We start from the raw sequence: 144,179 nt of genomic DNA, 5'->3' as shown, positions 1-144,179 counted from the left end.
ACACCGGGGCGAGGGGACGGATATTATACACCAGGTGCGAGGGGACGGATATTATACACCAGGGGTGAGGGGACAGATATTATACACCAGGTGCGAGGGGACGGATATTATTCACCAGGGGCGAGGGGACGGATATTATACACCAGGTGCGAGGGGACGGATATTATACACCAGGGGTGAGGGGACAGATATTATACACCAGGTGCGAGGGGACGGATATTATACACCAGGGGTGAGGGGACGGATATTATACACCAGGGGCGAGGGGACGGATATTATACACCAGGTGCGAGGGGACGGATATTATTCACCAGGGGCGAGGGGACGGATATTATACACCAGGGGCGAGGGGATGGATATTATACACCAGGGGCGGGGGGACGGATATTATACACCGGGGCGAGGGGACGGATATTATACACCGGGGGGGCGAGAGGCCAGATGTTATACACAAGGGGGAGGGAGCGAGGGGACAGATGTTATACACCGGGGCTGGGGGCCGGATATTATGCAAAGAAGGGCTTGGGGTTGGATGTTATACAGTGGGGTTGAGGGGATGGATTTTATACACTGGCGGGGGGGGGCGAGGGGACGGATATTATACACCGGGGGGGCGAGAGGCCGGATGTTATACACCAGGGGGAGGGAGCGAGGGGACAGATGTTATACACCGGGGCTGGGGGCCGGATGTTATACCCTGGGGGCCAGATGTTATGCAAAGGAGGGCTTGGGGTTGGATGTTATACAGTGGGGTTGAGGGGATGGATTTTATACACTGGCGGGGGGCGAGGGGAGAGATGTTATACTAAACTAGGGCCGAGGGGTGGATGTTATACACCGGGGGAGGCGAGAGGCCGGATTTTATAAACTGGGGGCTGAGAGTCCGGATGTTATACACCGTGGGCAATGGGACTAAATGAAAAAAGCAGAATTCGGTGACTAGGAGTTTTGTCCTATAATGTATGTGCATTTGCCTTCCCTTTAGAAACTCTCCCTTGTGATTCTGCAGTGTCTTAGAGGTTGACTATCTTTTCCTACATTCCTCAGGAGTTTCTCATGAACAGACTTCCGGTGGCTTGCCCAACTCCGCTATTACTGGGAGAATGAGAATGCGAGAGTGCGAATCATCAACTGCAATGTGAAGTCCGCCTATGAGTACCTGGGCAGCTCCCCACGCCTGGTCATCACTCCGCTCACTGACCGATGCTAGCGGACTCTGCTATGATGTGATGGGTTATGCTCAGAAATGTTTTTGACTTTTGTATGATGCATGAAACTTATTAGCAATTATTATTGATATTTCATACCAGTTCTTTCATGTTTCATTGGTAGATCGGTGCTTTTTATCTAAATCTTGGTGGAGCTCCAGAAGGTCCGGCCGGCACAGGAAAAACTGAGACCACCAAAGATTTGGCCAAGGCGCTGGCCGTGCAGTGTGTGGTCTTTAACTGCTCTGATGGTTTGGACTACATAGCAATGTCAAAGGTACATACAATGTTAAGCTGCTCCATTGCAGATAATAAACTGACTCCATCCGATGTTCTGCTGACATCTTTTGATTATATAGTACAGACCAAAAGTTTGGACACACCTTCTCATTTATAGATTTTTCTGTATTTTCATGACCATGAAAACTGTACATTCACACTGAAGGCATCAAAACTATGAATTAACACATGTGGTATTATATACTTAACAAAAAAGTGTGAAACAACTGAAAATATGTCTTATATTCTAGGTTCTTCAAAGTAGACACCTTTTGCTTTGATGACTGCTTTGCACACTCTTGGCATTCTCTTGATGAGGTTCAAGAGGTAGTCACCGGAAATGGTTTTCACTTCACAGGTGTGCCCTGTCAGGTTTAATAAGTGGGATTTCTTGCCTTATAAATGGGGTTGGGACCATCAGTTGTGTTGTGCAGAAGTCTGGTGGATACACAGCTGATAGTCCTACTGAATAGACTGTTAGAATTTGTATTATGGCAAGAAAAAAGCAGCTAAGTAAAGAAAAACGAGAGGCCATCATTACTTTAAGAAATGAAGGTCATTCAGTCCGAAAAATTGGGAAAACTTTGAAAGTGTCCCCAAGTGCAGTTGCAAAAACCATCAAGCGCTACAAAGAAACTGGCTCACATGAGGACCGCCCCAGGAAAGGAAGACCAAGAGTCACCTCTGCTTCTGAGGATAAGTTTATCCGAGTCACCAGCCTCAGAAATCGCAGGTTAACAGCAGCTCAGATTAGAGACCAGGTCAATGCCACACAGTTCTAGCAGCAGACTCATCTCTTCAACAACTGTTAAGAGGAGACTTTGTGCAGTAGGCCTTCATGGTAAAATAGCTGCTAGGAAACCTCTGCTAAGGACAGGCAACAAGCAGAAGAGACTTGTTTGGGCTAAAGAACACAAGGAATGGACATTAGACCAGTGGAAATCTGTGCTTTGGTCTGATGAGTCCAAATTTGAGATCTTTGGTTCCAACCACCGTGTCTTTGTGCGACGCAGAAAAGGTGAACGGATGGACTCTACATGCCTGGTTCCCACCGTGAAGCATGGAGGAGGAGGTGTGTGCAGCATCGGCGTCTCTGCCCCTTGCTAGGCAGAGACGCCGTCCCTCTCACCTCCCCGCTTCGGGCACGGCGTCCTCCAGCGCTTCTCTCCCCGCTGCTTCCTGCACGCGCTCCTTCCCCGGCAGTGTGCTTAGGGCGCGCACGCTCTCCCCCTCTCTTAAAGGGACCGCGCGCGCCGTCCTTAGTAGTCCCCGGCCAATTGCCGTTGGACCTCCCATATATTAGGCACCTCCTCCAAAATGGAGGTGCCTGAGCAATGTTGTTTGCACTGTGTCTCACCTGTGCTTCAGCCCTCAGGTTCCGCTGCTAGCCTGACTTCTCGTCCTGCCTGCCAGCCTGTTACTTGCCTTGTCTGCCAGACTGCTCACCTGGGAGCGTCCACCAGTTACCTGCCTGTCTCCTGCCTCGTCTGTCAGCCCGCTCACCTGGAGCGGCCACCAGTTACCTGCCTGTTACCTGCTGTCTCCGTCAGCCCGCTCACCTGGGAGCGCCCGCCAGTTACCTGTCAGGTATCCGCCTCGCCTGTCTACCCAGAGACTATCCCGGTCACTTGCCGTGACCACCTGCCTGTCTACCCAGAGACTGTCCCGGTCACTTGCCGTGACCACCTGTCTGTCTACCCAGAGACTGTCTCCGTCACTTGCCGTGACCACCTGTCTGTCTACCCAGAGACTGTCCCCGTCACTTGCCGTAACCACCTGCCTGTCTACCCAGAGACTGTCCCTGTCACTTGCTGTGACTACCTGCCTGCCTTCCCTGGGAGTCACCCGCTTCCTTAAAAGGACTCCCCCCTTGTATTGCAGCTCAGAGGTTCCACCTCCCGGACCCGTAACAGTTTGCTCGGGCCATGGAACCCGGTGGCACCCAAGCTCCCTCGCTCTCTGACCTATACCATGAAGTCTCCCGTCAGAGGTCCCAGCAGGAGTCCATCCTGAACCACCTGCGGAATGTCAACTCCCGTTTGGACACACTGACTGCTCCACCAGCAACCACCACTAGTGTCACGACTCGCACCCCGGCAGCGCCACTGCCCACCAATACCATGGCATCCTGCCCCGGACCCCGGATTTTTGCACCTCCTCGCTTCGGAGGCGACCCCGCTCAAGCTCGGGGCTTCATAAACCAGTGCACCCTGCACTTTGAACTCTTGGCTCACCAGTTTATCTCCGACTGGTCCAAAGTGGCATTCATCATGTCCCATCTCACTGGGGAGGCTGTGGCATGGCTTAACCCCCATGTGGGAGAGAGGGGATCCCCTGGTGTCCGACCTGTCGTCTTTCCTCACTGCTTTTCGGAGAGTCTTCGATGAACCGGGACGAAAGACCTCATCTGCCTCCTCGTTGCTACGTCTCCGTCAAGGGAGTCTCACCGTGGGCCAATATGCCATACGGTTCCGCACCCTCGCTTCTGAGCTTGCCTGGGATAATGAGGCCCTGGTGTCCGTCTTCTGGGAGGGTCTTTCCGGTCGGATTAAAGATGAGCTCGCCGGTCGGGATATTCCTACCACCCTGGATGACCTGGTGTCGCTGGCTACCCGGATTGACATCCGGTTTCAAGAACGCACCAAAGAGACCACCCGTGAGAGAAGGTTTCCCCGCCTAGCTCCTACTTTCCAGAAACCTGTCTCCTCTTCTGTCACACCCCGGGCGCACTCACCCGAGCCCATGCAGATCGACCAGACCAAGATGGTCAAATCTCGCCAAGAGTCACGCCGAGCCGAGGGGAGCTGCTTCTATTGTGGCAGTAAGGAGCACCTGATTCGTTCCTGCCCGGAGAGGCCGGGAAACTCCAGTGTCTAGGACCGCTCGGAGAGGTCGCCCTAGACAAAAATAAATCCTCTCCAACCCTGACTTTGTCTGTATCTATCTCCTGGGGAGAGAACCCTCACTTTGAACTCGCCCATCTGGATTCTGGATCCGCTGGAAACTTCATCTCCCAGTCCCTGGTTGAGAAATACCGTATTCCCACCAAGTCTCTGGCTGAACCTTTGTCAGTCGCCTCCGTGGATGGAAGACTCCTTCCGGTGACCATCCTGCTCGCCACGGAACCCATAACCCTGCAGGTGGGAATGCTGCACTCTGAGGTAATCTCCTTCCATGTGTTGCCCGGACTCTCCCAATCCCTATTGCTAGGTCTACATTGGCTCCAGACACATGAACCCGTGTTGAACTGGCATTCTGGTGAAGTACTCCGGTGGGGGCTGGTCTGCCATAAGACCTGCCTGGTTCCGGTTCGTCCGGTTCGTCCTCCACCTACCCCAGCTAATTTACCCGGTCTTCCGGCTCCTTACTGGCCCTATGCTGACGTCTTTGATAAAAAGGAAGCAGAGACATTGCCACCTCATAGGCCATATGATTGCCCGATCGACCTGGTACCTGGCGCCACTCCACCCTGTGGGCGTATTTATCCGTTGTCTGCGGCCGAAACCCGGGCCATGTCTGAGTACATAGAGGAGAATCTGGCCAGGAGATTCAACCGGAAGTCTACTTCCCCGGCTGGAGCCGGATTCTTCTTTGTCAAAAAAAAGGATGGCTCGCTACGCCCCTGTATTGACTATAGAGGACTCAATCAGATCACGGTTAAAAATAAATACCCCCTTCCACTCATCTCTGTGTTATGTGATCGCCTTAAAGGCGCCAGGATCTTTTCCAAGCTGGATCTACGTGGAGCGTATAACCTGGTCCGTATCTGTCAGGGAGACAAGTGGAAAACGGTATTTAATACCCGGGATGGACACTATGAGTACCGTGTGATGCCCTTCGGTCTCTGCAATGCTCCCGCCGTTTTCCAAGAACTGGTCAACGACATCTTCCGTGACCTTCTTTACTCCTGCGTGGTGGTATACCTGGACGACATCTTGGTCTTCTCTCCGCATCTTCCCACACACCGGAGGGATGTTCGTCAGGTCCTGCTGAGGCTCAGGCAGAACCACCTCTATGCTAAATACGAGAAGTGCCTTTTTGAGCAGACCTCTCTTCCATTCCTGGGCTATGTTATCTCCCAGACAGGCTTGCGAATGGATCCCGAGAAGCTCTCTGCTGTCTTAAAGTGGCCCCGTTCGGAGGGCTTGAAGGCGATACAGAAATTCCTGGGCTTCGCTAATTACTATCGTCTCTTCATTCCTCACTTCTCGTCTCGGACTGCGCCCATATCTGCGCTCACCCGTAAGGGAGCAAATCCCAAGGTATGGCCACCCGAAGCTAAAGGGGGCCTTCCTTTCCCTGAAGCAAGCCTTCTCCTCTGCCCCTGTGCTGCACCGTCCGGACTGCAGCAAACAGTTCTACCTGGAGGTTGATGCTTCCTCCTCTGGAGCCGGAGCGGTGCTCACCCAAAAGTCTTCATCCGGGAGAATGGTAACCTGCGGCTTTTTCTCCAAAATCTTCTCCTCCTCTGAGCGCAATTACTCCATAGGAGACCGAGAACTGTTAGCCGTTAAATTGGCGCTGGAGGAGTGGCGTTACCTGCTTGAACGGGCTCTATACCCGGTGATCATCCACACGGATCACAAAAACCTGGCATATCTCCAAAATGCCCAGAGACTTAATCCACGGCAGGCCCGGTGGTCTTTGTTTTTTGCCCGCTTCGATTTCATCCTTCATTTCCGCCCGGCGGACAAGAATGTCAAAGCTGATGCCTTGTCCCGATCCTTCCTGTCCTCCGACCAAGAGGAGGAGCCTATGCACATTATCGAACCCTCCAAGGTGATGAATGTGGCCCCCTTGGATTTGACTCGTCTTCCACCTGGCAAGACGTTCGTGGCGCCTCCTGACCGTGAGAAGATTCTTCGCTGGGGTCATTCTTCTAAACTAGCTGGCCATGCCGGCCAAAAAAAGACCTTCCTACTCATTTCCCGGCATTACTGGTGGTCTACACTGCGTAAGGATGTGGTAGACTTCGTCTCTGCCTGTTCATCTTGTGGCCGCAACAAAGTTCCCAGACACTTACCAGCTGGTCATCTCCTGCCGCTTCCCATACCTGTTGCCCCATGGCAACACATCGCTATGGACTTCATTACCGACCTTCCTGTCTCTGCCGGGTGTACTGTCATTTGGGTGGTCGCGGACCGCTTTTCTAAAATGGCCCACTTCATTCCCTTGCCTGGTCTTCCGTCTGCACATGAGCTGGCTAAGGACTTTATCCGCCATATCTTCCGTCTCCATGGCCTACCCCTCCACATCGTGTCGGATCGAGGGGTTCAGTTCACCTCACGCTTCTGGAGAGCCACATGTAAACTGCTGGACGTCACCCTGGACTTCTCCTCCGCTTACCACCCTCAGTCCAATGGTCAGGTGGAGCGGATCAATCAGATCCTTACCAGCTATCTCCGGCACTTTGTTAATGCCCACCATTCTGATTGGGTGGACCTCCTCCCTTGGGCCGAATTCTCTTACAATAACCACGAGAGCGAATCCTCTTCCAAATCCCCGTTCTTTATTGTCTATGGCCAGCACCCCCGGATTCCGTCTCCCGTCTCCGCCTCTGTGGACAACCCTGCCGCGCAGTCTCTTGTCAGCGAGTTTTCTACCATTTGGGAGAGTACTACTTCCGCACTTCTTCTGTCCTCCGAGCGGATGAAGAGATATGCTGATAAGAGATGTCTGGATCTGCCTCAATTCCGTCCGGGAGACAAGGTTTGGCTCTCCTCCAAATATGTACGGCTCAAGATACCCTCCTACAAGTTAGGTCCTCGCTTCATCGGCCCATTTGAAATCCTCAGGCAAATTAATCCAGTGGCCTACAAATTAAAACTCCCAGCCACCTTAAGGATTCCCAACTCCTTCCACGTATCTCTCCTCAAACCCGTTGTCTTTAACTCTTTTTCCAACAATCCAGGTACTCCCCCTGCTCCGGTTTCCGCTGAAGACGTTTTTGAGGTAGAGAGCATTCTGGCTACCAAGAGGGTAAGAGGAAAGACCTTTTTTCTGGTAGATTGGAAGGGGTTTGGTCCTGAGGAGAGAACTTGGGAACCCAGGGAGAACATCAACGCCCCGCTTCTCCTTGAAAAATTTCTTTCTGTCCCCGTCACTTGCCGTAACCACCTGCCTGTCTACCCAGAGACTGTCCCCATCACCTGCCGTGACCACCTGCCCGTTTACCCAGAGACTGTCCCTGTCACTTGCTGTGACTACCTGCCTGCCTTCCCTGGGAGTCACCTGCTTCCTTACAAGGACCCTTGTATTGCAGCTCAGAGGTTCCACCTCCCGGACCCGTAACAGTGTGATGGTGTGGGGGTGCTTTTCTGGTGACACTGTTGGGGATTTATTCAAAATTGAAGGCATACTGAACCAGCATGGCTACCACAGCATCTTGCAGCGGCGTGCTATTCCATCCGGTTTGCGTTTAGTTGGACCATCATTTATTTTTCAACAGGACAATGACCCCAAACACCTCCAGGCTGTGTAAGGGCTATTTTACCAAGAAGAAGCATATGGCGAAACGGCGTCGTCGGGGCAGATTTCTCTAAACCTCCATCGGCTGTACACTGCCACTAACACTCTATATGTAAGTACTGCACTTGGATTTCATGCCTATGAATAATACAACTCTGTGCACATAGCTTTCCACTAATAGTTTCAGTGAATGCTGATTCTTGTTGCTGCTTTTCATATACTTATATGAGAATTGCACTTGCATCTATATCTACCAATATAGTCAATCTTCTCAAATATGAATAATATAATCCTATACACATAGTTCTCCATTATAACTTTATTTAGTGCTGATTTTTGTTGCTGTTTTTCATATTCTTGATAATTGCACATTGCAATCTTCTCCATATATAGGGAGAGGAATCTCTCTTTCATGCACTTGCACTTTAAGTTTTGATTTGGGGGGATTGGTACTAAATTATTTACAGCACGTTATATCTAGGGAAGAAGTGCAATATTGATATTTTAGATCTTATAGGCATGTGTTGCTAAATAACTACTGTTGCATGTCATTTGAGCCAGTGTGGAGTGTTTTATTGATGACATTTGAAGGCACCTGTTTTTTACTAAGTTTTTAAATTATTGAAATAAAAATTAATTTATTTTAGTGGATTTGCATCTTATCTTGCTTTAAACCGAGATCATATAGCCTGTGTTTGTGTGCCAAATATATTTATTCGGGAGGTATAATTGTTGACCTTATTGATATATACCATATCAATTCAAGTCTGCAACCACATAGACCAAAGGTCTGTATTTCTCACTTACTTATTCCTATCTCACTCATCACTAGGAAATTGTTCTCCTGTGCGCCCATGTAGCTCAGTATGAGGGCTCCCACACAGTATGATGGCCCCCACAGACCCACACTGTATGATGTCCCCCACAGCCCTTCACTTAATATGATGCCCCCACAATTCCTGACATTTAAAAAAAAAAATACAAACTACTCAACCAACTGTAATATGAAGCCTATAGTACTGAGACTCCATACTACAGGTGGGATGTAGTGACGCCATTGTGCCTGCAGTGCACGGAGTCTCAGACTCATAGGTAAAGGCTGAATGGTGGATCGGGGAGCTTTCGACTCCCTGATTCACTATTCTATTCAATGCCATCACCATCAATTCAAGGGCACCATAGCGGTCACGTGGGCTGCCACTATGGATGATTCGCCCCTGCCTATCCAACTATTGAGAGGTAAATATCTCATTGGTCCCGGGTTCATTAGAATCGGCCCCAAGAATGGGGCTAAGTGAGTGTCTCTTAGAAGCCCTAGTTTGCCCTTATATAGATATAGAAATATATATAAAAATACACTGATACATTAAATAGGACCAGATATGTATCAAGGTATAAAGGAAAGGGTATGGTGCTCATATATGTATATACACACAGACACACACATACAGTAGGGAAAATAAGTATTTGATACACTGCCGATTTTGAAAATTTTCCCACCTACAAAGAATGGAGAGGTCTGTAATTTTTACCGCATGTTCAGTTCAACTGTGAGAGGCAGTATCTTGGAAAAAAAACAGAAAATCACATTGTATGATTTGTACATAATTGATTTGCATTTTATTGCATGAAATAAGTATTTGATCCAATAGAAAAACAGAACTTAATATTTGGTCCAGAAACCTTTGTTACAGTTACAGAGGTCAGACGTTTCCTGTAGTTCTTGACCAGGTTTGCATACACTGCGCAGAGATTTTGGCCCTCTCCTCCATACAGATCTTCTCCAGATCATTCAGGTTTCGGGGCTGTTGTTGGGCAACATTGAATTTCAGCTCCCTCCAAAGATTTTCTCTTGGGTTCAGGTCTGGAGACTGGCTAGGCCACACCAGGACCTTGAAATGCTTCTTACAGAGTCACTCCTTAGTTGTCCTGGCTGTGTGTTTAGGATCATTGTCATGCTGGAAGACCCAGCCACGAACAATCTTCAATATTCTTACTGAGGAAGCTCAAGACTGGGCTAATGACGGCAGTTAATTTATAGGGACCAATGAACCTAGGTCCCAGCTTCCAGGAAGGGACTTTCAACTTAATATTCCTGGTAGACAACCACACAAAGTTAATCACATTCAGGTTCAGACCTGGCAAGCGTTTTTTGTCAGCCATGAGTTTATACCTGTCTCCCATGATCTTTAAACTACTCAGCCCCCCCCCGTCACATAAGAGCTACGAAGAAAACCGTTCCTCCTCAGGAACTCCCGAAGTTCCTCCCCCACTAAAGGTGCCAAACTGTGGATGGTAACCGTATGCACCAAAGAACAGTGACCTGCCAGTGGATACTTGGAAGATGATTATTAATTGCAAATTCTGACATCAGTAAGTAGGATGCCCAATCCTCCTGATTTTTGGCGACAAAACACCTGAGGCAGGTCTACAAACTCTGATTGACGCGCTCGGTCATGGGGTGGAAGGCAGAGGAAAAAAACAGCTGCACCCCCCAGTCGAGAACAGAATGCTTTCCAGAACTTGGAAACAAACTGGGTCCCCCTATCTGATACCACATCGGAGAGAACCCCATGAAGCTTCACAATCTCATTTATAAACACCCGAGCAAGTGTCTTAGCATTTGGAAGTGCAGGTAATGCGACAAAGTGAACCATTTTACTGAACCTATCTACAACCACAAAGACCACTGTTTTACCTGCAGAAACCGGGAGGTCAGTAATAAAATCCATGGACAAGTGTGTCCATGACCTGGTAGGGATAGGTAGTTGAAGAAAAGTACCAGATTGCAAAATAAGAGGAGGGGGGTATACATACCAAAATTTTTTGGAAACCAACAGCTACAAATTCCCTTCTTCGGTGGGAGAGCCACTATCCTCTCCCTCTGACGAAGGGAATACCAAAAGGCCAATACATCAGGCTGAGAAGGAATTGTTCGACTGATGGTGAATTTATACAGCAGGCTAAGGAAATGAGAGAGAGGTCTAAACGAAGGGGATACCCTGATTGGGTTTTGAGAAGGGCGCACCAGTTTGCTTTAAAACAAAATAGAGAAAATCTGCTCTCTCCAAGAACAAAAGACGATAATGAAAAAGAAAAAGAACTTATTAGGTTGATTGCGACATACGATAATGGTGCCCCACAAGCAAGGGTCATTATAGAAAAATATTTGGGAATTCTACCATAGACGAGGATTTGAAAAAAGTTGTTGGTACAAAACCACAAATCACGTTTCATAGAAACAAAACGATTGGAGACAGGGTTGTCAAAAGTCATTTTGTGCAATCTAAAAAGGACAAGTCTTGGTTATCAGGGAGACCGAATGGCTGCTACAATTGCAGCGGATGTGTGGCCTGTCCGAATGTTAAGACTACAAAAACCTTTATGAGTAACGTTACTGGATTGTCCTTTGATATTAGAAGTTTTATTAATTGCAGAACAAAATTTTTGATATATAAAGCAACATGTATTTGCAAAAAGGAGTAAATGTGGCGCCCCTGCTGCGCATTGGAGCCACAGATCCCAGTGGGGTGCATGGACGGATTTCTCCACAAGAGGCCCTCACAGCATGCACACACCTCCACCCTACCACCTCAGACCACCAGAGGGAGCCCGGATAGGGACGGATATATATGGAGGGTGGAGTTAGGCAGGGAGAACAAGGTCTATCAGGGAACAGATCACAGCACAGTCTGCTCAGAGAACAGAGTTCCTGCTCACAGGCAGAGAGGGACAGAGTTCTCAGTTCAGTTCCTGCAGGAGTCAGCTCAGTTAAGAGTGATTAGACTGCAGTGGAGCTCAGGTTAGTGAGCTTAAGGTGTGCCGACACCATAAGAGCGGTGAAGAAGCAGTGAGCTTCCTGCTAGTGTGTAGCGTAGTGAGGGCCCCAAGTAGGCCGAAGGCAAGTGGAAGGAGAGTAACATAGGGGGCAGAGGAGCTTTACCTGCTCACCCCAAGCACATATACCGGACACCGGGTCCACGTCTGCAGGGATTCCTTACACCCAGCAGAGACAACCGGAACCCCTGGAAGACTTCAGATCCCAGGATCACCCAAGAGCTGATACGTACCAGAGCCAGGAGTCACGGAGGCCCTGCAAGCAGGGAGAGTGATCTCCAACCAAAAGCCCTACCACAAGATCAGCCGGTGCAGGACAGAAACCAAGTTAGGCCTAGCTCCAAGCAGGTCAGAGACTTACTAAACAAAGGCAAGAAACAGGAGGCCCTACACCCGCTCACTGGGTAGAGTCCTGATATGCACCCTTCACCCTACAGCGACCCGGATCGTGCCTGAAACACCACCAGTAAAGGTACTGAAGTGAACTGCGTGCCTATTCTTGCTCTGAACCTGCTGGGTCCCCTCTGTCCTGCATCCCTACCTCTACGCTGCCCTGAGGCCCTGCTCCACCTGTGGGGAGCTATACCATCTAAGCTGCCTGAACACCGGACTCAGAGGACTGCCGCAGCGCTGGTGATCCTCACCAGACACCACTGGTGGCGTCATGAACATTTATAACCCCAACTTAAATTACCCTTTTTAAGAGATATCCCAGGGTACGGGCCCAGGAGCCGAGTACCGCAACATCCCCAAGACCAGGCAACAAGGCCCGGGAGCCGAGTACGTCCCCATCCCATGGGCGCGTCTGTAAACAGGGAAGACCATATGAGAAATGAGGAGAAGAATAGGAGAGCATCTAAATGATATTGCAAACAATAAAGACACCCATTGCTAAACATGTAAATTTCGTGCACGGGGGAGATCCGAAAGTTACATCATTTACGGGAATTGATTGCATGAAAGTGAATAGTAGGGGAGGGGACATGGACAGAATCCTACAGCAAAAAGAAGCAAAATGGATTTTCCGGTTGAACACCATGGCCCCTAAGGGGCTCAATGACCAACTTGGCTATAGCTGTTTTATCTGAAAGGAGTATCTCCTGATCCCCACCTCCACCAAACAAAATCCTCCCCTTCCTTTCACCCCGTTTGATCATGGAGGGTCCCATTACATGAGCCTGTCAAAATCAGATTTTTGAGCCTTTAAAATCTTGAGTGCCTTCAAAAGAAGGTGATGTTTATATCCTTAAGGATTATATACCCTTAGGAAGAAGGGAAATTTATGCATAGATAAATAATATATGACATTGTGGGCAACAGGTTGCTTAAAGAGTGCCTTCAGAATGAAATATGTATATTCAAATTATGTCTGATGAAGTTTGTATTTAAAGCTGCCATCCTACCCCAAGTAGGAAGGAGCATCATGTGCGATTTGGATTGATGGTCACTATGGCAGTGGTAATCATTCAGAAATAATACGGTATATATGGGGACATGTGACCATATGTGGTCGGCCATGTGACTGAGGCGGTTAGGGTGCCACGTGACCGAAGCGTTGTGGACTCCACGGCCACATGTTGTAACATATGGCTGAGTGTAGATGGCTGTAAAAATGGGGCTGCATTGCGTGATCGTGGCATGCCGGGCGGCCAGAAATTATGTGATCGGTTATGTCACGTGGTCGCGGTGCGATCGGGTGAGACCCAGCCGTGTCATGTGATTGTGAGACTCCGCGCTGCAGGAAATGACATGTTTTGAAAGAGTGGGAATACATATAAGGTGGTCAAAATGGAATGAATCTGATGAGAGCACTATTATGGGATAATCTATTTGAAAAAGCAATGGGTTTGATAGAGATAAACCCGGGAATCATAGCAACCAAAGTATAACAGAGATATAAGCCCCGCCCAGGAAGTGACATAGGACTCCCTGGAAAGGAGGGAGAGTAAACCTATTTACATACAGGAAGTGAGTGTGTGGGATTATCTCCTCATACATTTTTTGGAAAAATAGTGGAGGCAGCACTCTGCACCATTGTAATGAACACTCGCCATTGTGAGCCTCATTGAATTTTTTGTTTTACTCACTTTGACACTTTATTGGCACAGAGTCACCTTCTCTCTTTGCATTAATTGTGCCTTCCCCAAAATGCTAAACATACTCCCCTGATGAATTCTCCGTAAGGAGAAAGAAACGCGTTGGAAGGGTTTTTGTGGGATATGTTAGAAGGTACACAAGGGTACTGCCTGTGTCGGGGTGGGAACTAAACCCAGGTTCATGACAGGGGGGGGCATCAGTCCTCATAAAAAGATCGACAGACAGAAAATCCTGGATGGTGTCTACATGCAAAATAGGTGAGAACCACATATTTTCTTTCTATATTGCACAATAGCACTTTAGATTATGATTAATGTTAACAGTCAGGACTGGATATATTAATTCGGAGACAGTATCCTGTAAATATCTGTAATGAGTCTTTTTGAGTCCTGAGGTTAATAGGGGTTATGTTGATTCAGTAATGGATATATAGGATATAAAGTTTTATAAGTATAAGTGAAGGTTATGTTATAAGAGAATCCTCTCTGATGTGAGTTCTCCTTTCGTTTAGGAATTGAAGAACAGGTCCTGATAAAATGTCCCTTTTTCCCAGAAAAAAAAAATACGCCTTTATTCTTGCGAATCTCCGGGGAAATGATGATGTAAAGGCACCCCCTAACTGCATGGGTTCTGCTACCCCCCCCAGTACTGGTTCACCTCCAGACCGCTCCCCCGGCAGAGGCACATAAACCCGACAAGAAGGTCCCGTAGCAGGTGGTCTCACCCGTCTATACCGACACCTCCCTATTACAGACTGAAGTGCATGTGTCTAACAACCATGACACATGCAGCCGCGGCGGCACTAACATAGATGCCGAGCACGCCGCAAATACTGGGCGAGCACCCGAGCGTGCTCACCGAAAGGGTTAACAATACATGCTGGCTCATCACTAATGAGAACAATACGTTTCCTCCCTTCCTGTCTCCATAGTTGGGTCGTATGCATCTATTACAGGAAACAGAACAAAACCTTATGATTCTTATAAAGGGGCAACAGAAGACCCCAAAAGAGCCTCCGTGCTGAAGGGGTTAATGCCCCCTGCACCCATTAATGGGGGTCTCCACATACCTCCACCTGCAGAGCCGCCACCACATATATGGCTGTTGTGTGCGCACAGGACCTGTGATGAGGTCACAGGAGGGGAGGAGTCAGGGGTCACATGATCAGGGGCCTCAGTGGATGCAGGACTCTGCTGTGCTGGTTGTCATGGTGCTGGATGAGCTGAAGTTTATGTGTGGGGTCAGGAGGGGTTTACAGTGTGGATGTAGCAGAGCCGCGTGTGTACGAGGTGTACGAGGCGTACGGAGCGGAGCCGCGCGTGTACGAGGCGTACGGAGCGGAGCCGCGCGTGTACGAGGGGTACGGAGCCGAGCCGCGCGCGTACGAGGCGCACGGAGCCGAGCCGCGCGCGCACGAGGCGTACGGTGCGGAACAGGAAATGTTTGGACTACTGCTTTGTGCAGGGCAAGCAAAGATTTTTTACTTACACTAATATGGACAGAAGGCAGGCTCTGACCCCTAAAACAGCGGGGAAAATAGACCAGTGCTAAAAAAAAAGAAGAAAATCTGCACACAATGCTACTTCTTTGTGTGCAGGAAAAATATTGCTTTGCCTCTGACTAGAGCTGTTTTAAGATGGACACTGGAAGAACACTTTATCCTCTCCGTAGCTAATACACAAGCTCTTCCCTGTACTCTGTCTTAAGGCCCCATCACACTTAGCGACGCTACAGCGATCCTGACAATGATATGACCTGTCAGGGATCGTTGCTGCGTTGCTATGTGGTCGCTGGTGAGCTGTCAAATAGGAAGGCTCACCAGCGATCAGGGGAGCAGCGACATCGTGGAAAGAATCTTTCCACGATGTCCTGCTCCTGGTTACCAGCCTGCTGAAGCAGGAGTAGGCTGGTAACCATGATAAACAGCGGGTTACTAAGTGCGCGTGTGCCCCTAATAACCCTCTGTTTATCATGGTTACCAGCCTGATCGCTGCTCCCGCTGGTCACACACAGCGATGTGTGCTGACCAGCGGGAGGGCAACGACCAAAAAAAGGTCCAGGACATTCTGCAGCGATCAGCGACCTCACAGCAGGGGCCTGATCGCTGCAAAGTGTCACACATAGCGACATCGTTGGTGAGGTCACTGTTGCGTCACCAGAACCGTGACTCAGCAGCGATCTCGCTATGTGAGATGGGGGCTTTAGTTCTGAGTCTTCAGCTCTGAAAAGAGCTATTTTTGGTGATATGGAGCAATTGAGCGGCTCCTTTAAAGACAAAACTAGGGGGGAAAATGTGCACAAATTGGGCAATTTTCAATAAACCAGCACAGCAGCGAGGGCTATCTGTGCCTGTAACAGTGCCAAGGAGGGATAAGTTGCAGAACATGGTCAAGGGTTAATTAACCCCTTTACGACCCATGGTGTACTAGTACGCCATGGGCCATCACCCCCGGTTCAGTGAGGGCTCCGGCGCTGTGCCCGCACTGAACCGAGCACATGTCAGCTGATTCTTACAGCTGACATGTGCCCGCAACAGCCGCGGGTGGAATCGCGATCCACCCGCGGCTGTTAACATGTTAAATGCCGCTGTCAATCTCCGACAGTGGCATTTAACTCGCACTTCCGGGAAGCGTGTAACTTACCCCGCCCATCGGCGACCCCGTCACATGATCACGGGTCGCCGATGGGTGGTCATGACAACCCTGGATCTGCAGCAGACACCAGTGGTTGTCAGGATCTGGTCGCTATGAGCGCCACCTAGTGGTCGACGCTCATAGCACAGGACCATTTCTGCTGCATGCAGGGGATCTGCTCGTCCTCTGTATACAGCAGAGCCGATCAAATGAGTGCTGCATCTAGTCTCCTATGGAGACTATAGAAGCAAGCAAAAGTGAAAAAAAATGTTTTCAAAAATATTAAAAAAAAATATAAAAGTTTAAATCACCCCCCTTTCTCCCCATTCAAAATAAAATAATAATAAAACAAAACCACATACACATATTTGGTATCGCCACGTTCAGAATCGCCCGATATATCAATATCAAGAAAGAATTAATCCGATCGGTAAACAGCGTAACGAGAAAAAAAATCTAAATGCCAGAATTACATTTTTTGGTCGCCGCAAAATTTCAATAAAATGCAATAACGGGCGATCAAAACATCGGATCAATGGCATCAATAAAAACTTCAGCTCGGTGCGCAAAAAATAAGCCCTCACCCTGCCCCAGATCCCAAAAAATGGAGACGCTACAGGTCTCGGAAAATGGCACCATTTTTTTTTTTTTTACCAAACTTTGGATTTTTTTTTCACGACTTAAATAAAAAAGAACCTGTACATGTTTGGTGTCTACGAACTCATAATGACCTGGAGAATAATAATGGCAGGTCAGTTTTAGCATTCAGTGAACGTGGTAAAAAAGATAAAAAAACATCTGTGGTATTGCACTTTTTTTGCAATTTCACGGCGCTTGGAATTTTTTTCCCGTACACGATATGGTAAAACTAGTAATGGCGTTGAAAAGTACAACTCGTCCCGCAAAAAATAAGCCCTCACATGGCCATATTGACCAAAAAATAAAAACGCTATGGCTCTGGGAACAAGGGGAGCAAAAAATGAAAATGCAAAAATGGAAAATCCCAAGGTCGTTAAGGGGTTAAGTGACCATACATGCGTCTTTTCTGACTCTTCAGTTCCCATTAATTATTGGGTGTCTAAGCTGAACACTTGGCCTGACCTCTCCTTATATGCCTTGGAGGTGCTGGCCTGCCCGGCTGCTGGTGTCTGAGCGTATTTTCAGTTCCGCTGGGGCAATCATCACTGATAGGCGCACACGCCTCTCCATGGAAAATGCAGACAGACTTACTCTGATTAAATTCAACAAGGACTGGAAATCTCCACAGTTTGTAATCCCTACATATGAGAGCAAGCCAACCTAAATTCGCCAAAAATGCTGTTAACGTCACCCCCTTCCCATAAAAACTCGTTTCCTTCCTTCGTCAACCATGACTCAGCCCAGAGGGCTAACTTTTAGAAACCCTATTCACATTGTGCAGTGGACAAACCAGGACAGTATTCCTACTCCAGCCTAACTACTATTTGTGATTGGAGGCCCTTGTGATGATGGCTTCCTGCTTCAACCATGACTCAGCCCAGAGGGCTAATTTTCAGAAACCCTATACACATTGTGCAGTGGACAAATCTGAAATGTACAGTGGTCCTACAAAACTAATATTTGTCATTGGAGGCCCTTGTCACAGGTTGTGCCACATTGTGACTGAGATAGGGGATACATATTCAATAGAAATTTACACTGACTGTTGATGACCGACTGATGGCCCTCTGAAAACTTGAATTAAGGGCCAAAACTACTACTGTACTCCATCATACATAATGTTTGACAAGGGAGGCCTTTGTCATGGAATCTCCCTGCACCTATGACACAGCCCCAGGAGTAATTTTTGGAAATACAATGCTGTACATTCTGCACTGGACCAAGTAGTACAGTATCAAGAAGTCTTCTCTTCCTATATAATCAGTGGAATATTGACAATCAAAATCTCTGAACCATTTGGAGAAGCTTTTCCAACCCATCCTGGAGAGGGGCACCATATATCCTTTGTCCTTTGACTTGTCCAAGTGATATACAGTTAGGTATATATATTTGGACAGAGACAACATTTTTCTAACAACATGTTAAGGAGCTGAAACTCCTAAACCCTTCATCCAATTTTAATGTGGATACCCTCAAATGAAAGCTGAAAGTCTGAACTTCAACTGCATCTGAATTGTTTTGTTTAAAATTCATTGTGGTAATGTCTAGAACCAAAATAAGAAAAATGTTGTCTCTGTCCAAATATATATGGACCTAACTGTATTTGATATTGCATTTTGGGCCTGTTACATGCAATTTAGGTTAGGCTTGGTAGTTGTTCTTGTGTGTCTGTAAAAGTGGCGTAAGGCTATGTGCCCATGATGCGTTTTTGAAGTGTTTCCGCAGCAGCAAAAACGCTGCAGAAACTCTTCAAAAGTAGAAGGCCGGCCATGTTCCCCAATGATAACCCGCATGTGCTGGGCACATGCTGCTCAAATTTCCGCTGCGCGTTATCATGGGGAAAAAAACCGCAGTACTACCAATTATTTTGCGGAAGCGCTGCGTTTTCGCCGCCATTGACTTGCATTGGAACGCTTGGATTCCGCATCACAGCATCTGTATATGCAGAATCCAAGCATTTCAATGTGCGGATGGTACCCGGGTGTGGAGGACAGGAGACTCTCCTCCGGACCCGGGTACCATAGAACATGTAAAAAAGAAGAAAAAAAAAAATATTATACTTACCTTCTGACGGCCCCCGCTGCGCTTGTCCTCACTTGCCGACAGCTCGCGGTGGACTGAAGGACCTGCGCTGATGTCATAGCCATGTGACGGCAGGTCCTTCAGTGTACCGCGATCTGCCGGCAGCCAGGATGGAGCGAAGCAAGACTGCGGGGGCCATCGGAAGGTAAGTATAGATTCATTTTTAAACATTCTAAGGTCACACTATATAAATCCATGCCAGTTGCATGGATTTATATAGTGTGAACAAGTTGACAAGCACTTTCCAAATGATGCTAAAATCGCTTGGAAAGCACTTGTGGATATGCATGTGAAGAATGCTTCACATCTGCATGTCTTTGGCAGTTAAAACGCATGTACAATCTGTATGTGTTTTTTCTGCCAGGGAGATGCAGAAACGCTCAGGAAAAAATCCTGAGCATTTCTGCATCGTGGGCACATAGCCTTACACTGCGACAAACTTATTCCCAGAAACCATATGTGAGTCAGAAATGCATGCAGGCACATTCTCCAGGTTCTTCCCATTCTGTTTCATCACTTTCCCATCCATTTCAGCCTTTTCCTCAGGCCCCAAGACCACTTTGTAGGGTCCAGCAGAAAATTACTCGTATTTCCCATTGACTTACATTGTACTCGTTATTCGGCGCTTTAGGGGCCCAAGTCGACATGGTGCCTTCAATTTATTTCAGCCAAATTTGTGTTTCAAAATTCAAATAGTGCTCCTTCCCTTCCGAATCTGGCCATTTGTCCAAACAGAGGTTTCTCACCACATATGGGTATCAATGCGTTCAGAAGAAACTGGGTAACAGATTTTGGGGTCTATTATGTCATTTTATCCCCTGTAAAGTAAAAAAAAATTGGGGCTATATTGGCCCTTGTGATGATGGCTTCCTGCTTCAACCATGACTCAGCCCAGAAAGGTAATTTTTAGAAACCCTATGCACATTGTGCAGTGGACAAATCTGAAAAAGAGGAAAGATTTAAATTTATATTTTTTTATTCCACTTTGCATTAATTCCCGTATAGCACAGGTTAAAAAAAATCCTGAGAGCAGTTTTAAAGTGTTTGAGGGGTGGATTTTTTAAAATGGTATCACTTTGCGCAATTTCCAATATAGAGGTCCATCAAAGTCCTTTGAAATCTGAATAGGTCCTTAAAGAAACAGGTTTTGGAAATTTCTTGAAAAAAATAAGAAACTGCTGCTAAACTTTTAACCTTTCTAACATTCTAACAAAATAAAATGACGTTTGAAAAATTATGCAGATGTAAAGTAGACATAAGGGGAATAGTATTTAGTAATTATTTTATACAGCAGGACTAACTGGTTTAATGATATAGAAATTGAAAGTTTGAAAATTGTCATAATTTTTGTCAAAATTCCGATATATATCACAAATAAACACAAAAATATGGACCTAAATTTACCATTAACATAAAGTACAATGTGTCACGATAAAATAGTCTCAGAACCACTGGTATGCATTGAAGCGTTCCAGAGTTAATACCATTAGTATTGAGCGAGTGTGCTCGTTTAACCATTTAAACGAGCACTCTCGAGTACTCGCCGAGTAGTTTCGGCATCTCAGTTTTATCCGCCGCAGCTGCATGTGTCGCTGCTGTTAGACAGCTGTGACACATGCAGGGATTGCCTAAAAAACAGGGGTACCACATGATGCTTGATTGAAAAATATTACAGTCTGCATAAAAAAATTATTCCTGCCACTTGGACATGACTATATTAGCCAGGGAAGGTGAAAATTTGGCCCCCATGTTCTCTCCTTGTCTCTGTAAAAAATAACCCTTGTCGATGAATAGAGGATTGTGGTGATTGTCACCTTAGTCATCTATTTATTCTATTTTTGGGTATATATTTTTGTGTTTTTAATTTTAGGTACCAGCTTCAATTAGCCACTGACATGGGTCACACCCAAATATCATATACAGTAGGGGAAATAAGTATTTGATCCCTTGCTGTTTTTGTAAGTTTGCCCACTGACAAAGACATGAATAGTCTATAATTTTAAGGAAATTTTAAGAGATAGAATATCCCCCCCAAAAAAAATCAAGAAAATCGCATTGTATAAATTAGATAAATGTATTTGCATTTTGCAGTGAGAAATAAGTATTTGATCCCCTACAAACCATTATGAGTTCTGGCTCTTACAGACCAGTTAGACGCTACCAATCAACTCATTACCTGCATTAAAGACAGCTGTCTTACATAGTCAACTGTATAAAAGACTCCTGTCCACAGACTCAATTAATCAGTCAGACTCTAACCTCTACTACATGGGCAAGGCCAAAGAGCTTTCTAAGGATGTCAGGGGCAAGATCATAGACCTGCACAAAGCTGGAATGGGCTACAAAACCATAAGTAAGACGCTGGGTGAGAAGGAGACAACTGTTTGTTTCTTCCACTTAGTAAGAAAGTGGAAGAAATACAAAATGACTGTCAAATCGACATCGATGTGGGGCACCATGCAAAATCTCACCTCGTGTGGTATCCTTGATCATGAGGAAGGTGAGAGATCAGCTTAAAACCACACGGGGGGATCTTGTTAATGATCTCAAGGCAGCTGGGACCACAGTCACCAAGAAAACCTGCCTTAAAGGTTTAAAATCCTGCAGTGCCCACAAGGTCCCCCTGCTCAAGAAGGCATATGTGCAGGCCCGTCTGAAGTTTGCCAATGAACACCTGGATAATTCTGTGAGTTATTGGAAGAAGGTGTTGTGGTCAGATGAGACAAAAATTGAGCTCTTTGGCATTAACTCAACTCGCCGTGTTTGGAGGAAGAGAAATTCTGCCTATGACCCAAAGAACACCGTACCCACTGTCAAGCATGGAGGTGGATACATTATGTTTTGGGAATGTTTCTCTGCTAAGGGCACAGGACTACTTCACTGCATCAATGGGAGAATGGATGGAGCCATGTACCCTAAAATCCTGAGTGACAACCTCCTTCCCTCCACGAGGACATTAAAAATGGATCATGGTTGGCTCTTCCAGCATGACAATGGCCCGAAACATACCAGCCAAGGCAACAAAGGAGTGGCTCAAAAAGAAGCACAGTAAGGTCATGGAGTGGCTTAGCCAGTCTCCAGACCTTACTGATTTAGAGTTGATCCGCAAAGAGGAGTGAACCAAAATTCTTCCTGACATGTGCGCAACCCTCATTATCAAGTACAAGAAACGTCTGACTGCTGTGCTTACCAACAAGGGTTTTGCCACCAAGTATTAAGTGTTGTTTGCCAGAGGAATCAAATATTCATTTCTCACTGAAAAATGCAAATAAATTTATCTAATTTATACAATGTGATTTTCTTGATTTTTTGGGGGGGATATTCTATCTCTCAATGTTAAAATTAACCTACCCTTAAAATTATAGACTGTTCATGTCTTTATCAGTGGGCAAACTTACAAAAACAGCAAGGGATCAAATACTTATTTCCCCCACTGTATATAGGGAACTAGGAGTATAATGTTCAGACCATGAATAAAGCTTACCGCCAAAACGCATAGGTCCATCCTGATACCTATTTTATCTCGCTGACCAGCCAGTTACTGCACCTGGATGATTTTAATGGTGAAATAAAAGTCAAGTTTTATATACTTACCTGGAATGATGTCTCATTGATGGAGTCCTCCTCTCTTGTACATATGTACAGTATATTGAATATGTTTAGGTAAACAGCTAAAATGACAAAACTTGTGTCACTGTTCAAATATTTTCTGGACGTAACTATCTAAAGGTGCTATTGACATGAAATTCTCAGCAGATGTCGGTAACAACACATCCAATGCACACAGGCAAAGAAGTCAAACTATAGATGGCCATAAATTAAGTTATGTGTAATAATGAGAAATGACACATGGAAAAAGTATTGAACTCACTGACTGAAATTTATTTAATACTTTTTACAAAAACCTTTGTTGGTGATTACAGCTTCAAGATGCCTCCTGTATGGAGAAACTAGTCACAGGCATTGCTCAGGTGTAATTTTGGCCCATTCTTCCACACAAACACTATTCAAATACTGACGGACCCATGGGCTCTTTCTATGAACTGTGAGTTTTAGTTCGCTCCATAAATGCTCTATTGGATTCAGGTCAGGTGATTGGCTGGGTCATTCTAGCAGCTATATTTCTTACGTGAAACCAATTAAGTTTCCTTGGCTGTGTGTTTGGAATCATTGTCTTGCTGAAAATGTAAACCCTCGTTTCACCTTCTTCATCCTGGTAGATGGCATGAGTTTTTTATTAAGAATGTCTTGGTATATTTGTCCATTCATCCTTCCTTCAATAATATGAAGTTTACTAGTGCCGTATGTGGAAAAACAGCCCCACATCATGGTGCTCCCAACTCCAAACTTAACTGTTAGTATGGCGTTTTTGGGGTGACAGGTAGTGCCCTTTAATCTCCAAACATGGTTTGTATTATGTCATCCAAAGAGTTCAATTTTGGTCTTATCTGACAAGAGTACATTCTCGCAGTATTTCATATTGTTGTCTAAATGTTGTTGAGCAAACTTTAAAAGAGCTTGAACATGGTTTCTGTTCAGCAATGGAGTCTTGCGTGGAGAGTATGCATACAGGCCATGTAGCCATGTAGGTTGAGCGCATTACTTAGTTTTCTTTGAAACAATATTACCTGCTGATTCCAGGTTTTTCTGTAGCTCTCAGGTAATACTTGGCTCTTAGGCAAGTTTTTTGATAATTCTTTTCACTCCGGCCGGAGATTATGGTGAAATTATGTTCTTTCAACAACCAGATTATTGCTTCAACAGTACCCACTGGAACCTTCAGTAATTTAGAATTTCTTGTGTAACCAATGCCATCAGTATGTTTTGCAAAAATAAGGCTGCAAAGGTCCTGAGACAGCTCACTGGTTTTACCCATTAAGATGTTTCTTGTGTGGCACACTGGTGGGAATTTCTTGTCAATAGCATCTTTAGATATACAGGGTGGTCCAAAAGTAGGTGGACAGGAAGTGTAATAAGGTTATGAAGGGGGAGATTTATCAAACAAAATCCAGTAATTTTAGATAACATTATGTGGAGTGATGAAGCTTCTTTCAAATTATCCAGCCATATTAACAGACATAATTGTATTTACTGGTATAATGAGAACATGCACTTAACATTAGAGCAACAACTAAATGAGCCTGGTGTCAATGTTTCGGGTAGTATTTAAAGTTTTCGTGTTTTAGGACCAATATTTTTTGATGGAACAGTCACAGGAGATAAGTATCTCGAAATTCTAATGAATCAAGTTGTTCCCCAGATACAGCAACAGCCTAATTCAAATGACCTTTATTTCCAACAAGATGGGGCCCCTCCACATTATTCAAGAGTAGTCCGCGAGTATCTTGATGAAACATTTCCTAATAAATGGATTGGCCGAAGAGGCCCACTTGATTGGCCGGCACGTTCACCAGACTTGACCCCAATAGATTTTTTCTTTTGGGGAGTACTCAAGGAATAAAGTTTATAGTCGAAAACCAAAAAGTGTCAGTGATTTGAAAAATTATATAAGAGATGCATTTCAAGAAATTAATACCCAAAGAGATTTGTGCAAAAAAGTTTGCCGAAGCGTAAGAGGCAGACTTCAAAGCTGTGCAAATTGTAATGGAAACAGTTTGAGCACCTGCGCTGATAAAATTTAAGGGCTTTTGTATTATTGTTCAGAATAAAATTTAATTGTCAATGTTATGCTTGTGTTAGTAAATATAATTTTATATATAAATCAAAATAAATGTTATTATTTTCTGTCCACCTACTTTTGGACCACCCTGTATATATCTACTTAGAAAATAGGTGACTTGTTCAATACTTATTTCACCTGCAGTATAATAATGTGAAATATTAACTGTTCATAATTATTGCGTTTTGGATTAAAGATATTAATAGCTGCATATATTTTTATTCTGATATACTGTATTTTTTGAACTATGAAACATACCTAATCATAAGACTCATCCAAAGTTTAGACAGCACAAAAAAAGGAAAAACTTTTTTTATAATAATTAAATTTTCTTTGATGGTGTAAAGTGGAGGGATGTTTGAGACAACAAAGGAAAATTTGGCTACTTGTGGTGGGGGTGTGTGAACTATACTTAATTATGTCAGATATACTATTCCTTTGTTCAGTAAGTCAAGGGACATGAGACATAGTTTCATGTGAGACTGTTCGGTGCCACCATTTGTATGCTAATTTCTGGAATATCTGCTTATTACATTAGCCCCTGGCGGTGTACTAGTCTGCATCATTTGGAGGATAATAATACAGTCTAATGAACAATCGAACAATGAAGAAACAGCCATGACCATCCCCCCCCATTCCTGTGGGACAATGCCAAGAAATGGAAGCTGAGGGTTATAAAAAGGGGTCTGCTCCTGTCACTGATGTCATTCCACAGGACTTCAGCCTAGGGACATGTTTCCAGCTGGTGGATTACAGAATTGCTCCACTGCCCAACACTGAGCCCTCAAATTAATTTGGATAACCCAGGTTGGGACAATTCGGTCACCTGGCCACATAGCTCGCTGTGCTCTGTCAGCTTCCTAAGCTAGTCACTACCTCCTCTTTGTAGGTGCCCACCAAAAGAGAAGGGCTGCTAGCTGGGGTAGTTGGTCAGGTGGAAGGTCCTTCAGCTACTCACTCAAAACTTGCAGCCTCTGTGAAGGTCCTGGTACCTTCCTCTTCTGCTTTGCACCAATCAGTTACATAAGCATGGGGCTGAAGGAGAGAGCGCACTTCTCTCAGTGATCAGGAAGGACACTGTTTCAGCGTTTGCCTCTGTCACAGGAAGTTGTCTCCAGTCTATAAGAGGCACTTACTTATTAGCAAGATTTTTTCTTTCTAAAAGTGTTTCTTAGGCTATGTGCGCATGTTCAGGATTTGAAGCAGAAATTTACTGAGAGTTTCTGCATCTCCTTGGCAGGAAAAACGCTGTGGAAAAACTGTGTGGTTTTGCCGTGTTTTTTTAATGCAGTTTTTGAAGCGTTTTTTGACTCGTTTTTGTACATCAATGAATGCCTTTTGGAGCTAAATAAAGTTATTTGGTGGGACATTGCTTAATTCCTTGGATTACCCTCAGAACTGGAGTGAGTATATTGGTTAATTTAAATGATTAAAGAATGTGTCTTTTGTATTTCAATTAAAGTGTTTACTCTGTGTCTGTGTGTTTATTTAACTCTTTACTTTAATTAGGTTTGGTCATGACACCTTGTCATCACCAAACAAAAGAGCTAGGTGTCAGCTAATCCCATATTCATACAATTTATGCGGCAGCTGTGAGCCCGGGAAGGTGCCATTTGCGAACATGATCCCTGGCTATAATTAACATCTCACAGCTGTTTCATCAGCCGCTCCGTCCCCACAAACAGCAAGAAGCAGCGCTTTGGATGCAGCGTATTTTTGCTGCATCCAAAACGCAGTGTTCTAATCTCATACTTTTGTTGTTGGTACATGTGAATCCACCGCATATAATGATACTTCAAGTCAGTCAAAATTTGCAGCAGAGACTAGCGTGTCCGCTACAGAAATTGACATGGTTCAGGTGAGTTTGGGTACGTGCCCATAATCAGGAGCCGCTGGCGGTTTGACGCTGCCTGTTTATACAGCGTCAAACCTGCAGCGTCCAGATGTTACAGCATAGTGGATGGGATCTCTAGAAATCCCATGTCCACTATGCGTACATCAGAGGCTGTGAAACACCTGTGGACAATGACATGTGGCGCGTCTTTCAGGACCACAGCATGTCAAATTCTCTTGCGGAATCGCTAGTCTCCATAACATAAATTTGACCACTAGAATCCATTGAATGCGATAAATCTACATGGTTCAGTGAACACATGTGGATTCACCTGTGTTCAACAGAATGCAACGTTTTGGACGCAACAAAACATATGCTGCATCTAAAATGCTGCTACGTCCAGATCATGGCACAAAGCCTAAATTTTTTTTCAAAAATGGCGTGGGCTCCAGCGTCATTTTCATAACCAGCAGAGGAAAAGCCAACCGCTGGGGGCTGATATTAGTAGCCGGGGAAGGGGCCATTATCCAACAATGTTCTCTGGCTATTAATATCAGCCCACAGCTGTTTGCTTAGCCTTTACTGGCTAGAATATAGGGGGACCCCAGAAAAAAATTGACGTGGGTACCCCTATAAACTCTAACCAGAAAATACTAAACAGACAGATGCGGGCTGATATTAATAACCAGGGAAGGGGTCATGAATACTAGCCCCCTTTGCAGCTATTAATATCACCCCTCAGCAGTCCCAGAAATGGTGCATCCATAAGATGCGCCAAATCTGGCACTTAGCCTTCGCTCTTCCCACTGCCCTGTAGTCATGGAGAGTGGAGCAATGGGGTTGAGGTTCACGTCAGCCTTGTATTGGCGGCTGACGTGAAGCCCAGGTTAGTAATGGAGGGCATCTACAAGACACTCCCATTACTAACCGTGTAGTAAAGTTATCACCTCCTTTGCAATAAAGACACGGCCAGAATAAAGTGTTTTAATGTAATAAAAAACACGTTTTAAAAAAAAAAAAATTATTGTATGCCCAGTCCCCGAAGCCTTTGATCTTCTGAAAAAAAATTAAAATAACTAAGTTATATCCCTTACCTGTCCGCCGTCATGATGCAGTCCACGATTACCGCCAACAATTGTCCCACGGCGATCTGGGTCACTTCTACAGCAGTGACATCAGCAATCATTGATGTCACTGCTGTGGAAGACAACAATGTACACTGACAGGAAGTGTAAAATCACTTCTGTCAGTATACATTGCTGCTGGAGTGAGGTCACGGGTTCATCAGCTAATCAGCCCCGGTGAGCTCTCACCACCAGCACTGGTGGGAACATTCTTCAGAATGTTCCCACGGGGAGGTCATGTGAGCGATCAGCTGATCGCTCATGTGACTGCAGTTCCTGGCAGCGCAGTACACTGCTGGGAGCAAGCGCACTCCCCGCAGAGCACCGCCGGGAGGAGAGCATTGCCGGGGACCGAGGACCAGGAGGACACCGGGGGGCGCCGAACAGGTGGGTATAGTTTTTTTTTTTACTTTTCCTTTATTTTAACCATGTCACGCCGGCTCTGCTGAAGAGAACTACTGCTCCCCTCAGCAGCGTCGCCATCGCTGTGAATTTGCGACTATTGACTTTAATTGAAACGCCGCAAATCCGCAGGTGTAAATATTATACCTGCGGATTTGCTGCGGTTCAATGAAAGTCAATGGGCACAAATTCGTGGCAGAAACGCTGGCACAATGGTCATGCTGTGGCTTTTTCCGCAATAGTAATTCTGAGCGGAAACTTGCGCATTATGTGCACAGCACCTCAGGATTACCATTGCAATAGCTGGCAGAGTATTTTTGATGCGTTTTCGCAGTGTTTCTGCGTGGGAAAACCGCAGCGAAAACGCATCAAAAACGCTACGTGTACACATAGCCTTATAGTCCAAAAAATACTGCAAGTTCTAAAGCAATTTCCCTTTCTCATTTAATTATACAAATGTCTGTTATATGTTTCTGTACAATTTGTCAATGACATACAGTATATGGTTTATCCCAGTCTGAGTTATTTTTGATGATCACATTTTCCAGTAATTCACTTTTCATACTCTTGGTATGCTAATGGCTTCTCCCCGTGTGGGATTTTTGATGTTTAAAGGGATTGTCCAAGTAGTGGACAAATATTACACATGTTTGATCTTTTTAAAATAAAAACAATTATTGAAAGGAGAAATTCTCCTTTTACCAAGTGAGATCAAAATTCAGATGATCTCCTGAGTAAATTCTGACGCTGATACATTCTGATCAAGCTAATATAGGCAATGCAAAATATAGAAAATCAGATATGAGAGGCAGTTAAAACTTAGGATTGCAGACTATAGATAATACTCTAAGCATACTGTGTTTCAAAAGATTCTGTTACTGTCTCTACACATATCAGATTGTCAGTTGTTTCTGACAGCAAAGATAACATCTCTCTACTTTTCAGTCATGCTATGATCTTTTGGTAAACCTATATTTCTATAACTAAGGATTCAAATCTCTATTAATGAACACACTGAATATATACATACGCATATTACAAAATTTACACTTATTACAATTTTTTTTACAACAATTATTCAAACCTCCCATGCTGGTGCTGTTCCAGCGGTGTCAGCACTTGTGTTCCCGGGGCTCATGTCAAGCTGTTACGCCATGTGAGCCCTGCGCCCAATCAGCTCTGGTGTCACATTTAATGAGGTCAAACATGAGGAATGACAAAGGGTTGTCCAAGTAGTGGATAACCCCTTTAAAAATTGAGAGCAGAAAAAATCCAGCTTCAATGATCCAGTAAAAACATTGCTTTATTGCATAAATATGAAAAATCTGCAATAACAGCATGGATGTCACAACCCCTAGAGGGGGAATATGGTCTAGTAGATGCGTTTCAGACGGTAAAGTCTTTAGGATCATTAAAGTTGGATTTTTTTCTGCTCTCGATTCATATTCCTGCTGCACTGCTGGTTTCCTGAGCTTTGGATTCCTCAGTGGGTGAGCTGAATTATTTTGTTTCTTCTTCTAAGTAACCCCTTTAAGAAGTTAAAATTTTTGGTTAAAACATCTCCCACATTCTAAACATGAAAAAGGCTTCTCCCCTGTGTGAGTTCTCTGGTGTCTAACAAGATCTGATTTCTGGCTAAAACATTTCCCACATTCTGAACAGGAAAAAGGCTTCTCCCCTGTGTGAGTTCTCTGGTGTCTAACAAGATCTGATTTCTGGTTAAAACATTTCCCACACTTGTAACAAGAAAATCTATTCTGCGATGTGTGAATTTTTTTGTTGTTGAAGAAAAGTATTTCCATATTTTGAACATGAAAATGGCTTCTTTGCTTTAGGATCAATTCCTTTTTTAACGCTTATTTTGTGACTTTGATTTTTCTTAGTAGTCGGTAATGAATCAGAAGACAGGACCTGTTTCAAAAGATCAGATGACAGATCTTTGCTGTGAAGGGATGATGGGATATCTGGAGAAATGTCATTCACTTCAATAGTATCCTGTGGGATCTCAAGATCATCGGATTTAAAAATTCAAGATGTCAGCAGTCCCTCTGATCTCCTGGTACAGTCATCTGCCAAGAATAATAAAATGATTATTATTTTTGAATAAAATATTCTTGAAATTTATATTTTTTAACATTTCTACTTAAACTATTAGTAAAAAGGGTAAGTTCTATAAATATATTGAATTATTCACCAGGGCAATGACAGTTCCCAGTCTAATAGAAAACCTCATAGGATGAACCGGTAGAGCGTGGTGTTCAACTGTTTGTTCATTCTGTCTCCCAAATATGGAATAAAAAACCACCAAACAATGTTATGTAGATGAAAATTATACCAATAAAACTCTACTCATCTCACAAAATCAGGTCCATCATCTGCCAGTGGAAAAATAGAGGTTTCCACATTATTAGGGGCTCAAAGCTTAATGAAAAGCATCATGGCTTCCATGAACCAGTCCAGCAATATCCGCTCTCCCAAAGTCAAATCTCCCCCACGCATCTGAACGTTGCAGTGCGCCCAAACCACATTTAGCCTCTATGTATTTGGCATTACTATAGTGAGAAGAATCCTCTTACAGTGGCATGTAAAAGATTGGGCACCCCTAGTCAAAATGACTGTCTCTAAAAGACCTAAAGTTAAAACATTAGATATTTAATTAATATTTTAGGCAAAAAAATGTATTTTTTATATTTAAAAAATTACAAAAAGGAAAAATGGGCAGATGCAAAAGTTTGGGCACTCTTGGAGATTTGTGTGCTCAGATAACTTTGACCAAAGTTTCAGACCTTAATTAGCCTGTAAGGGTTATGGCTTGTTCACCATCATCGTTAGCAAAGGCCAGGTAAGGCAAATTTTCCAGCTTTCTAAAAACCCAGCCTTGTCTAACCTTGTGCCAAAAAACAGCAACCATGGGTTCTTCTAAGCAGCAGCCTAGCACTCTGAGAAGGATTGTGGTGGAAGCCCACAAAGCAGGAGAAGGATATAAGAAGATAGAAAAGCGTTTTCAAGTTGCCCTTTCCTCAGTTTGAAATGTAATTAAGAAATGATAGTTAACAGGAACAGTGGAGGTCAAGATAAGGTCTGGAAGACCAAGCAAAATTTCAGTGAGAGCTGCTCTTAGGATTGCTAAAGATGTAAATCAGAACCCCCACTTGACTGAAGAAGATCTTCAGAAAGATTTAGCAGACTCTGAAATTGTGGTACACTGTTCTACTGTTCAGAGACACCTGCACAAATTGGCCTTCATAGAAGAGTCATCAGAAGAAAAACTCTCCTGCGTCCTCGCCATAAAATTCAGCATCAGGAGTACGCAAAAGAACATTTAAAAAAGTCTGATGCATTTTGGAAACCACTACACTGGACCGATAAGGTTAAAGTAGAACTCGTTGGCCACATTTATCAAAAGATATGTGTGGAGAAGAAAGGACACAGAATTTCAGGAAAAGAACATCTCACCAACTATTAAGCCTGGGAGTGAATCATTCATGCTTTGGGGTTGTGTTACAGCCAATAGCACGGGGAACATTTCACGGGTAGAGGGAAGAATGGATTGAATGAAATTTCAACAAATTCTTGATGCAAACATAACACCCTCTGTTATTATATATATATATATATATATATATATATATATATATATATATATATATATATATATATTTTTTTTTTTTTTTTTGCCTAAAATACAAAGGAAATGTGTCATCTTGAACTTTAGGCCTTTTAGAGATCATTTCATCTTCAACTTGCTTAACTGTTCAAAATAACAGTAATTTTGCTGAAGGTTCAGTGACCTGTCATTTAAGCCAGAATGATGACAATAAGGCCAGAGCACCAAAAAAGCCGCGTCCACAGGCCCACCCTGGAGCACAAGCATCTCATTAACTCAAAACTGCACACACATATGAAACAAGAACCACAAAACGGATTTCTTCAACCTAGGTATCATTTTAATCAGTATAACGGCGCTAAACTGAGATGCTTGTTGTGTACTTAGCAAAATCCTGATGACAGGTTTCCTAGGCTTCTGCATATGGTGTGTCCCATCTTCTCTGGGATCCGCTCTTGCGACGTCTGCTTCTGTTACCAGGAGCAGCTTAATTAATTCTGCAAGAGGCTCTGGTAATGGAGGAGACGTCGGAACCAGAAGCCCTGGAAGGCACAGAGGCACAAGCTCTGTCCAGCCACTAAGATTAGGGTGCCTAGGACCTGTAGTACCATCCAGTCTGGCGGTATGGGTGTGTGTGCTGTCCAGCTGGAGTAATCTGCTCCCTGCTTCAGCCAATTGGAAAGCACCGCACCCTACTAAAGCTGGAAGCATATTGCCGGAAGCTGCCAGATCCAGCCTTGTTCTCCTCTGGTTCAGTCCTCTGTGCTCAGCTCCCGGGTTGTGTATTTGTTTCCTGTTGTGACCTCGGCTCGTTTACGGACTACTCTTGTGTCTTCTGATTTTGTATTTTCTCTGCCTTCCTGGTCCTGACCCGGCTACCTGACTATTCTTCTTCCCATCTCACTCCACAGAACAGCAGGTAACACCGTGGCCCAAGCCTAGGGGTCTCTGTCTAAGTCCAGATCCATGTAGAGGGATAAAAGGTGATGAGAAAGGCAATCCCTGGGATCTGGAATACAGAGTGGATCGCACCAAGCCTGTTTGCGGTGGCCATCTTTTGAACTCACAGGTGACCATGAACAGTGCCCCCAATACATTGTGTCTGCAAACTATCCCAGCAAGATCTGCATTCAAATGGCGCTCCTTTCCTTCTTATCCTGCCATGTGCCCATACAGTAGTGTACAACCGCATATAGGGTATTGCCGGATTCAAGAGTAGTTGGAAATAATTTGTAAGGTCCATTTGTTTCCTATTATCCTTTGTGAAGAATTTCAAAGTTATCACCATATAAAGTGACAAGACGTCAGATTTGAAGAATGGAGCCTGATCAGGAACACAGAACTAGCTGTAGGAAAGGACAATATGCAGACAATAAAACATCTACTGAAAATATTAAACGCAACAGTCTTCATCAGTAAAACATGAGTAACAGCTAGTGGTGAAACCTCTCTGGGGTAAATAGAGCCTGGGGCTCGGTGGCTCTTGACAATCTAAAGTATCGTAAGACATTTAAAGAGAACTTTTTATACTAGTACAAAGCTGAGGTGTCTTAAATTTTGGTCTCAGGCATTTGGAAGAGGCAATGGAGACCATTTTTTAAACTACCAGGGAGTTACAAACTCACATAAGTGAGGCAGGCCGACCACACCACAATCAAACTATCATACAGAATTAACCTATACAAAAAAAAGACATGCAATGATAAAACATGTTACATTGCCAACAATAAGGTATGTTTGGGTGGAGGGCAACACTAAATCTGATTTACACTCATTTATGGTGGACCATTGGAGGTATGATGAATCCTGACCAGAAGAGTAGAGAAAGTATTAGTGCCCCCATTTCAGGAGAGATTGTACAGGAATCTGAATTCATTAGGATCAAAAACATAATGGAATTTATGACGTGGAGTGAATCCATGAAACCAGGACTCGAGCCATGCCACCACATCTCCTGCCGGCGGGAATAAATGTATATTACAGCCATCAGCCACGCACAGCTTAGAGATATATCATGGCACAGGTGTAATGTGTTTTGTACAGTTTATCGCTGTTTGAAGTTAGCCGGTTTAGAAAGAAAATGAAGAGTCAGGATAAAGGGAAACTCTGTTGTTATTGTACAGAAATTCACACTTGGCCCTCACTGGACATTTAATGTTGTCGATCATAAAAGTGAAGTTTGGTCAGAAAGACTGGACCTGGTCTTGTAGGGACCATATGAGCACATTCAGCCGCACAGAAGGGAGAGAAGGTACAGTGGGTACGGAAAGTATTCAGACCCCTTTTAATTTTTCACTCTTTGTTTCATTGCAGCCATTTAGTAAATTCTAGAAAGTTCATTTTTTTCCTCATTAACATACACTCTGCACCCCATCTTCACTGAAAAAAAACAGAAATGTAGAAATTTTTTCAAATTTATTAAAAAAGAAAACCTGAAATATCACATGGTCATAAGTATTCAGACCCTTTGCTCAGTATTGAGTAGAAGCCCCTTTTGAGCTAGTACAGCCGTGAGTCTTCTTGGGAATGATGCAACAAGTTTTTCACCCCTGGATTTGGGGATCCTCTGCCATTCTTCCTTGCAGATCCTCTCCAGTTCCGTCAGGTTGGATGGTGAATGTTGGTGGTGTAAATCAGCGCTAGTCATCATACTGGGGGACACTCTCCTCACCGGGTCAATTAAAGCACACATGCCATGTCTTTCCGGTATTTCACAATGCCGCAGTTTATTATTTTATCATAAACCGCATATCACACATATAATGTCCACGAGCCTTTCCAGTGGCAGCTACGCCCACTTGGCTCCAGGTACAACCTTCAGCAAGGTAATAATATAAATGTCCACATCAAGCAGTGTTTTTACCTTTGCCGGGTTTTAGCTGCTTCAGTCAGTTTGGTTCTGCCACCACTGTGGCTTTACGGCTTCCTAGATGGGGGTCTCCAGCCGTCGTCCCTTCCAAGGCTATTGGTATGTTTTCTCACCTACAATATCCAGCCTTCGCCTTCCAGGACTCTTGCCTTCCAAGCCGGCTTTCCCAGATGGGGGTCTCCAGCCCTTGTACCCTCAAAGGCTACTGGTATGTCTTCACACTTGACATCCAGCCTCTGCCTTTCAGGACTCTTCACTAGGCCTCACACTAACGGTGTCCCACACGGGAACAGGCCTCATGCCTTTCACACCTGTCTCAAATCTACCAGGGTATATATATCCATCCAGTGCACACACAGGACCTGTGTGATGTCACAGTCATGTGATCAGACCTTCTGCGTGCACACGACCTGTGTGATGTCACAGTCATGTGACCAGTCACCTGAGAGGGAGGTACATGGTCAGCCAAAACACACCCTGGACCATTACAGTAATGCTGCTGCATTACAGTGGACAGCCATTTTCAGATCTCCCCAGAGATGCTCAATTGCGTTTAGGTCAAGGCTCTGGCTGGGCCAGTCAAGAATGGTCAAGAGTTGTTCTGAAGCCACTCCTTTGTTATTTTAGCTGTGTGCTTAGGGTCATTGTCTTGTTGGAAGGTGAACCTTTGGCCAAGTCTGAGGTCCAGAGCACTCTGGAAGAAGTTTTCATCCAGGATATCTCTGTACTTGGCCACATTCATGTTTCCTTCAATTGCAACCAGTCGTCCTGTCCCTGCAGCTGAAAAACACCCCCATAGAATGATACTGCCACCACGTTTCACTGTTGGGATTGTATTGGGCAAGTGATGAGCAGTGCCTGGTTTTCTCCACACATACCGCTTATAATTATCACCAAAAAGTTCTATCTTCATCTCATCAGATCAGAGAATCTTATTTCTCATAGTCTGGGAGTTCTTCATGTGTTTTTGAGTAAACTCTATGAGGGCTTTCATATGTCTTGCACTGAGGAGAGGCTTCCACCGGGCCACTCTGCCATTAAGGCCCAACTGGTGGAGGGCTGCAGTGATAGTTAACTTTGTGGAACTTTCTACCATCTCCCTACTGCATCTCTGGAGCTCAGCCTCAGTGATCTTGGGGTTCTTCTTTACCTCTCTCACCAAGGCTCTTCTCCCACGATTGCTCAGTTTGGCTGGATGGCCAAGTCTAGGAAGACTTCTGGTGGTCCCAAACTTCTTCCATTTAAGGATTATGGAGGCCACTGTGCTCTTAGAAACCTTGAGTAATGCAGAAATTCTTTTGTAACCTTGGCCAGATGTGTGCCTTGCTACAATTCTGTCTCTGAGCTCCTTGGGCATTTCCTTTGAGCTCATGATTCTCATTTGGTCTGACATGCACTGTGACCTGTGAGGTTTTATATAGACAGGTGTGTGCCTTTCCAAATAAAGTCCTATCAGTTTAATTAAACACAGCTGGACTCCAATAAAGGAGTAGAACCATCTCAAGGAGGATCACAAGGAAATAGACAGCATGTGTCTTAAATATAAGTGTCTGAGCAAAGAGTCTGAATACTTATGACCATGTAATATTTCAGTTTTTCTTTTTTAATAAATGTGCAAAAATTTCTATATTTCTGGGTTTTTTTTGGTCAAGATGGGGTGCAGAGTGTACTTTAACCCCTTTACCCCCGAGGGTCGTTTGCACGTTAATGACCAGGCCAATTTTTACAATTCTGACCACTGTCACTTTATGAGGTAATTACTCTGGAACGCTTCAACGGATCCCCCTGATTCTGAGATTGTTTTTTCATGACATATTGTACTTCATGATTGTGGTAAAATTTCTTCGATATCACTTGCGTTTATTTGTGAAAAAAATGGAAATTTGGCGAAAATTTAGCAATTTTCAAAATTTGAATTTTTATGCCCTTAAATCAGAGAGATATGTCACACAAAAGAGTTAATAAATAACATTTCCCACATGTCTACTTTACATCAGCACAATTTTGGAACCAAAATTTTTTTTTGTTAGGGAGCTATAAGGGTTAAAAGTTGACCAGCGATTTCTCATTTTTCCAACAAAATTTACAAAACCATTTTTTTAGGGACCACATCACATTTGAAGTCACTTTGAGAGGTCTTTATGACAGAAAATACCCAAAAGTGACACCATTCTAAAAACTGCACCCCTCAAGGTGCTCAAAACCACATTCAAGAACTTTATTAACCCTTCAGGTGCTTCACAGAAATTTTTGGAATGTGGAAGAAAAAAATGAACATTGAACTTTTTTCACAAAAATGTTACTTTAGACCCAATTTTTTTTATTTTCGCAGGGGTAACAGGAAAAAATGGACCCCAAAATTTGTTGTGCAATTTCCCCTGGGCACGCAGATACCCCATATGTGGGGAAAAAACACTGTTTGGGCGCACGGCAGGGCTCGGAAGGGAAGGAGCGCCATTTGACTTTTTGATTGTAAAATTTGCTTGAATAATTAGCGGACGCCATGTTGCGTTTGGAGAGCCCCTGATGTGCCTAAACAGTGGAAACCCCCCACAAGTGACCCCATTTTGGAAAGTACACCCCCCAAGGCACCTATCTAGATGCATAGTGAGAACTTGGAACCCCTAGGTGCTTCACAAATTGATTCGTAAAAATGAAAAAGTATTTTTTTTTCACTTTTTCATTTTTACGAATCAATTTGTGAAGCACCTGAGGGTTCCAAGTGCTCACTATGCATCTAGATTGGTGCCTTGGGGGTCTAGTTTCCAAAATTGGGTCACTTGTTCGGGAGCTCCACTGTTTAGGCACATCAGGGGCTCTCCAAACGCGACATGGTGTCCGCTAACAAATTGAATGGAAAATCGTCTCAAATTGTTAGCGGACACCATGTTGCGTTTGAAGAGCCCCTGATGTGCCTAAACAGTGGAAACACCCCACAAGTGACCCCATTTTGGAAACTAGACCCCCCAAGGCACCTATCTAGATGCATAGTGAGAACTTGGATCCCCCAGGTGCTTCACAAATTGATACGTAAAAATGAAAAAGTGGAAAAAAAAACAGTCAGCGCTGGACAGGGAGAAGATAGTTTGGAGATGCACTGCGCATGTTCAAACAATCTTCCTGCTGTCTGGTGACCCGGATGTTGTCATGACGACATCGGGTCGTCATGGCAACACCCGGGAAGCCGCGGCACACAGCGCTGGAGGCCGGAAGAGGAGGTGAGTATTGAGATCACCTCCCCTTGCCTCCGCAATGCTGCGATCGACTTCGATCGCAGCATTGCGGGGGCTAATGTGCTGGGAGCGGTGCGGGACCGCTCCCTGCACATAGTACAGGGTGTCAGCTGTGACAATCAGCTGACACCCGGCGGCGATCGCGCCCGCACAGCCTGTGTGCGCGCGCGATCGTGATGACGTACTAATACGGGTCAGGCTTTTAAAGCCCAGGGCACTGACGCGTATTAGTACTTCATGGGCTTTAAAGGGGTTAATGAGAAAAAATGAACTTTTTAGAATTTACCAAATGGCTGCAATGAAGCAAAGAGTGAAAAATTTAAAGGGGTCTGAATACTTTCCGGACCCACTGTAAACTGGTCCCTTTGGTTCTGGTTTGGTTGTGATAACGGTTGATGGCATTTACAATATTTTAACCCTGTGATCTCTCACCTGCATACTTAATCCCGGAGCTGTGTTCCTATATGGCTAATCCCCTGGTAACAAACATCGGTGGTTATTACACAAATTTCCTGCAATAAACAGTTTATATACAGAGTGGGATACAAATAAGCATGAACAAGAGTATGAGGTTTAATTCTATCTTATTTTTCACCATCATGGTGTTTTGCATGTGTAGCTTGTTGTGTGATTCTTGCAATGATCACCTTGTCTGTATTTGATCTAATTGCCTTCAATGTGAACTGTGGCTGTGATTTTTCTTGCACACCTTTTGCATGTCTAATTGATTTCTCATTTTGTGTCATGTGACTCCATTGTGCGTGTATATATATGACTTAATTGTCCTTTTCTTATCTCCTATGACTAAGGATGCAACCCCAGCACCAGAAATGAGTAAGAATTTTACATTTTTCTCCTGTTTTTAAATGGTCCAATAACGATTTTTCATATTTTACCTGTTGGAGTGCCGATTTTCTCCTTTTCGTTTTCTTCAAATGGCTGTGCTCACCAGCGGAACCGGCACTCTTCAGTGGACTATCTTCACCCTGTTTGGATTCAGTGTTGCTGCTCCCTAACCCTCCCTCCTGTGTATAATGTTACTGGTGATCCCTTTATTACCTGTATACTGACATTATATACAGAGCTCCTGTGTATAATGTCACTGGTGATCCCTGTATTACCTGTACACTGACACTATATGCAGAGCACCTGTGTATAATGTCACTGGTGATCACTGTATTACCTGTACACTGACACAATATACAGAGCTCCTGTGTATAATGTCACTGGTGATCACTGTATTACCTGTACACTATATACAGAGCTGCTGTGTATAATGTCACTGGTGATCCCTGTATTACCTGTACACTGACACTATATACAGAGCACCTGTGTATAATGTCACTGGTGATCCTTGTATTACCTGGACACTGACACTATACACTGTATACTATGTACAGAGCTTCTGTGTATAATAGCACTTATGGTAATTGATATTGTGTTTTTTCATTAATGATCCATATTCACCAGTCACTATCTGGTGGTAACATGTGGTCTGGTCATGTTGTGGCGGTATTTGTCCCTTGTACGTGGTATTATTCGGTCACTATGTGGTGGTAATATGTACGCCAGTCATCGTGTGGTGTTATTTGTTCCTTGTATGTACAGTAGTAATATTTGGTCACTATGTGGTCTGGTCATAGTGTGGCGGTATTAGTCCCTGGTATGTGATATTATTGGTCATTTTAAAAAATGTATGTGACAAATTCCCTTAAAGAAAAATAAATAAAAATATACTTAAAAAGAGTACTGGATATTTTAAGAAATGTTTAATAGGTTAGAGTAGAGCAGGCCCCGGCCAGGAGAGTCTACCTTGTTGTGGTGGCGGCTTACAAAATCTTTTGGCCAAAACAAAATCTGCTGGCTATGTGTGTGATCTGGTGTTCTATGGGAACTGTTAGGGTATGTGCACATAGTCAGGAGCCGCTGCGGGTTTGACACTGCGTGTTTATGCGGCATCAAACCTGCAGTGGCCAGGTGTTACAGAATAGTGCATGGGATTTCTAGAAATCCCATGTCAACTATGCGATTCTGTGCACCTGCGGATCACCCGTGGAAACTGACATGCGGTGCGTCTTTCAGACCCGCAGCGTGTCAATTTCTCTTGCGGGTTCACATGTGGACTTTCTCCACAGACTAACATCTATGAGGAAAGTCTACATTTACAAAAAAAAAATCGCGCCACTCAATTGCATAAAATGAGGGCAAAAGCCACGTGGCTATCTCACAGCTTCTGGGACACAGGCGGCTCCTGACCGTGGGCACAAACCCTCAGGACTTGGTGCAGAAGTGGAGTTTTTCCAAGAGTGGGCGGTGTGACTGTGGAAGGTTCGAGGAGTGGAGGCGGAGCTGGGGTGGAGCCTGGGCGGAGTCTCAAGGGGAACCAAAAATTTTGCCAGCATGGGGCCTGAATTTCCTGGTGGCAGCCCAGCACACATATACATACTCTCTTATACTAATCTTTAATGGTATCAGGGTCTTCTGGAAAGGGCTGCAGGACCCACTGTGGAGGAGGGGACACAGCAGATAGGCCTGATTTCAGCTTCCTGCCCCTGCATGCTGTGAACTGTTCTCCCCCACCCTCTACTGTTTGAGGAGATGCTGCTGGGAAGGGACCAGCAGGAGGCAGAAGACCCAGTGTAAGTCCCTGCAGGAGGACGGACACAGGAGCCAATGAGCGCTCTCATCAGTCTGATGGGGAAACGTTCATTGGCTGCCGCCTCTCCTGCATGACACGCCCCCTTTTTCAATGCCCGCACTCTGCCCTGGGTATCAAAAATCATTACGGGTTGGAGTGGACGGGGTTAAGCAGCATCGGGACCCTTGACTGAGGGGTCCCATAGCAGCTACGTGGTCTATTGCCTGAGCAGTACGCCCCTTCCTGCATGGGCCCCTCCACCTCTGGGCCCGGTTGCGGCTGCATCGGCGGTGTGTCCTCCCCTGGCTGAACCCCTCGCTGCGGCTCTGAGCAAATGTAATATTATTTACACACAACCGAGCGGTAAAGAAATCAGTGAGAAACCTGGGGATAAGAACGCCCATTACACCCCAGATGACTTCCCTGGTGGGTACAGTGTCCGAAATGGGGTCACTTAAGGGGATTGTATGTTGCTCAAAAGCTATTGGCCGATCCGTACACCTCGTACACACGTGGCTCTGCTCCGTACACCTCGTACACACGTGGCTCCGCTCCGTACACGGCTCCGCTCCGTACACCTCGTACACGTGCGGCTCCACTCCATACGCCTCGTACACACGTGGCTCCGCTCCGTACACCTCGTACACACGTGGCTCCGCTCCGTACACCTCGTACACGCGCGGCTCTGCTCCATACACCTCGTACACACGTGGCTCCGCTCCATACACCTCGTACACACGTGGCTCCGCTCCGTACACCTCGTACACACGTGGCTCCGCTCCATACGCCTCGTACACGGCTCCGCTCCATACGCCTCGTACATGCGCGGCTCCGCTCCGTACGCCTCGTACACGTGCGGCTCCGCTCCTTACGCCTCGTACACGCACGGCTCCGCTCCGTACACCTCGTACACACGTGGCTCCGCTCCGTACACCTCGTACACGGCTCCGCTCCATACGCCTCGTACACGCGCAGCTCCGCTCCGTACACCTCATACATGTGCGGCTCCGCTCCTTACACCTCGTACATGTGTGGCTCCGCTCCTTACGCCTCGTACACGCGCGGCTCCGCTCCGTACGCCTCGTACACGTGCGGCTCCGCTCCTAACGCCTCGTACACGCACGGCTCCGCTCCGTACACCTCGTACACACGTGGCTCCGCTCCGAACACCTCGTACACGGCTCCGCTCCATACGCCTCGTACACGCTCCGCTCCATACGCCTCGTACACGCTCCGCTCCGCTCCGTACACCTCGTACATGTGTGGCTCCGCTCCTTACACCTCGTACATGTGTGGCTCCGCTCCTTACGCCTCGTACACACGCGGCTCTGCTCCGTACACCTCGTACACGCGCGGCTCCGCTCCTTACGCCTCGTACACACGCGGCTCTGCTCCGTACACCTCGTACACGCGCGGCTCCGCTCCTTACGCCTCGTACACGCGTGTCTCCGCTCCGTACGCCTCGTACATGTGCGGCTCCGCTCCTTACACCTCGTACATGTGTGGCTCCGCTCCGTACACGCGCGGCTCCGCTCCATACGCCTCGTACACGCGTGGCTCTGCTTCGTACGCCTCGTACATGTGCAGCTCCGCTGCTTACACCTCATGCACGCGCGGCTCTGCTCCGTACGCCTCGTACACACACGGCTCTGCTCCGTACACATCGTACACACACGGCTCCGCTCCGTACACCTCGTACACACACGGCTCTGCTCCGTACACCTCGTACACGTGCGGCTCCGCTCCGTACACCTCGTACACACGCAGCTCTGCTCCGTACGCCTCGTACACACACGGCTCTGCTCCGTACACATCGTACACACACGGCTCCGCTCCGTACACCTCGTACACACGCAGCTCTGCTCCGTACACCTCGTACACGCGCGGCTCCACTCCATACGCCTCGTACACACGCAGCTCTGCTCCGTACACCTCGTACACGCGCGGCTCCACTCCGTACACCTCGTACACGCGCGGCTCTGCTCCGTACACCTCGTACACACGCGGCTCTGCTCCGTACGCCTCGTACACACGCGGCTCTGCTCCGTACGCCTCGTACACACGCGGCTCTGCTCCGTACACCTCGTACACACGCGGCTCTGCTCCGTACACCTCGTACACACGCGGCTCTACTCCGTACACCTCGTACACACGCGGCTCCGCTCCGTACACCTCGTACACACGCGGCTCTGCTCCGTACACCTCGTACACACGCGGCTCTGCTCCGTACACCTCGTACACACGCGGCTCTACTCCGTACACCTCGTACACGCGCGGCTCCGCTCCGTACACCTAGTACACACGCGGCTCTGCTCCGTACACCTCGTACACACGCGGCTCTGCTCCGTACACCTCGTACACACACAGCTCTGCTACATCCACACTGTAAACCCCTCCTGACCCCACACATAAACTTCAGCTCATCCAGCACCATGACAACCAGCACAGCAGAGTCCTGCATCCACTGAGGCCCCTGATCATGTGACCCCTGACTCCTCCCCTCCTGTGACCTCATCACAGGTCCTGTGCGCACACAACAGCCATATATGTGGTGGCGGCTCTGCAGGTGGAGGTATGTGGAGACCCCATTACTGGGCGCAGGGGGCATTAACCCCTTCAGCACGGAGGCTCTTTTGGGGGTCTTGTGTTGCCCCTTTATAAGAATCTTAAGGTTTCTGTTCTGTTTCCTGTAATAGATACATACGACCCAACTATGGAGACAGGAAGGGAGGAAACGTATTGTTCTCAGAGTACAGGACCCCCACAGTGTAATGCCCCCATTATGCCCCTTCTGCAAGATGTATGATACCCCCACACAGTGTAATGCCCCCATTATGCCCCTTATGCAGGATGTATGATGCCCCCACACAGTGTAATGCCCCCATTATGCCCCTTATACAGGATGTATGATGCCCCCTACAGTGTAATGCCCCCATTATGCTCCTTATGCAGGATGTCTGATGCCCCCCACAGTGTAATGCCCCCATTATGCCCCTTATACAGGATGTATGATGCCCCCACACAGTGTAATGCCCCCATTATGCCCCTTATACAGTATGTATGATGCCCCCATTATGCCCCTTATGCAGGATGTATGATGCCCCCACACAGTGTAATGCCCCCATTATGCCCCTTATGCAGGATGTATGATGCCCCCACACAGTGTAATGCCCCCATTATGCCCCTTATGCAGGATGTATGATGCCCCCACACAGTGTAATGCCCCCATTATGCCCCTTATACAGGATGTATGATGCCCCCACACATTGTAATGCCCCCATTATGCCCTTTATGCAGAATGTATGATGTCCCCACAGTGTAATGCCCCCATTATACCCCTTATGCAGTATGTATGATGCCCCCACACAGTGTAATGCCTCTATTATGCCCCTTATGCAGTATGTATGATGCCCCCACACAGTGTAATGCCTCTATTATACCCCTTATGCAGGATGTATGATGCCCCCACACAGTGCAATGCCCCCATTATGCCCCTTATGCAGAATGTATGATGTCCCCACAGTGTAATGCCCCCATTATACCCCTTATGCCGGATGTATGATGCCCCACACAGTATAATGCCCCCATTATGCTCCTTATGCAGGATGTATGATGCCCCACACAGTGTAATGTTCCCATTATGCCCCTTATACAGTATGTATGATGCCCCCACACATTGTAATGCCCCCATTATGCCCTTTATGCAGAATGTATGATATCCCCACAGTGTAATGCCCCCATTATACCCCTTATGCAGTATGTATGATGCCCCCACACAGTGTAATGCCTCTATTATGCCCCTTATGCAGTATGTATGATGCCCCCACACAGTGTAATGCCTCTATTATACCCCTTATGCAGGATGTATGATGCCCCCACACAATGTAATGCCCCCATTATGCCCCTTATGCAGGATGTATGATGCCCCCACACAGTGTAATGCCCCCATTATGCCCCTTATACAGGATGTATGATGCCCCCACACATTGTAATGCCCCCATTATGCCCTTTATGCAGAATGTATGATGTCCCCACAGTGTAATGCCCCCATTATACCCCTTATGCAGTATGTATGATGCCCCCACACAGTGTAATGCCTCTATTATGCCCCTTATGCAGTATGTATGATGCCCCCACACAGTGTAATGCCTCTATTATACCCCTTATGCAGGATGTATGATGCCCCCACACAGTGCAATGCCCCCATTATGCCCCTTATGCAGAATGTATGATGTCCCCACAGTGTAATGCCCCCATTATACCCCTTATGCCGGATGTATGATGCCCCACACAGTATAATGCCCCCATTATGCTCCTTATGCAGGATGTATGATGCCCCACACAGTGTAATGTTCCCATTATGCCCCTTATACAGTATGTATGATGCCCCCACACATTGTAATGCCCCCATTATGCCCTTTATGCAGAATGTATGATATCCCCACAGTGTAATGCCCCCATTATACCCCTTATGCAATATGTATGATGCCCCCACACAGTGTAATGCCTCTATTATGCCCCTTATGCAGTATGTATGATGCCCCCACACAGTGTAATGCCTCTATTATCCCCTTATGCAGTATGTATGATGCCCCCACACAGTGTAATGCCCCCATTATGCCCCTTATGCAGGATGTATGATGCCCCCACACAGTGTAATGCCCCCATTATGCACCTTATGCAGGATGTATGATGCCCCCACACAGTGTAATGCCCCCATTATGCCCCTTATACAGGATGTATGATGCCCCCTACAGTGTAATGCCCCCATTATGCCCTTTATGCAGGATGTATGATGCCCCCACACAGTGTAATGCCCCCATTATGCACCTTATGCAGTATGTATGATGCCCCCACACAGTGTAATGCCCCCATTATGCCCCTTATGCAGGATGTATGATGCCCCCACACAGTGTAATGCCCCCATTATGCCCCTTATGCAGGATGTATGTTGCCCCCACACAGTGTAATGCCCCCATTATGCCCCTTATGCAGGATGTATGATGCCCCCACACATTGTAATGCCCCCATTATGCCCTTTATGCAGAATGTATGATGTCCGCACAGTGTAATGCCCCCATTATACCCCTTATGCAGTATGTATGATGCCCCCACACAGTGTAATGCCTCTATTATGCCCCTTATGCAGTATGTATGATGCCCCCACACAGTGTAATGCCTCTATTATACCCCTTATGCAGGATGTATGATGCCCCCACACAGTGTAATGCCCCCATTATGCCCCTTATGCAGGATGTATGATGCCCCCACACAGGTGCAATGCCCCCATTACGCCCCTTATGCAGAATGTATGATGTCCCCACAGTGTAATGCCCCCATTATACCCCTTATGCCGGATGTATGATGCCCCACACAGTGTAATGCCCCCATTATGCTCCTTACGCAGGATGTATGATGCCCCACACAGTGTAATGTTCCCATTATGCCCCTTATACAGTATGTATGATGCCCCCACACAGTGTAATGCCCCCATTATGCTCCTAATGCAGGATATAAGATGCCCCCCACACATTGTAATGCCCCCATTATGCCCTTTATGCAGAATGTATGATATCCCCACAGTGTAATGCCCCCATTATACCCCTTATGCAGTATGTATGATGCCCCCACACAGTGTAATGCCTCTATTATGCCCCTTATGCAGTATGTATGATGCCCCCACACAGTGTAATGCCTCTATTATCCCCTTATGCAGTATGTATGATGCCCCCACACAGTGTAATGCCCCCATTATGCCCCTTATGCAGGATGTATGATGCCCCCACACAGTGTAATGCCCCCATTATGCCCCTTATGCAGGATGTATGATGCCCCCACACAGTGTAATGCCCCCATTATGCCCCTTATACAGGATGTATGATGCCCCCTACAGTGTAATGCCCCCATTATGCCCCTTATGCAGGATGTATGATGCCCCCACACAGTGTAATGCCCCCATTATGCCCCTTATACAGTATGTATGATGCCCCCACACAGTGTAATGCCCCCATTATGCCCCTTATTCAGGATGTATGATGCCCCCACACAGTGTAATGCCCCCATTATGCCCCTTATGCAGGATGTATGATGCCCCCACACAGTGTAATGCCCCCATTATGCCCCTTATGCAGGATGTATGTTGCCCCCACACAGTGTAATGCCCCCATTATGCCCCTTATACAGGATGTATGATGCCCCCACACATTGTAATGCCCCCATTATGCCCTTTATGCAGAATGTATGATGTCCGCACAGTGTAATGCCCCCATTATACCCCTTATGCAGTATGTATGATGCCCCCACACAGTGTAATGCCTCTATTATGCCCCTTATGCAGTATGTATGATGCCCCCACACAGTGTAATGCCTCTATTATACCCCTTATGCAGGATGTATGATGCCCCCACACAGTGTAATGCCCCCATTATGCCCCTTATGCAGGATGTATGATGCCCCCACACAGTGCAATGCCCCCATTATGCCCCTTATGCAGGATGTATGATGCCCCCACACAGTGCAATGCCCCCATTAAGATAAGATAAGATAAGATATACTTTATTTATCCCGGAGGAAATTGCGGTATCACAGCAGCAGAACACAGATCTCGAACATGACACATATGATAACATAACATTTGGAATGCTTTAGACATTGCTTTTCAGACATTTGTTAAACACCCCCATAGCTGTTGGAACAAACGATCTCCTGTATTTTTCCTTTTTACACTTTAGTTGTATTAGGCGATTGCTGAATGTGCTCTTCTGTTTCGCCAACAGTTCATAAAGCGGGTGTGTGTTGTTGCCCATTATAGCTCTGCACTTCTTCTTAATCCTATCCTCTACCACCTCTTCAAAAGTCCCAAGCTGTAGGCCCACCGTCGCGCTAGCCTTCTTTATAAGTTTGTTGAGCTTGTTGGCGTCAGCAACACGCACACTGTTACCCCAGCATTATGCCCCTTATGCAGAATGTATGATGTCCCCACAGTGTAATGCCCCCATTATACCCCTTATGCCGGATGTATGATGCCCCACACAGTGTAATGCCCCCATTATGCTCCTTATGCAGGATGTATGATGCCCCCTACAGTGTAATGCCCCCATTATGCCCCTTATGCAGAATGTATGATGTCCCCACAGTGTAATGCCCCCATTATACCCCTTATGCCGGATGTATGATGCCCCACACAGTGTAATGCCCCCATTATGCTCCTTATGCAGGATGTATGATGCCCCACACAGTGTAATGCCCCCATTATGCCCCTTATACAGTATGTATGATGCCCCCACACAGTGTAATGCCCCCATTATGCTCCTAATGCAGGATATAAGATGCCCCCCACACATTGTAATGCCCCCATTATGCCCTTTATGCAGAATGTATGATATCCCCACAGTGTAATGCCCCCATTATACCCCTTATGCAGTATGTATGATGCCCCCACACAGTGTAATGCCTCTATTATGCCCCTTATGCAGTATGTATGATGCCCCCACACAGTGTAATGTTCTATTATCCCCTTATGCAGTATGTATGATGCCCCCACACAGTGTAATGCCCCCATTATGCCCCTTATGCTGGATGTATGATGCCCCCACACAGTGTAATGCCCCCATTATGCCCCTTATGCAGGATGTATGTTGCCCCCACACAGTGTAATGCCCCCATTATGCCCCTTATACAGGATGTATGATGCCCCCACACAGTGTAATGCCCCCATTATGCCCCTTATACAGGATGTATGATACCCCCACACAGTGTAATGCCCCCATTATGCCCCTTATGCAGGATGTATGATGCCACCACACAGTGTAATGCCCCCATTATGCCCCTTATGCAGGATGTATGATGCCACCACACAGTGTAATGCCCCCATTATGCCCCTTATGCAGTATGTATGATGCCCCCCACACAGTGTAATGCCCCCATTATGCCCCTAATACATTATGTATGATGCCCCCACACAGTGTAATGCCCCCATTATGCCCCTTATGCAGTATGTATGATTCCCCCACACAGTGTAATGCCCCCATTACGCCCATTATGCACGATGTACGATTCCCCCATTATGACCCTAATACATTATGTATGATGCCCCCACACAGTGTAATGCCCCCATTATGCCCCTTATGCAGGATGTATGATGCCCCCCACACAGTGTGATGCTCCCATTATGCCCCTTATGCAGGATGTATGATGCCCCCACACAGTGTAATGCCCCCATTATGCCCCTTATGCTGTATGTATGATGCCCCCACACAGTGTAATACCCCCATTTTGCCCCTTATACAGGATGTGTAATGCCCCCATTATGCCCCTTATACAGGATGTGTAATGCCCCCATTATGCCCCTTATGCAGTATGTATGATGCCCCCACACAGTGTAATACCCCCATTATGCCCCTTATACAGGATGTATTATGCCCCCACACAGTGTAATGCCCCCATTATGCCCCTTATACAGGATGTATGATGCCCCCACACAGTGTAATGCCCCCATTATGCCCCTTATGCTGTATGTATGATGCCCCCACACAGTGTAATGCCCCCATTATGCCCCTAATACATTATGTATGATGCCTCCACACAGTGTAATGCCCCCATTATGCCCCTTATGCTGTATGTATGATGCCCCCACACAGTGTAATGCCCCCATTATGCCCCTAATACATTATGTATGATGCCTCCACACAGTGTAATGCCCCCATTATGCCCCTTAAGCAGTATGTATGATTCCCCCACACAGTGTAATGCCCCCATTACGCCCATTATGCTGGATGTACGATTCCCCCATTATGCCCCTTATGCAGGATGTATGATGCCCTCACACAGTGTAATGCCCCCATTATCCCCCTTATGCAGTATGTATGTTGCCCCCACACAGTGTAATGCCCCCATTATGCCCCTTATACAGGATGTATGATGCCCCCACACATTGTAATGCCCCCATTATGCCCTTTATGCAGAATGTATGATGTCCGCACAGTGTAATGCCCCCATTATACCCCTTATGCAGTATGTATGATGCCCCCACAGTGTAATGCCTCTATTATGCCCCTTATGCAGTATGTATGATGCCCCCACACAGTGTAATGCCTCTATTATACCCCTTATGCAGGATGTATGATGCCCCCACACAGTGTAATGCCCCCATTATGCCCCTTATGCAGAATGTATGATGTCCCCACAGTGTAATGCCCCCATTATACCCCTTATGCCGGATGTATGATGCCCCACACAGTGTAATGCCCCCATTATGCTCCTTACGCAGGATGTATGATGCCCCACACAGTGTAATGTTCCCATTATGCCCCTTATACAGTATGTATGATGCCCCCACACAGTGTAATGCCCCCATTATGCTCCTAATGCAGGATATAAGATGCCCCCCACACATTGTAATGCCCCCATTATGCCCTTTATGCAGAATGTATGATATCCCCACAGTGTAATGCCCCCATTATACCCCTTATGCAGTATGTATGATGCCCCCACACAGTGTAATGCCTTTATTATGCCCCTTATGCAGTATGTATGATGCCCCCACACAGTGTAATGCCTCTATTATCCCCTTATGCAGTATGTATGATGCCCCCACACAGTGTAATGCCCCCATTATGCCCCTTATGCAGGATGTATGATGCCCCCACACAGTGTAATGCCCCCATTATGCCCCTTATGCAGGATGTATGATGCCCCCACACAGTGTAATGCCCCCATTATGCCCCTTATACAGTATGTATGATGCCCCCTACAGTGTAATGCCCCCATTATGCCCCTTATGCAGGATGTATGATGCCCCCACACAGTGTAATGCCCCCATTATGCCCCTTATACAGTATGTATGATGCCCCCACACAGTGTAATGCCCCCATTATGCCCCTTATGCAGGATGTATGATGCCCCCACACAGTGTAATGCCCCCATTATGCCCCTTATGCAGGATGTATGTTGCCCCCACACAGTGTAATGCCCCCATTATGCCCCTTATGCAGGATGTATGTTGCCCCCACACAGAGTAATGCCCCCATTATGCCCCTTATACAGGATGTATGATGCCCCCACACATTGTAATGCCCCCATTATGCCCTTTATGCAGAATGTATGATGTCCGCACAGTGTAATGCCCCCATTATACCCCTTATGCAGTATGTATGATGCCCCCACACAGTGTAATGCCTCTATTATGCCCCTTATGCAGTATGTATGATGCCCCCACACAGTGTAATGCCTCTATTATACCCCTTATGCAGGATGTATGATGCCCCCACACAGTGTAATGCCCCCATTATGCCCCTTATGCAGGATGTATGATGCCCCCACACAGTGCAATGCCCCCATTATGCTCCTTATGCAGGATGTATGATGCCCCCACACAGTGCAATGCCCCCATTATGCCCCTTATGCAGAATGTATGATGTCCCCACAGTGTAATGCCCCCATTATACCCCTTATGCCGGATGTATGATGCCCCACACAGTATAATGCCCCCATTATGCTCCTTATGCAGGATGTATGATGCCCCACACAGTGTAATGTTCCCATTATGCCCCTTATACAGTATGTATGATGCCCCCACACAGTGTAATGCCCCCATTATGCTCCTAATGCAGGATATAAGATGCCCCCCACACATTGTAATGCCCCCATTATACCCCTTATGCAGTATGTATGATGCCCCCACACAGTGTAATGCCTCTATTATGCCCCTTATGCAGTATGTATGATGCCCCCACACAGTGTAATGCCTCTATTATCCCCTTATGCAGTATGTATGATGCCCCCACACAGTGTAATGCCCCCATTATGCCCCTTATGCAGGATGTATGATGCCCCCACACAGTGTAATGCCCCCATTATGCCCCTTATGCAGGATGTATGTTGCCCCCACACAGTGTAATGCCCCCATTATGCCCCTTATACAGGATGTATGATGCCCCCACACAGTGTAATGCCCCCATTATGCCCCTTATGCAGGATGTATGATGCCACCACACAGTGTAATGCCCCCATTATGCCCCTTATGCAGTATGTATGATGCCCCCACACAGTGTAATGCCCCCATTATGCCCCTTATGCAGTATGTATGATGCCCCCACACAGTGTAATGCCCCCATTATGCCCCTAATACATTATGTATTATGCCCCCACACAGTGTAATGCCCCCATTATGCCCCTTATGCAGTATGTATGATTCCCCCACACAGTGTAATGCCCCCATTACGCCCATTATGCACGATGTACGATTCCCCCATTATGACCCTAATACATTATGTATGATGCCCCCACACAGTGTAATGCCCCCATTATGCCCCTTATGCAGGATGTATGATGCCCCCCACACAGTGTGATGCCCCCATTATGCCCCTTATGCAGGATGTATGATGCCCCCACACAGTGTAATGCCCCCATTATGCCCCTTATGCTGTATGTATGATGCCCCCACACAGTGTAATACCCCCATTTTGCCCCTTATACAGGATGTGTAATGCCCCCATTATGCCCCTTATACAGGATGTGTAATGCCCCCATTATGCCCCTTATGCAGTATGTATGATGCCCCCACACAGTGTAATACCCCCATTATGCCCCTTATACAGGATGTATTATGCCCCCACACAGTGTAATGCCCCCATTATGCCCCTTATACAGGATGTATGATGCCCCCACACAGTGTAATGCCCCCATTATGCCCCTTATGCTGTATGTATGATGCCCCCACACAGTGTAATGCCCCCATTATGCCCCTTATGCAGTATGTATGATGCCCCCCACACAGTGTAATGCCCCCATTATGCCCCTAATACATTATGTATGATGCCTCCACACAGTGTAATGCCCCCATTATGCCCCTTATGCAGTATGTATGATTCCCCCACACAGTGTAATGCCCCCATTACGCCCATTATGCTGGATGTACGATTCCCCCATTATGCCCCTTTTGCAGGATGTATGATGCCCTCACACAGTGTAATGCCCCCATTATCCCCCTTATGCAGTATGTATGATGCCCCCATTATGCCCCTTGTGCAGGATGTATGATGCCCCCACACAGTGTAATGCCCCCATTATGCCCCTTATGCAGGATGTATGATGCCCCCACACAGTGCAATGCCCCCATTATGCCCCTTATGCAGAATGTATGATGTCCCCACAGTGTAATGCCCCCATTATACCCCTTATGCAGGATGTATGATGCCCCACACAGTGTAATGCCCCCATTATGCTCCTTATGCAGGATGTATGATGCCCCACACAGTGTAATGTTCCCATTGTGCCCCTTATACAGTATGTATGATGCCCCCACACAGTGTAATGCCCCTTATGCAGTATGTATGATTCCCCCACACAGTGTAATGCCCCCATTATGCTCCTAATGCAGGATATAAGATGCCCCCCACACATTGTAATGCCCCCATTATGCCCTTTATGCAGTATGTATGATGCCCCCACACAGTGTAATGTTCCCATTATGCCCCTTATACAGTATGTATGATGCCCCCCCACACAGTGTAATGCCCCCATTATGCCCCTTATGCAGTATGCATGATGCCCCCCCACACAGTGTAATGCCCCCATTATGCCCCTTAGGCAGGGCGGCTCCATGCTGTGTTCTTCAGACAAGGTACATTAAATAAACAGTGAGCTGACATCTCTCTCCATTTTCTCATTATATGCATGTTTTCCTTATAGTGACAAATATTTATTTTTGCTAAAACTGATATTTTCACTTTAAAACTTTTTTTAAACCTTTTTTATAAACTTTTTAAAATAATTCTCATTAGTGCGATGATACAACACCGAAGCCTTTGATTGCTCAGGTGATGCACTATACTACTGTAGTGCCGTGTATTATCACTGCCTGTCAGTGTAATACTAACTGCCCCATACACATGAGATAAGTGTTGGCTGAAGGATCATTTGGCAGATGGCTATCTCTCCAGACTCCCCCATACACAAATATTCCAGCTTTCCTGTGGTTTGTATGACTGACTGCATCTGTAGGGAGGTCCCCAAATACATTATATAGTCGACCAAAATCAGTGCTTCCATGTAACTTTAGTCTAATGTTTATGGAGGCGTTAAAAAGTAAGTTATGGAACTCTGCCTCTGGCCCGGCCTAATAGACTTTTGTACATTACAGGCCCAGTACTTGGGGGAGGAGGGCATTCAGCTGAACTCTGTCACACCTTCTTAGATGCCTTGTTTGCTTTTTGCAGGAGCAAGTGGTTAAACTGCCAGGGATTTTATTGCAGCCGCACCTGTGCCATCCCTGAGGTGTACATCTATGTTCTGGTGCCCAAAAGAGTTCATAACATGTTAAAAAAATTACAAAATGTGTCTTCTACTTTTTGGATGTTTTTTTCTTTTTACAAGAATTGTTGGTGCAAATTTTCTTTTGAAACCTTTTAATATCTGCTTTTTTTCTGTTTTTTTTCTTGTATTATAAGAAAGCCTAAGGCTAGAAATAGAACCCATAATACACTGTACATGTAGACTTTAGTATCAAATAATTTCTGTCCGCGGCATTTGTGCAAACAAAACAGCTCTTATAAAAGCCTCAAACTTCTGTGTGTGAATCAGACATGAGATCTAACTTGATAGAAGATTACAGTCTGGGGAAGACGGGAAATATTCATACAGACGGCCAGTGGAGATGTAGTCAGTGACGGACTGTCTCCAAATATGGTTTTAGATCCGTAGTAGAAGATGTTGCCTCATCATGAATTAGTTATTTCTCATGTCACGTGAAATAAATATCTCCTGCATTATTGCTAATGCCAATTCCAGTGACGGAAAATGAGACGAGAATTATGGAAGGTGAGTCTATGAGAAACATATTCAGCTGCAGACTTCGAGGAAGAAATCTCTTGTTGTCTGTGGCCTAAAATATATAGGTTTTATTACTAGATGTAAAGAAAAAACTAAAAAATAATAAATCTCCTCATATGTTTCCCTTATTATCTCCAGTAATTGTATTATTATACAGGATTTTTATGATGTTACATCGGCTCATCTTCTTCTCGTTCAGGTGTCTACAATACCGGATCCTCTCAGTGAAGATCGTCTATATAAGAAAATTTTTCTGATTTACCTATCAAAGATGGATATAGACAGGGACAAGATGGTGGAGAGGATATTACACCTCACCCTAGAGATCCTCTTCCGGCTTACTGGAGACGTGAGAGATTCTGATGACGTCACATTACATCATTCTTATCTATGGGAATAACAGATGAACAGAACTGGAGAGGTGAGGACTCTGGAAATGTCTGTAGTGAGATTTATTAATGTGTCTCTCCATAACCAGAGATTAATCACGGGGCCTCCACCTCACCCCCTGATACATGAGGACATCAATGACCAGATCCTAGAACTCACCTACAAGATGATTGAGCTGCTGACTGGAGAGGTGACACTGCTGGGAATGCTGGGACATTATACAGTAACACTATGAAGGGATCGGGGAGATGACGGTATCATTGTATGTGTCAGGTTCCTATAAGGTGTCAGGATGTCGCTGTCTATTTCTCCATGGAGGAGTGGGAGTATTTAGAAGGACACAAAGATGTGTACAAGGACGTCATGATGGAGGTTCCCCAGCCCCTCACATCACCAGGTAATAGACAGGACTAAATACACATGGCCTATAATTATCTGTATGGAAAGAATGAATTCAGTCCCTGTATGTGTTTCCTCCAGATCTATCCAGTAAGAGGACAACACCAGAGAGATGTCCCCGTCCTCTTCTTCCACAGGACTGTAAACAAGAAGATCCCAATGCTCCTCAGGATCATCAGGTAGGTGGAGAGAAGGTGTCATGAGATCTCCCCTATGATGTGTAGACGGCTGTGAAGGTCTTGTGCTCAGTCTTGTTTTATCCACCAGGGTTATATAGTTTATACTTGTGTAATGAGAACGGTGGAGATGGCAGGATTAGAGCTGATCATAGATGGGACTTCTCCATCTGTCTGTGAGTTTTACAATATTTGTTTCAGGGTGAAGATCTGACCCATATTAATACTACAGAAACATATATGAGGGGTGATGAGCGGTGTAAAGAGGAGATTCCTACATATGACTACCCAGGTGAGTAGTAACCACTAAATGCAGAGATGTCACAGATTCTTCTCTGTCACCGGCTGTGGCTGCTTTATCAGTCGTGTAGTCCGGCCGTATCACAGTCGTGTGATCACCATTTTGCCGCTAGACCTCAACATTCTCCTCCATCCAAAAATATTCAATTTACTTTGTGTAATTGTGAAAGCCCTTTTCTATAGAACTTACAACCTGGAGGATCCACCTGCCCCCTGGGATTAGAAGACGCTGACCGTTACCTGCCCCAATCTGTAAACTACAAAGCCAAATGACAGCGTACGTAGAAAGTGCTGACAAGTGAGAAAATCACTTGAAGAAATGTTCTGATGGGTCTGTAAGAGAAAGCGGAGGGTAATGATGCTGTTGGCTTCCTAGATCCCTGATATCTTATTGGATGAATCTACCTTCTCTCCCTTCTGTGCTGCTGAATATTACCTGCTGTTACCTGCTATTCTGTGGAGTGAGATGGGAAGAAGAATAATCAGGTAGCCGGATCAGAACCAAGAGGGCAGAGAAAATACAAAATCAGAAGACACGAGAGTAGTCAGTAAACTGGCCGAGGTCACAACCGGAAACAAATACACAAGCCTTGAGCTGAGCACAGAGGACTGGACCAGAGGAGAACAAGGCTGGATCTGGCAGCTTCCGGCAATATGCTTCCAGCTTTAATAGGCTTCGGTGCTTTCCATATGGCTGAAACAGGGAGCAGATTACTCCAGCTGGACAGCACACACACCCATACTGCCAGACTGGATGGTACTACCGGTCCCAGGCTCCCTAATCTTGGTGGCTGGACAGAGCCTGCGCCTTTTACTCCATATTTGGGAGGCAGAATGAACAAACAGCTGAACACGACGCTCTACTGGTTCATCCTATGAGGTTTTCTATTAGATGGTCATTGTCCTGGTGAATAAGTGATTTTTTTTTATATAACTTGCCTTTATTTACAGACAGTTTAAGTAGAAATGTTCAAAAATATAAAATTCAAGTGTTTTTTATTAAAAAATAATAATTGGTTTTATTCTTGGCAGATAACTGTACCAGGAGATCAGAGGGACAGCTGACATCTTCAATTTTCAAATCAGACGGTTTTCAGATCCCACAGGATATAATTGAAGTGAATGACATTTCCCCAGATATACCATCATCCCTTCACAGCAAAGATCTGTCATCTGATCCTATGAAACAGGTCCTGTCTTCTGATTCATTACCGACTACTAAGGAAAATCAAAGTCACAAAATAAGCATTAAAAAACAAACTGCTCCTCATGCAAAGAAGCCATTTTCACATTCAGAATATACAAATAGTTTTCCTCTCAAAAAGTCTGTTCTTAAACATCAAAAAATTCACACAGCGAAGAATAGATTTTCTTGCTCCAAGTGTGGGAGATGTTTTAACAACATTTGATTTCTGATTAGGCACCAGAGAACTCACACAGGAGAGAAACCATTTTCCTGTTCAGAATGTGGGAAATGTTATACAGAGAAATCAACTCTTATTGCACATCAGAGAACCCACACAGCAGAGAAGCCATTTTCATGTTCAGAATGTGGGAAATGTTTTACAGAGAAATCAACTCTTATTGCACATCAGAGAACTCACACAGGGGAGAAGCCATTTTCATGTTCAGATTGTGGGAAATGTTTTGTACAGAAATCATATCTTAATATACATCAGAGAACTCACACAGGGGAGAAGCCATTTTCATGTTCAGAATGTGTGAAATATTTTACAGAGAAATCAACTCTTATTGCTCATCAGAGAACTCACACAGGGGAGAAGACATTTTCTTGTTCAGAATGTGGGAAGTGTTTTGCAAAGAAATCAACTCTTATCACTCATCAGAGAACTCACACAGGGGCGAAGCCTTTTTCCTGTTCAGATTGTGGGAAATGTTTTGTACAGAAATCGTATCTTAATATACATCAGAGAACTCACACAGGGGAGAAGCCATTTTCATGTTCAGAATGTGTGAAATATTTTACAGAGAAATCAACTCTTATTGCACATCAGAGAACTCACACAGGGGAGAAGCCTTTTTCCTGTTCAGATTGTGGGAAATGTTTTGTACAGAAATCGTATCTTAATATACATCAGAGAACTCACACAGGGGAGAAGCCATTTTCATGTTCAGAATGTGTGAAATATTTTACAGAGAAATCAACTCTTATTGCACATCAGAGAACTCACACAGGGGAGAAGCCTTTTCCATGTTCAGAATGTGGAAAATGTTTTACAGAGAAATCAACTCTTATCAACCATCAGAGAACTCACACAGGAGAGAAGCCATTTTCATGTTCAGAATGTGGGAAATGTTTTACAGCGATATCAACTCTTATCAAACATCACAAAACTCACACAGTGTAGAAGCCTTTTACATGTTCAGAATGTGGGAAATGTTTTACAGAGAAATCAACTCTTATCAAACATCACAAAACTCACACAGGGGAGAAGCCTTTTCCATGTTCAGAATATGGAAAATATTTTAACCAGAAATCTGATTTTGATAAGCACCAGAGAAGCAACACAGGGGAGAAGCCTTGTTCATGTTCAGATTGTGGGAAATGTTTTGTACAGAAATCACATCTTAATAAACATCAGAGAATTCGCACAGGGTAGAAGCCTTTTTCATGTTCAAAATGTGGGAAATGTTTTATCCAAAAGCACATCTTGATAACCACCGGAGAACCCACACAGGGGAGAATGCCACAACTACACCCAACTAGTCTCTGTACAGACAAGAAAGGCCCTAGCTGCCCAACTAAAAACACCACCACAGACCTAACTCCTTAATAAGCCGTTGAGGAGTTTCTCGTACCTCCTGAGGAACCAGAGGGGAGGCTGCAACACACTGTCAACAAGGGGAAAGAAAAGTATGAAGTAAATTACGAAAACCTTGAATGAGAAACAAAAACACATTCATATAGGGCAAAGAAGGCAAGCTAAGGAGAACAAAAAATAGAAGGAACAAGTATAATCTCTCAAAAACCTAACATTATTAGAATGAAAAGGTACTGGGAGGGAAAGCAAACTGACCGGGAGGATAATTTCACCTTTGTGGTGAAACTTACAAAATTCATCCTCATCCGCTGTATATGTAAAACCTGTCCATTTATAATGACCACGGACAAGATAAAGATCCCAACTTACGCCAGGACCACAATATCCCAGGTACTTTCAGCTTCATCACATCTAATGTACTTAATTATATGTACCAAATGTCCAACTGGGGGTCTGTATGTAGGGGAGACAGGGCAAAAACTTAGAACAAGGATGAATTCTCATCGCCACACAAAAAAAGACAAAAAGAATATGTCTGATGAAGAGACCTGAGTAGTCTCGAAAGCTTACTGACTAATGGCTAACTGAAAAGATGGCATCAAAAACTGAGGACTCTCAAACTGTAATATTTGTCTCCATACAGCAATTGTAAGATCTCTCCACAGGTGTTCAATGGGATTTAGATCCAGACTCCTTGCTGGTCAGAACTCTCCAGCACTTTGTTTCCATCCATTTTCTGGGGGCTTCTTGAAGTATGTTTGGGGTCATTGTCATGCTGGAAGACCCATGACCTAGGACGCAAACCCAGCTTTCTGACACTAGGCACTACATTGTGACCCAAAATCCTTTGCTAATCTTCAGATTTCATGATGTCTTGCACACAGTCAAGGCACCTAGTGCCAGAGGCAGCGAACCAACCCCAAAACACCTTTGAACCTCCACCATATTTGACTGTATGGGTTGTAAATTTATTGATTATGCTGCGTACCTTGGACAAAGGAACATGCGGATCCCTAAAGATGGACTTATAACCTTGAAATTGTTGATATTTTTCAACAATTTTGGTTCTCAAGTCCTCAGACAGTTCTCCTTTTTCTGTTTTCTCCATGCTTAGTGTGGCACACATATGCACACAATGCAAAGATTGAATCAACTTCTCCCTTTTTTATCTAGTTTTAGTTGTGATTTTCATATTGCCCACACCTGTTACTTGCCACAATTGCGTGTGAACAAGCTTCACATGCTTGAAACAAAGTTGTTTACCTACAATTTTTTCCGGCCTATTTTGTGTGAAATTATGTTCAATTTGCCTTATTTTCTCTGTTTTCTTGTGTTCCAATACACGCAAAGGAAATAAACGTGTATAACAAAACATGTAATTGCAATAATTTTCTGGGAGAATTACTTCATTTTCTGGAACAATTTCAAGGGATCCAACACTTTTCACCATGACTTGTTTTTGTTGCCTTTTTAATTTGTTGCAGCATTTCCTCCTCTACGTGTTCAGCTATATTAGGAGGCTTGTAGCAAACTCCAATTAGCAGCTTTCCATTATTGCCATGTCCATGTACATTTACCCAGACTGATTCTACATCAGGAATGTAAAACTCAAAACATGCAGAGGGCCAAAATGAAAAACTTTGACAAAGTCGTGGGCCAACCAGTATACAGTATAATGGGCCCCACCTGCTCCTCCATACATAAGAAACAAGAGGAAAAAACTTCAAGTCAGAGTCCCATATAATAGTGAAAAAATTACAAAATGTTATTAATTATAATTTATACAGGAAAAAATATGAATCGCAGAAACAGAGACAGTTAATAGTAAAACAATGGAGGAGCACTAATGAGGAGCATGAGACAAATTAACATGATTCTTTTCTGATGTAAATACATAATTGGGCTGCCAAAAATAAGAATATATTGTTAAAATGCAGTGAAGCATTCAATAAAAGTGCAGGTGCTTGTGAGGTAGGTCAGAAGTAGTTGCTATATAAGAGGTTAGTCATACCGCTGTCTATATATAGGTACTAATATAGATAGCTCATACCGGGGACAGCAGATCTTTATAAGTGGTATCAGTGCCCTGACTCTTAGGCTACAGGGTAAAAGTTTATCCTAATACATATTAAAGCCTAGAAAATGCACCTAAGTAGGAAAAAAGATTAAAGAACGGCAGCAAAAAGAGTGTAGCATGAATCCTATAGAATACTTACAGCCACAGTGGATGTGAACGCGCCCCTCAATTGCGCTCACCCTGATGCGCGTTTCGGCACGGCTGTCTTCGTCAGGAGGTGGCGTCAATAAAGGTGGGTAAGGTTTAAAAAGGGCCCTTGAGCTAATAGAAAAGGGGGGGTGTAGTCTCTCTGCCAATGGGTGTGGGTAGGGCGTGGCATGACACATGGCAATCACCGCTACACCGCCGCATCCATGGCAACCGCGTCATATGATCCATCACGCCGCAAGCACGTGGGGAACCACATGATCACGCGTCATGGAGCACAGATTGATACGACCAGCGAGGACACCACAGAGAACAGTGAAGCCATGCGTACCGCCCAGTCCACAGACATATAGTCAAATACAACCGGAGAGAAAAAGAAACAAGCATAATGGGGTAAACTGTCAATAATAGCATAGCCCAAATGTATATATGTATCTAAGGGGTATAGGCGATAGCCAGTTCTGTATAAGTCAGAGAAGTTAATTGGCCATGACAAAACAAAGTATATAAGAAAAGCATGAAGTATAACACGATTATATGAGATCATAGTATAAATGCATAATAAGATATAAGAAAATATCTCTCAAAATATCGATCTATAAATGCGAAATATATACAATAATAACTGGACAAAATGCGCACACAGGAAAAAAGTTACAGATCTTGAGAGACAATACAGTGCCAGCAATTATGTCCATGTTATCCAATAGCAGAATGGAAGTCCTCAACGTCATTGACAGATAGAAATTATTAACTACTACCCAACCATACTAGATAAAAAGGTAACACAAATAAAATAGCTAAAACAATGTGGATATAGGTGATCAAAGTCCAAATCCATCGGCTCTCTTTCTGGGCTAATAGTTGGCTCACTCGACCTTCCCTAATATTAGTGGTGATCATGTCAATACCCCGAACTTTAAGTTTAGATGCGTCACACTTATGGTGTATTCTAAAATGCTTGGGAATAGTTTTAACGTAGAAATATCCGTTTCATTTACCGCCGCTTCAATACCTAGGACGTGTTCACGTGTTCTTGTCTTAAGTTATCTAGTTGTGAGCCTTCCATAGATTTTAGGACAGCGGCATGTCGCATAATAGACCACCGCTTTAGAGGTACAAGTTATCAGTTTGGTGATGTAATAGGTCCTAGAGCCCTGGGAATCTGTGAAAGAGTTAGCATGTTCGACATTAGGACACACCACAGATCTACCACATGGTACACATCTATTTACTGGAGGTGGTCTTTTAAAAAAATTAGGGGGAGTGGTAGGATAATAGTGGCTTCTCATAAGATGATCACAGAGATTTTTTGCCTTTCTGAAGGTGATTTGCTATCTCTCTGGTAGATATTTTGCCAATATGGGGTCAGCCATTAAGATGGGCCATGATTTGTTAAGACAGTCACGTAGTTCTGTAGCTTTAGAGTGGAATGTTGTAATGAACCGCAACTAGTAATGAGCCAGCATGCTCGCAACTGCTCGGCGCTCGCCCGAGCATCTCACTGCTCGCCCGAGCTTCTCACTGCTCGCAACTGCTTGCCCGAGCATCTCACTGCTCTCAACTGCTCGGCGCTCGCCCGAGCATCTCACTGCTCGCAACTGCTCGGCGCTCGCCGAGTATTTCCGGGGTTGCTCGGTGGGAGCTCGGGTCCCCTCCCTGCATGTTTGGCGCTCTTTAGAGTGCCAGTCAACATGCAGAGATTGTCTGCCACACACTGTAAAGCCACAGCCATGTTGGTTGTGGCATTACAGTGATTGGCTGGCCACACAGGGTCATCAGGTCTATATCAGACCTAGCGCCCCCATGCTAGGCAGGCAGGGTATATATCAGACTGCAGTGCACATAGCAAAAGGCTCCTTTGCAGTTCTGTCTGCTGGTGCTTTTACAGATATTTGTAGAAATCTCCCCAGGTATTAGGGGCCAGGAATCATTTTTTTATCTTTATCCTGACTATTTGCTTAAAAGTCAATCCAGAGAACACCGTTTTTCTGCGCCATTTGCTTGTTGGCACTGCAGAATACAGCCATATTACAGTGCTAAAAATCCTGCTATTTAAACGGTGGTTTGTCCATCACATGGATCACATATAATTGCGCTCCATTGGCCTCCATTGAAATTTTGTTTCAGTGAGTCAGTGAACTTACTGACACAAGGTCGGTGCTGTTAAAAATAGTTACCTACAGGCCAGCTATTTAAAACTGTGGTTTGTCCGTCACACGGATCACATATAAGTTCGCTCCAAATTCAGCCATTTGTAGTGAGCGTGGAAGATATTGTCCTCCATTTAAAATGGGCAAGGCATGTGGCAACGGACGGGGAACTGGACATGATGGTGCATGCAGAGTGTAATGCACACGTTCGGACTGACTGGCGTGTGCTTGTTTAGTGATTCCACTGTGCCATAAACCGGAGAGTGCCTGGAGGGGCGTAACTAAGTATCTGCCCGATCCGACCAAGGTCGCACGACGGCATACGATGCCAGTGCACCAGGGAGGAACCGAGCAGAGGGACCAGGGTCTACTCCAGGTCAGACTCCGGACACGGCTGTTGACCCACACCGGGGAATACAGGAACAGGCAGGCTAGAGCGCAGGCTGGGTAGGGTCCAGTACAGACTGGGAGATGGGTTCACAGCCGCAGATGCGGTAATCAAGCAGAGTAAAGGAAAACCGCAGACAAGGCTGAGCAGAGCGAAACCGCAGACGCTGTAGACAAGGCTGAGCAGTGCGAAACCGCAGACGCGGTAGACAAGGCTGAGCAGAGCAAAACCGCAGACGCGGTAGACAAGGCTGAGCAGAGCAAAACCGCAGACGCAGTAGACAAGGCTGAGCAGAGCAAAACCGCAGACGTGGTAGACAAGGCTGAGCAGAGCGAAACTGCTGATGCTGTAGACAAGGCTGAGCAGAGCGAAACCGCAGACGCGGTAGACAAGGCTGAGCAGAGGGAAACCGCAGACGCGGTAGACAAGGCTGAGCAGAGCGAAACTGCAGACGCGGTAGACAAGGCTAAGCAGAGCAAAACCGCAGACGTGGTGGACAAAGCTGAGCAGAGCGAAACCGCAGACGCGGTGGACAAGGCTGAGCAAAGCAAAACCGCAGACGCGGTGGACAGGGCTGAGCAGAGCAAAACCGCAGACGCGGTGGACAGGGCTGAGCAGAGCAAAACCGCAGACGCGGTGGACAGGGCTGAGCAGAGCGAAACCGCAGACGCGGTGGACAGGGCTGAGCAGAGCAAAACCGCAGACGCGGTGGACAGGGCTGAGCAGAGCGAAACCGCAGACGCGGTAGACAAAGCTGAGCAGAGCAAAACCGCAGACGCGGTGGACAGGGCTGAACAGAGCGAAACCGCAGATGCGGTAGACAAAGCTGAGCAGAGCAAATCCGCAGACTCGGTGGACAGGGCTGAACAGAGCGAAACCGCAGACGCGGTAGACAAGGCTGAGCAGAGCAAAACCGCAGACGCGGTGGACAGAGCTGAGCAGAGCAAAACCGCAGACGCGGTGGACAAGGCTGAGCGGGCAGGAACCGCCGGAGCGGTAAATAAGACAGGACAAAGATAAATCGCCGAAGCTGTAAACAAAGACAAAGCAAAGGGGACAGGGCTCTGTTCACACAGAACAGACAGGAAGGGAAAGGCAGAACCAGATACACACAAGATAGCTTGTTCAGACTGGCCTGGAAATACAGCCTCCCGGAAGGCGGACAGACAACCGGCTATGAGATAATTCAGACAGGACCTGGCACAACAGGGGGCAAGAAGCCCTCTGAAGGAACGAGATGCTCCGGCATGGATTCCAAGGAGGAGCTGGTTTAAATACCAGGTGACAGACAGCAATAGGCTGAGGACGCATTAGGGGTGTGTCTGCAGCAGCTACAAGAAACAGGAAATTCAGCGGGCGTCGCCCTAAGCAGCCAGAGCAGAGCAAAGCAGACAGCATGGAAAGAAGCCAGAGTGGCAGTCTGGACTGGAAATCAATGCGCGCTCTTGCACAGTGGGAGATGGACCACTATGCAAGGACGCTGCCAGGTATGTTACACAGAGGCTGAGACCGTGGGCAAGCTGAAATTGTGCCGCAAAAACACCCACATCTTCTCGCTCAACCTTCCTGTCCCAATTAATAGAGGACACCACTATTGAACACAGAGCAGTGTGAAAAGGTTATTGGTTGGATAGCAGATAATGCTTCCAGTCACTTAGCCACCACCACCACCCTGTCTTCCACACGGTCAAGTCTCAGTAGCCATTAGTCTGGACCGCATATTCCTCACCCTGATCCTCCTTCATCCCACCATGCCGATTGCCCAGAGACAACTGATCCCACACTTGGACACTCCGAAGAGCTGTTCACTTTTTCATTTATAAATTCGGGCCTCTTGCCTGGTCCACTTGAAGCAGGGTGTAGCGCCGGCGTCCCTGCCCTCTGCTAGGCAGGGACGCTGTTCCCCTCACCTCTCTACTCCGTGCCCGGCGTCCTCCTCCCGCTCTGCTGTCAGCGCGCGCTCCTTCCCGGCCACTGTGCTTAGGGCGCGCGCGCGCGCTCTCCCTCCCTCTTAAAGGGGCCACGCGCGCCGTCCTAAGGAGTCCCCGGCCAATGGCTGGAGGACTTCACCATATATAAGGCACCTCCTCCAAAATGGAGGTGCCCGAGCAATGTTGTTGCACTGTTCACTACTCTGCTTCAGCCCTCAGGTCCCGTTGCCAGTTACCTGCCAGTTACCTGCCAGATTCCTGCCTGATTATCTGCTACCTGCCTGCTAGTCTGTGGTCCGACGGTCTGCCTTACTACTCCTGTCAGTCTGTCTAAGGACCAGCCTGTCCGCTCACCTGGGAGCGCACATCAGTTACCTGCCTGCTTGCCTGAGGTCCGACGGTCTGCCTTCCAACTCCTGTCAGTCTGTCTATGGACCAGCTTGCCCGCTCACCTGGGAGCACACATCTGCTACCAGTCTGCTAGCCTACCTGGAGGCCCCGCCGTCACGTGCTGTGACCACCTGCCTGTCCAGTGACTCCTGCCCGCTCACCTGGGAGCGCTCATCTGCTGCCTGTCTGCTAGCCTACCTGGAGGCTCTGCCGTCACGTGCTGTGACCACCCGCCTGTCCAGAGACTTCTGCCCGCTCACCTGGGAGCGCTCATCTGCCGCCTGTCTGTTGGTCTTCCTGGAGGCTCCACCGTCACATGCTGTGACCACCCGTTCATCCTGAGACTCTCGCCTGCTCACCTGGGAGCTCACGTCTATCATCAGCCGCCACAGGTCGTACCAACCCCTTACCTAGAGACTGCCCCGATTACTTGCCGTGACCATCTGCCCGTTCATTCAGAGACTGCCCCGGCCACTTGCCGTGACCATCTGCCCGTTCATTTAGAGACTGCCCCGGTCACTTGCCGTGACCATCAGCCCGTTCATCCAGAGACTGCCCCGGTCACTTGCCGTGACCTCCAGCCCGTTCACTCAGAGACTGTCCCGGTCACCTGCTGTGACTTCCTGCCCGTCTTCCCTGGTCGCCACCCGCTCCCTTACAAGGACCGCCCCCTTGTATAGTAGCTCAGAGGTTCCGCCTCCCAGACCCGTTACAGTTTGCTCGGGCCATGGAACCCGGTGGCACCCAAGCTCCCTCGCTCTCGGACCTGTGTCATGAACTGTCCCGTCAAAGGTCCCAACAGGAGTCCATCCTGGGTCACCTGCGGAATGTCAATACTTGCCTGGACACTCTGACTGCTCCACCAGCAACCTCCGCCAGTGCCATGTCTCGCAATCCGGCAGCTCCGCTGGCCACTAATACCATGGTATCTTACCCCGGACCCCGGCTTTCCGCACCTCCTCGCTTCGGAGGCGACTCCGCCCAGGCTCGGGGCTTCATAAATCAGTGCACCCTGCACTTTGAACTATTGTCTCACCAGTTTAACTCCGACCGGGCCAAAATTGCATTCATCATGTCCCATCTCACCGGGGAGGCCCTGGCCTGGCTAAATCCTCTATGGGAGAGAGGAGACCCCTGGTATCCAACTTGCCTGCTTTTCTCACGGCTTTCCGGAAAGTCTTCGACGAACCCGGACGGAAGACCTCATCCGCATCATCACTGCTACGCCTCCGTCAGGGAAGTCTCACCGTGGGCCAATATGCCATACGGTTCCGTACCCTTGCCTCGGAGCTGGCCTGGGATAACGACGCTCTGGTATCCGTCTTCTGGGAGGGTCTGTCCGGCCGTATTAAAGATGAACTTGCCGGTCGGGACATTCCTACCACTCTCGATGACCTAATAACTCTTGCCACCCGGATTGACCTACGGTTCCAGGAGCGTGCCAAAGAGGTCACCCGTGAGAGGAGGTTACCACGTCTAGCTCCTACTTTTCAGAAACCCGTCACTCCTTCCGTCTCTACCCAGGTACACTCTCCTGAGCCTATGCAGGTCGACCAGACCAAGATGCTCAAAACCCGTCAGGACTTACGCCGTGCCGAGGGGAGCTGCTTCTACTGTGGCAGTAAGGAGCACCGGATCCGTGCATGCCCGGAGAGGTCGGGAAACGCCTGTGTCTAGGTTCGCTCAGAGAGGTCGACCTAGACAAGAATAAATCCTCTCCATCTCTGCTGTTGTCAGTCTCAATCGTCTGCGGGGAGAACCGTTATTTCGAACTAGCCCAACTTGACTCTGGAGCAGCCGGGAATCTTATTTCACAGTCCCTGGTAGGGAAATACCGCATCTCCACCAAACCTCTGGCTGTGCCCTTGTCTGTTGCTGCCGTGGATGGGGGTCTCTTACCACGCCCCATCCAACTCATCACCGAATCCATTACTCTGCAGGTGGGAATGCTGCATTCTGAGAGCATCTCCTTTCATGTTCTGCCTGGACTCTCTCACGCCCTCTTGCTAGGCCTACCTTGGCTCCAGAGACATGCACCCGTGCTTGACTGGCAAACCGGAGAAGTCCTTCGCTGGGGACAGGACTGCCATAAGACCTGTCTGGTTCCCGTCCATCCCGTCCGTCCTTCTCCTACCCCAGCTAATCTACCTGGACTTCCGATTCCTTATTGGTCTTATGCTGATGTCTTTAATAAAAAGGAGGCAGAGACACTACCCCCTCATAGACCATACGACTGCCCTATCGACCTGTTACCTGGTACTTCTCCTCCCCGTGGGCGTATTTATCCATTATCCGCTGCTGAGACCCGGTCGATGTCCGAATATATTGAGGAGAATCTGGCCAGGGGATTCATCCGGAAATCTAGCTCCCCGGCGGGAGCAGGCTTCTTTTTCGTCAAAAAGAAGGACGGCTCTCTCCGTCCCTGTATAGACTATAGAGGCCTTAACCAGATCACGGTGAAGAATAAGTACCCCCTTCCGCTCATTCCGGAGTTATTTGATCGTCTGAGGGGGGCTAGAATCTTCACCAAACTGGACCTCCGTGGGGCGTACAACCTGGTTCGTATCCGTCAGGGGGATGAATGGAAGACGGCATTCAACACCCGGGACGGCCACTATGAATATCTGGTAATGCCCTTTGGTCTCTGTAACGCTCCTGCCGTCTTTCAAGAGTTGGTCAATGACATCTTCCGGGACCTTCTCTACTCCTGCGTAGTGGTGTACCTGGACGACATCTTGGTCTTCTCTCCGGATCTCCAGACTCACCGGAGGGACGTTCGTCAGGTCCTGCTCAGGCTCAGGCAGAATCACCTCTTCGCTAAATACGAGAAGTGCCTCTTTGAGCAGACCTCGCTTCCGTTTTTGGGCTACATTATTTCTCAGACCGGCCTACGAATGGATCCAGAGAAACTGTCTGCCATCGAGAAATGGCCTCGACCGGAGGGGTTGAAGGCCATTCAGCGGTTCCTGGGCTTCGCCAACTACTACCGCCTCTTCATACCACACTTCTCTTCCCGGACTGCCCCAATTTCCGCGCTCACCCGTAAAGGAACTAATCCCAAAGAGTGGCCGCCCGAAGCAGAGGAGGCCTTTCTTTCCCTAAAACAGGCCTTCTCTTCCGCCCCGGTGCTGCATCGCCCAGATGGCAACAAGCAGTTCTTCCTGGAAGTTGACGCCTCCTCCTCTGGAGCCGGAGCGGTACTTACTCAAAAATCATCTTCCGGGAGAATGGTAACTTGTGGCTTCTTCTCTAAACTCTTCTCCTCCTCAGAGCGCAATTATTCCATAGGAGACCGAGAGTTATTGGCCATCAAACTGGCATTGGAGGAGTGGCGTTACCTGCTCGAGGGGGCTCTTCACCCGGTAATAATTTACACTGACCACAAGAACTTGGCTTACCTCCAGCATGCCCAGAGACTTAACCCGCGCCAAGCCCGGTGGTCCTTGTTTTTTGCTCGCTTTGATTTTGTTCTTCATTTTCGCCCGGCTGACAAAAACGTCAAAGCAGACGCCTTGTCCCGATCCTTTCTGGTGTCCGATCTCGAGGAAGAACCTAAACATATCATCGATCCCGCCAGAGTAATGCAGGTGGCTCCCATGAGTCTAAATCGTCTCCCTCCCGGTAAGACGTTTGTTTCAGTCCCTTATCGGGAGAAGATCCTACACTGGGGCCATTCGTCTAAACTAGCTGGCCATGCCGGTCAGAAAAAGACCCTCCAGCTTATTGCCCGGCACTACTGGTGGCCTACCCTGCACAAGGACGTAATAGACTTTGTTTCTACCTGTGTGTCCTGCGCCCGCAACAAAGTCCCGAGACACCTGCCAGCCGGTCGCCTCCTTCCGCTTCCTGTGCCTGCTGCCCCCTGGCAGCATATTGCTATGGACTTCATAACTGATCTCCCCGTCTCTGCCGGTTGTACGGTCATTTGGGTGGTCGCTGACCGCTTTTCCAAGATGGCTCACTTTATTCCCCTGCCAGGCCTCCCGTCTGCACCCGAGCTGGCTAAAGACTTTATCCGCCACATCTTCCGTCTTCATGGCCTGCCCCTCCACATCGTGTCGGATCGTGGGGTACAGTTCACCTCACGTTTCTGGAGAGCCACTTGTAAACTGCTAGACGTCACCCTGGACTTCTCTTCCGCTTACCACCCACAGTCCAATGGTCAAGTGGAGCGGATCAATCAGAACCTGACCAGTTACCTCCGGCACTTCGTTAATGCCCATCATTCAGACTGGGTGGACCTCCTACCATGGGCCGAGTTCTCTTATAATAATCACCAGAGCGAATCCTCCTCCAAATCCCCGTTTTTTGTAGTCTTCGGTCAGCATCCTCGGATTCCTTTTCCTGTCTCCACCTCTGTGGACAACCCGGCTGCGGAATCTCTCGTTAGCAAATTTTCCTCCATTTGGGAGAGTACCCGATCCGCACTCCTTCAGTCGTCCGAACGGATGAAAAGACACGCTGACAAAAAACGCCTGGATCCTCCACAATTTCGTCCTGGAGATAAAGTCTGGCTCTCATCTAAATATGTCCGACTCAAGATACCTTCTTACAAGTTAGGGCCTCGGTTCATCGGTCCTCTGGAGGTCATCAGTCAGATCAACCCGGTGGCCTATAAATTGAAACTCCCGGCCAACTTACGGATCCCTAACTCCTTCCATGTATCTCTCCTCAAACCTGTGGTTCTTAACTCTTTTTCCAAGTCTACAGGTACGCCTCCTGCTCCGGTTTCTGCTGAGGACGAGTTTGAGGTAGAGAACATTCTTGCCACCAAAAGGGTAAGAGGAAAGACCTTTTTTCTAGTAGATTGGAAGGGGTTTGGTCCTGAGGAGAGAACGTGGGAGCCCCGGGAGAACATCCATGCACCTCTTATCCTTGCTAAATTTCTGTCTGGCCTAAAAAAGGGGGGGCCTAAAGGGGGGGGTACTGTAGCGCCGGCGTCCCTGCCCTCTGCTAGGCAGGGACGCTGTTCCCCTCACCTCTCTACTCCGTGCCCGGCGTCCTCCTCCCGCTCTGCTGGCAGCGCGCGCTCCTTCCCGGCCACTGTGCTTAGGGCGCGCGCGCGCGCTCTCCCTCCCTCTTAAAGGGGCCGCGCGCGCCGTCCTAAGGAGTCCTCGGCCAATGGCTGGAGGACTTCACCATATATAAGGCACCTCCTCCAAAATGGAGGTGCCCGAGCAATGTTGTTGCACTGTTCACTACTCTGCTTCAGCCCTCAGGTCCCGTTGCCAGTTACCTGCCAGTTACCTGCCAGATTCCTGCCTGATTATCTGCTACCTGCCTGCTAGTCTGTGGTCCGACGGTCTGCCTTACTACTCCTGTCAGTCTGTCTAAGGACCAGCCTGTCCGCTCACCTGGGAGCGCACATCAGCTACCTGCCTGCTTGCCTGAGGTCCGACGGTCTGCCTTCCAACTCCTGTCAGTCTGTCTATGGACCAGCTTGCCCGCTCACCTGGGAGCACACATCTGCTACCAGTCTGCTAGCCTACCTGGAGGCCCCGCCGTCACGTGCTGTGACCACCTGCCTGTCCAGTGACTCCTGCCCGCTCACCTGGGAGCGCTCATCTGCTGCCTGTCTGCTAGCCTACCTGGAGGCTCTGCCGTCACGTGCTGTGACCACCCGCCTGTCCAGAGACTTCTGCCCGCTCACCTGGGAGCGCTCATCTGCCGCCTGTCTGTTGGTCTTCCTGGAGGCTCCACCGTCACATGCTGTGACCACCCGTTCATCCTGAGACTCTCGCCTGATCACCTGGGAGCTCACGTCTATCATCAGCCGCCACAGGTCGTACCAACCCCTTACCTAGAGACTGCCCCGGTTACTTGCCGTGACCATCTGCCCGTTCATTCAGAGACTGCCCCGGCCACTTGCCGTGACCATCTGCCCGTTCATTTAGAGACTGCCCCGGTCACTTGCCGTGACCATCAGCCCGTTCATCCAGAGACTGCCCCGGTCACTTGCCGTGACCTCCAGCCCGTTCACTCAGAGACTGTCCCGGTCACCTGCTGTGACTTCCTGCCCGTCTTCCCTGGTCGCCACCCGCTCCCTTACAAGGACCGCCCCCTTGTATAGTAGCTCAGAGGTTCCGCCTCCCAGACCCGTTACACAGGGCAAGAGGAGATCGCATGTAGTGATGCCCAAATATTTGAGCAGCCAAGGTCACATGAAGGCGACGGTGGGAAAGTGTCACAAGAGGTGGACAATGATGAGACACAATTGCCAGAAAGTCAGGAGGTGGACCAGGGTGCGGAAGTGGAAGACAAGGCGGTGCATGATATAGTAACTGACCCAACTTGGCAGGAGGACACACAGGGGGAGGGAGGCAGAGCACCCCAACAGGCAGGAAGAAGCAGTGTGGTGGCCACAGACAGAAGGCGGGCAACTGTTCCTCGTAACACCAACACGACGGAAGTTGCCAGTACAACTGTTAGGTCTTCCCGAGTCTGGTTGTTTTTTAAAGATTCTGCCGATAACCCCAAAAAGGCCATTTGCACCACCTGCCAGGCCAGCATCAGCAAGGGTAGCAAAACTACCAGCCTGACCACCACCAACATGATCAGGCACATGGCAGCAAAGCACCCGACTTTGTGGGCCGAACCCCAGGGTCCAGGAACACTGTCTGCGGGTGGCACCATTGCTTTTTCTGCTGTTGTGCGTGCAAGCCAATCCCCTGTCCATAGTGAATGTGAAGATGCCTCCTGCCCTACACCTGTCGTTGCACACTCAGCTAGCACCATCAGCAAACATGTCCTTGTCCCAGCGCAGTGTTCAGTTGTCCATACCCCAATCCTTGGAACGCAAGCGCAAATACGTAGCCAACGCCCCACAGGCCACACTACTATGTTTCCACATTTCGCGACTGGTTTCGCTCGAAATGTTGCCTTTTAGGCTCGTGGAGATGGAAGCTTTCCACAACCTGATGGTGGTGGCCGTCCCTCAGTACTCTGTCCCCAGCCACCACTATTTCTCCCGGTGTGCCATCCGCATTACACCAGCACGTGTCCCACAACATTAGCCGTGCCCTCAACAATGCAGTTACAGGGAAAGTCCACCTAACCATGGACACGTGGACAAGTGCTTGTGGGCAAAGACGGTACATCTTGCTGACGGCACACTGGGTTAACATAGTGGAAGCCGGGACCCAGTCGGACCTTGGGATTGAACACATCCTCCCGATGCCTAGGATTGGGGGCCAAAGGTCAATCAGGGTTGCCCCCACAGTGTACAGCTCCTGCACCTCATCCTCCTCAGCCTCCTTCTACTCTTCAGCCTCCATCTCCAAAATGACCACATCAGTCACAAGCTGGAAGCACTGCCTCGGCCAAGCGGCAACAGGTTGTGCTGAAGCTAATATGCTTAAGTGACAAACCGCACAATGCTGAAGAGTTGTGGGCAGCTCTGGAAGAGCAGGCAGATCTGTGGCTGACACCGCTGAACCTACAGCCAGACATGGTAATGTGTGACAATGGCCGAAACCTGGTGGCAGCACTGAGGCGAGGCGAGCTCACACATGTACCATGCCTGGCCCATGTGTTTAACCTCGGTTCAGCGGTTTCTCAAAAGCTACCCGGAGGTGCCGGATCTGCTTGTCAAAGTACACCACCTGTGTGCCCATTTTAGAAAGTCAGCTACAGCTTCCACCGCCCTTGCCGTGCTTCAGCAGCGTTTGCAGCTTACGGCTCACTGACTGGTGTGTGATGTCCCAACGCATTGGAACTCTACATTGCAGATGTTGGGAAGGATTTGTGACCAGAAGAGTGCAGTTGTTGGGTATACGCTTCCTGATTTGGGCTAATTGCTCTTGTTGTCCTCCTTTTCATCCTCATCCTCCACCACCATATCACCAGGGTGACCGGTGCAACACCCACATAATTTTTTTAAAGGGTGTTTATGATGCCCGTAAAAAAAAATTTTTGTACAGTCATGGCCAAAAGTTTTGAGAATGACACCAAAATTATATTTTCACATGATCTGCTGGCCTCTGGTTTTTAGTAGTGTTTGTCTGATGTTTATATCACATACAGAAATATAATTGCAATCATATTATGAGTACCAATAGGTTATATTGACAGTTAGAATGAGTTAATGCAGCAAGTCAATATTTGCAGTGTTGCCCCTTCTTCTTCAAGACCTCTGTAATTCTCCCTGGCATGCTCTCAATCAACTTTTGGACCAAATCCTGACTGATAGCAGTCCATTCTTGCATAATCAATGCTTGCATTTTGCCAGAATTTGTTGGTTTTTGTTTGTCCACCCGTCTCTTGATGATTGACCACAAGTTCTCAATGGGATTAAGATCTGGGGAGTTTCCAGGCCATGGACCCAAAATCTCTATGTTTTGTTCCATGAGCCATTTAGTTATCACCTTTGCTTTATGGCAAGGTGCTCCATCATGCTGGAAAAGGCATTGTTGGGCGCCAAACTGCTCTTGGATGGTTGGGAGAAGTTGCTCTTGGAGGACATTCTGGTAACATTCTTTATTCATGGCTGTGTTTTTAGGCAAGACTGTGAGTAAGCCGATTCCCTTGGCTGAGAAGCAACCCCACACATGAATGGTTTCAGGATGCTTTACAGTTGGCATGAGACAAGACTGGTGGTAGCGCTCACCTCTTCTTCTCCGAATAAGCTGTTTTCCAGATGTCCCAAACAATCGAAAAGGGGATTCATCAGAGAAAATGACTTTGCCCCAGTCCTCAGCAGTCCACTCCCTGTACCTTTTGCAGAATATCAGTCGGTCCCTGATGTTTTTTTCTGGAGATAAGTGGCTTCTTTGCTGCCCTCCTTGAAACCAGCCCTTGCTCAAAGAGTCTCCGCCTCACAGTGCGTGCAGAAGCACTCACACCAGCCTGCTGCCATTCCTGAGCAAGCTCGGCACTGCTGGTAGTCCGATCCCGCAGCTGAAACAGTTTTAAGATACGGTCCTGGCGCTTGCTGGTCTTTCTTGGGCGCCCTGGAGCCTTTTTGACAACAATGGAAGCTCTCTCCTTGAAGTTCTTGATGATGCGATAGATTGTTGACTGAGGTGCAATCTTTCTAGCTGCGATACTCTTCGCTGTTAGGCCATTTTTGTGCAGTGCAATGATGGCTGAACGTGTTTCTTTAGAGATAACCATGGTTAACTGAAGAGAAACAATGATACCAAGAACCAGCCTCCTTTTAAAGTGTCGAGTGATGTCATTCTTACTTAATCATGACTGATTGATCGCCAGCCCTGTCCTCATCAACACCCACACCTGTGTTAATGGATCAATCACTAAAACGATGTTAGCTGCTCCTTTTAAGGCAGGACTGCAATGATGTTGAAATGTGTTTTGGGGGTTAAAGTTCATTTTCTGGGCAAATATTGACTTTGCAAGTACAGTAATTGCTGTTAAGCTGATCACGCTTTGACATTCAGGAGTATATGGAAATTGCCATTACAAAAAATGAAGCAGTAAACTTTGGAAAAATTACTATTTGTCTCATTCTCAATACTTTTGGCCATGACTGTACAGTATGTTCATGTATACCCCCCAGGGGTAAATGTTTGTCAGCCCATACACTTAGTGCATGGTCATTACAAGTATAGGAGACCAGCTCCTTTCTAATGGGAACATTTTTTTATGATACCCTCCTCCACGCATCTTCCAAGCTGCATTGGAGTGCCTCCCAATTTTTGGCAGCCCTTACATTCACTGCATATGCCAACACTATGGGAGATCCAGTTGCTAATAATGGGAACATTTTTTCATGAGACCCTCCTCTAAGTCTCTTCAAAGAGGTACTGGGGTGCATCCAAAATTTCAAAGGGGTATTGGGGTGCGTCCATCTTTTGCGCAGCCTTGCCACTCACTGCATACGCAATAACAGTATAGGAAACCCACTCTTTAGTAATGGGAACAGCAAAGCATAGCAGGCTGATGGCTCTCTAAGAATAGTGAGGGCCGACTGCTGGCCCTTTAAGAATAGTAAAGGCCGCCTGATGGCCCTATAAAAATAGGCTTTGTGACTTTCAGAGTCCCTCCTTCTTAAATGAAACAGGATGTGTCTGATCATGTCTCACACAGCACATGGCCAGATAATGTTGTAAAATGTTAAAATTACATTTCCCAGTGAATGCATTTGTCACGGTTGAAAGCAATACAAAAGTGCAAAAACGCATCATTATTTTGCCTTATATACAAGTCATTACCCTAGAAAGGATGTTCCTTATCATATTTCCCAGGAAAATCCATTTTGGTTTCGTTTTTTGTATGTTTTATTGTGAGTCCGTAAAAGTGGTGTAATACTCTGACAAAGTTGTTGACAGCAGTGACCTGGCAGTCAGAAATGCTTCCAGGGGTCTTCCCCATGCTGTTCCCATGTCATTTGAGCATTGTTCCCATCGATTTGGGCAATTCCAATGTGCTCGACCTGAGCATCGAGCACCAGAGCATTTTAGTGCTCACCCATCACTAATATTCATGTCTATTAATTCCACATTTTAACTTTAACCCCTTAACAACATTTGACGTACTAATACGCGTCTGTGCCCTGGGACTTAAGAGCCAGACCCGTATTAGTACGTCATGACCATCGCGCGTGCACACAGGCTGTGCAGGCGCGATAACTGCCGGGTGTCAGCTGATTGTCACAGCTGACACCCGATACTATGTGCAGGGATCGATCCTGCACCGCTCCCAGCACATTAACCCCCGCGATGCTGCGATCGAAGTCGATCGCAGCATTGCGGGGGCAAGGGGAGGTGATCGCAGATACTCACCTCCTCTTCCGGCTTCCAGCTCTGTCTGACGCGGCTTCCCCGGTGTTGAGCCGACAATTTGTTAGCGGACACCATGTTGCATTTGAAGAGTCCCTGTGTGCCCAAACATTGGAGCTCCCCCACAAGTGACCCCATTTTGGAAACTAGACCCCCCAAGGCACCTATCTAGATGCATAGTGAGCACTTGGAATCCCCAGGTGCTTCACAAATTGATTCATAAAAATGAAAAAGTGTTTTTTTTTTCACTTTTTCATTTTTTCGAATCAATTTGTGAAGCACCTGGGGGTTCCAAGTGCTCACTATGCATCTAGATAGGTGCCTTGGGGGGTCTAGTTTCCAAAATGGGGTCACTTGTGGGGGAGCTCCAATGTTTGGGCACACAGGGGCTCTCCAAACGCAACATGGCTTCCGCTAATTATTCAAGCAAATTTTACAATCAAAAAGTCAAATGGCGCTCCTTCCCTTCCGAGCCCTGCCGTGCGCCCAAACAGTGTTTTTTCCCCACATATTGGGTATTTGCATGCTCAGGGGAAATTGCACAACAAATTTTGGGGTCCATTTTTTCTTGTTACCCCTGTGAAAATAAAAAAAATTGGGTCTAAAGTAACATTTTTGTGAAAAAAGTTAAATGTTCATTTTTTTCTTCCACATTCCAAAAATTCCTGTGAAGCACCTGAAGGGTTAATAAAGTTCTTGAATATGGTTTTGAGCACCTTGAGGGGTGCAGTTTTTAGAATGGTGTCACTTTTGGGTATTTTCTGTCATAAAGACCTCTCAAAGTGACTTCAAATGTGATGTGGTCCCTAAAAAAATGGTTTTGTAAATTTTGTTGGAAAAATGAGAAATCACTGGTCAACTTTTAACCCTTATAGCTCCCTAACAAAATAAAATTTTGGTTCCAAAATTGTGCTGATGTAAAGTAGACATGTGGGAAATGTTATTTATTAACTCTTTTGTGTGACATATCTCTCTGATTTAAGGGCATAAAAATTCAAATTTTGAAAATTGCAAAATTTTCTAAATTTTTGCCAAATTTCCGTTTTTTTCACAAATAAACGCAAGTGATATCGAAGAAATTTTACCACAATCATGAAGTACAATATGTCATGAAAAAACATTCTCAGAATCAGGGGAATCCGTTGAAGCGTTCCAGAGTAATTACCTCATAAAGTGAAAGTGGTCAGAATTGTAAAAATTGGCCTGGTCATTAACGTGCAAACCACCTTGGGTTGTAAAGGGGTTAAAGGGACCGGTCAGGATCTCCTATTTGTAACCACTTATTTATTGATCCCTTTATACCTTTCTTACAAGGCTTTTTTTTTTACTTATTAATTGCTGCCTATGCATAAAATCAGTTTTATAACAGGGCTTGCAATTTGCTAAGTAGTGGGGGACTAGTTGTGGGGGGCGTTGTTTTCCCCCGACTAATTGCCCCACTAATGACGTTATACCCCTGTGAACATGAGTCACGTTATTTACAAGAGCGTTGTTACCACTGGCTCTTTGACATTGCGCAGTAAGTCCGGCGTACGCACCCCAAGTTTATCGCCGCACTGTGTATTAACTAGAGGCAGTGATGACAGGACACAGTCCGCCTTCACAGACGGTTCTCTGCAAATTCCGCAGCTGGCTGTGTCCTGCGTCCATGCTGTATACCCGGCCATGCACAGTGTACCTGGCTTACTGTGCATTATCAGAGATGCTGAAATTTACAAAGAGCTGTTAGTGGCACCGCTCTTGCAAATAATGTCACTCAAACCCACAGGGCATGATAACATGATTAGTGGGACTGTGGAACAATTAGTCTAAGGAAAACAAACCCCACCAGACCAGTCACCCATTAGTTATCATATTTCAAGCCCAGTTACAAAACTGATTTCTTGGGTATGCAGCAGCAGATAAAAGATATAAAAGTGTCATTGGATTTAGCTTTCAAGGATCTACATGTCTATATATGTGGTTTGGGCCAGGTTCATATTATTAAACGATTCCCTTTAAAGAGGAACTGGTTACTTTACATTCAGGTGCCTGAAGATATGAATAAAACACGGTTTCTTTTATTTCTCATCTCCATTGCAGAGATATTAACTTGTAAACTTTTACGCCAATTTCCCCTTCAACTAAGGGGGCATTTACTTTTCCCCTGTATGACGTTGTCCAATAATATGCAGGAGGTGTCAGGCAGAGGATAAAGAGCACACCCCCAGAGAATATCAGAACTGGCTTTCTTTGTATCTGATATAATACTTATGTCTCACTTCCAGGGATTACTATGCAGAGATGTGTGATTCCATATACTGCTCTGCATCCGTCCCAGGCTTTGGGGAATAACTTCCCGGTACCTGGGATAAATGCTGATCGCACACTGCAGCTCTAGTCTCACAGCAGCAGGGCAGCACTGAGATGAGAGCTGCAGTGTCCGATCAGCATTTACCCCAGGTCCCAGGACATTATTCCACAATTTGAAGGTCAAATTAACCAATAAAATGTAACAATTAACAAGCCCAAAACTATCTGGTGTGCTTGAGTTTAGGTTTAGAGAGAGGACACTTTGCTTCTACAGTTTATGGTTCTGGCAGCTTTTGAAATATATATATGTTTATTTTAAGTTCTACATTTTGACACTTTGTTATTGACATAATGACTGATGTTTCTATTGCAATGGAAATGTGATACTCTAAATGTTTTCTACAGTATTCTGTGTTTGTGCTGCACTATTGATAGGAAAACCTTGTGAAAATTGGAAAGTGACTTGTTTACATATTAAAATTGATCTGCTCAATACTGTAGCTTAAAGTCTTTTTAACTGAAGGTAAATTGTAGTTTAATGGATTTTTTTTAGGTTATAGTTTTTCAGAAATAATCTGTTTCAGGTATATGGTGACCCGTCGGGGGTCCAAACTATTTTTGTGATGAAGTTGTTCATTTTTCCTGTCTTTTCCATCTTGTCTGGGCCAATATCACGCCTTCTCCAGCCAAGACTCGTCTGCAGAGGTTACAACAAAGACACATATGACTTCTTACATTTCCTGTCCCGTCCCCATCTATTCCTAACCTGCACAAACTCCTCATCCTGCTGTCACCCCAATACCGAGCCACTGTGTCCCTATTTCTGATTCTCTTAATACCCCACATAATAATGACACCACTGTGCCACTTACAAAGTAAGACACCTCCTTTCTGCCCTTAGATGGTAAAATTGTGCCCTAGAAATCACTGCCCACACTTTTCCCCTAGAAAGTAATAATTCCTCCACTAAACCCATCTGACAATCACAATACCCTGAGTGCCCTTATAACAGTTATGCATCTTAAGGTCCTCCTTAAAATGTAATAATGTCCCGAGTCCCCCCATATATAGTTCTCCTGTATACAGCATGATACCCCACACCTCTCACATACCCGCAACTCCTTATACACAGTATGATGGGCCCCACAGTAGCCCCTCCCACACTGTATGATGGCCCCCAGTAGTACCAACACACTGTAAATGGCCCCCAGTAATCCCCCACACTGTATGAAGGTCTCCTATAGTCCTCCCACACCGTATATTGGCCCCCAGTAGTTCCCCCACACTGTAAATGGCCCCCAGTGTTTCCCCTACACTGTATGGATAGTACCCAGTAGTCCGGTAGCCTCCCTTCACTATGGATGGCCCCCAGTCTTCCCCCACATTGCATGGATGGCCCCCAGCAGTCCAGTTGCCCCTACACTGTGTGGATAGCCCCCAGTCTTCCCCCACACACTGTATGATGGCCCCAGTAGTCCCCTCACACTGTGTGGATGGTCCCCAGTAGTCCCCCATGAGCGCTATTAAAATAAAAAGAAACATCTTATACTCACCTAAATATGGATCCTGAGAAGTCCGCCGACAGAAAGGACAAGGCATGGGAGGACCAACGCGGTGATATCATGGGAGGCACAGTGAGGGCATCATACATATTACATGGGAGGCACAGTGGGGACATCATACATATTACATGGGAGGCACAGTGGGGGCATCATACATATTACACGGGAGGCACAGTGGGGGCATCATACATATTACACAGGAGGCACAGTGGGGGCATCATACATATTACATGGGAGGCACAGTGGGGGCATCATACATATTTCACGGGAGGCACAGTGGGGGAGCATCATAGATATTACATGGGAGGCACAGTGGGGGCATCATACATATTACACGGGAGGCACAGTGGGGGCATCATACATATTACATGGGAGGCACAGTGGGGGCATCATACATATTACACAGGAGGCACAGTGGGGGGGCATCATACATATTACACGGGAGGCACAGTGGGGGCATCATACATATTACACGAGAGGCACAGTGGGGGCATCATACACATTACACGGGAGGCACAGTGGGGGCATCATACATATTACCCGGGAGGCACAGTGGGGGCATCATACAGTGGGTACGGAAAGTATTCAGACCCCTTTAAATTTTTCACTCTTTGTTTCATTGCAGCCATTTGGTAAATCCTAAAAAGTTCATTTTTTTTCTTATTAAAGTACACTCTGCACCCCATCTTGACTGGAAAAAAAACAGAAATGTAGAAATGTTTGCAAATTTATTAAAAAAGAAAAACTGAAATATCACATGGTCATAAGTATTCAGACCCTTTGCTCAGACACTCATATTTAAGTCACATGCTGTCCATTTCCTTGTGATCCTCCTTGAGATGGTTCTCCTCCTTCATTGGAGTCCAGCTGTGTTTAATTAAACTGATAGGACTTGATTTGGAAAGGCACACACCTGTCTATATAAGACCTCACAGCTCACAGTGCATGTCAGACCAAATGACAATCATGAGCTCAAAGGAACTGCCCAAGGCGCTCAGAGACAGAATTGTGGCAAGGCACAGATCTGGCCAAGGTTACAAAAGAATTTCTGCATTACTCAAGGTTCCTAAGAGCACAGTAGCCTCCATAATCCTTAAATGGAAGAAGTTTGGGACCACCAGAAGTCTTCCTAGACCTGGCTGTCCAGCCAAACTGAGCAATCATGGGAGAAGAGCCTTGGCGAGAGAGGTAAAAAAGAACCCCAAGATCACTGTGGCTGAGCTCCAGCGATGCAGTAGGGAGATGGGAGAAAGTTCCACAAAGTCAACTATCACTGCTGCCCTCCACCAGTCGGGCCTTTATGGCAGAGTGACTCGACGGAAGTCTCTCCTCAGTGCAAGACATATGAAAGCCCGCATAGAGTTTGCTCAAAAATACATGAAGGACTCCCAGACTATGAGAAATAAGATTCTCTGGTCTGATGAGACGAAGATAGAACTTTTTGGTGATAATTCTAAGCGGTATGTGTGGAGAAAACCAGGCACTGCTCATCACCTGCCCAATACAATCCCAACAGTGAAACATGGTGGTGGCAGCATCATGCTATGGGGGTGTTTTCAGCTGCAGGGACAGAACGACTTGTTGCAATTGAAGGAAACATGAATGCGGCCAAGTACAGAGATATCCTGGATGAAAACCTCTTCCAGAGTGCTGTGGACCTCAGACTTGTCCGAAGGTTAACCTTCCAACAAGACAATGACCCTAAGCACAGAGCTAAAATAACAAAGGAGTGGCTTCAGAACAACTCTGTGACCATTCTTGACTGGCCCAGCCAGAGCCCTGACCTAAACCCAATTGAACATCTCTGGAGAGACCTGAAAATGGCTGTCCACCAACGTTCACCATCCAACCTGATGGAGCTGGAGAGGATCTGCAAGGAAGAATGGCAGAGGATCCCCAAATCCAGGTGTGAGAAACTTGTATCATTCCCAAGAAGACTCATGGCTGTACTAGCTCAAAAGGGGGCTTCTACTCAATACTGAGCAAAGAGTCTGAATACTTATGATCATGTGATATTTCAGTTTTTCTTTTTTAATAAATTAGCAAAAATTTCTACATTTTTTTTTCAGTCAAGATGGGGTGCAGAGTGTACTTTAATGAGAAAAAAATGAACTTTTTAGAATTTACCAAATGCCTGCAATGAAACAAAGAGTGAAAAATGTAAAGGGTCTGAATACTTTCCGTACCCACTGTAGTGATTCTTCCCTTCCCAGCCGTGGAAGCGAGATCTTCTGCCACATTCTGGTGTCGCCTTATTGTTGAGAAACTGCTTTAAAAATTGTATAGCCCCCTATAAGCTATTCCTGCCCACAGTGCCCCCATCCAGCGAGTGTTTGAGAAAGGTTATTACACTGAAACGTCCCGATATTCACAACCAAGGATCACAATCTCATTTATCATTGCTGCGTGCTGCTTACTGCATCAATGGAGGGAACAGCTGAGATTCTCCAGACTCCACTCGCTCCTCACACTCAGCAAATGTCTGCACTGCAGACTATATACCCGAAGCATCGCACACACGGCATCGTACACTAACTACATCTGTTATATACGTTCTGCTCCGTACACACACGGCTCCGCTCTGTACGCCTCGTACACACGGCTCCGCTCCGTACACCTCGTACACACACGGCTCCGCTCTATACACCTCGTACACACACGCAGCTCCGTACACCTCGTACACACGCAGCTCCTCTCCATACACTTGATACACACGCTGCTCCGCTCCGTACACCTCGTACACAAGCGGCTCTGTTCCATACGCCTCGTATACACGTGGCTACGCTCCGTACACCTCGTACACAGTGCTACGCTCCGTTCACCTCGTACACACGCGGCTCCGCTCCATACATACGCGGCTCCGCACACCTCATACACACGCGGTTCCGCTCCGTACACATCGTACACACGTGGCTCCGCTCCGTATGTCTCGCTCACGCGTGGCTCCGCTCACCTCGTACACACGTGGCTCCGTTCCGTACACGTGCGGCTCCGCTCCGTACGCCTCGTACACGCGCGGCTCCGCTCCGTACGCCTCGTACACGCGCGGCTCCGCTCCGTACGCCTCGTACACGCGCGGCTCCGCTCCGTACGCCTCGTACACGCGCGGCTCTGCTCCGTACACCTCGTACACGCGCGGCTCCGCTCCGTACGCCTCGTACACGCGCGGCTCCGCTCCGTACGCCTCGTACACGCGCGGCTCCGCTCCGTACGCCTCGTACACGCGCGGCTCCGCTCCGTACGCCTCGTACACGCGCGGCTCCGCACACCTCGTCCACGCGCGGCTCAGCTCCGTACACCTCGTACACACACGGCTCCGCTCCGTACACCTCGTACACGTGCGGCTCCGCTCCGTACACCTCGTACACGCGCGGCTCCGCTCCGTACACCTCGTACACAAGCGGCTCTGTTCCATACGCCTCGTACACACGCGGCTACGCTCCGTACACCTCGTACACAGTGCTACGCTCCGTTCACCTCGTACACACGCGGCTCCGCTCCATACATACGCGGCTCCGCACACCTCATACACACGCGGTTCCGCTCCGTACACATCGTACACACGTGGCTCCGCTCCGTATGTCTCGCTCACGCGTGGCTCCCAGCTCACCTCGTGCACACGCGGCTCCATTCCGTACACCTCGTACACGCGCGGCTCCGCTCCGTACGCCTCGTACACGCGTGGCTCCGCTCCGTACGCCTCGTACACACGCGGCTCTGCTCCGTACACCTCGTACACACGCGGCTCCGCACACCTCGTACATGCGCGGCTCCGCTCCGTACACCTCGTACACGCGCGGCTCCGCTCCGTAAACCTCGCACACACGCGGCTCCGCTCCGTACACCTCGTACACGTGCGGCTCCGCTCCGTACACCTCGTACATACGTGGCTCCGCTCCGTATGTCTCGCTCACGCGTGGCTCCGCTCACCTCGTACACACGCGGCTCCGCTCACCTCGTACACACGCGGCTCCGTTCCGTACACCTCGTACACACGCGGCTCCGCTCCGTACACCTCGTACACACACGGCTCTGCTCCGTACACCTCGTACACGCGCGGCTCCTCACACCTCGTACACGCGCGGCTCTGCTCCGTACACCTCGTACACACGCGGCTCCGCTCCGTACACCTCGTACACAAGCGGCTCTGTTCCATATGCCTCGTACACACGCGGCTACGCTCCGAACACCTCGTACACAGTGCTACGCTCCGTTCACCTCGTACACACGCGGTTCCGCTCCGTACACATCGTACACACGTGGTTCCGCTCCGTATGTCTCGCTCACGCGTAGCTCCGCTCACCTCTTACACACGCGGCTCCGTTCCGTACACCTCGTACACGCGCGGCTCCGCTCCGTACGCCTCGTACACGCGCGGCTCCGCTCCGTACGCCTCGTACACACACGGCTCTGCTCCGTACACCTCGTACACACACGGCTCTGCTCCGTACACCTCGTACACGCGCTGCGCTGCTTCGTACACGCGCGGCTCCGCTCCGTACGCCTCGTACACACACGGCTCTGCTCCGTACACCTCGTACACACACGGCTCTGCTCCGTACACCTCGTACACGCACTGCGCTGCTCCGCTCCGTACGCCTCGTACACACACGGCTCTGCTCCATACGCCTCGTACATGCGCGGCTCCGCTCCGTATGCCTCGTACACACACGGCTCTGCTCCGTACACCTCGTACACGCGCTGCTCTGCTCCGTACGCCTCGTACACACACGGCTCCGCTCCGCACGCCTCGTACACACACGGCTCCGCTCCGTACACCTCGTACACACACGGCTCTGCTCCGTACACCTCGTACACGCGCTGCGCTGCTCCGCTCCGTACACCTCGTACACACGTGGCTCCGCTCCGTACACCTCGTACACGCGCGGCTCCGCTCCGTACACCTCGTACACACACGGCTCTGCTCCGTACACCTCGTACACACGCGACTCCTCTCTGTACACCTCGTACACGCGCGGCTCTGCTCCGTACACCTTGTACATGCGCTGCTCCGCTCCATACACCTCGTACACACGTGGCTCCGCTCCGTACACCTCGTACACGCGCGGCTCCGCTCCGTACACCTCCTACATGCGTGGCTCCACTCCGTACGCCTCGTACACACGCGGCTCCGCTCCGTACACCTCGTACACACACGGCTCCGCTCCGTACACCTCGTACACACACGGCTCCGCTCCGTACACCTCGTACACACACGGCTCCGCTCCGTACACCTCGTACACGCGCGGCTCTGCTCCGTACACCTCGTACACACGCGGCTCCGCTCCGTACACGCGCGGCTCTGCTCCGTACAGCTCGTACACGCGTGGCTCCGCTCCGTACACCTCGTACACACGCGGCTCCGCTCCGTACACCTCGTACACACGGCTCTGCTCCGTACACCTCGTACACACGGCTCTGCTCCGTACACCTCGTACACATGCGGCTCTGCTCCGTACACCTCGTACACACACGGCTCTGCTCCGTACACCTCGTACACATGCGGCTCTGCTACATCCACACTGTAAACCCCTCCTGACCCCACACATAAACTTCCCCTCATCCAGCACCATGACAACCAGCACAGCAGAGTCCTGCATCCACTGAGGCCCCTGATCATGTGACCCCTGACTCCTCCCCTCCTGTGACCTCATCACAGCTCCTGTGCGCACACAACAGCCATATATGTGGTGGTGGCTCTGCAGGGGGATGTATGAGGAGACCCCATTACTGGGCGCAGGGGGCATTAACCCCTTCAGCACGGAGGCTCTTTGGGGGTCTTGTGTTTCCCCTTTATAAGAATCATAAGGTTTCTGTTCTGTTTCCTGTAATAGATACATACGACCCAACTATGGAGACAGGAAGGGAGGAAACGTCTTGTTCTCAGAGTACAGGACCCCCACAGTGTAATGCCCCCATTATGCCCCTTATGCAGGATGTATGATGCCCCCCACAGTGTAATGCCTCTATTATGCCCCTTATGCAGTATGTATGATGCCCCCCACAGTGTAATGCCCCCATTATGCCCCTTATGCAGGATGTATGATGCCCCCCACAGTGTAATGCCCCCATTATACCCCTTATATAGGATGTATGATGCCCCCCACAGTGTAATGCCCCCATTATACCCCTTATACAGGATGTATAATGCCCCCACACAGTGTAATGCCCCCATTATGCCCCTTATGCAGGATGTATGATGCCCCCACACAGTGTAATGCCCCCATTATGCCCCTTATGCAGGATGTATGATGCCCCCACACAGTGTAATGCCCCCATTATGCCCCTTATTCAGGATGTATGATGCCCCCCACACAGTGTACTGCCCCCATTATGCCCCTTATGCAGGATGTATGATGACCCCCCACACAGTGTAATGCCTCCATTATGCCCCTTATGCAGGATGTATCTTGCCCCCACACAGTGTGATGCCCCTTATGCAGTATGTATGATTCCCCCACACAGTGTAATGCTCCATTATGCCCCTTATGCAGGATGTATGTTGCCCCCACACAGTGTGATGCCCCAATTATGCCCCTTATGCAGTATGTATGTATGCAGTGGTTCTGCAGGTGGGGACCACAGACCACATCTCAGTACCAATGCTTTCTGGCTGATGTTTTCGTCACTTTTGAATGTTGGTTGTGCTTTCACACTCGTGGTGGCATGAGACGGACTCTACAACCCACAGAAGTTACTCAGGTAGTGCAGCTCATCCAGGATGGCACATCAATGCGAGCTGTGGCAAGAAGATTTGCTGTGTCTGTCAGCGTAGTGTCCAGAGGCTGGAGGCGCTACCAGGAGACAGGCCAGTACACCAGGAGACGTGGAGGGGGCCGTAGGAGGGCAACAACCCAGCAGCAGGACCGCTGCCTCCGCCTTTGTGCAAGGAGGAACAGGAGGAGCACTGCCAGAGCCCTGCAAAATGACCTCCAGCAGGCCACAAATGTGCATGTGTCTGCACAAACGGTTAGAAACCGACTCCATGAGGGTGGTATGAGGGCCCGACGTCCACAGATAGGGGTTGTGCTCACAGCCCAACACCGTGCAGGACGCTTGGCATTTGCCACATAACACCAGGATTGGCAAAGTCGCCACTGGCGCCCTGTGCTCTTCACAGATGAAAGCAGGTTCACACTGAGCACATGTGACAGACGTAACAGAGTCTGGAGACGCCGTCGAGAGCGATCTGCTGCCTGCAACATCCTTCAGCATGACCGGTTTGGCAGTGGGTCAGTAATGGTGTGGGGTGGCATTTCTTTGGAGGGCCGCACAGCCCTCCATGTGCTCGCCAGACGTAGCCTGACTGCCATTAGGTACCGAGATGAGATCCTCAGACCCCTTGTGAGACCATATGCTGGTGCGGTTGGCCCTGTGTTCCTCCTAATGCAGGACAATGTCAGACCTCATGTGGCTGGAGTGTGTCAGCAGTTCCTGCAATATGAAGGCATTGAAGCTATGGACTGGCCGCCCGTTCCGCAGACCTGAATCCGATTGAGCACATCTGGGACATCATGTCTCGCTCCATCCACCAACGTCACGTTGCACCACAGACTGTCCAGGAGTTGGCGGATGCTTTAGTCCAGTCTGGGAGGAGATCCCACAGGAGACCATTCGCAACCTCATCAGGAGCATGCCCAGGCGTTGTAGGGAGGTCATACTGGCACATGGAGGCCACACACAATACTGAGCCTCATTTTGACTTGTTTTAAGGACATTACATCAAAGTTGGATCAGCCTCATAAAGTGACACTGGTCAGAATTGTAAAATTTAGCTTGGTCATTAAGGTCAAAATTGGATCCGTCACTAAGGGGTTAAACAAATCTCCTCAGTGCGATCATACAGCATACATGCCTCTGATTGCTCAGGTGATGCACTGTAATTATAATCTTTATTTATATAGCGCCAACATATTCCGCAGCGCTTAACAATTCACAGGTTCGTATACAACAGTCATAAGTAACATAGCTAAAGATAATACAATAATTACAGCAAAAATGACGACCCTGCTCGTAAGAGCTTGCAGTCTACAATGAGGTGGGGGTGACACAAAGTACAATGGCTTATTTACAAGGATGGTCCAGCCATCTTGAAGGGATGAGGGATAGATAAAGGCTGCATGAGCTCATTACCAGCCAGTATCTGTAGTGCTTTTTGGTTCGGTGGAGAGTTATGCTTAGAGAAATAAGGGATGGGCTATAAGAAGATAAACGGACTTCGATTAGGGAAGGTGTTAGGCTGCCCTAAACAGGTGTGTTTTTAGGGAGCGCCTAAAACTGTGTAAGTTGTGATTCATCCTAATTTCTTGGGGTAGAGCATTTCAAAGAATAGGTGCAGCTCGGGAGAAGTCTTGGAGCCAGGAGTGGGAGGTACGGATTAGTGCAGATGTTAGTCGAAAGTTGCTTGTGGAGTGTAGAGAACGGGTAGGCCGATAAACAGAAATGAGGGAAGAGATGTAAAGGGGTGCTACACTGTGGAGAGCTTTGTGGGTCAGAACGTGAGAACAAGCAATTTAACCCCTTTAAAGCCCATGACGTACTAAAACGCGTCAGTGCCCTGGGCTTTAAGAGCCTGACCCGTATTAGTACGTCATGGCGATCGCGCGCGCACACAGGCTGTGCGGGCGCGATCGCCGCCGGGTGTCAGCTGATTGTCACAGCTGACACCCGATACTATGTGCAGGGAGCGGTCCTGCACCGCTCCCAGCACATTAACCCCCGCAATGCTGCGATCGAAGTCGATCGCAGCATTGCGGAGGCAAGGGGAGGTGATCGCCGATACTCACCTCCTCTTCCGGCTTCCAGCGCTGTCTGCAAAGGCTTCCCGGGTGTTGCCATGACGACCCGATGTCGTCATGACAACATCCGGGTCACCAGACAGCGGGAAGATTGTTTGGACATGCGCAGTGCATCTCCAAACAATCTTCTCCCTGTCCAGCGCTGATAGCCTGCATGGCACAGGGATGGTGCTGCATTCCTGTGCCATGCAGGCGATCAGAATAAAAAAAGTGAAAGTCCCATAGTGGGACAAAGTAAAAAAGTAAAAAAAACTGTCTGAAAGTGAAAAAAAAAAAAAAAAAAAATTGTAAAAATATAAAAAAAAAAATAAAAAAAATAATCCACTAAAAATAAAAATATAATGTACCCATCAATAAATATTATTATGAAAAAAAAAAAAAACAATAAAAGTACACATATTTGGTATCGCCGTGTCCGTAATGACCTGACCTAGAAAACTGTTCCACTAGTTAACCCCTTCAGTGAACACGGTAAAAAAAAACAAAGCAAAAAACAATGCTTTATCATCATACCGCCAAACAAAAAATGGAATAACACGCGATCAAAAAGACGAATATAAATAAAAATGGTACCGATGAAAACGTCATCTCGTCCCCAAAAAACAAGCCGCCATACAGCTCCATCATCCGAAAAATCAAAAAGTTAAATCTCTCAGAATAAAGCGATGCAAAAAAATAATTTTTTCTTTAAAACAGCTTTTACTGTGTAAAAGCGCCAAAACATAGAAAAACTATATAAATGTGGTACCGCTGTAAACGTACTGACCTGAAAAATAAAGCTGCCTTATCAATTTTACCACACCCGGATCAGAATAAAAAAATGTAAAAAAAACACAATTCCTCAATTGTTGGTTTTTGTTTATTCTGCCTCCCAAAAATAGGAATAGAAAGCGATCAAAAAATGTCACGTGCCTGAAAATGGCACCAATAAAAACGTCAACTCATCCCCGCAAAAAACAAGCTGTCACATGACTCTGTCTGCCAAAATATGGTGATGCAAAAACTAGATTTTACAAAATATGTGTCTTTTAGTGTGTGACAGCTGTCAATCATAAAAACCTGATATGATTCTGGTATCGCTGTAATCGCACTGACCCGAAGAATAAAGTAATCTCATCACTTATACCGCATGAGGAACGGCGTAAAAAATAAACGCTAAGGCTGGGGTTGGGGTTGTGCTAATGTTAGGGTTGGGGTTGGTTTTTTTTTCCAATGTAAAAAAAAAAAAAAAAAGATGACGATATGGCGACTAGTGTTGAGCGCAAGTGCTCGCTACTTGAGTTTGCAACGGGTGCTCTGGTATGCACTGAGTATCGCGGGTGCTCGAGTCTCCACCCCATATGCTTCGCGGCCAAAAAAACCTCGCGGGGATTGCCTGCCATGCACGAGCGATCCCCGCATGTTTTTTGGGAGTGTCTAATAACCGTGAAACATGCGGGCGGGGACTCGAGCATTTCACTTGAGCACCCGTGATACATGGTGCATACCTGAGTACCCGATGCAAACTCAAGTAGCGAGCACTTGCGCTCAAGAGTAATGACAACTTATTCAATATGATGACCTAATGTTATCAAATTCTGTGTCGTACCTCTGGGTTCAAAATGTTCGCTATACCCCTTAATAAAATCCTTGAGGGGTATAGTTTCCAAAATGGGGTCACTTGTGGGGGAGCTCCACTGTTTAGGCACATCAGGGGCTCTCCAAACGCGACATGGTGTCTGCTAACTAATTGAATGGAAAATCGGCTCAAATTGTTAGCGGACACCATGTTGCGTTTGGAGAACCCCTGATGTGCCTAAACAGTGGAGCTCCCCCACAAGTGACCCCATTTTGGAAACTAGACCCCCCAAGGCACCTATCTAGATGCATAGTGAGCACTTGGAACCCTCAGGTGCTTCACAAATTGATTCGTAAAAATGAAAAAGTGGAAAAAAAAAAACTTTTTCATTTTTACGAATCAATTTGTGAAGCACCTAGGGGTTCCAAGTTCTCACTATGCATCTAGATAGGTGCCTTTGGGGGTCTAGTTTCCAAAATGGGGTCACTTGTGAGGGGTTTCCACTGTTTAGGCACATCAGGGGCTCTCCAAACGCAACATGGCGTCCCCTAATTATTCAATCAAATTTTACAATCAAAAAGTCAAATGGCGCTCCTTCCCTTCCGAGCCCTGCCATGCGCCCAAACAGTCGTTTTTCCCCACATATGGGGTATCTGCGTGCCCAAGGGAAATTGCACAACAAATTTTGGGCTCCATTTTTTCCTGTTACCCCTGCGAAAATAAAAAATATTGGGTCTAAAGTAACATTTTTGTGAAAAAAGTTAAATGTTCATTTTTTTCTTCCACATTCCAAAAATTCCTGTGAAGCACCTGAAGGGTGAATAAAGTTCTTGAATGTGGTTTTAAGCACCTTGAGGGGTGCAGTTTTTAGAATGGTGTCACTTTTGGGTATTTTCTGTCATAAAGACCTCTCAAAGTGACTTCAAATGTGATGTGGTCCCTAAAAAAATGGTTTTGTAAATTTTGTTGGAAAAATGAGAAATCGCTGGTCAACTTTTAACCCTTATAGCTCCCTAACAAAAAAAAATTTTGGTTCCAAAATTGTGCTGATGTAAAGTAGACATGTGGGAAATGTTATTTATTAACTCTTTTGTGTGACATATCTCTCTGATTTAAGGGCATAAAAATTCAAATTTTGAAAATTGCAAAATTTTCGCCAAATTTCCGTTTTTTTCACAAATAAATGCAAGTGATGTCAAAGAAATTTTACCACAATCATGAAGTACAATATGTCATGAAAAAGCAATCTCAGAATCAGGGGGATCCGTTGAAGCGTTCCAGAGTAATTACCTTATAAAGTGACAGTGGTCAGAATTGTAAAAATTGGCCTGGTCATTAACGTGCAAACCACCTTGGCTTGTAAAGGGGCTAAATTGGATCCTATAATTCATTGGCAGCCAGTTCAATGACTGGCACAGAGCGGAGGAGTCTGAGTAACGGTTAGCCAAATAGATGACCCTGGCTGCAGCATTAAGGATGGACTGGAGGGGGGAAAGTCGAGTGAGGGGGAGGCCAATTAATAGAGAGTTACAGTAGTCAAGGTGGGAGTGGATCAGGGCAACAGTGAGGGTTTTTTTGTTTCCAAGGTGAAAAAGGGGCGGATTCTAGAGATGTTCTTCAGGTGCAAGCGACAAGAGTGGGCAAGAGATTGTATGTGGAAGGTGAAGGAGAGATTGGTGTCAAACACAACGCCCAGACAATGCGCCTGCTGGCTCGGCATTATTGTGGTGCCACACACGGAGAGAGAGATGTCAGATTTAGAGAGGTGAGTAGACGGTGGGAGCAGAAGAAGTTCAGTTTTGGAAAGGTTGAGTTTCAGGTAGAGAGCGGACATGATGTTAGAAACTGCGGTCAGACAGTCACTGGTGTTCTGTAGTACAGCGGGGGTAAGGTCAGGGGATGAGGTGTATAGTTGTGTGTCATCAGCATAAAGATGGTACTGAAAACCAAATTTGCTGATGGTCTGTCCAATTGGGGCTGTGTAAAGAGAGGGAAGAGAAGAGGGCCAAGGACTGAACCCTGCGGAACCCCAATAGTGAGAGAAAGGGGGGAAGAAGTGGAGCCTGCGAACGATACACTGAAAGAGCGGTCAGATAGGTAGGAGGAGAACCAGGAGAGAGCAGTGTCCTTTATGCCGATTGAGTGGAGCATAGAGAGTAGGAGGTGGTGGTCAACGGTGTCAAAGGCTGCAGAGAGGTCAAGAAGAATAAGCAGAGAGTGGTCACCATTACGTTTTGCTGTCAGAAGGTCATTGGTTACTTTGATGAGTGCAGTTTCTGTAGAATGTAGGGGGCGGAAGCCGGACTGTGATGGGTCTAGAGGAGAGAGTGTGGAGAGGTAACTGGTAAGGCGGGAGTAGACCAGGCGCTCCAAGAGTTTAGAGATGAAGGGAAGATTGGAGACTGGTCTGTAGTTGTTTGTGCAGGAAGGGTCAAGAGAGGGCTTTTTTAATAATGGAGTAATGATGGAGTGTTTGAAGGAGGAGGGGAAGATACCAGAAGAGAGGGAGAGGTTGAAGATTTTGGTTAGGTGAGTAGTGACGACTGAAGAAAGAGACTGGAGTAGATGTGAGGGGATGGGGTCAGTGGTGCATGTAGTGGGATGAGAAGAAAAGCGGAGCCTGGAGACTTCGTCTTCTGTGACTGGGTCCAATGTGGAGAGTGATCCAGAGGGGATGTGGGGAGGGATGGGAGTCGCGGCACTTGGGGGCTGGGAGCTGATTTCCTGATGGATGGTGTCTATTTTCTCTGTGAAGTAGGAGGCCAAGTCCTCGGCACCAATGTCCGTGATGGGGGCCTGCGCTGTAGGATTGAGGAGGGAGTAAAAGATATCGGAGTTTTTTGGGGTTGTTGGATAGTGAGGAGATCAGGGTGGTGAAGTAGGTCTGTTTGTCGAGGTGAAGGGCAGAGTTATAGGTTTTTAACATAAATTTGTAGTGGATAAAGTTTTCTAGTGTGCGACTTTTCCTCCAAAGGCGTTCGGCAATTCTAGAACAACGCTGGAGAAATCGGGTTTGCGGTGTGAACCAGGGCTGTTTTACTCTGTGTTTAGAGGTTCTGAGGGTGAGGGGCGCTACTTGGTCCAGTGTGCTTCTGAGTGTGTCATTGTAGTGGTTTACAGCCAGATCAGGACAGGAAAAAGAGGAGATTGGGGACAGTGATGAATGAAGGGCGTCTGTAAGTGTATGAGGGTTGATTGCTTGTAGATTTCTGAATCTGTGATAGGTAGGAGTGTGCTGGGGCGGACGAGGATTTGTGAGCATGAAGGAGAGAATGTTATAATCAGAGAGGGGAAGAGGGGAGTTATTTAGGTGGGGGATTGAACTAAGCCGGACAAAGACCAGATCAAGGGTGTTTCCATATTTGTGTGTCTCAGAGGTTGAAAGCTGTGAGAGGCCAAGAGAAGTGGTTAAAGATAGAAGCTGGGATGCGAATGAGGAGGTGGGGCTGTTTATGGGGATGTTGAAGTCTCCCAAGATAAGGGTTGGTAAATCTGAGGACATGAAGTGCGGCAGCCAGGCAGAAAAATGGTCAAGAAAATGCATGGGTGAGCCTGGGGGATGGTATACGACCTCTACTCTGAGGGAGAGGGGATGGAAGACCCTGATGGTGTGGACCTCAAAAGAAGGGAATGAGAGTGATGGTACTGGGGGGATGACCTGGAAGGTGCAATGTGGGGACAGGAGTAAGCCGACCCCACCACCAAGTCTGTTTGCAGTAACTAGGAAGCCTCATACTATCGAGTACTTAGGGGATGAGGGGCATTGAGCCGAACTCTGTCAAATTTTCTTAGATGCCATGTTTGCTTTTGACAGCAACAACTGGTTAGACTGCCAGGGTTGGTGTAGCAGCCGTACCTGTCCCATCCCTGCGTTGTACACCTGTTCTGGTGCCCAAAAGAGTTAATTTCTTTTAAAACAAATGTTTAATATGTTAAGTAACAAAATGTGTCTTGTGCTTTTTGCATGTTTTTTTCTTATTACAAGAATTTGTTGTTGCCAATTTTCTTTTGAAACATTTTAATATTTGCTTTTTCTCTAATAACTCCCCACGACAGCACACCGGAGGATGTAACCCCACCCTAATAGGGACAGGAAACATGAAAAGGTTAAATAGCCCTTACCACATCCTCCCTCCAGTGTTTTTTCCTGTCCCTATCAGGAATGAAGGGGTTCCTCCTCGTTGTGCTGTGTCCATCTCCTCCTCCCTTCCTCTCTAGAGCAAGCAGAGTGAGACACTGGAGACTCCGCTCCAGGGAGTCCCACGGTCCATGTGGGGTGCGCACGATCTCTGCACCGGAAGTGACGTCGAATGCCGGGTGGTGGGATGATGAAGTCACTTCCGGCGGATTTGCTTTCCACTTTGGAACGCATCAGCATATAGAGAATGGTGGCAGATGACCGCCGGTGAACGCCTGTACCTTCACCTGGACTACATGGGGAGGAGCCCCCCCAGATGAGAGGGAGGGCGCTGCATCTGATCGCCCATAAAGGAGCCCTGGATATTAAGACGCCTGAGGTAGGACAAACTGTGTCTGTTCTGGATGGGTTAGAGTCTTCCCACTCAGCATCTGTGGAGCCCAGCACCATTCCAGTCCCTGTAAGTATGGCACTGGCAGTCCATCTCCAGATTGCAGGTAATGGATATTATAGCCCCTATTCCTTCTGTCTCTTATAGGGGGACAAGGAATCTGCTACTGGAGACAGAACTAAGACATCTGCAGATGTCCAATTTGTTCAAACAGATTGTCTTCCTCCCATAAGAAGCCGTTATGTCAGGAATGTACATAGAAAATCATCAGGAAGGAACAGCCTTCCTTAATGAAAGAGATAAAGGGTATAGTGCGCCAGGAAATCAAATCCTCCTTTGCCTCATTTTCCCACCGTACACACTCACCCAGCCAAGACACTGCGTCCACTCTCGGCTGCAAAGAAAAGAAAGATCAGCCTGCTAGAAGAAGGGGACGAGGATCCTCTGGATGAGATATCTCAGAAGAACCTCCAGAAGAGGGCGAGCGGAGTCCAGGCCCTGAGGAATCCCAATGGAAAAAATATTATTTCTCAGTGGATAGCATGGAAGAACTCCTTATGGCAGTAAGGAATACTATGGAGGTGGAGGAAGAAAAGGTTTCCCAAACAGTGCAGGAGGAAATGTTTGGAGGTGTACGCTCTAGGAAAAAATTTGTTTTTACTATTCACCAAAGTATTCGGGATCTGGTTTCTAGAAGAATGGGATTCCCCTGAAAAAAGGTTGAATTCCCCTGCAGACCTAGGGGATAGGTTTCTGGTTGATGATGAAACAGCAGAATGCTGGTCAGAAATTCCAAAGGTTGACATCCAGATTGCGTGGGTGGCAAAGAAAACAACCTTGCCATTTGAGGATTCCTCCCAGCTAAAATACCTGTTGGAACACAAAATGGAGGGGCTATTGAGGAAGTCATGGGAAACCTCTGCAACACTATTGAACACAAATGCCATCTCCATGTGTTGCCCGATCGATGTCTTGTTTGTCAAGTCAGCTGGAGGAACACCTGGCCTCAGGCACTCCCAGAGAAGACATTCTGGCATCTTTGCCACTCCTCCACAAAGCTACAGGACTCCTGGCGGATGCCTCCGCAGAGTCAGAAAGAGTAGCAGCAAGGGCATCTGGGCTATCCCAATTCTGTGAGAGCTCCCTGTGGTTGAAATCCTGGAGTGGGGATGTCACATCAAAAATGAAATTATGCTCCATTCCCTTTAAAAGAAAATACATGTTTGGGCCAGCCCTAGATGATTTACTTGAAAAAGCTTTGGATAAAAAGAAATCCCTCCCTTAACTTAGCTCAAAAAGAGGACCCTTTTGACCTCCCCAGGAAAAAACTCCTCAATATAGTAGGAAAGGGAAGTCAGGTCGGTTGAGCTACCCAAAGGGAGGAATATTTTTCTTTCCCAGAACCAGCATCAGAACAAACGATGACGCCAAGATAATCGGGGGCTGCATTTCGAGCTTTCTTCCCCAGTGGCGGGGCGGAAGATCTCTAGAGACCTTTTTTTTTTTGGAGGTGCATTGAGGTGAAGGGTGCATTGCTGGAAAGGGAAAAGGGAACTCTTTGGGTCTCTTGGTTTGCGAGTGTGGGCGAGCTGCGTGTGTCCGGAGCGTGGGTGCGAACGAGAGTGAGTGTGTGACTTGTTTTTCAGTGAAGAGGTATTGGGAATCCTGCAGAAAATACCTGTGTGAATTGCGGTGAGTGCTGCATTGTGACCTGCTGAGTGCTTTTCTACCTGTTTAGATTTATTGGGCTTTTTAAAATCTATTTTCTCACTACAGTTTTAGTTTCTTAGTTTACTACCTGTGTATTTAAGGGTTAACTACATTGCACTAAAATCCTGAGGTGTAGATTTACTCACAAGGGGTTAATTAAGGGGAAGGGGTCATAATTAAGGGTTTATAAGGGGCAGCTGGTTGGGCATCAAGTCCTTTGGAGGTGCATTGAGGTGAAGGGTGCGTTGCTGGAAAGGGAGAGAAAAGGGAAGGCTCTTTGGGTCTCTTGGTTTGCGGGTGTGGGCGAGCTGCGTGTGTCCGGGGCGTGGGTGCGGGCGGGGGTGGGTGTGTGACTTGTTTTTCGGTGGCTTTGGATTCGGGGAGTTTGGGGGGGGGGGACTTGGGACTGAATTGCTGACTGTGTTTCATTCTTTCTTTACTTTACTTTTTACTTGATTAATCCACCTGACCTACTTATCTGATTCCCCCGTCCATACTTGATACTTAATTGATCCCCCGTCCATACTTAACTGATCCCCCGCTGATATCTAATTGATACACTTGCACATCCCTAATTGATCCCCGTCCATACACCTATATATAAATAATTGTGTTTTGTACTTGTGTATATATATACTGACTGTATCCCCATATTTAGAATGACGTCCATGTTGGCCGGAGCCGTGCAGTGTACATCTTGCGCAATGTATGCATTCCGTGAGCAACCACTCGAGGATCCATACTGCTGCGAGAGATGTGAGCATATCGTGCACTTGGAAGCCCAAATTCTGGATCTAAGTGCTCAGATAGCGGTACTGAGGAGCATCAACAACATGGAACGGAGTTTGCTGCTCACCGAGCAGACACTCAATGGGTCAATACTGGGGGTGGAGCATAGAGGGGAAGTGCAGGCTGAACAGGCAGGGAGCTGGATAACAGTTAGGAGGGATAGAGGGAAGAAGTATAGGAAGGCTGGTTTAGAACCGGCATTATTGGAGCACGACAGATCCTCTGACCGCCGGGGGAGTGTATGCTCCAGTAATGAGGGGGAGGGGGGAAGTGTAGGGCAGGCAAGACAGGTTCTGGTAGTGGGTGACTCTATTATTAGGGGGACAGACAGGGCAATCTGTCACAAAGACCGTGATCGCCGAATGGTGTGCTGCCTCCCTGGCGCTCGAGTCCGGCACATCGCGGATTGGGTTGACAGGTTACTGGGTGGGGCTGGCGAAGACCCAGCGGTCATGGTCCACATCGGCACCAATGACAAAGTGAGTGGTAGATGGAGGGTCCTTAAAAATGATTTCAGGGACCTAGGTAGGAAGCTTAGGGCAAGGACCTCCAAGGTAGTTTTCTCAGAAATACTACCAATCCCGCGAGCCACACAGGAGCGCCAACGGGAGGTTAGGGAGGTGAATAAGTGGCTAAAGAGTTGGTGCAAGGCAGAAGGGTTTGGGTTCATGGGGAACTGGGCCGACTTCGCGGTCGGCTACAGGCTCTACCGTAGGGACGGGCTGCACCTCAATGGGGAGGGTGCAGCGGTGCTGGGGAAGAAGATGGCTAATAGGTTGGAGGAGTTTTTAAACTAGAGACGGGGGGGGGGAACCAAGGAAATAGGTGGGATGTGAGGCAAGCAAGGGGGAAGGGGAGAAGTGAATATAATGAGGGTGGAGAGGGGGGTGAGGATAGTACAGTTAGATCGTTAGAGAAGAATAGGATGCTAAATAACCCCAAAGTTTTATCTTGCATGCTGACCAACGCAAGAAGCCTGACCAATAAGGCGGATGAGCTGCGGGCTCTTATATCGGAGAAGTATGACATCGTAGGTATAACAGAGACTTGGCTAGACGATAGCTACGACTGGGCGGTAAATTTATTAGATTATAGTTTATTTAGAAGGGACCGGAAACAGGGGAAAGGCGGAGGAGTCTGCTTATATGTAAAGTCATGTCTAAACCCCAGACTAAGGGAAGATATAGGAGAGGGAGAAGAGGGGGTCGAGTCCATGTAGGTAGAGATAGAGGGGGCAAAAAATAATAATAAAATATTACTGGGGGTCTGCTATAAGCCACCAAATATAACAGAGGAGAATGAGAATCTGCTATTAGGACAAATAGACAAAGTAGCAAAACATAATGAAGTGATTGTTATGGGGGACTTCAACTACCCGGATATTGACTGGGAAACAGAAACCTGTAGATCTCAGAAAGGAAAAAGGTTCTTGACAAATATTAAGGATAATTATCTCTCCCAACTAGTGCAGGAACCAACGAGAGGGAAGGCCGTGTTGGACTTAATATTGACTAATAGGCCTGATAGAATAACTGTGGTACAGATAGGGGGGCACCTAGGTAATAGCGACCATAATATTATCGACTTCAAAATGCCCTTCAGTAGGGTTATCAATAAGGGAACAACAAAAACATTAAACTTTAGGAGGGCGAAGTTTGAGCAGCTGAAAGAAAGCCTTCAACTTATTGACTGGGACAAAGTTCTTAATCAAAGGAATACGAATTGTAAATGGGAAACCTTCAAAAGAATTCTGAATACTCAGTGCGAAAGGTATATACCGTATGGGAATAAAAGGGCCAGAAATAAGAGGAAACCAATATGGTTGAACAAGAACGTAAAAGGGGCGTTAAATAGCAAAAAAGAGGCATTCAAGAGATTAAAACAGGAAAACAGTAAGGAGGCACTAATGTGTTACAAGGAAAAAACGATAACCTGTAAAAAACAAATAAAAATAGCGAAGGAGGAAACAGAGAGACGTATTGCTAGGGAAAGTAGATCAAATCCCAAACTGTTCTTTACGTATATAAATAGTAAAAGGATTAAATCGGATAATATTGGACCGATAAAAAGTGAGGAAGGCAAAATCATAGAGAAAGATGAGGATAAAGCTAATCTATTAAATAATTTTTTTTCGACAACTTTCACAAAGGAAATAGAACTAACAGGAGAAATGAGAAGTGACAAACTTAATCCTCCACTAAGTATGACTAATCTAACCCAAGCTGGGGTACAGAAACGCCTCAGTAACATTAAAATAAACAAATCACCAGGACCTGATGGCATACACCCACGGGTACTAAGGGAACTAAGTAATGTGATAGACAGACCGTTATATCTTATATTTAAGGACTCTGTTGAGACTGGGTCTGTGCCACTTGATTGGCGACAGGCGAATGTAGTGCCAATATTCAAAAAGGGAGCGAAAAGTGACGCCGGAAACTATCGGCCGGTGAGTCTGACGTCCGTTGTGGGCAAAATTTTTGAAAGCTTCATTAAAGAGGCAATTACGGAGCATCTTGATGCTAATAATCTTTTAATCCTGAACCAACATGGATTCATGAGGAATCGCTCCTGCCAAACAAACCTGATTGACTTCTACGAGGAGGTGAGCTCTCGAGTAGATCAGGGGGAACCAGTGGATGTCGTGTATCTCGACTTCTCAAAAGCGTTCGATAGCGTGCCACATAATAGGTTGGTATACAAAATGAGAATGATGGAGCTGGGGGAAAATGTCTGCAAGTGGGTAGCTAACTGGCTAAAGGATAGAAGGCAGAGGGTGGTTATAAATGGAATATACTCAGATTGGGTAAGCGTCACTAGTGGGGTACCACAGGGGTCTGTACTAGGCCCAATCTTATTTAATATCTGTATTAACGACATAGTCAACGGGATAAATAGTAAAATATCAATATTTGCAGATGACACAAAGTTATGTAAAACAATTAATACAAAAGAGGACAGTGCAGAGCTACAGAGGGATTTGGATAAGCTGGGTAGGTGGATCATTAAATGGCAAATGAGGTTTAACGAGGAGAAATGTAAGGTCATACATATGGGAAGGAAAAATGGAAGTCACCAGTACTCACTGAATGGGAAATCATTGGGGAATTCAGAGATGGAGAAGGACTTGGGCATCTTGATTGATAGCAAACTAAATTGGAGTGCCCAAAGTCAGGCCGCTGCTGTAAGGGCAAACAGGGTAATGGGATGTATCAGAAGAGGTATAGCTGCAAAGGATGAGAACATTGTTCTTCCACTGTACAAAGCACTGGTCAGACCACACTTGGAATACTGTGCTCAGTTATGGGCCCCAATATATAGAAAGGATATAAACGAGCTTGAAAAGGTACAAAGGAGGGCAACAAAATTAATAAAGGGAATGGAGGGACTGCAATACCCAGAGAGGTTGGCAAAACTAGGACTATTCAGCCTGGAAAAGAGAAGGTTGAGGGGGGACATAATAAATGTGTACAAATATGTTAGGGGACAGTATAGAGACCTTGCCAGGGATTTGTTCAAAAGGAGGAATATTACGGTAACAAGAGGGCATTCACTAAGACTGGAAGAGAAAAGGTTTCAGCACCAGCATAGGAAGGGGTTCTTTACGGTAAGAGCAGTGAGAATATGGAATTCACTGAGTGAAGAGACGGTAATGTCAGATTCACTACACCAGTTCAAGCGGGGACTGGATGCATTTCTAGATACCAGGTGTTATGCACACGCCCGGGCTGAGCGGCGTGTGCGTGTGATTGTAGTGATTCCACTGGACCATGAACCGGAGAGTGCCTGGAGGGGCGTGACTAAGTATCTGGCCGATCCGACCAAGATGGCACGACGGCATACGACGCCAGTGCACCAGGGAGAAACCGGGCAGAGGGACCAGGTGCTACCCCAGGTCAAACTCCGGACACGGGGGTTGACCCACACAGGGATTACTGGATCAGGCTGGTTAGGCTGGCGCACAGACTGGAGGGTATAGGCAGGCACGACTGGTATGCAGGCAGGCGGGTAAAGGCAAGCGCAGCTAGAGTGCAGACAGGGAGGCACTAGCAGGTAGGAACACAGGCGGGATAGGACCCAGTACACACTGGGACTCAGGAACAATACAGGTAGAGGGGTACAGGCAAGCACAGCTAGAGTGCAGACAGGGAGGCACTAGCAGGTAGGAACACAGGCGGGATAGGACCCAGTACACACTGGGACTCAGGAACAGGCAGGTTAGGCTGGCACAGACTGGTGGATATAAGCAAACACGGCAGGTATGCAGATGGGTGGATACAGGCGAGTATGCAGGCAGGGAGGTACTGGCCGAAAGGACGGGCTGGAGCACAGAAAGGTTAAGACCCAGTACAGACTGGGTCACAGAACCGCAGATGCGGTAGACAACCACAGCAGAGAGGGAACGCCCGAAGCGGTGGGCAAGAACAGAGCAGGACGGGGCTGCAGGAGCAGCGAGCACAAGCAGGGCAGGACAGGACTGCCGGAGCAGCGGGCAGAAGCAGGGCAGGACAGGACTGCCGGAGCAGCGGGCAGAAGCAGGGCAGGACAGGACTGCCGGAGCAGCGGGCAGAAGCAGGGCAGGACAGGACTGCCGGAGCAGCGGGCAGAAGCAGGGCAGGACAGGACTGCCGGAGCAGCGGGCAGAAGCAGGGCAGGACAGGACTGCCGGAGCAGCGGGCAGAAGCAGGGCAGGACAGGACTGCCGGAGCAGCGGGCAGAAGCAGGGCAGGACAGGACTGCCGGAGCAGCGGGCAGAAGCAGGGCAGGACAGGACTGCCGGAGCAGCGGGCAGAAGCAGGGCAGGACAGGACTGCCGGAGCAGCGGGCAGAAGCAGGGCAGGACAGGACTGCCGGAGCAGCGGGCAGAAGCAGGGCAGGACAGGACTGCCGGAGCAGCGGGCAGAAGCAGGGCAGGACAGGACTGCCGGAGCAGTGGGCAAGGAGTCGGAGCAGGCTAGAACCGCCGGAGCGGTAAGCAAAGGAGTCAGAGCAGACTAGAACCGCCGGAGCGGTGAGCAAAGGAGTCAGAGCAGGCTAGAACCGCCGGAGCGGTGAGCAAAGGAGTCAGAGCAGGCTAGGCTGAGTAGGGGGGACAGGGCTCTGTTCACACGGAACAGACAGGAAGGGAAAGGCAAAGCCAGACACCCACAGGGTACTTGCAGTGAAGTAGCGAGTGGACCACAAACTCACAAACGGGAGTACAGAGACAACAAGCAGGAGTTAGGTACGAGTTCAGACTCTGCAGAAAAAGGAAGGGAACGGACATAGAGGCAAAACAGGTAAAGGATAGGAGAGAGTTCAGACTGGAACTGAGTGTACGGAGGAGACCGACACTGCAGCGGGATACAGGAGCGGGTCTGGGAATACGGCCCCAGAGAGGCAGGACGAACAGGCAAGGAGCGAGTTCAGACAGGACAGACAAGATACAGGAGCGGGTCTAGGTAATCAGCCCCTAGAAGGCGAGAGGAACAGGCTAGGAGCGTGTTCAGACAGGTCAGACAAGATACAGGAACAGGTCTAGGTAATCGGCCCCTAGAAGGCAGGAGGAACAGGCTAGGAGCGTGTTCAGACAGGCCTGGAAATACAGCCTCCAGGATAGGCAGACAAGAGAACACAGAACGGGACCTGGCACCTTCAGAGTGCAAGCACACACTGAAAGAAACACTATGCTCAGGCAGGAATAGATGGGAGCAGCTGAGCTATATACCAGGTGACAGACAGCAATAGGCTGAGGACGCACAAGGGGTGTGACCCACAGCAGGTACAAAAAGCAGGAAGTGATCGGGCGCCGCCCTTAAGCAGCAGAAACAGACACAAACAGACAGCATGGAGGGAAGCCAGAGAGACATTCTGGACAGGAGATCAAGTGCGCGCTCTTGCACAGTGGGAGATGGACCACTATGCAAGGACGCCGCCAGGTATGTTACAGTACCCCCCCCCCCTTACGCCCCCTCTTCTTCAGGCCTGCCAGAATCTTCCGCAGGGAATTCGAGGGCCAATTCTTCACTTCGAAGAGATCACTTCCACTGTCCACCGGAAAAACTGGTCTCCTCTGGGTAGCTAGGATGCTACCTCCCATCCAGCCACCCTTAGCAACAGACGAAACGGGTGGAGTACCAGGAACAGCACACAAGGAAGTCTCTCTCCACATATTTTCAGGTGGCACCCCAGAGGGTACAGGAGACAACTGGAAGTCCTCCACCGGGTTGGAGGGGGACAGAGACTTGGGGGTAATCTCTGCTTCGAGGTACATCTTGTCAAGCTCACAGGAAGAAATAGACGGGTTATCAGGTACATAATGAGGAAAAGTCACTGTCTCTTTGTTTTCTGGTGGTACCCCGGAGGATTCAGGAAACAACTGGAGGTCCTCCGCCGGGTCAGAAGAGTGCAGAGGCTCAGAGAAAACATCTGCTTCAGAGTACACTAGGTCGGACTCACTGGACGAAGCAGGCGAGGTATCGGGTACCGAGTATAGGAAAGTCTCTGTCCATTCTCCACCAGGTGGCACCCCGAAGGGTTCTGGAGACAACTGGCGGTCCTCCGCCTGGTCAGAGGGGTGTAGAGACTCACGGGTAACCTCTGCTTCAGAGTACACTAGGTCGGACTCACTGGACGAAGCAAGCGAGGTATCAGATCCAGGATATAGGAAAGTCTCTGTCCATTTACCACCAGGTGGCACCCCGAAGGGTTCTGGAGACAACTGGAGGTCCTCCGCCTGGTCAGAGGAGTGTAGAGACTCGGGAGTAACCACTGCTTCAGAGTACACTAGGTTGGACTCACTGGACGAAGCGAGCGAGGTATCAGGTACAGAGTATAGGAGAGTCTCTGTCCTTTCGCTACCAGGTAGCACCCCGAAGGGTTCAGGAGACAACTGGAGGTCCTCCGCCTGGTCGGAGGGGTGTAGAGACTCGGGAGTAACCTCTGCTTCGGAGTACACTAGGTTGGACTCACTGGACGAAGCGAGCGAGGTATCAGGTACAGAGTATAGGAGAGTCTCTGTCCTTTCGCTACCAGGTAGCACCCCGAAGGGTTCAGGAGACAACTGGAGGTCCTCCGCCTGGTCGGAGGGGTGTAGAGACTCGGGGGTAACTACCACTTTGGGGTACCCATTGTCAGGCTCACAGGACGAAGCGGACAAAGTATCGAGTACCGGGTGTAGAGAATTCTCTCTCCATTTGTCATCGAGTGGTATCCCGGAGGATTCAGGAGGCAACAGGGGGTCCTCCGCCAGGTAGTAGAGGTGCACAGACTCTGAGGTAACCACAGCTTTGGAGCATCCTTGGACATGCACACCGGTTAAAGTGGGTGAAGCATCTGATGCCGGGTGCAGGAAGTTCTCCTGTGTGGAGTCTGGATGGGCAGAAGTCTCTTCGGGCAGGAGAACTGGTGCACTACCCACGCACATTACCCGTTGGGGCTTCTCCGGGATACAGGGAGATGAAGCTTCAGTAGGGACTTCAAGGTTGGGGTCAGGAGGTCTCAGGGAGGACAGACCCTGGCGTGACGGCTTGCCTCTACGTCTAGCACGTCTGGACTGCCTCTTGAGGTTGGGAGAAGTATTCCGGAAAGCGTAGTCACCCTGTGAGGATTCTGGGTGGGCAGTAGTCTCATTGGGCTGGAGGACTATTGCGCTACCCACACACATTACCCATTGGGGCTGCTCCGGGATATTGGGAAGTGAAGCTTCAGCAGGAGCCTCCGGGTTAGGATCATCGAAGACCATTAGAAAGGCCACCAGGAAGGCCATTAGGTCCAGGAGGATCGGATCCTGTGTTTCATATAGGGGGTTGATCCATTCCAAGGCATCACCCGCCAGGTAAGACATAATGAATGCCACCTTAACCCGATCGGTGGGAAAACATAGAGGGTAGAACTTGAAGTGTAGCATGCATTGCTCCACAAATGCACGACTTTGTCTAGGATCCCCATAATAACGTAGCGGATCCGCGGGAACGAGAGCAGATAGATCCATCTGGACGGGTGCGTAATTCGCCTGGAACTCAGCTAAAGGAAAAAAAAATATATTTATTTATTTATTTTAATGCATGTATTCGCTGGAAAACTTCTCAGAGAGCGAAGGCCGTGGGGCTCAACGGGAACCATGGCCTGAGCATGCTGTTATGCACACGCCCGGGCTGAGCGGCGTGTGCGTGTGATTGTAGTGATTCCACTGGACCATGAACCGGAGAGTGCCTGGAGGGGCGTGACTAAGTATCTGGCCGATCCGACCAAGATGGCACGACGGCATACGACGCCAGTGCACCAGGGAGAAACCGGGCAGAGGGACCAGGTGCTACTCCAGGTCAAACTCCGGACACGGGGGTTGACCCACACAGGGATTACTGGATCAGGCTGGTTAGGCTGGCGCACAGACTGGAGGGTATAGGCAGGCACGACTGGTATGCAGGCAGGCGGGTAAAGGCAAGCGCAGCTAGAGTGCAGACAGGGAGGCACTAGCAGGTAGGAACACAGGCGGGATAGGACCCAGTACACACTGGGACTCAGGAACAATACAGGTAGAGGGGTACAGGCAAGCACAGCTAGAGTGCAGACAGGGAGGCACTAGCAGGTAGGAACACAGGCGGGATAGGACCCAGTACACACTGGGACTCAGGAACAGGCAGGTTAGGCTGGCACAGACTGGTGGATATAAGCAAACACGGCAGGTATGCAGATGGGTGGATACAGGCGAGTATGCAGGCAGGGAGGTACTGGCCGAAAGGACGGGCTGGAGCACAGAAAGGTTAAGACCCAGTACAGACTGGGTCACAGAACCGCAGATGCGGTAGACAACCACAGCAGAGAGGGAACGCCCGAAGCGGTGGGCAAGAACAGAGCAGGACGGGGCTGCAGGAGCAGCGAGCACAAGCAGGGCAGGACAGGACTGCCGGAGCAGCGGGCAGAAGCAGGGCAGGACAGGACTGCCGGAGCAGCGGGCAGAAGCAGGGCAGGACAGGACTGCCGGAGCAGCGGGCAGAAGCAGGGCAGGACAGGACTGCCGGAGCAGCGGGCAGAAGCAGGGCAGGACAGGACTGCCGGAGCAGCGGGCAGAAGCAGGGCAGGACAGGACTGCCGGAGCAGCGGGCAGAAGCAGGGCAGGACAGGACTGCCGGAGCAGCGGGCAGAAGCAGGGCAGGACAGGACTGCCGGAGCAGCGGGCAGAAGCAGGGCAGGACAGGACTGCCGGAGCAGCGGGCAGAAGCAGGGCAGGACAGGACTGCCGGAGCAGCGGGCAGAAGCAGGGCAGGACAGGACTGCCGGAGCAGCGGGCAGAAGCAGGGCAGGACAGGACTGCCGGAGCAGTGGGCAAGGAGTCGGAGCAGGCTAGAACCGCCGGAGCGGTAAGCAAAGGAGTCAGAGCAGACTAGAACCGCCGGAGCGGTGAGCAAAGGAGTCAGAGCAGGCTAGAACCGCCGGAGCGGTGAGCAAAGGAGTCAGAGCAGGCTAGGCTGAGTAGGGGGGACAGGGCTCTGTTCACACGGAACAGACAGGAAGGGAAAGGCAGAGCCAGACACCCACAGGGTACTTGCAGTGAAGTAGCGAGTGGACCACAAACTCACAAACGGGAGTACAGAGACAACAAGCAGGAGTTAGGTACGAGTTCAGACTCTGCAGAAAAAGGAAGGGAACGGACATAGAGGCAAAACAGGTAAAGGATAGGAGAGAGTTCAGACTGGAACTGAGTGTACGGAGGAGACCGACACTGCAGCGGGATACAGGAGCGGGTCTGGGAATACGGCCCCAGAGAGGCAGGACGAACAGGCAAGGAGCGAGTTCAGACAGGACAGACAAGATACAGGAGCGGGTCTAGGTAATCAGCCCCTAGAAGGCGAGAGGAACAGGCTAGGAGCGTGTTCAGACAGGTCAGACAAGATACAGGAACAGGTCTAGGTAATCGGCCCCTAGAAGGCAGGAGGAACAGGCTAGGAGCGTGTTCAGACAGGCCTGGAAATACAGCCTCCAGGATAGGCAGACAAGAGAACACAGAACGGGACCTGGCACCTTCAGAGTGCAAGCACACACTGAAAGAAACACTATGCTCAGGCAGGAATAGATGGGAGCAGCTGAGCTATATACCAGGTGACAGACAGCAATAGGCTGAGGACGCACAAGGGGTGTGACCCACAGCAGGTACAAAAAGCAGGAAGTGATCGGGCGCCGCCCTTAAGCAGCAGAAACAGACACAAACAGACAGCATGGAGGGAAGCCAGAGAGACATTCTGGACAGGAGATCAAGTGCGCGCTCTTGCACAGTGGGAGATGGACCACTATGCAAGGACGCCGCCAGGTATGTTACACCAGGCAGATTTCAGCATATACTTAAAAATAGAATAAAATAGTAGGTTGATACAGGGATTTATTCTGACTGCTGGTTTCAGAGTCGGGAGGGAATTTTTCCTCAGGTGAAGATTGGCCAAATCATTTGGGGTTTTTGCCCTCCTCTGGATCAACTTTAGCAATTACAGAACTAACAGGTCGAACTTGATGAACGCAAGTCTTTATTCGGCTTTACAAACTATGTTACTATGACCTGTGGATCCTAAGATCGGTCGATTCTGGGGTAAAAATAGAGCTCTCCTCCTATCCTCCACGGAGAGTGAAAACAACACGGCTCTCCTCTCCGGAGCTACAAGCCACCTTAATATCTTGTATGGGAGAACTACTATCTTCAGAGGTAATCTCTCTAGTTCCAACAAAGGAGAGATGCAGAGGACACTACTCCAAACTCTTCTTGATAAAAAAAAATGGGGGGATCCCATCGGATCACAATCAATCTGAAACCTCTGAATCAACACATACTTTACATAAGGTTCAAGATAGAATCGATCAAATCAACAGTTCCTCTGATAGGACAAGATTATGTCATGGCTACGATCGATCTCCAAGATGCATATTACCACGCCCCGATTCATCCAACTTATCGGGAGTTTCTAAGATTCGCGATCTTCTAAAGGTCCTAGAAGATCGTCTCATTTTTCGTCTGGACTGATCATTTCTATCTAAAGTAGTCTCATACTTCCACAGATCTCAGGATATAATTCTCCCATCCTTCTGTGACAATCCGAGAGAGAAGAGTTCCAGACTCTGGATGTTCAAAGGATAGTCCTGCATTATCTTCAGGAAACACAAGAAGGGAGAAGAGACAAAAATCTATTTGTCCATTCTTAAGGCCAAAATAAGGGGAAGAAAGCGTCTAAATCTACAATCGCCAACTGGGTTAAGAAAGCAGTTATTGAAACTTATCAGATCCAAAACCTTTCACCTCCAGAGAAGCTCAAAGCTCACTCTAGAAAAGTGGTATCTGTCTCCTGGGCTGAGAAAGCCAACGCCTCCATCGAGCAGATTTGCAGAGCTGCTACCTGGTCCTCACTCCATACCTTCTCCAGACACTACAGATTGGACCTAGTGTCCATTAGAAGAGATTTAGCCTTTGAAAGGAAGGTCCTCCAGGCTATTGTCCCTCCCTAAATATATCTTGGGTATACCTCCAGTGTGCTGTCGTGGGGGGTTATTAGAGAAAATAGAATTAGACTTACCTGTAATTTGGTTTCTAATAACCCACCACGACAGCACGAGTAATTCCCTCCCTTTTGCTTATTATTTCTTACATGATCATATCAGTGAGAATAAAATATAATTTGAAGCATTCATTCTCTTGTGGTCCTTTATAATAACACTGGAGGGAGGATGTGTGAGGGGCTATTTCACCTCTTCATGTTTCCTGTCCCTATTAGGGTGGGGTTACATCCTCCGGTGTGCTGTCATGGTGGGTTATTATAAACCAAATTACCGGTAAGTCTAATTCTATTTTTATGGATTTTTCTTGTAATATATAGGAAAGCCTAAGGCCAGAAATAAACCCCATAAAACACTGTACATAGAGACATTGGTATCAAGTAACCCCTGTCTTGGTGTTCTTACAAACAAACTTTTATAAATGCCTCAAACTTCTGTGTGTGAATCAGACCTGAGATCTAACGTGATAGAAGATGACAGTCTGGTGAAGACGAGAAACATATAGACGGGCTCTGGCCATATATGTTTATACAGCCATAGTAGAAGATGAAGATTTGGTCCTCATCATGAAGTAGTTATTTCTCATGTCACGAGTAATGAATATCTCCTGCAGTATTGCTAATTCCAGTGTTGGTAAATGAGATGAGAATTAGCAATAAGGAAGATGAGTCTATGAGAAAGGTATTCTCCTGCAGATTCCGAGGAAGAAATTGCTTGTTGTCTGTGGCCTAAAATATATAGGTTTTATTAGTAGATGTAAAGAAGAAAACTAGATACTGTAAATGAATAAATCTCCTCATATGTTTCCCATATTATCTCCAGTAATTGTATTATTACACAGGATTCTTTATGATGTTACATCGGCTCATCTTCTTCTCATTCAGGTCTCTACAATATCGGATCCTCTCGGTGAATATCTTCTATATAAGAGAATTTTCCTGATTTACCTATCAAAGATGAATATGGACAGAGACAAGATGGCTGAGAAAATATTACACCTCACCCTAGAGATCCTCTTCCGGCTTACTGGAGAGGTGAGAGATTTTGATAACGTCACATTACATAATTCTTATCTATGGGAATAACAGATGGTCCGAACTGGAGAGGTGAGGACTCTGGAAATGTCTGTAGTGAGATTTATTAATGTGTCTCTCCATAACTAGGATTACATAGTAGTGAAGAAGACCTCTAGTGAGCGCTGTCAGGACCCTGTGTCTGAGGGATGGGGAAGACCCCTAAGCCCAATCACGGAGCTTCCACCTCACCACCTGATACATGAGGACATCAATGACCAGAAGATCCTAGAATTCAGCTACAAGATGATTGAGCTGCTGACTGGAGAGGTGACACTGCTGGGAATGCTGGGACATTATACAGTATCGCTGTGAAGGGATCTGGGGGATGACTATATCATTGTATGTGTCAGGTTCCTATAAGGTGTCAGGATGTCGCTGTCTATTTCTCCATGGAGGAGTGGGAGTATTTAGAAGGACACAAAGATCTGTACAAGGACGTCATGATGGAGGTTCCCCAGCATCTCACATCACCAGGTAATAGGATTAAATACACACGGCCTATAATTATCTGTATGTAAAGAATGAATTCAGTCCCTGTATGTGTTTCCTCCAGATCTATCCAGTAAGAGGACAACACCAGAGAGATGTCCCCGTCCTCTTCTTCCACAGGACTGTAAACAAGAAGATCCCAATGTTCCTCAGGGTCATCAGGTAGATAGAGAGAAGGTGTCATGAGATCTCCCCTATGATGTGTAGACGGCTGTGAAGGTCTTGTGTTCAGTCTTGTTTTATCCACCAGTATTATATGTTTTATACTTGTATAATGAGAACAGTGGAGATAGCAGGATTAGAGCTGATCATAGATGGGACTTCTCCATCTGTCTTTGACTTGTACAATATTTGTTTCAGGGTGAAGATCTGACCCATATTAATACTACAGAGACATGTGTGAGGGGTGATGAGCAGTGTAAAGAGGAGATTCCTTCATATGACCGCCCAGGTGAGTAGTAACCACTAAATACAGAGAAGTCACAGATTCTTCTCAGTCATCAGCTGTGGCTGCTTTATCGGTGGTGTAGTCCGGCTTTATCACAATCGTCTGATCACCATTTTGCATCTAGACCAAAACATTCTCCTCCATCCAAAACTGTACAAATGACTTTGGGCGTTGAAACCCCTTAGAACTTACAACCTGGAGAATCCACTTACCAACTGAAATTAGAAGATCCTGACTCTTACCTGACCAGATCTGCAAACTACCAATCCAAATAACAGCGTACGTAGAAAGTGCTGACAAGTTAGAAAATCGCTTGAAGAAAAATATTATGATGGGTCTGAGAGAAAGCGGAGGGTGATGATGCTGTTGACTTCCTAGATCCCTGATATCTTATTGGATGAATCTACCTTCTCTCCCTGCTGTGCTGCTGAATGTGCTCATTTGAACCCTACAAGACCAGGTCCAGTCTTTATGACCAAACATCGCTTTTAAGATCGACAACATTAAATGTGCAGTGAGGGCCAAGTGTGAATTTCTGTACAATAACAACAGTGTTGCCAGCTGTTTTGTTGAGTGAGATGGGAAGAAGAATAGTCAGGTAGCCGGGTCAGAACCAGGAGGGCAGAGAAAATACAAAATCAGAAGACACAAGAGTAGACAGTAAACGGGCCGAGGTCACAAGAAGAAACTAAGAAGAAAAACAGAACACGGGAGCTGAACACAGAGAACTTAACCAGCAGAGAGCAAGGCTGTATCTGGCAGCATCCGGCATTATGCATGAGCTTTAGTAGGGTGGGATGCTTTACATTTGACAAGGCGAAGCAAAATAGTGTTAAAGAGGTTAAAACGTAACCTTTAATAAGTAAATGCATAACAAAATCTAAATGGGTACTAAAAAGTCACATGGACCATAAGTCAAAATGGTGCCTGCGAATGGTAGAAAAGTGTCACTACCCAAGACGAATCTAACCTCATTCATACCAAGGATTATATGGGATAGTAACTAAGTACATCCCACCTGCACACCAAACGAGATCATGGCAGATAATAATGGAGCGGTTACTAAGAGCATCACCAAACATGAACCGTATAAGACAATCAGTGGTTTAACATGAGAGTTCACACTTTACACATAATAATGGAACAATCTCACCATTTTCAGTGTCCGTTCACATTCTTGCTCTAGATAGCTTATTATTATTTGCTGCCACTACCAACCCAATTGAAATATAATACAAGCCTGGTCGGACGCCTGCGTTCTGATAGCGTATGGCTTCGGAGGAGGGAACAATCACAGAACAAAAGAAACAGGATTATTAAATTTTATATTTAATCCAAAAGAGAGGCATTGTTTAGGAAAAATATACAAAAGGTTTTACAAAAGGAGACAATACAATACATATGCAGTTACACAAAATAAGGATTAAAGAACTTATTATAAGGTCTCAGAGATGATTAAGTATAGCTGGAGGGGGGGGCGCCTCACTTTGATTTGACCATTATCGAACGTGATCCTTAGCTTATGGTCTCTATACCCCCCGGCAATTAACACTGACCCATCCTCAGTGGGGTCTTTTATGTCGAAGGTGGAGACCTGCCCACACACCCCCTGGGATGACATCACGTGGGCTGGGCTCCAGCCTTCACATTTTTACTAAAATAGCTGGCTCTGATGATCACTTAACGCTTGTTGATCGCAGAAGCCTGAAAGTGATAACATATTTTCCATTATGAATTTACCTCTCTTTAGAGACCACAATTGACCTAGCTCCGGTCTGTTATTTTGTACTTTTGCGTCACCGCTCCCCGGGGGGGCGTACCTCTATGGAAAATTATGCATATTGTTCCTTGGCTGACCCTAAAAATATGGGTCCCATTATTATCGGACTTATGGAACTTTATATATTCCATATTTCATGTCGGCATCGCTAAATCTTCCTTAGCTAGATGTACATTTATTGCAGGTCTCTGTTAATTGGGTTTGCCATCTCTCTGGGTACTGGCATCTGCCTACAAGCTACTCCGCCTGTGCGTGCTAATTAGTGGATTATTGGTCGATAAGGGAAGAGGAAAGAACGGCTTGGGGGAGCGGAGAAAATGTTTTCTTAATTTTTATGACAGGAGAGAAGAGAGAATTTTCAATATTTCCAAGAGCCTTTGAGCCACTAATGATGTGGAAACCTTTTGTTTTTCCATTGACAAATTATGGACCTGAGTGAGGGCTTGTTTTTGTGAGATGAGTAGAAATTTTTATTGGTAGCATTTTTGCATATGTAATATTTGGGAGTCAGAATGAACAAACAGTTGAGCACCACGCTCTACTGGTTCATGCTATAAGGTTTTCTATTAGACTGTGAACTGTCATTGTCTTGGTGAATAATTCAATATTTTTTATAGAACTTGCCATTTGTACCAGCATTTTTAGTAGAAATGTTCAAAAATATAAATTTCAAGTATATTTTATTCAAATATAGTATTTTTTTTTACTTATCAGATGACTCTACCAGGAGATCAGAGGGACAGCTGACCTCTTCAATTTTCAAATCAGATGAGTTTGAAATCACACAGGATACAATTAATGGGAATGCCATTTCTCCAGATATACCATCATCCCTTCACAACAAAGATGTGCCATCTGATCTTTTGAAACAGGTCCTATCTTGTAATTCATTACCGACTACTAAGGAAAATCAAAGTCACAAAATAAGCGTTAAAAAACTAATGGCTCTCAAAGCTAAGAAGCCATTTTCACAGACGGAATATGGAAATAGTTTTACACTCAAAAAGTTTTTTCTTAAGCATCAAAAAATTCACACGGCAAAGAATAGATTTTCTTGTTCCAAGTGTATGAAATGTTTTACAAAGAATTCAGATCTTGTTAAGCACCAGAGAACTCACACAGGGGAGAACCCTTTTTCATGTTCAGAATGTGGGAAATGTTTTAATGATAAATCAAATCTTCTTAGTCACCAGAGAATTCACACAGGGGAGAAGCCTTTTTCCTGTTCAGAATGTGGGAAATGTTTTACAGTGAGATCATCTCTTGTTACACATCTTCGAACTCACACAGGGGAGAAGCCTTTTTCATGTTCAGAATGTGAGAAATGTTTTAACAAGAAATCAGCTCTTGTTACACACCAGAGAACTCACACAGGGGAGAAGCCTTTTTCCTGTTCAGAATGTGGGAAATGTTTTAACAAGAAATTAGATCATCTAAGTCACCAGAGAACTCACACAGGGGAGAAGGCTTTTTCCTGTTCAGAATGTGGGAAATGTTTTAACCGGAAATGGAATCTTGTTATACACCAAAGAACTCACACAGGGAAGATGCCTTTTTCCTGTTCAGAATGTGGGAAATGTTTTAACCAGAAAACAGATCTTGTTACACATCAGAGAACTCACACAGGAGAGAAGCCTTTTTCCTGTTCAGAATGTGGGAAATGTTTTAACAAGAAATCAGCTCTTGTTGGACATAAGATAACTCACACAGGGGAGAAGCCTTTTTCTTGTTCAGAATGTGGGAAATATTTTAACAAGAAATCAAATCTTCTTAGTCACCAGAGAACTCACACGGGGGAGAAGCATTTTTCGTGTTCAGAATGTGGGAAATGTTTTAACCACAAATTAGTTCTTGTTACACACCAGAGCACTCACACAGGGGAGAAGGCTTTTTCCTGTTCAGAATGTGGGAAATGTTTTAACCGGAAATTAGATCTTGTTACACATCAGAGAACTCACACAGGGGAAAAGCCTTTTTCATGTTCAGAATGTGGGAAATCTTTTACAGGGAAATCAAATCTTATTAGGCACCAGAGAACTCACACAGGAGAGAGGCCTTTTTCATGTTCAGAATGTGGGAAATATTTTACATGGAAAACAAATCTTGTTAAGCACCAGAGAATTCACACAGGGGAGAAGCCTTTTTCATGTTCAGAATGTGGGAAATGTTTTAATCAGAAATCGCATCTTGATAGACATCAGAGAAGTCACATAGGGGAGAAGCCTTTTTTATGTCCTTAATGTGGAAAATTTTACTTGAAAAAACACACTTTTATCAAGAAAAAATCTTGCTTATAAGCGAGTGCGTCCTATAGACTGGAGGTAGCTTTCTGTGACCGAGAACAATGAGGCCGTGTCCTTCCTGATCAGTGAGAGAACTGCTCTCTTCTCCAGTTCCACACTTATCTAACTGATTGGTGCAGAGCAGGAAGGTACCGGGACCTGTGCAGAGGCTGCACTTCCTGACTGAGCAGCTGAAGAACCTTCCACCCGACTAGCTCAAGGATCTTTCAGATAATGTAACACTGTTTTTACTTTTAAAAGTTATCAGATTCCGCTATGAACTGAGCCATTTCTTAACGAGTTTGACCTCCTGAATTTAAATTGGACAATGAGTTTTCCTTTTACTGCTACATATAATTAATGATAAAAGTTTCAGTACCTTGAAACATTATTATTTTTGTAAATATACAGATGCAGAATATCTTGTTATTCCAATTTTCTGATATTTATTTAGAGAAAACTTAGCAACAATTCAAATAACTAAAACCTGTCTTAACACTATTGCAAATTATAATCAATTACAGAAATTGCACTACAAAACTTGGTCCTCATTCAGTAACAACTGATTTTTGCTTGTTTCTTGTACTCCTGCATCAGATCATCTCTTAAAATTATGCAACAGTAATCTGCAAGCATTGAGGGATTCCATTTTCCTTGATATCTTTTCTCCATAGGTATAATATCTTTGTTACATCTCTCACCATCTTCGTATCTCACTACTCCGCAGCTTGTTGGAAGAAAAGTCTAAAATGTAAGAAATTAATCGTTAAGGACATGTTACAGCGAAGATCCTTACTGTATATGTTTTGAGGAGAAATAAAACCAACTCTTCAAAGTTATTGTATCTGCTCATGAGTTTCCCAAAAAGTTAGTTACCACAAATGCAAATGTAGACCATACTGCCTTTTCCTTGCCCTGCGACAAACAAAGAAACTCATCATCTTGAAGAAGCTTACGAATCTGAGGTCCAATAGAGACTCCTTGTTCTATATTTGCTTCACTTAACCTTGTAAAGTTATCAATCAGATGCATGAATGCTTTTACATTTTTATCCATTGCCTTTACAAAGTTCTTCATTACAGTGGTGGCCAAAAGTATTGGCACCCCTGCAATTCTGTCAGATAATACTCAGTTTCTTCCTGAAAATGATTGCAATTACAAATTGTTTGGTTTTATTATCTTCATTTAATTTGCTTGCAAGGAAAAAACACAAAAGAGAATGAAGCGAAAATCAAATCATTTGTGTGAAATGATCAAACTCCAAAAATGGGCCTGACAAAAGTATTGGCACCCTCAGCCTAATACTTGGTTGCACAACCTTTAGCCAAAATAACTGCGAACAACCGCTTCCGGTAACCATCAATGAGTTTCTTACAATGCTCTGCTGGAATTGTAGACCATTCTTCTTTGGCAAACTGCTCCAGGTCCCTGATATTTGAAGGGTGCCTTCTCCAAACTGCCATTTTGAGATCTCTCCACAGGTGTTCTATGGGATTCAGGTCTGGACTCATTGCTGGCCACCTTAGAAGTCTCCAGTGCTTTCTCTCAAACCATTTTATAGTGCTTTTGGAAGTGTGTTTTGCGTCATTGTCCTGCTGGAAGACCCATGACCTCTGAGGGAGACCCAGCTTTCTCACACTGTGCCCTACATTATGCTGCAAAATTTGTTGGTAGTCTTCAGACTTCATAATGCCATGCATACGGTCAAGCAGTCCAGTGCCAGAGGCAGCAAAGCAACCCCAAAACATCAGGGAACCTCCACCATGTTTGACTGTAGGGACCGTGTTCTTTTCTTTGAATGCCTCTTTTTTTTTTTCCTGTACACTCTATGTTGATGCTTTTTGCCAAAAAGCTCTACTTTTGTTTCATCTGACCAGAGAACATTCTTCCAAAACGTTTTAGGCTTTCTCAGGTAAGTTTTGGCAAACTCCAGCCTGGCTTTTTTATGTCTCGGGGTAAGAAGTGGGGTCTTCCTGGGTATCCTACCATACAGTCCCTTTTCATTCAGACGCTGACGGATAGTACGGGTTGACACTGTTGTACCCTCGGACTGCAGGGCAGCTTGAACTTGTTTGGATGTTAGTCGAGGTTCTTTATCCACCATCCGCACTATCTTGCATTGAAATCTCTTGTCAATTTTTCTTTTCCGTCCACAGCTAGGGAGGTTAGCCACAGTGCCATGTGCTTTAAACTTCTTGATGACGCTACGCACGGAAGACACAGGAACATTCAGGTCTTTGGAGATGGACTTGTAGCCTTGAGATTGCTCATGCTTCCTCACAATTTGGTTTCTCAAGTCCTCAGACAGTTCTTTGGTCTTCTTTCTTTTCTCCATGCTCAATGTGGTACACACAAGGACACAGGACAGAGGTTGAGTCAACTTTAATCCATGTTAACTGGCTGCAAGTGTGATTTAGTTATTGCCAACACCTGTTAGGTACCACAGGTAAGTTACAGGTGCTGTTAATTACACGAATTAGAGAAGCATCACATGATTTTTCAAAGGGTGCCAATACTTTTGTCCACCCCCTTTTTTAGGTTTGGTGTGGAATTATATCCAATTTGGCTTTAGGACAATTCTTTTTGTGTTTTTTCATTAAAGACAAATTAAATGAAGATAATAATACCAAAGAATTTGTGATTGCAATCATTTTCAGGAAGAAACTGAGTATTATCTGACAGAATTGCAGGGGTGCCAATACTTTTGGCCACCACTGTATGCCCAACTTGATAAGATTTTGTTACCACCATTGCCTAGGTGGGTCGTCATCTTCTGGATGCAGGACAGTTTACTCCCTGGCTGAAGTGAATGTCGGAGAGGCCAGTCACTTTTTTTGTAGCAATATTCTCTTGCACGACTATCCCACGCACACAGAAAGTAGCAGTACTTTTGTGTATCCTCACTGGAGACCAAATAAGAGGACAACAACCTTGATGAAATATGTGAAAAAGCAGGTGTAGGAGCTCCGGCCGAGCATCTAGCACAATACTCCCTGCCCCACGGCCTAATCTGCACCAATAGGACTGAGGAACCTACTTTAAAATACGTTTTCATTGCAGTGGTACATTGTACATTTGCTCTATCTGCTTTGAATGTACATTTTGGTGTTCTTAAAGATGAGATAGCAGGTATATGACACAAACTGCAGAAAATAGAGCAGGGGCAGTGGAAGTCAGTCAGCGCCATTGAGGATCAGATAGCCGATACAAGCAATGAGAACAGGCTTGCCGCACAGAAAATATCAGCACTGGTTGCAGAAACAGATGATCTTGAAAATAGGTCAAGGCTCAATGATATACCACTTATTGACGTGCCTGAAAAAATGGAAGGCTCCTTTCCTACTGAATTCTTTCAAAACTGGCTGAAATTAATAATCAGGCTTGAAACCTTAACCCCCTATAGGCTGTAGAACGAGCTCATAGGATGCCTACCCATCCTCTTCCTCCTGGGCTTCCACAAAGACCTGTGCTGGCTAAAGTTTTACACTACCGGGACAGAGATATTATCCTGCGACAGGCAAGGGATCACCCAGATGTAACAATCAATGGGTCCAAAATCTCCATCTTTCCAGATTATTCTATAGAAGTGCAGAGACAAAGAGCCAGATTCATTGATGTAAAAAAAAATCTCAGATCTGCACGTTTCATATTCAATTATTTTATATTTAATAAACCTTTCTGAATTGACGTCTTCAATAAACCAGCAGCGCGGGAAGTATCCACAAATTTCTCCAGATCCTGATATTCATCGATTTTGACAAATCCATGGATCCGCAGCAGCTGAACATCAGACTTAAAATGCCAAAGAAAAGAATACGGATCAGGTTAGCACAATCTGATACAAATACTCATAAATGTTTGTTGGATAAGACCCTATTTGCGCTACTTTCTCCCTCGTGTTTTATCTTGGATACAGAAGCAATACCTTGGAACCGTCACCGGGTCTGGCAATTGTCAAAGGAGAGCCCGACTGCAGATTGAATTATCTATATATCTACATCATGGAATACTTTTACAATCGACTATCATCAAGGGAATGGCTCATGTTACAAACTATTGGGCAAGCAGGAGGATCCATTATGGACATGGACAGTTCTACAAACTCATTCAGTGAGGAGGACACAAACGTTTTAAAGGAAAAAAAAACTTTTATCACTTCAAAGATGCATTAAAAGAGGAACTTCATTTTGGTCTGGATGTCCGGTTTTTAACTATTTATATGGATGAAAAAATATGTCTGAGGGGCCTCAGGTTGGTACATACTTCTCCATTTTCTAAGGACAATACATTTACACTTGAATGAGACTCTAATTTAAATAATTGTATGCACATTATGTGTTAACATGTTTACATAAAAAGAGAACATAATTGTTTGAAACTGCAACTGAAAAAGTCCTATCATTAGCTAAGGACTGTGAAGACCTGGGGTCTTCCGTGGGCATAATACTACTCAGATAACACAGGGCGAGGGTAAAGCAGTGTGCCAACATTTTATTGAACAACTAAACTGACATTAAACAGAACAATCCCAGCAAATACCCAAGATGGTACAACATTACACAGTTTCACCCTTCCGCTGACCCACCAGGGATAGAACAACTGCGACTTTGGGACTTCCAGGGCCAACTACCTCAACCAGTGGACCCCGCTTTTGGCGGGCCCCCACAGAGCGGAGATAGCAGCAAGCTTAAGAAGCTGACAGTCCATCAAGGTACAAGACCAGGAGACCCAAGGGTCCCACCCTGGCCTGTCTGGGAGTTTCCATGGGTTCCAGGCGACTAGAGGGTTCCACCTGGCAGCCCCAAACAACATATACATGGAGCCAGATAACTTCATGATTCCAACCTGGTCTCCCAAAATGTATCCATGGGTTCTCTGATGGTAAATGGAGCAGATCCGTATCCTTCCAGTCAGGGCCGTATACTCTTAGGCAGGAATAATGTAGAATCCAAATCTGTGTCGCTCTGGATCAAGCCATGCTACCAAGCTTTTGCCCTGAAGACTCTGACTGATTTTTGATTCTCTTTCAATTCTCACTGCTACAGAGGCATATGTGCCTTAAATAGTTAGTTGTCCTTTCAAGTATGCATCCACAGGTCAAGGATTAGGGAGGGTATTATTCCACAGGGCTCATGTCTCATTGTTTGAGCATTTAATCAATTTATATAGTTGGTATAACAGTGGGTTCTTGTAAATCTACATCTAGATGGCTTTAGTACAATATGCAATTAGCATAGCAACAAACATCATTGTTTAAAAACCAAGAGAAGTCACATTCACATAATCTTATCTCCTTCTTGACCAGCCACAGAAATACACTCACAAGTCAACACACACTCAATAGTGTATTTCTCTTGGCTGAACAAATCTAGACTTCTGGCTGATTAAGATAAAAAGCTGTTTTGTCACAAGGACCTATTAAGGTTTGAATCTCATCCATAGTATAAAAAAATTAATTACAACACTATCACATCCATATTACAATTAAAAAATGGAGCAATAATGAAAAAAATCGAAAAAACTGCATTGAGGCAGGGATTATCGTACTATAAAAAAGAAAGAAACACAAAGTGTGCCCCGAGTGACATAACAAAAATCTAAAAATTCTCTACCTATACAATTAAAGGACAAGGCTAATGAATGTACTGATACAAATAAAAACATATTGCAAATAATAAGATCGAACCGAAGATAACAAATAACAAAATAATTGAGAAAGTCCTACCAAATAGAATTGAACCTTTATCAATTGCAACAGTTGAATCTACAAAAAGTACTGTGGGCAGGAGCACAGATTTGACAAACACTCCTCTTATACAAAATTCAAATATACTACTTCCATCCTCTGAGTGGAAAACCTCTACCTTCATTTTGGTTCTTAATGCAAAAAAACATCTTGACAACATTAGACTACAAATAAATAGACTCAATGAAGAAAGGGAAAGAGCTCGTCTAAGTAAAAATAAAATAAAGACAACTAGTGTCAATAAATGAAATATAAGTCTAATTTCACCTAATGAAATTGAATCTCTTGTTCTACTCGAATTCTCAGATCCCATTTCTACTCCACTACTGGACCTCTCAATATATGACACTACATCAGACCTTGTTTCCTCTACTAAAAAAACAAGCAATATTATAATAGTGGATGTCAGGAATTTCAACACACACAGAGGGACGACACCGAGGAGATCACGCAATATCTCACTGTGCCGTCACGCTGTCCGTATTTCGTCTGTAGTTGCGAGCACACGATCCAGACTACTCTACGTAGGTATCTGTAAGCGACCAATGAGCGTATGGCGTCACACCTCGGGGATTTCAAAGCCTGGAATCCGTGTTTAACGCCCTCCGTACAGTCACTGTCAGCTTCACGATAGCCCAATTATTATTCTCTGCCACCACCGGCCGAGTTTGAAATATAATACAGGCCTGGCCTGACGCCTGCGTTTTGGTAGCGTATATGGCTTCGGTGGAAGGGAACGATTACAGAACAAAAGAAACAGAACTATTAAATTTTATGTTTAATCCAAAAGGGAGGCAGTGTTTAGGAAAAATATATACATAAGGATGTTACAAAGGAGACATTAAAATACATACGCAGTTCCATAAAATAAATAGGATGAAAGAAGTTAACTTACACTATACGATCGCGGAGATGATTCAATATAGGTGGAGGAGGGATTCCCCAGCTGGATTGTGCTGTAATTGAACAGGACCCTTTGCTTATAATTCTTATTCCCCCCTGGCAATGAGTGCTCCTGTCTTCTCCATGGATTCTCTTATACCTAAGGGGAGATCTGGCTACATGCCCCTGGTGGTGACATCATGTGGGCCGATCTCCAGCCTGTACATTTTTATTAAAAACGCTAACTTCTGCAATAGCTCATCGCTCGTTGATCGCAGAAGCTTGCAAACTACGCCATTTTTTCCCTTATGATTTTATCTTCATTTAGAGACCACACATCACATAGCTGCAGTCTGCTATTCTGGTGTTTTTGCGCTACAGCTCCCTGATTTTGCTTACAGCCCTGGAAAACTACATATACATTCCTGGGCTGATTTGATCAGTACACATATGGGTCCCATTACTGTCGGACGTATGGAACTCACAATATTTCATAGTTCATATCGGAGTCAGCTCATCTGCAAATTTCCCTTTGAAGCTCGGGAAGCAGCCTCATGGTTACAAGCAAATTAGTGCAAGTCAGCATTTTAATTACCTCCTGCGTCTTTCAGAGACAAGATGCTTGCTTCCTAACGAAGTTATAACACTCCTTGGCTGGCTTGTTTGCATAAGCTATTTCTCAGGCGTGCTCTAATTGGGACTTTTGTGCTGAGCAGAAGGGGAATAAGGGAGGGGGGCGAACATCTATGTCAGGCAGATGTGGGAGAACATTTTCCTGATATTAATATTTCCCTGACAGTGGACAATACCACAACTGGTACTAAAGGTCTGGTACCTTTTTTTTCCTTGGGCTGTGTCTCCTAAGAAAGGGCAATTAACCAATACTTCTTCCCCAAACCAGGGAAAAGAAAAAACCTACTAGAGGAACGCAAGGAGGAAGAAAAAATGGAAAATAAACCTACCCCAAGCCTCAAACAATAATACTCACAAATATTTTTAATCTGTCAGACTGCCTTTTATAAAATGATGAGAAATTAATATTATCAAAAGGACTTTGCTTTTGTGCCACAAACAAACCCAAAGACTTTGATCTGTTTTTAAATCTTCAGGTATTTACGAGGAACATGACACTGAAAAGACATAAAAGTGATATTCATAGGCAATTTCTCGCTTATGCATTAAGTGCACCCTATCTTTTACCATATGTGTTTCAGAAATACATAGTATAGCTGGATGGAACTGTTTTAAATATGTAAAAAACCGCACATCTCTTAATGGCTTCCCCCATCAACCGGACATTCCACGCTATCACATCTAATATTAATGTCATAGTGATATTCTTGTGTGTGTAATAAGATGTTGTACCTTAACAATATGTCTATAAGCACTTTTGAATGTGATGTAAGATAAATAAATTGGCAAATAAAGAGATAAGAAAAAAAACAAAGGGGAGGGGTGGAAAAGAAAAACATGGTGGAAGAAGTTAAAAACAACCATAAACAACCAACTTAACAATCTTGACATTTCTCTCAAATGGAGAGAAGTGGGGCTATCTAACAGCCTTAGTCCACATAAGGCAGAGACCAATGTGTCTTGCATCTTGCATAACAGGAATGCTCTGAGAAGCGCTCCGCTTTCATGACCACATTAGGACACCAAAGGTATGTATACTAGTATAAGTATTATGTTCCATATTTCAGTATGAAGGATATACGGATCAAGTGTCTCCCCTGTGCACAATCTTCTCATTTGTATCTAAACACTGTGCAAAGACCCCACATTATCTATCTCACTGTATGATGGCCCCCACACCATACAAACGCCCCATTATCTCCCACACTGTATGATGGTCCCCACACTATACAAACACCCCACAATATCTCCCACACTGTATGATGGCCCCCACACTGTGCAAAGACCCCACATTATCTCCCACACTGTATGATGGCCCCCACACTGTGCAAAGACCCCACATTATCTCCCACACTGTATGATGGCCCCTACACTATACAAAGACCCCACATTATCTTCCACACTGTATGACCCTAACTGTAATCCCCACACTGTATATATAGCTTACATATAGTATAATGCACCAGATAGTCCTCAATATAGTATAATGATCCCCCCATAGGCAGAGTCTGTAGCATAATCCCCCCCATAGGCAGATTCTGTAGGATATTCCCCCCATAGGCAGAGTCTGTAGGATATTTCCCCCCATAGGCAGAGTCTATAGTATAATCCCCCCATTGGCAGAGTCTGTAGCATAATCCCCCCGTTGGCAGTGTCTGTAGTATAATCCCCCCATAGGCAGAGTCTGTAGCATCCCCCCATAGGAAAAAAATAAACACAATATTCACCTCTCCTCCTCGTTCCCCCGCTACTACGAGCGCCCGCACATCTTCAGAACAATGGGCCGGGAGCCAAGTGATGACGTCAGTGACGTCAGACGCAGAGGGGACTGATGGGAGCGGGAGCGTTGTCGCACTCCCTCTCTCATCACTGAACTTGCGGTGATGGGCGGGAACGGCCTGATGCTGGCACCGGGGGCCCTCTTCCTGCTCAAGGGCCCCATAGCAGCCACCGGGCAGTGGAGTCTCCCTGCTCTGCCTATACAGTTACAATAGCGTAGCTCCTGGTGGGCCCCTGAGAACGTGGGGCCCGGGGTCACCGCCCCCTGGTAGCTACGCTACTAATTCAGAATGAACGAATAGCTCTTTACGGAAAATATTGTCCTACGGTTTCCGACAGCGACCAAGCTGGCTATTTCATGTCTTTTATGACACTGTTGTTATGTATTGTGATGCAGCCCTATGCTTTTGCTTTATTTGATTTTTTTCACAGTCCTATGGCTTCCCATCTAAGATTTCTGTCTTGGAGCGTAAGGGGTCTCGGTTACCCTGGTAAGAGGATGAAAGTTTTTTCACAAATTAAGAAACACTAACCCCATATAATAAGTCTGGTAGAGACACACATCACCCTGGATTCGGCAAGGTGATTGAAAAAACCCTGGGTTCAATGGGCGGTCCACTCCTTCCATACCAGCTATTCTAGGGGCAAATCGTTTCCAAGGCACTAGAGAGATGATTGTTTTCCTTTATTCATCCAAATGCATCATAAAAGCAATGTTTCAGACCGCTTTCATGAAGCTTCATCTGCCATTTTGTTTATGCTTGAAAAAGGACACTTGCTGGTCGAAATATTGCTTTAGTGATGCATTTGGATGAATAAAGGAACACAATAATCTCTCTAGTACTTGGAAACGATTTGGCTCTGAATTTGCTGGTAACTTGGTGGAAAATTGCTCCAAGGAAGCACAGAGCCTGTGGAGTGGTGCAAAGGGAACTACCATTATGGACACAGCTATTCTAGGGGGGTTACATTACTGGTACACAAATCGGTCAGGTGGGAAGCGAAGGTAACATGTAGGGATCCGGAAGGCCATTTTGTTTTTATATATGCATCAATAGACTCCAAAGAAATGCAAGAGCACCATAGGGTCTTATCCACGTTAAAGAGGTTGATAATTATAAGTAGAACAGCTCACCTTATGTGGTTGTGTGAGACACAACACTTATGGAGCCTGAGAACCAGATGCAGCAGCTTCCATGAGACAGTAGATTTAAGTATCTGGATAGGAAGTATTTCTGTGCTCTCTGGAATACAACACAAATATTGGGAAATAAAATAGGTTTATTGTCAACGCGTTTCAGAGTCCACTGCCTCCTTCTTTAGGACAACCATACATAAAACCTGTACTTATGGTTGTCCTAAAGAAGGAGTCAGTGGACTCTGAAACGCATTGACAATAAGCCTCCAATTTTATTTCTCAATATTTGTGTCGTATTCCGGAGAGTGCTGAAACACTTCCTATCCTGCTACTTAAATAGACTCCAAGGAACTTGTCATAATGTGTTTATATACCCCTCTCCCAGCTAATAAGATGATTAAGCAGGCGATGAGTTTCTCCTTAAGCTACCTAGATGCTCATGTTATATGTATGAGTGATTCAGAATGGGAGGAACAACCCCAGTGGTTAGACACCATACCACCACCTCATCGTCATATATGGAAGGCAATGGCTGGGTTGATTTACGATGTGCTTCTCACCCAGATACTCTGAAATTTACATGCCATTCTTTGGTGAGGCATATTCTGCCTCGAATAGATAATATCTTTGGCACTGTCAGAGTAGATACTCGGGTGGAGAAGGTGGAGCTCGGACAGGAAGGGATATATGATCACAGCCCAGTAACACTTACACTTGCAGCAGTTCAAGTAGAACATAGGCCTCCTTGGAAACTTAACTCCTTTTGGCTGTCCCTCATAGGCCCTAATGATAAAATTCCTGACCAACTAGTATGCTTTGTGGCGGCACATGAACCTACTCACGATATTAATCTATTTTGGGACACATTGAAGCCATATCTTAGTGGTTACTTGTCCTCTACCATTTCTTATATAAAAAAGTGACATCCAGAGAGGACATGGAAATAGAATCCAACTTGAGGGAGGCAGAACGTGCCAATATATCCAAACCCCTCAGAGGCAAATAAAGGGAAATGGTTACAACTCCAACGTTTATATACACAGCATATGGACACTAAGTCTAAGTGTAAGTTATTTTTTACTCGGCAATCTTACTTTGAATTGGGAAATCAATCTAATGCTATCCTTAAGGTTCGTGTCACGGATGGCTCGGTAATTACATCAGCAGAGGGAATCACTCATTGTTTTCAAGATTACTACGAATCTCTATACAAGTCCAAATGCCCCGTAAACACAGTCAACTGCCTTTCATAACTAGCAGATCTAGACTTCCCCAATTTAAGGCTATGTGCCCACGTTGCGGACCTGAAGCATATTTTTTACGCTTCTCCCTGGCGGGAAAATCGCATGCGGATATTACATGCGGTTTTCCCGCCAGGTAGAAGCGTTTGTGAGGCGTCTTTGCATGTATTTCCGCATGCGGGTTATCAAGCACTTCTCCAAGCATCACTTGGAAAAGTGCTTGACAACTTGTTCAGAATGGTAAAAAATAAAAAAATAAACTTTATACTCACCTTCTGATGCATTCTCTGCCCCGTCCGGAGTCTTGAGCGGCTCACGCTGTTGTGTGCAGGACCTGCGGTGACGTCATTGAGTCATGTGGTGGGTCACATGACTCAATGACGTGGCAGGTCCTTCAGACAACAGCGCGACGGAGGGAAAACATCAGAAGATAAGTATAAACTTTATTTTATTCTTTTTTTTACAGGTTCTTTGGTACCCAGGTCTGGATGAGAGTCTCCTCTCATCCAGACTTGGGTACCATCCGCACATTGATTCCGCTGCGCTTCCGCAAAATTAATGAACATGCTGCGGATTTTTGACCGCAGCATATACGCTGCGGAAAAATCCGCAGCATGGGCATTGACATTGCGGAATGCCATTGGGGACCATGGGGTGCGGATATACATGCGTTTTTCAAGCGTTTACGCTGCGGAAATTCCGCAGCATATACGCTTGAAAAACGCTACGTGGGCACACAGCCTAAGTGAGAATCAGCAGATGCTGATATCACCTAAGAAGAAATCAGCACAGCCATGAGCGATATGGCCTCCGGTAAAGCACCCGGCCCGGATCGGCTGCCATTGAAAATTATATATCAGATACCTAAAGCTTTTAACTCTCCACTTTCATAGAGGTTTTTTCACAGATGTCCCTCTGTGAGTCATTCATTACTCACGTCCTTTTACGAAGCTAATATTGTTTTGTTAAAAGAAGGGAAAGATCCTTTAGACTGTGGATCTTACAGATCTATTTCTTTAGTTAATGTTGATTTATAACATTTTTACCAAGATTTTAGCTATGAAACTCAATACAGTGATTCTAGATTTAATACATCCAGACCAGACTGGATTCATGCCTGGCGAAAAACTTCTATTAATATTAGAAGGGTACAGCCTGTAGTTCAATATAGTACCACACAAGCTGATAACAACTGGGCACTAGCTTCATTAGACGCCATCAAGGCATTTGATTCAGTAGAGTGGTCATTCCTGGCAACACGGCTTCAAAAGTTTGGATTTGGCCCAAAGTTCCGTAACTGTATACATATCCTATATGTAACCCCCAAAGCCAAATGTCACGGGTGTATCAGAGGTGACAGTTGTCGCCCTGCAGTTGGTTGCAGGCGATCTCTACGTTTCGCAGTACAGACATTTCCTAAGATGAGAGGCTGTCTCTAGGACCTAGCGGCTACCTCCCTCTGGTAATCAGCTCCCTGGCCTGAGTGTATATATTCCTGGTGTGTCTGAGAGGGAGGTGCCGGCTATGTTCATTTCTACTTGTGAAGGCTTAGCAAGAGCAGTGCTTCATCCTCTCTGGAGTTTGAGGCCGAGTTCGCATTTGTCTGGAGTCGTCTAAAGCTAAGCTTTCTTCCCCTTTTTGTCTACCCTTGTTGCCTATAGAGTTTAGAGGAAATCAACTAGTGCTCATCTACTTCGATCCCTAGCGTTAGCCATACGCCAGGGAAAGACAGGATGAGGCACGCGTGCGGCGATTGCTGAGGAGGCAATATAGGGATGGTAGTTGAGACAGGGTGACACTAGACTATGAGGTTCCCACCCCCCCCTTTTCCCTAGTGTCTGGGCTCACTTTCCCTCTTTTCTCTGTGTTGCACTAAGTCTTTCCCACACCTGGCGTGACACCAAACTAGTAGTAAATGACCTTCCATCTTCATCCATCTCACTAGAAACGGGGACTCACCAGGGCTGTCCTCTCTTTCCTGGTTCATTGAGCCACTGGCTATCGGAATACGCTCGGCACCACCAATTAAAGGCATATTGATAGCTAACCAGACAGATATCATTGGGCTATACAAGACATAGTTATTTTTATGGATCAGGATTAGTGATGAGCGAGCACTAAAATGCTCGGGTACTCGTTATTCGAGTCGAGCAAATTCGAATGCTCGAGTGCTCTGCCCGAGTAACGAGCCCAATGTAAGTCTATGGGAAACTCGAGCGTTTTTCCGGCGACTCCCCCCGGCGGTATGCAGAGGGACTAAAAATTGCCCAAATCGATAGGAACAGTGCTCAAATTACATGGGAACAGCATGGGAAGACCCCTGGAAGCATTTCTGACTCCCAGGTCACTGCTGTCAACAATGTTGTCAGAGGTATTGCGCCACTTTTACAGACTCACAATAAAACATACAAAAATGAAGCCAAAATGGATTTTCCTAGGAAATATGTTAAGGAACATCCTTTCCAGGGTAATGACTTGTATATAAGGCAAAATAAATAACCAAAAACAAAAATGCTCCTCCACACCTTGGGCTATGTTCACACATGGCTTTTTGATGCATTTTTGCACTTTTGCATTGTTTTCAACGATGAAAAAACATTTACCAGTAAATGTCATTTTAACATTTTACTACCTTATCTGGCCATGTGGTGTGTGACACATCATCAGACACATCCTTTATGAAGGAGGGACTCTGAAAGTCACAAAGACTATTTTTATAGGGCCATCAGGCTGCCCTTACTATATTTAAAGGGCCAGCAGTCAGCTATGCTTTATTGTTCCCATTATTAACGAGTGGGTCTCCTATACTGTTATTGCAGTGACTGCAACGGCTGCCAAAAATTTGGAGGAACTCCAATGCCCCTTGCAAGAGACGTAGAGGTCGGAGGGCCTCCTGAAAACAATGTTCCCATTATTAGGAAGTGTGTCTCCCATATTGTTTGCCTATGCAGTGAAGCAACGGCTGCCAAAAATTTGGAGGAACTCCAATGCCCCTTGCAAGAGACATAGAGGTCAGAGGGCCTCCTGCAAAAAATGCTCCCATTATTAGGAAGTGTTGTTCCCCATACGGTTTGCCTATGCAGTGAAGCCACGGCTACCAAAAATTTGGAGGAACTCCAATGCCCCTTGCAAGAGACGTAGATATGTTGATATGGTACATATGGTGGTGATATGGTGGTAGAGGATGAGGATGCGGAGAAGGAGGAGGACAAGAGCAAATAGACAAAACCAGGAAGCTTATACCCATGTCTGGGTGTGAAGACGGAGGTGCATGGGAATAGAATTAGACCTCCCAAAAAAAAGACACTGTATTTGAGTTTGTTACACTGCTATCATTCGGTGGTGTTGAGAAGTCTGGCCCAATCCAGCCCTTGTTCATTTTTATAAGAGTCAGCTCGTCAGCATTTTCATTTGACAGGCGGATGCGCCTATCAGTTATGATTCCACCAGCGGCGCTAAAAACCCGCTCTGACAAAACGCTAACGGCAGGGTAGGCCAGGACTTCCAAGGCGTAAAGAGCCAGTTCATGCCACGTGTCCAGCTTGGATACCCAATAATTATAAGGCACAGAGGAATCACGTTGGTACGGTCGGCAAGGTACTCCCTCACCATCTTCCGAAACTTTTCCTTCTTTGGGAGAATACCCCGCGCCTCAGGGCCTGTGCGATGGGAGGGTCTCAGAAAACTGTCCCAGAAGTTTGAGAGTGTTCCCCTGCCTCTGCTGGATTGCATTTGTGTCTCTCTCGCCTGTACTCCTTGGTTGTCCAACGAACTGTGACCTCTGCCGCCAGCGTTTTCAGATGGGAATTTTTTTTATTAATTCCGCAACAAGGGCCTTCTTGTACTATCCCATTTTATTAGGCCTGTCCTGCAAGGGAATAAGAGACAGAAAGTTCTCCTTGTAGCGTGGGTCTAGAAGTGTCACCAACCAGTAATGACTGTCACCCAAAATTTGGACTATGCAAGGGTCATGGGAAAGGCAGCATAACATAAACTCAGCCATGTGTGCCAGATTGCAAAGAGGCAAGACTTCCGTGTCCTCACAAAGAGGATGATTAACCATGCTCTCCTCCCTCTTCCTTCTCTTCCCTTTCCTCAGGCCACCCACGCTGAACAGACGGTATGACAGTTGTGCAGGTAGTACCGTCTATAGCACAGGAAACTAGCTCATGTTCTTCCTCCTCCTCCTCTTCATCATTGTCACCCAATCCACATTGGGATGAGGCTGGGCTATGTGGAACCACCCTGTATGGTTCATTGCTCCATCTCATTGTGCTCCGCCTACAATACATCCTCTTTAATTGTGAGCAGAGAGCATTTCAGAAGACAGAGAAGTGGTATGGTGACGCTAATTATGGCGTCATCACCGCTCACCATCTTGGTGGAGTCTTCAAAGTTTTGGAGGATGGTACAAATGTCTGACATCCATGTCCACTCCTGAGGTTTTATGTGCGAAATATGACCTGAATACTGATGGCCTTGTTGATGCTGGTAGTCAGCATCTGCCCTTTTCTGCTTACAAATCCTTCCCAACGTCTGCAATGTAGAGTTTCAATGCGTGGAGACATCGCAGATCAGTCGGTGAGCTGGAAGCTGCAAACGCTGCTGAAGCACGGCAAGAGTGGGGGAAGCTGTAGCTGACTTTCTAAAATGGGCACACAGGCGGCCTACTTTGACAAGCAGATCCGACAGATCTGGTAGGTTTTGAGAAGCAGCTGAACCACAATGCTAATCACATGGGCCAGCATGGTATGTGTGTGAGCCCGCCTCGCCTCAGAGCCACCACTAGGTTCCGGCCATTGTCACACAGGACCATGCCTGGCTGTAGGGTCAGTGATGTCAGCCACAGATCTGCCTGCTCTTTCAGAGCTGTCCACAACTCTTCAGCATTGTGTGGTTTGTCACCTAAGCATATTAGCTTCAGCACAGCCTGTTGCCGCTTGGCTGAGGCAGTGCTTCCAGCTTGCAACTAATGTGGTCATTTTGGAGATGGAGGCTGAAGAGGAGGAGGAGGAGGTGCAGGAGCTGTAGAATGTGGGAGCAACTCTGATTGACCCAGGGCCCGCAATCCACGGTGTTGGGAGGAGGTGTTCCTTCCCAAGGTCCAACTGGGTCCCAGATTCCACTATATTTACCCAGTGTGCCATCAGTGAGATGTACCATCCCTGCCCACAAGCACTTGTCCACGTGTCGGTGGTTAAGTTGACTTTCCCAGTAACTATGTTGTTGAGGGCACGTTTAATGTTGTGGGACACGTGCTCGTGTAATGCGGGGACGGCACACCGGGAGAAATAGTAGCGGCTCGGGACTGAGTATCGAGGGACGGCCGCCACCATCAGGTGGCGGAAAGCTTCCGTCTCCACAAGCCTAAAAGGCAACATTTCGAGCGCAAGCATTCGCAAAATGTGTGAATATTTAGTAGTGTGGCCTGTGGGGCGTTGGGTGCATATTTGCGCTTGCGTTCCAAGGACTGGGGTAGGGACAGCTGAACGCTGCGCTGGGACAAGGACGTGGACGTGCTTGCTGATGGTGCTAGTTGAGTGTTGAAAGACAGGTGCAGGGCGGGAGGCATCTTCGCATGCGCCATGGATTGGCATGCACGCGCAACAGCGGAACAAGCAGTGGTGTCACCCGCAGACACTGTTGCTTGACCCTGGGGTTTAGCCCACTTATTCGGGTGCTTTGCTATTATGTGCCTGATCATGCTGGTGGTGGTCAGGATGCTAGTTTTGCTACCCTTGATGATGCTGGCCTGGCCTGTGGTGCAAATGGCCTTTCCCCGGTTATCTGCTGAGTCTTTAAAAAATAACTAGACTCGGGAACACTTAACAGTTGTACTGGCAACTTCCGTCTTGGCAACTTCCGTCGTGTTGGCGTTACGAGGAACGCTTTCTCGCCTTGTGTCTGCGGCTACCACATTGCTTCTTCCTGCCTGGTGTGGTACTATTCCTCCCTCCGCTTGTGTGCTGCGGTCCTCGCTCTGTATGTCCCCCTGCCAGGTTGGTTCGGCTACTATATCATCCACAACCTCGTCTTCCACTTCTGCACCCTGATCCTCCTGACTTTCTGGCAATTGTGTCTCATCATCATCCACCTCTTGCGACAGTAATTGCACTTTTCCACCGTCGCCTTCGTGTGACCATGGCTGCTCCAATATTTGGGCATCGCTACACGCGTTCTCCTTTTGACTCGCTTGAAGCTGGTCGGGCAAGAATCCGAATCTACAAATGGAAAAGTGGACAGCTCTTCTGAGTGTCCAAGTGTGGGATCAGTTGTCTCCGGGCACTCGGCATGGTCGGAGGAAGGAGGATCAGGGTGAGGAATATGCGGTGCCGACCCACGGCTACTGAGACTTGACCGTGTGGAAGACAGGGTGGTGGTGGTGGCTAAGTGACTGGAAGCATTATAGGCTATCCAACCAATAACCTTTTGAGACTGCTTTGTGTTCAATAGTGGTGTTCTGCGGTCCCCTAGGAATTGGGACAGGAAGGTCGAGTGACAAGATGTGGATGTTTGTTGTGGCACAATTTCAGCTTGCCCACAGCCACGTCCTCTGCATGCACCATCACCATCACGTCCACTTCCCTGTCCCTTGACCTCGCACCTTGGCCATTTTTAATGGAGGACAATATTTTTCACGTTCACGAGAAATGGCTGATTTTGGAACGCAGTTATAGGTGTTATGTCTGACAGAGAACCACGGTTTTAAATAGTAGGCCTGTAATTTTGCTAATAATATTCTTCACAGACACCTAGTGTGAATAGCTTGACCGACACACTGCAACAGAATGGAAAAGGAGGCCAATATTTTCCACGTTCAGTTTAAATTTCTGGATTTTTATCACTGAAATATGGAACATATCTGGCTTTATTCTGCAGTAAGAACAAGCAAAGGGAGCAGAAAAATGGCATACTCTGGATTGCTTTTAAGCAAATAACCAGGATTAAGATAAAAAAAAAAATTTCCTTGGTCCCTGATATCTGGGGCTATGTCTACAAATATCTGTAAGAACAGCAGCAGCAGGAACGTTCAATTTATCCTCTTGCACTATATGCACTGCAGTCTGCCACATACACTGCCTGCCTGCCTAATTCCTGCTATCACCACTGAATATATGCAGCTGGATTAGTCCTCAGAAATACTGTTAGTTCAGATGGATAAATATATGCACTGCTCAAAAAAATAGAGGGAACACTCAAATAACACAGCCTAGATCTGAATGAATGAAATATTCTTATTGAATACTTTGTTCTGTACAAAGTTGAATGTGCAGAAAACAAAATCACACACAAATCATCAATGGAAATCTAATTTATTAACCAATGGAGGCCTGGATTTGGAGTCACCCCCAAAATTAAAGAGGAAAAACACACTACAGGCTGATCCAACTTTGATGTAATGTCCTTAAAACAAGTCAAAATGAGGCTCAATATTGTGTGTGGCCTCCACGTGCCTGTATGACCTCCCTACAACGCCCGGGCATGCTCCTGATGAGGTTGGTGGATGGAGTGAGACATGATGTCACAGATGTGCTCAATCGGACTCGGGTCTGGGGAACGGGCGGGCCAGTCCATAGCTTCAATGCCTTCATCTTGCAGGAACTGCTGACACACTCCAGCCACATGGAGGTCTGGCATTGTCCTGCATTAGGAGGAACCCAGGGCCAACCGCATCAGCATATGGTCTCAGAAGGGGTCTGAGGATCTTATCTCGGTACCTAATGGCAGTCAGGCTACCTCTGGCGAGCACATGGAGGGCTGTGCGGCCCTCCAAAAAAATGCCACCCCACACCATTACTGACCCACTGCCAAACCGGTCATGCTGAAGGATGTTGCAGGCAGCATATCGCTCTCCATGGCGTTTCCAGACTGTCACGTCTGTCACATGTGTTCAGTGTGAACCTGCTTTCATCTGTGAAGAGCACAGGGCGCCAGTGGCGACTTTGCCAATCCTGGTGTTCTGTGGCAAATGCCATCATCCTGCACGGTGTTGGGCTGTGAGCACAACCCCCATCTGTGGACATTGGGCCCTCATACCACCCTCATGGAGTAGATTTCTTACCGTTTGTGCAGACACATGCACATTTGTGGCCTGCTGGAGGTCATTTTGCAGGGCTCTGGCAGTGCTCCTCCTGTTCCTCCTTGCACAAAGGCGGAGGTAGCGGTCCTGCTGCTGAGTTGTTGCCCTCCTACGGCCCCCTCCACGTCTCCTGTTGTACTGGCCTGTCTCCTGGTAGCGCCTCCAGCCTCTAGACACTACGCTGATAGACATAGCAAACCTTCTTGCCACAGCTCGCATTGATGTGCCATCCTGGATGAGCTGCACTACTTGAGCAACTTCTGTGATTTGTAGAGTCCGTCTCATGCTACCACGAGTGTGAAAGCACAACCAACATTCAAAAGTGACCAAAACATCTGCCAGAAAGCACTGGTACTGAGAAGTGGTCTGTGGTCCCCACCTGCAGAACCACTCCTTTATTGAGTGTGTCTTGATAATTGCCAATAATTTCCATCTATTGTCTATTCCATTTGTACAACAGCATGTGAAATTGATTGTCAATCAGTGTTGCTTCCTAAGTGGACAGTTTGATTTCACAGAAGTTTGATTTACTTGGAGTTATATTCTGCTGTTTAAGTGTTCCCTTTATTTTTTTGAGCAGTATGTATGTATGTATGTATGTATGTATATATATATATATCTATATACAGTACAGACCAAAAGTTTGGACACATCTTCTCATTTAAAGATTTTTCTGTATTTTCATGACTGTGAAAATTGTACATTCACACTGAAGGCATCAAAACTATGAATTAACACATGTGGAATTATATACTTGACAAAAAAGTGTGAAACAACTGAAAATATGTCTTATATTCTAGGTTCTTCAAAGTAGCCAGCTTTTGCTTTGATGACTGCTTTGCACACTCTTGGCATTCTCTTGATGAGCTTCAAGAGGTAGTCACTGGAAATGGTCTTCCAACAATCTTGAAGGAGTTCCCAGAGATGCTTAGCACTTGTTGGCCCTTTTGCCTTCACTCTGCGGTCCAGCTCACCCCAAACCATCTCGACGGGGTTCAGGTCTGGTGACTGTGGAGGCCAGGTCATCTGGCGTAGCACCCCATCACTCTCCTTCTTGGTCAAATAGCCCTTACACAGCCTGGAGGTGTGTTTGGGGTCATTGTCCTGTTGAAAAATAAATGATGGTCCAACTAAACGCCAACCGGATGGAATAGCATGCCGCTGCAAGATGTGTGGTTGCCATGCTGGTTCAGTATGCCTTCAATTTTGAATAAATCCCCAACAGTGTCACCAGCAAAGCACCCCCACACCATCACACCTCCTCCTCCATGCTTCACGGTGGGAACCAGGCATGTAGAGTCCATCCGTTCACCATTTCTGCGTCGCACAAAGACGCGGTGGTTGGAACCAAAGATCTCAAATTTGGACTCATGAGACCAAAGCACAGATTTCCACTGGTCTAATGTCTATTCCTTGTGTTCTTTAGCCCAAACAAGTCTCTTCTGCTTGTTGCCTGTCCTTAGCAGTGGTTTCCTAGCAGCTATTTTACCATGAAGGCCTGCTGCACAAAGTCTCCTCTTAACAGTTGTTGTAGAGATGTGTCTGCTGCTAGAACTCTGTGTGGCATTGACCTGGTCTCTAATCTGAGCTGCTGTTAACCTGCGATTTATGAGGCTGGTGACTCGGATAAACTTATCCTCAGAAGAGGTTACTCTTGGTCTTCCTTTCCTGGGGCGGTCCTCATGTGAGCCAGTTTCTTTGTAGCGCTTGATGGTTTTTGCAACTGCACTTGGGGACACTTTCAAAGTTTGCCCAATTTTTCGCACTGACTGACCTTCATTTCTTAAAGTAATGATGGCCACTCGTTTTTCTTTACTTAGCTGCTTTTTTCTTGCCATAATACAAATTCTAACAGTCTGTTCAGTAGGACTATCAGCTGTGTATCCACCAGACTTCTGCACAACACAACTGATGGTCCCAACCCCATTTATAAGACAAGAAATCCCACTTATTAAACCTGACAGGGCACACCTGTGAAGTGAAAACCATTTCCGGTGACTACCTCTTGAAGCTCATCAAGAGAATGCCAAGAGTGTGCAAAGCAGTCATCAAAGCAAAAGGTGGCTACTTTGAAGAACCCAGAATATAAGACATATTTTCAGTTGTTTCACACTTTTTTGTTAAGTATATAATTCCACGTGTTAATTCATAGTTTTGATGTCTTCAGTGTGAATGTACAATTTTCATAGTCATGAAAATACAGAAAAATCTTTAAATGAGAAGGTGTGTCCAAACTTTTGGTCTGTACTGTATATATATATGTATGTGGTGGAATACCTATACTAACTATGAAGAAATAAATCTCTCCCTGACGCAGCATCTCTCCCTACTCTGTCTGGTTCCGGAGTGACTGTGACGAGCATGGCGGTGCCCGGTCTTATGTACACCTGATGATGCTGTGCAGCCAGCCAATCACTGTAATGCCCACAACCAACATGGCTATGGCATTACAGTGCATTGCAGGCAATCCCTGCATGTTCATTGGCTCTCTAAAGAGCGCCAAACATGCAGGGAGGGGACCCGAGTTCCCGCCCAAGCAACCCAGAAATACTCGCTGAGTGCCAAGCTCGTTGAGCACAGCGATGCTCCGTCGAGTACCGAGCAGTAGCGAGCATGTTCGCTCATCACTTATCAGGATACTTTTGCCCCAGGTTATAGCTACTATATAAAAATTTGGGAGATTTTCTGGACTCACCATAAACTGTAACAAGTTGGCGCTGTTGCCCTTCTCCAGGGAGTTTAATGCCCAACTAGATTCCTTGTCAAATTTGTCAGTGGTTACACATTTTAAATACTTAGGGATCAATATTCATTGACATAGTAAAAGGGGTCTTCCCACTAATATTCTGCCTCTATTATATTGTGCTAAACAAAAATTTAATCTATGGGGGAAGCTACCTCTATTGGTGCCAGGCTGCATAAATCTAATCAAGATGATACTGCTGCCAAAATTCAGTTATATGCTACAGCATAGTGCGGTGCCAGGTCCCAAATCCTTTTTTACAACATTGAACTGGTTAATGTCCTTGTTTCTGTGGGGAAACTCTCATCCTAAACTGATATTATCCACTCTTCAAAGACCCAAAAAGTTAGGGGGTACAGCTCTACCAGATTTTGTCCTCTACTACATAGCAGGTCAGCTAAAAGTAATAAGTAGCTGGATGCCAGGCTCTCAACCGCCAAACTCAGAGTCACCTGGTGATAGGAAACATTTTCGGGGTATCGGGTTTATCTATGTTCAAAGACAGCCCGCCTGGTGTAGAGACAGGCGAGATGAATGTCAAACTTCACCCATATTCTGGCCGACATGCCTATTTTCCACCTCTGGTATCTCAACCATCCTCTCAGTTTTGGATCTCCCATAAAATCCTCTTACTTGGTGACATGTATGATCAGAATATATTGTTATCATTTTGATCAATTGTGCAATAAGCATGAGTTGCCAAGATCTCAATTTTGTAGGTATCTTCAATTGAGATCTGCGCTACATGCACAATTGCATACACAAGATGCACTTAATAATATCCACCTTTACGCTGATAGGTATCCTTAAATCACAAGGACTGCAAGGTCTCACATCGGCCCTGTACACATACTTGCTATCACTGGGCCTGAGCTCTGCCTCTCTGAAGGTGAAGGACAAGTGGGAGCTGCTCATTCCTACTATCAGCGAGGAAGACTGGGAGGAGGTGATTGAACCCCCCATTTAAGTTTCCACATCCGTGAACAATGAAATGACTGTTATGATCTGCTACAAGCACTAAGGAAAGAAAGGAGATCTGTCCCTACAATAGAACTAAGCTAGATCCCTACGATGTAACAGGGAACCTGATCCTGCGATCAGACAAGCTAAAGTCCTCGGCTAGTCTGTACGAAGACCTATAGATGCAGGGGAGGGATCCCTACAAGAACTAGGGACTGGGATAAAGTTGGGCACCTCCTAGCAGAAATTGTAGCAGTAAAAGACAAACACACAACATAGAACATAAAGGTCCGAAGACCAAGCTAAACAGACTGAGAAAGGTAACTAAGCACCAGGCTAACTTAAGAGTAGAAATTACAATGAAGTCCAGCAAGGCCAGGAGGGCGGAGCAGGATTAAATAGGCAAACAAGGTCATGTGACCAGCAAGATAGAAAAAACCTAACAGGAGAGTTCTAACAGTACCCCCTCTTCTATGAGGATCCTCCGGATCCCCTAGGCCCAGGCTTATCAGGAAACCTCCTGTGAAACGCTCTGACAAGTCTGGAAGCAGAAACATCATCCGCCCTCACCCATGAGTTATCCTCGGGTCCAAAACCCTTCCAAGCGACGAGATACTGCAAACTCCCTCTATACCGTCTAGAATTTAGGATGCGGGAAATTTTGTATTCCCCGTCCTCCACCACCGGAGGAACAGTGGCAGAGACGTCTCCATCCGACACACAAGCTCTTTTCAACAAAGAAACACGAAACACCGGATTAATCTTCCAAGAGGTAGGAACCTCCAACCTAACAGCAGATTGGTTAACTACCTGAAGCACTTTAAAGGGCCCTACAAACTTGGGACCCAATTTTTTAGAAGTAATCCTCAACCGCAGATTCTTAGAGGACAACCAAACCATGTCACCAATAGCAAACAAAACCTCTTGCCGTTTCCTATCAAAGTACCTCTTAGATTTTTTGTTAGCCTCCTGAAGATTACCATGCACATCCGTCCAAACTCTCTCCAAGTCACCGGAAAAACTCTCCTCCTCAGGCACAGCCGATACCAATTTGGAGAATGACCCAAAAGACGGATGTCTCCCAGAACAACAAAAAAAAGGCGAACAACCAGCAGAAGAGGATGTATGGTTGTTAAGAGCAAACTCAGAAAGTGGCAGAAACTCAGACCACCCCTCCTGATTGTCTGCCACAAAACAACGCAAGAACTGCTCAACATCCTGATTCTTCCTTTCTGTCTGACCATTAGACTCAGGATGATATCCGGATGAAAATGACAAATGAACTCCCAACCTGTCACAAAAAGCACGCCAAAAACGAGCCACGAACTGAGGTCCCCTATCTGAAACAATGTCAGTAGGAACGCCATGTAGTCTGACAATTTCCTTGACAAAGGCCTTAGCGAGTGTCTTAGCGCAGGGCAGTTTGATGAAAGGAACCAAGTGACACATCTTGCTAAAACGGTCCACGACCACCCAGATGAATGTGAAACCCTCAGAGGGGGGAAAGTCAGTAATAAAGTCCATAGCCAGATGTGTCCAAGGTGCACTAGGAACCTCCAGAGGGCAAAGCAACCCCGCTGCAGGAGTATGTGAAGACTTAGATCTAGCACACACCGTACATTGACGCACCCACTTAATGACTTCCTTCTGCCATCCAGGCCACCAAAAACTGCGACCCACAAGTCTCTTGGTCTCAGAAATTCCTGGATGACCTGCCAACCGAGTCTCATGACACGCAACAAACAAATCTCTCCTAAAGGTCCTAGGCACAAACAACCTCCCATGGGGAGTGTTAGATGGGGCATTCTCCTGTGCTTTAAGAATCTCATCTTCCAAAACGGAGTCCAATGCAGCAATCACAACACCTTCTTGTAAAATGCTCCACTCCTCCTCAGCACCAACCATGGGAGAAAAGCTGCGAGACAAAGCATCAGCTTTAACATTCTTGGTACCCGGGATGTAAGTAACGGAAAAATTAAACCGCGAGAAAAAAAGTGCCCACCTAGCCTGACTGGCATTCAAGCGCTTGGCAGCATCAAGATAGATCAGATTTTTATGATCAGTGAAAACCTGAATGGGAAATTCAGCACCTTCCAAGAGATGACGCCAGTGTTCAAATGCGAGTTTAATAGCCAGCAATTCCCGATTACCAATATCGTAATTAAGTTCAGTCTCAGAAATTTTTTTTGAAAAAAAAGCACAGGGATGTACTCCATCCTTGATTTCCTGAGACAACACCGCACTGACCCCCACCGAAGAAGCATCAACCTCAACCAAAAACGGCTTAGTCACATCAGGCTGCATAAGGATAGGAGCAGAGCTGAACCTCTCCTTTAGAAACACAAAAGCTTCAATGGCCTCAGTAGTCCACTGAACCGCATTAGCACCTTTCCTGGTGAGATCGGTCAGTGGTTTGACAATAATAGAAAATTTTTTAATGAATTTTCTGTAATAATTGGCGAAACCCAAAAACCTCTGTATCGATTTCAAACCAATAGGCCTAGGCCATTCCTGAACCGCCTGAACCTTCACAGGGTCCATCTCAAAGCCTTCGCTGGAGATAATGTAGCCCAAAAAACTAATTCTCTGTACAGCAAACTCACATGTCTCCAGCTTAGTAAAAATCGAATTGTCAATTAATAACTGTAATACCTCACGTACGCTCCGCCAATGAGACTCCAGATCAGGCGAATAAATCAGAATGTCATCCAAATACACAACCACATTTTTGCCGATCAAAGGTCTAAGGATGTCATTAATAAGATTCTGAAAAAATGCTGGAGCATTGGTAAGACCAAAAGGCATAACCAGGTTCTCAAAATGACCCACAGGAGTGTTAAAAGCAGTCTTCCATTCATCACCCTCCTTCATGCGCAACAAATTGTATGCCCCCCGGAGATCAATTTTAGAGAACCACTTGGCCCCCACTAACTGGTTAAACAAATCAGGAATCAATGGCAGTGGGTAAGGATTGCGTACAGTAATTTTATTAATCTCACGAAAATCCAGACAAGGACGTAAACCGCCGTCCTTTTTTTTAACAAAAAAAAAATCCAACAGCCACAGGAGACTTGGAAGGCCTAATGTGACCGGCGGCCAAGCTTGTCTGTATATATTCCTCCAAAGCCTTTCTCTCAGGAATAGTAAGATTAAATAAACGACTTTTAGGAAGAGTCGCTCCAGGGACAAATTCAATGGTACAATCATAGTCTCTATGGGGAGGCAATATTTGTGACTATTCCTCAGAAAAAACTCTCCAAAAATCCTGAATAGGTACAGGTAATTCCCCTTTTTCCACCGCAGCAATACGTCCGTTACAACACTTGTCATAACACTTAGGACTCCAGGACTTAATTTCATTGGTAGACCAATCCAGTACAGGATTGTGCAATTTTAACCAGGGTAACCCCAAAATTACTGGAGAAGGCAAATTATTTAATACCACCAAATCCAAATTTTCTTGGTGAACACCATTAATAGTGAGGGGAAATTCACAGACCTTGTGAGTAACACTCTTCAAGGGGGAGCCATCGACAGAAACCACAGCAATAGGGGATGACAAAGGTTTGGGTTTTAATTTAAGTTTTTCCAAGAATCCCCCATCAATCACATTCAGAGTAGAACCACAATCCACAAATATCCGAAATTCAATTAATTCTTCCTGAGCAGCAGTAGTAGCAGAAAGAAATACCCCCTTAGAATTTAAACAGGCAATACGGGCGTAACTGACTTTTTTTTTTTCTTTGTTCATACGAAGTACACAGTTCTTAATAAAATGGTCAGATTTCCCGCAATAAAAGCACAAACCTTCAGAAGATCTGCGGTCTTTTTCCTGAGAGCGGGGTGCCATCGCCCCGATCTCCATTGGCTCTCCAATGTCAGTACAGACCCTCTCAAGACTCGGAGCTGACATGGCAGAGGATTTACTTTCATTAACCCTTGCACGCAGTCTCCTGTCCACCCGTATAGCTAATTGCATAGCCTCCTGCAAGTTTCCAGGTGTGGGATAAGCAATCAGCAAATCCTTAACCCTTTCACCTAGCCCCGCAAGAAACAAACTTTTCAAAGCTGAATCGTTCCACCCCACCTGGGCAGACCACCGACGGAAGTGAGAACAATATTTTTCCACATTACCTGATCCCAGCCTCAAATGTCTTAATTCAGTCTCAGCTGATGAGACACGATCAGGATCATCATACAACAAACCAAAAGCAGAAAAAAAACTATCCACTGATCTAAAGCATGGATCACTAGGTTGGAGAGAAAAGGCCCATCCCTGAGGTTCTTTGTGCAAAAGTGACATTATGAACCCTATGCGCTGTGATTCATCACCAGAGGATCTGGGTCTCAAACGAAAATACAATAAACAAGCATTTTTAAAGGAAAAAAATTCCTGTTGATCACCAAAGAATAAATCAGGCAAACGTACCTTTGGCTCCACAAAATGTGCTCCAGAACAGCAACTCACGTGTTGTTGGAGCTCGGCCACCTCCAGAGAGAGTCCCTGCAGGCGTTGAGCCAAATCCTGAACCGACACCATGATGGAAACTGGAAGTCTATCCTTAGAGATATTTTTGGGCTGGGCTTACTGTTATGATCTGCTACAAGCACTAAGGAAAGAAAGGAGATCTGTCCCTACAATAGAACTAAGCTAGATCCCTAGCATGTAACGGGGAACCTGATCCTGCGATCAGACCCTCTAAAGTCCTCGGCTAGTCTGTACGAAGACCTATAGATGCAAGGGAGGGATCCCTACAAGTACTAGGGACTGGGATAAAGTTGGGCACCTCCTAGCAGAAATTGTAGCAGTAAAAGACAAACACACAACATAGAACATAAAGGTCCGAAGACCAAGCTAAACAGACTGAGAAAGGTAACAAAGCACAAGGCTAACTTAAGAGTAGAAATTACAATGAAGTCCAGCAAGGCCAGGAGGGCGGAGCAGGATTAAATAGGCAAACAAGGTCATGTGACCAGCAAGATAGAAAAAACCTAACAGGAGAGTTCTAACATATATACAGTGACTGATGAGAACTATACACAGTGACTGATGAGCACTATATACAGTGACTGATGAGCACTATATACAGTGACTGATGAGCACTATACACAGTGACTAATGAGCACTATATACAGTGACTGAAGAACACTATATACAGTGACTGATGGGCACTATACACAGTGACTGATGAGCACTATACACAGTGACTGATGAGCACTATATACAGTGACTGATGAGCACAATATACAGTGACTGATGAGAACTATATACAGTGACTGATGAGCAGTATATACACTGACTGATGAGCAATATATACAGTGACTGATGAGAACTATACACCGTGACTGATGAGCACTATATACAGTGACTGATGAGCACTATACACAGTGACTGATGAGCAGTATATACAGTGACTGATGAGCACTATATACAGTGACTGATGAGCAGTATATACAGTGACTGATGAACAGTAAATACAGTGACTGATGAGCAGTATATACAGTGACTGATGAGCAGTATATACAGTGACTGATGAGCACTATACACAGTGACTGATGAGCACTATATACAGTGACTGATGAGCACTATACACAGTGACTGATGAGCACTATACACAGTGACTGATGAGCAGTATATACAGTGACTGAAGAGCACTATACACAGTGACTGATGAGCACTATACACAGTGACTGATGAGCACAACATACAGTGACTGATGAGCACTATACACAGTGACTGATGAGCACTATATACAGTGACTGATGAGCAGTATATACAGTGACTGATGAGCACTATACACAGTGACTGATGAGCAC

The 144,179-nt window shown here is 46.5% G+C and overlaps 1 protein-coding gene and 1 long non-coding RNA gene across 2 annotated transcripts in view; both read left to right on the top strand.

The window, feature by feature from the left end:
• Positions 1 to 1,584, top strand: part of LOC141207013 (uncharacterized) — a 9,473-nt gene extending 7,889 nt beyond the window's left edge. The window contains exon 3 of the long non-coding RNA XR_012277448.1: positions 1,048 to 1,584. This is a non-coding gene — a long non-coding RNA (uncharacterized lncRNA). The remainder of the gene's footprint in view (positions 1 to 1,047) is intronic.
• Positions 1,585 to 43,149: 41,565 nt separating this feature from the next.
• LOC141207016 (uncharacterized) lies at positions 43,150 to 116,060 on the top strand. The gene is made up of 8 exons (XM_073664368.1): positions 43,150 to 43,202; positions 109,970 to 110,119; positions 110,249 to 110,428; positions 110,512 to 110,635; positions 110,715 to 110,812; positions 111,011 to 111,101; positions 113,593 to 113,728; positions 113,795 to 116,060. The coding sequence occupies exons 2-8, from the start codon at positions 110,042 to 110,044 to the stop codon at positions 115,116 to 115,118; spliced, it is 2,031 nt and encodes a 676-aa protein (XP_073520469.1). The 5' UTR covers positions 43,150 to 43,202; positions 109,970 to 110,041; the 3' UTR covers positions 115,119 to 116,060.
• Positions 116,061 to 144,179: the final 28,119 nt, after the last annotated feature.

The sequence above is a fragment of the Phyllobates terribilis genome, unplaced genomic scaffold, assembly GCF_046119375.1.
Source record: "Phyllobates terribilis strain yellow unplaced genomic scaffold, ASM4611937v1 Scaffold_157__1_contigs__length_4398786, whole genome shotgun sequence".
Classification (NCBI taxonomy): Eukaryota; Metazoa; Chordata; class Amphibia; order Anura; family Dendrobatidae; genus Phyllobates; species Phyllobates terribilis.
The sequence above is the reverse complement of the archived record's forward strand: the minus strand, read 5'-3'. Positions and strand labels throughout refer to the sequence as shown.

Coding starts and splice junctions, on each gene's coding strand:
- LOC141207016 (XM_073664368.1), top strand. CDS start 110,042: ATGAATATGGACAGAGACAAGATGGCTGAGAAAATATTACACCTCACC. Junction 110,429..110,511: donor TTGAGCTGCTGACTGGAGAG/GTGACACTGCTG, acceptor TGTATGTGTCAG/GTTCCTATAAGGTGTCAGGA. Junction 111,102..113,592: donor TCCTTCATATGACCGCCCAG/GTGAGTAGTAAC, acceptor TTTACTTATCAG/ATGACTCTACCAGGAGATCA.